Genomic DNA, 140443 nt, shown 5'->3' on the forward strand with positions numbered 1-140443 from the left:
CAACAAGATCCCTGTACACGACCCGTGCAAAGGGATGGGGATCTGTGGAGGACTGTCTCCATTCCTTCCCCGGCACACCGCCTCCCACCCACATCGCTGCCACATCTTGGTGATAGACGGCATCTGACTGCCCGTTTCTACATGGGGTTGTTCTCCGAGTTACGGCTATGGCACCTGGTGGCAAGCCAAGTCTGCCCTTGGGACAGGTCGCCAAGGAGATGCTGTCCCCTTGGGACCAGAGGCACAGGACAGGCCTGCCTTCTGCCCAGACTCCTTCCTCAGAGTGGAGCAAGCGCCTCTGCCCTAGTAGTCCCCTCATGTCTCCTTAGCAGCCAGGCTACCCTCTCTCCGCACAGGAAGCGGGTGACACTTTTCTTGCCACCGGGCTGCTCTTCGTGCCACCGCAGGCTATCCTGCGACGCGAGCGTTTCCCGACCCCAAGGCCAACCTTTCCTTCTGTTCTCCAGGGGCGGCGTGCTGCTGGATCTCCACACTTGGCTTCTCTCTCAGGCAGTGGTGATGCTAGGGCAAAGTGTATTTAGCTCCATGCGGGTATCTTCCACTGAGCTGCGGTGACTAGCTCAGGCAAGCAGCAGCAGCATCTGATTTCTGATTTCCCAAGGAACGCTGTGCTTTCCCAGGGGAGATGCCCAGGCAAAGAGGCTTTCGCTGTATGCGGGTTTCTCCCACCGCGAGACTGGGCTCATGCAAACTGCAGCAGCCCGCAGAACATTTCTCAGCGAATGCTGTGCTTTCGCAGAGGCTTTGGCTTGTCGTGAACAGCACTTCGCTGCTGCTTCCTCAGCAAGGCTTCAGTCGCGTCAGGGAAGAAGAGCTGCGGGAGAGCTTGTGCCTCTTGGGCCTTGCTTTCCCGGGCTCCATGTTCGCGTCCTTGGTTCACCCTGCCAGGCCGAACTAAGCAGACGCAGCCACAACCCTGTTGGAGCGTGCGTAGCCTAGTATGGCACTCTAGGCACACTACCATCTCCCAGTGTAGGCATCGCTTGGCCTTTTACTCTGGCGCTCAGGCGGACTCGCGGACTAGGCCAGTGCTTTCCCCAGAGGAAAGGAGAGGTGACAGGATCCCTGCACACGGCCCGTGCACTAAATAGGGAGCTTTGGGGGACTGTCCCCACTCCTGCCCCTTAAACCCCGTGCCTTCTCCAAGCTTCCACATCCTGGAGGAAGTCGGCATCTGACTCCCCGTTATTTCAGGGAGCTGTTTCTGCGAGTTCTGCGTAGGCCCCTGGTTGCTAGAGCATGTCTGCCCCAGGGACAGGTGGCCAAAGAGCTGCTGTCTCCTTTTCCCACAGGCTCACGACAGGCATGCTTGCTACCCTGACTCCTTCCTAAGAGTGGAGCACGCGCCCTGCCATACTCATCCCCGCCTGTCTCCTTAGCAGCCAGGCTTCCGTCTATCTGCACTGGGTGCAGGTGACACTTGTATTACCACCGGCCGCTGTGCCTGTCAGGGCCGGCTCTCCTGCTTCGCAACAGTTTCCAGACCAGAAGGCCAACGGCTCCTGCTCTTCCCAACGGGCAGCACGCTCTCCCACGGACATGCTCCTGGGGCCCGCAGTGAAACACCTGTCCCATTCCTTAAGGCTAATTCCACAGGCGCAAGCGCGCTTCTCACTCAGGCAGAGGGGATGCCCAGGCATAGAGGATTTCGCTCCATGGGGGTTTATTACACCGTGCTGAGGAGACAAGCTCAGGAAACAGAGAATCCCTCAGACCCGACTCTGATTTCCCAAAGAATGCTGTGCTTTCCCAGAGGGGATGCCAGGGCAAAGAGGCTTTCGCTCTATGCGGGATTCTCCCATAGTGCTGCGCATACTAGGGTAAGGCAAGCAACAAAAACAGCCCAGAGAACCGACTCTGATTTCCCAGCGACTGCTATGCTTTCGCAGAGGTATTCAGCTTGGCACGAACCGCAATTCGCTGCTGCTTCCTCAGAAAGGCTTTGGGTGTTCACTCTGTCGCGGCTGGGAAGAAGAGCCGCGGGAGAGTTGTTGTCTCTTGGGACTTGGTTTCCCGGGCTCCAAGTTCACGACCGGCGTTCACCTTGCTATGCCGAATTCAGCAAACACAGTCACAACCCTGCAGGAGCGTGTGTGTCTTAGCATGGCACTCTATGCCTATTGCCATCTCCTGGTGTAGGTAAGGCTTTGCCTTTTGCTCCGGTGCTCAGGCAGTCTCGGGGTCTAGGCCGGTGCCTTCACCACAGGAGAGGGTAGGCGACAAGATCCCTGTACACGGCCCGTGCACAGGGATGGGGAACTGTGGGGGACTGTCTCCATTCCTTCCCCGGCACACCCCCTGCCACCCACATCGCTGCCACATCTTGGTGATAGACGGCATCTGACTGCCCGTTTCTACATGGGGTTGTTCTCCGAGTTACTGCTATGGCACCTGGTGGCAAGCCAAGTCTGCCCTTGGGACAGGTCGCCAAGGAGATGCTGTCCCCTTGGGACCAGAGGCACAGGACAGGCCTGCCTTCTGCCCAGACTCCTTCCTCAGAGTGGAGCAAGCGCCTCTGCCCTAGTAGTCCCCTCATGTCTCCTTAGCAGCCAGGCTACCCTCTCTCCGCACAGGAAGCGGGTGACACTTTTCTTGCCACCGGGCTGCTCTTCGTGCCACGGCAGGCTATCCTGCGACGCGAGCGTTTCCCGAACCCAAGGTCAACCTCTCCTTCTCTTCTCCTGGGGCGGCGTGCTGCTGGATCCCCAAACTTGGCTTCTCTCTCAGGCAGAGGGGATGCTAGGGCAAAGGGTATTTAGCTCCATGCGGGTATCTTCCACTGAGCTGAGGTGACTAGCTCAGGCAAGCGGCAGCAGCATCCCCAAACCCAACTCTGATTTCCCAAGGAACGCTGTGCTTTCCCAGGGGAGATGCCCAGGCAAAGAGGCTTTCGCTGTATGCGGGTTTCTCCCACCGCGAGACTGGGCTCATGCAAACTGCAGCAGCCCGCAGAACATTTCTCAGCAAATGCTTTGCTTTCTCAGAGGCTTTGGCTTGGCGTGAACAGCACTTCGCGGCTGCTTCCTCAGCAAGGCTTCAGTCGCGTCAGGGAAGAAGAGCTGCGGGAGAGCTTGTGCCTCTTGGGCCTTGCTTTCCCGGGCTCCATGTTCGCGTCCTTGGTTCACCCTGCCAGGCCGAACTAAGCAGACGCAGCCACAACCCTGTTGGAGCGTGCGTAGCCTAGTATGGCACTCTAGGCACACTACCATCTCCCGTTGTAGGCATCGCTTGGCCTTTTACTCTGGCGCTCAGGCGGACTCGCGGACTAGGCCAGTGCTTTCCCCAGAGGAAAGGAGAGGTGACAGGATCCCTGCACACGGCCCGTGCACTGAATAGGGAGCTTTGGGGGACTGTCCCCACTCCTGCCCCTTAAACCCAGTGCCTTCTCCAAACTTCCACATCCTGGAGGAAGTCGGCATCTGACTCCCTGTTATTTCAGGGAGCTGTTTCTGCGAGTTCTGCGTAGGCCCCTGGTTGCTAGAGCATGTCTGCCCCAGGGACAGGTGGCCAAAGAGCTGCTGTCTCCTTTTCCCACAGGCTCAGGACAGGCATGCTTGCTACCCTGACTCCTTCCTAAGAGTGGAGCACGCGCCCTGCCATACTCATCCCCGCCTGTCTCCTTAGCAGCCAGGCTTCCGTCTATCTGCACTGGGGGCAGGTGACACTTGTATTATCACCGGCCGCTGTGCCTGTCAGGGCCGGCTCCCCTGCTTCGCAACAGTTTCCAGACCAGAAGGCCAACGGCTCCTGCTCTTCCCAACGCGCAGCACGCTCTCCCACAGACATGATCCTGGGGCCCGCAGTGAAATACCTTTCCCATTCCTGAAGGCTAATTCCACAGGCGCAAGCGCGCTTCTCACTCAGGCAGAGGGGTTGCCCAGGCATAGAGGATTTCGCTCCATGCGGGTTTATTACACCGTGCTTAGGAGACCAGCACAGGAAACAGAGAATCCCTCAGACCCGACTCTGATTTCCCAAAGAATGCTGTGCTTTCCCAGAGGGGATGCCAGGGCAAAGAGGCTTTCGCTCTATGCGGCATTCTCCCATAGTGCTGCGCATACTAGGGTAAGGCAAGCAACAAAAACAGCCCAGAGAACCGACTCTGATTTCCCAGCGACTGCTATGCTTTCGCAGAGGTATTCAGCTTGGCACGAACCGCAATTCGCTGCTGCTTCCTCAGAAAGGCTTTGGGGGTTCACTCAGTCGCGGCTGGGAAGAAGAGCCGCGGGAGAGTTGGTGTCTCTTGGGACTTGCTTTCCCGGGCTCCAAGTTCACGCCCGGCGTTCACCTTGCTATGCCGAATTCAGCAGACAGTCACAACCCTGCAGGAGCGTGTGTGTCTTAGCATGGCACTCTATGCCTATTGCCATCTCCTGGTGTAGGTAAGGCTTTGCCTTTTGCTCCGGTGCTCAGGCAGTCTCGGGGTCTAGGCCAGTGCCTTCACCACAGGAGAGGGTAGGCGACAAGATCCCTGTACACGGCCCGTGCACAGGGATGGGTAACTGTGGGGGACTGTCTCCATTCCTTCCCCGGCACACCCCCTGCCACCCACATCGCTGCCACATCTTGGTGATAGACGGCATCTGACTGCCCGTTTCTACATGGGGTTGTTCTCCGAGTTACGGCTATGGCACCTGGTGGCAAGCCAAGTCTGCCCTTGGGACAGGTCGCCAAGGAGATGCTGTCCCCTTGGGACCAGAGGCACAGGACAGGCCTGCCTTCTGCCCAGACTCCTTCCTCAGAGTGGAGCAAGCGCCTCTGCCCTAGTAGTCCCCTCATGTCTCCTTAGCAGCCAGGCTACCCTCTCTCGGCACAGGAAGCGGGTGACACTTTTCTTGCCACCGGGCTGCTCTTCGTGCCACCGCAGGCTATCCTGCGACGCGAGCGTTTCCCGACCCCAAGGCCAACCTTTCCTTCTGTTCTCCAGGGCCGGCATGCTGCTGGATCTCCACACTTGGCTTCTCTCTCAGGCAGTGGTGATGCTAGGGCAAAGTGTATTTAGCTCCATGCGGGTATCTTCCACTGAGCTGCGGTGACTAGCTCAGGCAAGCAGCAGCAGCATCTGATTTCTGATTTCCCAAGGAACGCTGTGCTTTCCCAGGGGAGATGCCCAGGCAAAGAGGCTTTCGCTGTATGCGGGTTTCTCCCACCGCGAGACTGGGCTCATGCAAACTGCAGCAGCCCGCAGAACATTTCTCAGCGAATGCTGTGCTTTCGCAGAGGCTTTGGCTTGTCGTGAACAGCACTTCGCTGCTGCTTCCTCAGCAAGGCTTCAGTCGCGTCAGGGAAGAAGAGCTGCGGGAGAGCTTGTGCCTCTTGGGCCTTGCTTTCCCGGGCTCCATGTTCGCGTCCTTGGTTCACCATGCCAGGCCGAACTAAGCAGACGCAGCCACAACCCTGTTGGAGCGTGCGTAGCCTAGTATGGCACTCTAGGCACACTACCATCTCCCAGTGTAGGCATCGCTTGGCCTTTTACTCTGGCGCTCAGGCGGACTCGCGGACTAGGCCAGTGCTTTCCCCAGAGGAAAGGAGAGGTGACAGGATCCCTGCACACGGCCCGTGCACTAAATAGGGAGCTTTGGGGGACTGTCCCCACTCCTGCCCCTTAAACCCCGTGCCTTCTCCAAGCTTCCACATCCTGGAGGAAGTCGGCATCTGACTCCCCGTTATTTCAGGGAGCTGTTTCTGCGAGTTCTGCGTAGGCCCCTGGTTGCTAGAGCATGTCTGCCCCAGGGACAGGTGGCCAAAGAGCTGCTGTCTCCTTTTCCCACAGGCTCACGACAGGCATGCTTGCTACCCTGACTCCTTCCTAAGAGTGGAGCACGCGCCGTGCCATACTCATCCCCGCCTGTCTCCTTAGCAGCCAGGCTTCCGTCTATCTGCACTGGGTGCAGGTGACACTTGTATTACCACCGGCCGCTGTGCCTGTCAGGGCCGGCTCTCCTGCTTCGCAACAGTTTCCAGACCAGAAGGCCACCGGCTCCTGCTCTTCCCAACGCGCAGCACGCTCTCCCACGGACATGCTCCTGGGGCCCGCAGTGAAACACCTGTCCCATTCCTTAAGGCTAATTCCACAGGCGCAAGCACGCTTCTCACTCAGGCAGAGGGGATGCCCAGGCATAGAGGATTTCGCTCCATGCGGGTTTATTACACCGTGCTGAGGAGACAAGCTCAGGAAACAGAGAATCCCTCAGACCCGACTCTGATTTCCCAAAGAATGCTGTGCTTTCCCAGAGGGGATGCCAGGGCAAAGAGGCTTTCGCTCTATGCGGGATTCTCCCATAGTGCTGCGCATACTAGGGTAAGGCAAGCAACAAAAACAGCCCAGAGAACCGACTCTGATTTCCCAGCGACTGCTATGCTTTCGCAGAGGTATTCAGCTTGGCACGAACCGCAATTCGCTGCTGCTTCCTCAGAAAGGCTTTTGGTGTTCACTCTGTCGCGGCTGGGAAGAAGAGCCGCGGGAGAGCTGGTGTCTCTTGGGACTTGCTTTCCCGGGCTCCAAGTTCACGCCCGGCGTTCAACTTGCTATGCCGAATTCAGCAGACACAGTCACAACCCTGCAGGAGCGTGTGTGTCATAGCATGGCACTCTATGCCTATTGCCATCTCCTGGGGTAGGTAAGGCTTTGCCTTTTGCTCCGGTGCTCAGGCAGTCTCGGGGTCTAGGCCAGTGCCTTCACCACAGGAGAGAGGAGGCAACAAGATCCCTGTACACGACCCGTGCAAAGGGATGGGGATCTGTGGAGGACTGTCTCCATTCCTTCCCCGGCACACCGCCTCCCACCCACATCGCTGCCACATCTTGGTGATAGACGGCATCTGACTGCCCGTTTCTACATGGGGTTGTTCTCCGAGTTACGGCTATGGCACCTGGTGGCAAGCCAAGTCTGCCCTTGGGACAGGTCGCCAAGGAGATGCTGTCCCCTTGGGACCAGAGGCACAGGACAGGCCTGCCTTCTGCCCAGACTCCTTCCTCAGAGTGGAGCAAGCGCCTCTGCCCTAGTAGTCCCCTCATGTCTCCTTAGCAGCCAGGCTACCCTCTCTCCGCACAGGAAGCGGGTGACACTTTTCTTGCCACCGGGCTGCTCTTCGTGCCACCGCAGGCTATCCTGCGACGCGAGCGTTTCCCGACCCCAAGGCCAACCTTTCCTTCTGTTCTCCAGGGGCGGCGTGCTGCTGGATCTCCACACTTGGCTTCTCTCTCAGGCAGTGGTGATGCTAGGGCAAAGTGTATTTAGCTCCATGCGGGTATCTTCCACTGAGCTGCGGTGACTAGCTCAGGCAAGCAGCAGCAGCATCTGATTTCTGATTTCCCAAGGAACGCTGTGCTTTCCCAGGGGAGATGCCCAGGCAAAGAGGCTTTCGCTGTATGCGGGTTTCTCCCACCGCGAGACTGGGCTCATGCAAACTGCAGCAGCCCGCAGAACATTTCTCAGCGAATGCTGTGCTTTCGCAGAGGCTTTGGCTTGTCGTGAACAGCACTTCGCTGCTGCTTCCTCAGCAAGGCTTCAGTCGCGTCAGGGAAGAAGAGCTGCGGGAGAGCTTGTGCCTCTTGGGCCTTGCTTTCCCGGGCTCCATGTTCGCGTCCTTGGTTCACCCTGCCAGGCCGAACTAAGCAGACGCAGCCACAACCCTGTTGGAGCGTGCGTAGCCTAGTATGGCACTCTAGGCACACTACCATCTCCCAGTGTAGGCATCGCTTGGCCTTTTACTCTGGCGCTCAGGCGGACTCGCGGACTAGGCCAGTGCTTTCCCCAGAGGAAAGGAGAGGTGACAGGATCCCTGCACACGGCCCGTGCACTAAATAGGGAGCTTTGGGGGACTGTCCCCACTCCTGCCCCTTAAACCCCGTGCCTTCTCCAAGCTTCCACATCCTGGAGGAAGTCGGCATCTGACTCCCCGTTATTTCAGGGAGCTGTTTCTGCGAGTTCTGCGTAGGCCCCTGGTTGCTAGAGCATGTCTGCCCCAGGGACAGGTGGCCAAAGAGCTGCTGTCTCCTTTTCCCACAGGCTCACGACAGGCATGCTTGCTACCCTGACTCCTTCCTAAGAGTGGAGCACGCGCCCTGCCATACTCATCCCCGCCTGTCTCCTTAGCAGCCAGGCTTCCGTCTATCTGCACTGGGTGCAGGTGACACTTGTATTACCACCGGCCGCTGTGCCTGTCAGGGCCGGCTCTCCTGCTTCGCAACAGTTTCCAGACCAGAAGGCCAACGGCTCCTGCTCTTCCCAACGGGCAGCACGCTCTCCCACGGACATGCTCCTGGGGCCCGCAGTGAAACACCTGTCCCATTCCTTAAGGCTAATTCCACAGGCGCAAGCGCGCTTCTCACTCAGGCAGAGGGGATGCCCAGGCATAGAGGATTTCGCTCCATGGGGGTTTATTACACCGTGCTGAGGAGACAAGCTCAGGAAACAGAGAATCCCTCAGACCCGACTCTGATTTCCCAAAGAATGCTGTGCTTTCCCAGAGGGGATGCCAGGGCAAAGAGGCTTTCGCTCTATGCGGGATTCTCCCATAGTGCTGCGCATACTAGGGTAAGGCAAGCAACAAAAACAGCCCAGAGAACCGACTCTGATTTCCCAGCGACTGCTATGCTTTCGCAGAGGTATTCAGCTTGGCACGAACCGCAATTCGCTGCTGCTTCCTCAGAAAGGCTTTGGGTGTTCACTCTGTCGCGGCTGGGAAGAAGAGCCGCGGGAGAGTTGTTGTCTCTTGGGACTTGGTTTCCCGGGCTCCAAGTTCACGACCGGCGTTCACCTTGCTATGCCGAATTCAGCAAACACAGTCACAACCCTGCAGGAGCGTGTGTGTCTTAGCATGGCACTCTATGCCTATTGCCATCTCCTGGTGTAGGTAAGGCTTTGCCTTTTGCTCCGGTGCTCAGGCAGTCTCGGGGTCTAGGCCGGTGCCTTCACCACAGGAGAGGGTAGGCGACAAGATCCCTGTACACGACCCGTGCACAGGGATGGGGAACTGTGGGGGACTGTCTCCATTCCTTCCCCGGCACACCCCCTGCCACCCACATCGCTGCCACATCTTGGTGATAGACGGCATCTGACTGCCCGTTTCTACATGGGGTTGTTCTCCGAGTTACTGCTATGGCACCTGGTGGCAAGCCAAGTCTGCCCTTGGGACAGGTCGCCAAGGAGATGCTGTCCCCTTGGGACCAGAGGCACAGGACAGGCCTGCCTTCTGCCCAGACTCCTTCCTCAGAGTGGAGCAAGCGCCTCTGCCCTAGTAGTCCCCTCATGTCTCCTTAGCAGCCAGGCTACCCTCTCTCCGCACAGGAAGCGGGTGACACTTTTCTTGCCACCGGGCTGCTCTTCGTGCCACGGCAGGCTATCCTGCGACGCGAGCGTTTCCCGAACCCAAGGTCAACCTCTCCTTCTCTTCTCCTGGGGCGGCGTGCTGCTGGATCCCCAATCTTGGCTTCTCTCTCAGGCAGAGGGGATGCTAGGGCAAAGGGTATTTAGCTCCATGCGGGTATCTTCCACTGAGCTGAGGTGACTAGCTCAGGCAAGCGGCAGCAGCATCCCCAAACCCAACTCTGATTTCCCAAGGAACGCTGTGCTTTCCCAGGGGAGATGCCCAGGCAAAGAGGCTTTCGCTGTATGCGGGTTTCTCCCACCGCGAGACTGGGCTCATGCAAACTGCAGCAGCCCGCAGAACATTTCTCAGCAAATGCTTTGCTTTCTCAGAGGCTTTGGCTTGGCGTGAACAGCACTTCGCGGCTGCTTCCTCAGCAAGGCTTCAGTCGCGTCAGGGAAGAAGAGCTGCGGGAGAGCTTGTGCCTCTTGGGCCTTGCTTTCCCGGGCTCCATGTTCGCGTCCTTGGTTCACCCTGCCAGGCCGAACTAAGCAGACGCAGCCACAACCCTGTTGGAGCGTGCGTAGCCTAGTATGGCACTCTAGGCACACTACCATCTCCCGTTGTAGGCATCGCTTGGCCTTTTACTCTGGCGCTCAGGCGGACTCGCGGACTAGGCCAGTGCTTTCCCCAGAGGAAAGGAGAGGTGACAGGATCCCTGCACACGGCCCGTGCACTGAATAGGGAGCTTTGGGGGACTGTCCCCACTCCTGCCCCTTAAACCCAGTGCCTTCTCCAAACTTCCACATCCTGGAGGAAGTCGGCATCTGACTCCCTGTTATTTCAGGGAGCTGTTTCTGCGAGTTCTGCGTAGGCCCCTGGTTGCTAGAGCATGTCTGCCCCAGGGACAGGTGGCCAAAGAGCTGCTGTCTCCTTTTCCCACAGGCTCAGGACAGGCATGCTTGCTACCCTGACTCCTTCCTAAGAGTGGAGCACGCGCCCTGCCATACTCATCCCCGCCTGTCTCCTTAGCAGCCAGGCTTCCGTCTATCTGCACTGGGGGCAGGTGACACTTGTATTATCACCGGCCGCTGTGCCTGTCAGGGCCGGCTCCCCTGCTTCGCAACAGTTTCCAGACCAGAAGGCCAACGGCTCCTGCTCTTCCCAACGCGCAGCACGCTCTCCCACAGACATGATCCTGGGGCCCGCAGTGAAATACCTTTCCCATTCCTGAAGGCTAATTCCACAGGCGCAAGCGCGCTTCTCACTCAGGCAGAGGGGTTGCCCAGGCATAGAGGATTTCGCTCCATGCGGGTTTATTACACCGTGCTTAGGAGACCAGCACAGGAAACAGAGAATCCCTCAGACCCGACTCTGATTTCCCAAAGAATGCTGTGCTTTCCCAGAGGGGATGCCAGGGCAAAGAGGCTTTCGCTCTATGCGGCATTCTCCCATAGTGCTGCGCATACTAGGGTAAGGCAAGCAACAAAAACAGCCCAGAGAACCGACTCTGATTTCCCAGCGACTGCTATGCTTTCGCAGAGGTATTCAGCTTGGCACGAACCGCAATTCGCTGCTGCTTCCTCAGAAAGGCTTTGGGGGTTCACTCAGTCGCGGCTGGGAAGAAGAGCCGCGGGAGAGTTGGTGTCTCTTGGGACTTGCTTTCCCGGGCTCCAAGTTCACGCCCGGCGTTCACCTTGCTATGCCGAATTCAGCAGACAGTCACAACCCTGCAGGAGCGTGTGTGTCTTAGCATGGCACTCTATGCCTATTGCCATCTCCTGGTGTAGGTAAGGCTTTGCCTTTTGCTCCGGTGCTCAGGCAGTCTCGGGGTCTAGGCCAGTGCCTTCACCACAGGAGAGGGTAGGCGACAAGATCCCTGTACACGGCCCGTGCACAGGGATGGGTAACTGTGGGGGACTGTCTCCATTCCTTCCCCGGCACACCCCCTGCCACCCACATCGCTGCCACATCTTGGTGATAGACGGCATCTGACTGCCCGTTTCTACATGGGGTTGTTCTCCGAGTTACGGCTATGGCACCTGGTGGCAAGCCAAGTCTGCCCTTGGGACAGGTCGCCAAGGAGATGCTGTCCCCTTGGGACCAGAGGCACAGGACAGGCCTGCCTTCTGCCCAGACTCCTTCCTCAGAGTGGAGCAAGCGCCTCTGCCCTAGTAGTCCCCTCATGTCTCCTTAGCAGCCAGGCTACCCTCTCTCGGCACAGGAAGCGGGTGACACTTTTCTTGCCACCGGGCTGCTCTTCGTGCCACCGCAGGCTATCCTGCGACGCGAGCGTTTCCCGACCCCAAGGCCAACCTTTCCTTCTGTTCTCCAGGGCCGGCATGCTGCTGGATCTCCACACTTGGCTTCTCTCTCAGGCAGTGGTGATGCTAGGGCAAAGTGTATTTAGCTCCATGCGGGTATCTTCCACTGAGCTGCGGTGACTAGCTCAGGCAAGCAGCAGCAGCATCTGATTTCTGATTTCCCAAGGAACGCTGTGCTTTCCCAGGGGAGATGCCCAGGCAAAGAGGCTTTCGCTGTATGCGGGTTTCTCCCACCGCGAGACTGGGCTCATGCAAACTGCAGCAGCCCGCAGAACATTTCTCAGCGAATGCTGTGCTTTCGCAGAGGCTTTGGCTTGTCGTGAACAGCACTTCGCTGCTGCTTCCTCAGCAAGGCTTCAGTCGCGTCAGGGAAGAAGAACTGCGGGAGAGCTTGTGCCTCTTGGGCCTTGCTTTCCCGGGCTCCATGTTCGCGTCCTTGGTTCACCATGCCAGGCCGAACTAAGCAGACGCAGCCACAACCCTGTTGGAGCGTGCGTAGCCTAGTATGGCACTCTAGGCACACTACCATCTCCCAGTGTAGGCATCGCTTGGCCTTTTACTCTGGCGCTCAGGCGGACTCGCGGACTAGGCCAGTGCTTTCCCCAGAGGAAAGGAGAGGTGACAGGATCCCTGCACACGGCCCGTGCACTAAATAGGGAGCTTTGGGGGACTGTCCCCACTCCTGCCCCTTAAACCCCGTGCCTTCTCCAAGCTTCCACATCCTGGAGGAAGTCGGCATCTGACTCCCCGTTATTTCAGGGAGCTGTTTCTGCGAGTTCTGCGTAGGCCCCTGGTTGCTAGAGCATGTCTGCCCCAGGGACAGGTGGCCAAAGAGCTGCTGTCTCCTTTTCCCACAGGCTCACGACAGGCATGCTTGCTACCCTGACTCCTTCCTAAGAGTGGAGCACGCGCCGTGCCATACTCATCCCCGCCTGTCTCCTTAGCAGCCAGGCTTCCGTCTATCTGCACTGGGTGCAGGTGACACTTGTATTACCACCGGCCGCTGTGCCTGTCAGGGCCGGCTCTCCTGCTTCGCAACAGTTTCCAGACCAGAAGGCCACCGGCTCCTGCTCTTCCCAACGCGCAGCACGCTCTCCCACGGACATGCTCCTGGGGCCCGCAGTGAAACACCTGTCCCATTCCTTAAGGCTAATTCCACAGGCGCAAGCACGCTTCTCACTCAGGCAGAGGGGATGCCCAGGCATAGAGGATTTCGCTCCATGCGGGTTTATTACACCGTGCTGAGGAGACAAGCTCAGGAAACAGAGAATCCCTCAGACCCGACTCTGATTTCCCAAAGAATGCTGTGCTTTCCCAGAGGGGATGCCAGGGCAAAGAGGCTTTCGCTCTATGCGGGATTCTCCCATAGTGCTGCGCATACTAGGGTAAGGCAAGCAACAAAAACAGCCCAGAGAACCGACTCTGATTTCCCAGCGACTGCTATGTTTTCGCAGAGGTATTCAGCTTGGCACGAACCGCAATTCGCTGCTGCTTCCTCAGAAAGGCTTTTGGTGTTCACTCTGTCGCGGCTGGGAAGAAGAGCCGCGGGAGAGCTGGTGTCTCTTGGGACTTGCTTTCCCGGGCTCCAAGTTCACGCCCGGCGTTCAACTTGCTATGCCGAATTCAGCAGACACAGTCACAACCCTGCAGGAGCGTGTGTGTCATAGCATGGCACTCTATGCCTATTGCCATCTCCTGGGGTAGGTAAGGCTTTGCCTTTTGCTCCGGTGCTCAGGCAGTCTCGGGGTCTAGGCCAGTGCCTTCACCACAGGAGAGAGGAGGCAACAAGATCCCTGTACACGACCCGTGCAAAGGGATGGGGATCTGTGGAGGACTGTCTCCATTCCTTCCCCGGCACACCGCCTCCCACCCACATCGCTGCCACATCTTGGTGATAGACGGCATCTGACTGCCCGTTTCTACATGGGGTTGTTCTCCGAGTTACGGCTATGGCACCTGGTGGCAAGCCAAGTCTGCCCTTGGGACAGGTCGCCAAGGAGATGCTGTCCCCTTGGGACCAGAGGCACAGGACAGGCCTGCCTTCTGCCCAGACTCCTTCCTCAGAGTGGAGCAAGCGCCTCTGCCCTAGTAGTCCCCTCATGTCTCCTTAGCAGCCAGGCTACCCTCTCTCCGCACAGGAAGCGGGTGACACTTTTCTTGCCACCGGGCTGCTCTTCGTGCCACCGCAGGCTATCCTGCGACGCGAGCGTTTCCCGACCCCAAGGCCAACCTTTCCTTCTGTTCTCCAGGGGCGGCGTGCTGCTGGATCTCCACACTTGGCTTCTCTCTCAGGCAGTGGTGATGCTAGGGCAAAGTGTATTTAGCTCCATGCGGGTATCTTCCACTGAGCTGCGGTGACTAGCTCAGGCAAGCAGCAGCAGCATCTGATTTCTGATTTCCCAAGGAACGCTGTGCTTTCCCAGGGGAGATGCCCAGGCAAAGAGGCTTTCGCTGTATGCGGGTTTCTCCCACCGCGAGACTGGGCTCATGCAAACTGCAGCAGCCCGCAGAACATTTCTCAGCGAATGCTGTGCTTTCGCAGAGGCTTTGGCTTGTCGTGAACAGCACTTCGCTGCTGCTTCCTCAGCAAGGCTTCAGTCGCGTCAGGGAAGAAGAGCTGCGGGAGAGCTTGTGCCTCTTGGGCCTTGCTTTCCCGGGCTCCATGTTCGCGTCCTTGGTTCACCCTGCCAGGCCGAACTAAGCAGACGCAGCCACAACCCTGTTGGAGCGTGCGTAGCCTAGTATGGCACTCTAGGCACACTACCATCTCCCAGTGTAGGCATCGCTTGGCCTTTTACTCTGGCGCTCAGGCGGACTCGCGGACTAGGCCAGTGCTTTCCCCAGAGGAAAGGAGAGGTGACAGGATCCCTGCACACGGCCCGTGCACTAAATAGGGAGCTTTGGGGGACTGTCCCCACTCCTGCCCCTTAAACCCCGTGCCTTCTCCAAGCTTCCACATCCTGGAGGAAGTCGGCATCTGACTCCCCGTTATTTCAGGGAGCTGTTTCTGCGAGTTCTGCGTAGGCCCCTGGTTGCTAGAGCATGTCTGCCCCAGGGACAGGTGGCCAAAGAGCTGCTGTCTCCTTTTCCCACAGGCTCACGACAGGCATGCTTGCTACCCTGACTCCTTCCTAAGAGTGGAGCACGCGCCCTGCCATACTCATCCCCGCCTGTCTCCTTAGCAGCCAGGCTTCCGTCTATCTGCACTGGGTGCAGGTGACACTTGTATTACCACCGGCCGCTGTGCCTGTCAGGGCCGGCTCTCCTGCTTCGCAACAGTTTCCAGACCAGAAGGCCAACGGCTCCTGCTCTTCCCAACGGGCAGCACGCTCTCCCACGGACATGCTCCTGGGGCCCGCAGTGAAACACCTGTCCCATTCCTTAAGGCTAATTCCACAGGCGCAAGCGCGCTTCTCACTCAGGCAGAGGGGATGCCCAGGCATAGAGGATTTCGCTCCATGGGGGTTTATTACACCGTGCTGAGGAGACAAGCTCAGGAAACAGAGAATCCCTAAGACCCGACTCTGATTTCCCAAAGAATGCTGTGCTTTCCCAGAGGGGATGCCAGGGCAAAGAGGCTTTCGCTCTATGCGGGATTCTCCCATAGTGCTGCGCATACTAGGGTAAGGCAAGCAACAAAAACAGCCCAGAGAACCGACTCTGATTTCCCAGCGACTGCTATGCTTTCGCAGAGGTATTCAGCTTGGCACGAACCGCAATTCGCTGCTGCTTCCTCAGAAAGGCTTTGGGTGTTCACTCAGTCGCGGCTGGGAAGAAGAGCCGCGGGAGAGTTGGTGTCTCTTGGGACTTGCTTTCCCGGGCTCCAAGTTCACGCCCGGCGTTCACCTTGCTATGCCGAATTCAGCAAACACAGTCACAACCCTGCAGGAGCGTGTGTGTCTTAGCATGGCACTCTATGCCTATTGCCATCTCCTGGTGTAGGTAAGGCTTTGCCTTTTGCTCCGGTGCTCAGGCAGTCTCGGGGTCTAGGCCAGTGCCTTCACCACAGGAGAGGGTAGGCGACAAGATCCCTGTACACGGCCCGTGCACAGGGATGGGTAACTGTGGGGGACTGTCTCCATTCCTTCCCCGGCACACCCCCTGCCACCCACATCGCTGCCACATCTTGGTGATAGACGGCATCTGACTGCCCGTTTCTACATGGGGTTGTTCTCCGAGTTACGGCTATGGCACCTGGTGGCAAGCCAAGTCTGCCCTTGGGACAGGTCGCCAAGGAGATGCTGTCCCCTTGGGACCAGAGGCACAGGACAGGCCTGCCTTCTGCCCAGACTCCTTCCTCAGAGTGGAGCAAGCGCCTCTGCCCTAGTAGTCCCCTCATGTCTCCTTAGCAGCCAGGCTACCCTCTCTCCGCACAGGAAGCGGGTGACACTTTTCTTGCCACCGGGCTGCTCTTCGTGCCACCGCAGGCTATCCTGCGACGCGAGCGTTTCCCGACCCCAAGGCCAACCTTTCCTTCTGTTCTCCAGGGGCGGCGTGCTGCTGGATCTCCACACTTGGCTTCTCTCTCAGGCAGTGGTGATGCTAGGGCAAAGTGTATTTAGCTCCATGCGGGTATCTTCCACTGAGCTGCGGTGACTAGCTCAGGCAAGCAGCAGCAGCATCTGATTTCTGATTTCCCAAGGAACGCTGTGCTTTCCCAGGGGAGATGCCCAGGCAAAGAGGCTTTCGCTGTATGCGGGTTTCTCCCACCGCGAGACTGGGCTCATGCAAACTGCAGCAGCCCGCAGAACATTTCTCAGCGAATGCTGTGCTTTCGCAGAGGCTTTGGCTTGTCGTGAACAGCACTTCGCTGCTGCTTCCTCAGCAAGGCTTCAGTCGCGTCAGGGAAGAAGAGCTGCGGGAGAGCTTGTGCCTCTTGGGCCTTGCTTTCCCGGGCTCCATGTTCGCGTCCTTGGTTCACCATGCCAGGCCGAACTAAGCAGACGCAGCCACAACCCTGTTGGAGCGTGCGTAGCCTAGTATGGCACTCTAGGCACACTACCATCTCCCAGTGTAGGCATCGCTTGGCCTTTTACTCTGGCGCTCAGGCGGACTCGCGGACTAGGCCAGTGCTTTCCCCAGAGGAAAGGAGAGGTTACAGGATCCCTGCACACGGCCCGTGCACTGAATAGGGAGCTTTGGGGGACTGTCCCCACTCCTGCCCCTTACACCCCGTGCCATCTCCAAGCTTCCACATCCTGGAGGAAGTCGGTATCTGACTCCCCGTTATTTCAGGGAGCTGTTTCTGCGAGTTCTGCGTAGGCCCCTGGTTGCTAGAGCATGTCTGCCCCAGGGACAGGTGGCCAAAGAGCTCCTGTCTCCTTTTCCCACAGGCTAACGACAGGCATGCTTGCTACCCTGACTCCTTCCTAAGAGTGGAGCACGCGCCGTGCCATATTCATCCCCGCCTGTCTCCTTAGCAGCCAGGCTTCCGTCTATCTGCACTGGGTGCAGGTGACACTTGTATTACCACCGGCCGCTGTGCCTGTCAGGGCCGGCTCTCCTGCTTCGCAACAGTTTCCAGACCAGAAGGCCAACGGCTCTTGCTCTTCCCAACGGGCAGCACGCTCTCCCACGGACATGCTCCTGGGGCCCGCAGTGAAACACCTGTCCCATTCCTTAAGGCTAATTCCACAGGCGCAAGCGCGCTTCTCACTCAGGCAGAGGGGAATGCCCAGGCATAGAGGATTTCGCTCCATGCGGGTTTATTACACCGTGCTGAGGAGACCAGCTCAGGAAACAGAGAATCCCTCAGACCCGACTCTGCTTTCCCAAAGAATGCTGTGCTTTCTCAGAGGGGATGCCAGGGCAAAGAGGCTTTCGCTCTATGCGGGATTCTCCCATAGTGCTGCGCATACTAGGGTAAGGCAAGCAACAAAAACAGCCCAGAGAACCGACTCTGATTTCTCAGCGACTGCTATGCTTTCGCAGAGGTATTCAGCTTGGCACGAACCGCAATTCGCTGCTGCTTCCTCAGAAAGGCTTTGGGTGTTCACTCTGTCGCGGCTGGGAAGAAGAGCCGCGGGAGAGTTGGTGTCTCTTGGGACTTGCTTTCCCGGGCTCCAAGTTCACGCCCGGCGTTCACCTTGCTATGCCGAATTCAGCCAACACAGTCACAACCCTGCAGGAGCGTGTGTGTCTTAGCATGGCACTCTATGCCTATTGCCATGTCCTGGTGTAGGTAAGGCTTTGCCTTTTGCTCCGGTGCTCAGGCAGTCTCGGGGTCTAGGCCGGTGCCTTCACCACAGGAGAGGGTAGGCGACAAGATCCCTGTACACGGCCCGTGCACAGGGATGGGGAACTGTGGGGGACTGTCTCCATTCCTTCCCCGGCACACCCCCTGCCACCCACATCGCTGCCACATCTTGGTGATAGACGGCATCTGACTGCCCGTTTCTACATGGGGTTGTTCTCCGAGTTACGGCTATGGCACCTGGTGGCAAGCCAAGTCTGCCCTTGGGACAGGTCGCCAAGGAGATGCTGTCCCCTTGGGACCAGAGGCACAGGACAGGCCTGCCTTCTGCCCAGACTCCTTCCTCAGAGTGGAGCAAGCGCCTCTGCCCTAGTAGTCCCCTCATGTCTCCTTAGCAGCCAGGCTACCCTCTCTCCGCACAGGAAGCGGGTGACACTTTTCTTGCCACCGGGCTGCTCTTCGTGCCACGTCAGGCTATCCTGCGACGCGAGCGTTTCCCGAACCCAAGGCCAACCTCTCCTTCTCTTCTCCGGGGGCGGCGTGCTGCTGGATCCCCAAACTTGGCTTCTCTCTCAGGCAGAGGGGATGCTAGGGCAAAGGGTATTTAGCTCCATGCGGGTATCTTCCACTGAGCTGAGGTGACTAGCTCAGGCAAGCGGCAGCAGCATCCCCAAACCCAACTCTGATTTCCCAAGGAACACTGTGCTTTCCCAGGGGAGATGCCCAGGCAAAGAGGCTTTCGCTGTATGCGGGTTTCTCCCACCGCGAGACTGGGCTCATGCAAACTGTAGCAGCCCGCAGAACATTTCTCAGCAAATGCTTTGCTTTCTCAGAGGCTTTGGCTTGTCGTGAACAGCACTTCGCGGCTGCTTCCTCAGCAAGGCTTCAGTCGCGTCAGGGAAGAAGAGCTGCGGGAGAGCTTGTGCCTCTTGGGCCTTGCTTTCCCGGGCTCCATGTTCGCGTCCTTGGTTCACCCTGCCAGGCCGAACTAAGCAGACGCAGCCACAACCCTGTTGGAGCGTGCGTAGCCTAGTATGGCACTCTAGGCACACTACCATCTGCCGGTGTAGGCATCGCTTGGCCTTTTACTCTGGCGCTCAGGCGGACTCGCGGACTAGGCCAGTGCTTTCCCCAGAGGAAAGGAGAGGTGACAGGATCCCTGCACACGGCCCGTGCACTGAATAGGGAGCTTTGGGGGACTGTCCCCACTCCTGCCCCTTAAACCCCGTGCCTTCTCCAAGCTTCCACATCCTGGAGGAAGTCGGCATCTGACTCCCTGTTATTTCAGGGAGCTGTTTCTGCGAGTTCTGCGTAGGCCCCTGGTTGCTAGAGCATGTCTGCCCCAGGGACAGGTGGCCAAAGAGCTGCTGTCTCCTTTTCCCACAGGCTCAGGACAGGCATGCTTGCTACCCTGACTCCTTCCTAAGAGTGGAGCACGCGCCCTGCCATACTCATCCCCGCCTGTCTCCTTAGCAGCCAGGCTTCCGTCTATCTGCACTGGGGGCAGGTGACACTTGTATTATCACCGGCCGCTGTGCCTGTCAGGGCCGGCTCCCCTGCTTCGCAACAGTTTCCAGACCAGAAGGCCAACGGCTCCTGCTCTTCCCAACGGGCAGCACGCTCTCCCACGGACATGCTCCTGGGGCCCGCAGTGAAACACCTGTCCCATTCCTTAAGGCTAATTCCACAGGCGCAAGCGCGCTTCTCACTCAGGCAGAGGGGATGCCCAGGCATAGAGGATTTCGCTCCATGCGGGTTTATTACACCGTGCTGAGGAGACAAGCTCAGGAAACAGAGAATCCCTCAGACCCGACTCTGATTTCCCAAAGAATGCTGTGCTTTCCCAGAGGGGATGCCAGGGCAAAGAGGCTTTCGCTCTATGCGGGATTCTCCCATAGTGCTGCGCATACTAGGGTAAGGCAAGCAACAAAAACAGCCCAGAGAACCGACTCTGATTTCCCAGCGACTGCTATGCTTTCGCAGAGGTATTCAGCTTGGCACGAACCGCAATTCGCTGCTGCTTCCTCAGAAAGGCTTTGGGTGTTCACTCTGTCGCGGCTGGGAAGAAGAGCCGAGGGAGAGTTGTTGTCTCTTGGGACTTGGTTTCCCGGGCTCCAAGTTCACGACCGGCGTTCACCTTGCTATGCCGAATTCAGCAAACACAGTCACAACCCTGCAGGAGCGTGTGTGTCTTAGCATGGCACTCTATGCCTATTGCCATGTCCTGGTGTAGGTAAGGCTTTGCCTTTTGCTCCGGTGCTCAGGCAGTCTCGGGGTCTAGGCCGGTGCCTTCACCACAGGAGAGGGTAGGCGACAAGATCCCTGTACACGGCCCGTGCACAGGGATGGGGAACTGTGGGGGACTGTCTCCATTCCTTCCCCGGCACACCCCCTGCCACCCACATCGCTGCCACATCTTGGTGATAGACGGCATCTGACTGCCCGTTTCTACATGGGGTTGTTCTCCGAGTTACTGCTATGGCACCTGGTGGCAAGCCAAGTCTGCCCTTGGGACAGGTCGCCAAGGAGATGCTGTCCCCTTGGGACCAGAGGCACAGGACAGGCCTGCCTTCTGCCCAGACTCCTTCCTCAGAGTGGAGCAAGCGCCTCTGCCCTAGTAGTCCCCTCATGTCTCCTTAGCAGCCAGGCTACCCTCTCTCCGCACAGGAAGCGGGTGACACTTTTCTTGCCACCGGGCTGCTCTTCGTGCCACGGCAGGCTATCCTGCGACGCGAGCGTTTCCCGAACCCAAGGTCAACCTCTCCTTCTCTTCTCCTGGGGCGGCGTGCTGCTGGATCCCCAAACTTGGCTTCTCTCTCAGGCAGAGGGGATGCTAGGGCAAAGGGTATTTAGCTCCATGCGGGTATCTTCCACTGAGCTGAGGTGACTAGCTCAGGCAAGCGGCAGCAGCATCCCCAAACCCAACTCTGATTTCCCAAGGAACGCTGTGCTTTCCCAGGGGAGATGCCCAGGCAAAGAGGCTTTCGCTGTATGCGGGTTTCTCCCACCGCGAGACTGGGCTCATGCAAACTGCAGCAGCCCGCAGAACATTTCTCAGCAAATGCTTTGCTTTCTCAGAGGCTTTGGCTTGGCGTGAACAGCACTTCGCGGCTGCTTCCTCAGCAAGGCTTCAGTCGCGTCAGGGAAGAAGAGCTGCGGGAGAGCTTGTGCCTCTTGGGCCTTGCTTTCCCGGGCTCCATGTTCGCGTCCTTGGTTCACCCTGCCAGGCCGAACTAAGCAGACGCAGCCACAACCCTGTTGGAGCGTGCGTAGCCTAGTATGGCACTCTAGGCACACTACCATCTCCCGTTGTAGGCATCGCTTGGCCTTTTACTCTGGCGCTCAGGCGGACTCGCGGACTAGGCCAGTGCTTTCCCCAGAGGAAAGGAGAGGTGACAGGATCCCTGCACACGGCCCGTGCACTGAATAGGGAGCTTTGGGGGACTGTCCCCACTCCTGCCCCTTAAACCCAGTGCCTTCTCCAAGCTTCCACATCCTGGAGGAAGTCGGCATCTGACTCCCTGTTATTTCAGGGAGCTGTTTCTGCGAGTTCTGCGTAGGCCCCTGGTTGCTAGAGCATGTCTGCCCCAGGGACAGGTGGCCAAAGAGCTGCTGTCTCCTTTTCCCACAGGCTCAGGACAGGCATGCTTGCTACCCTGACTCCTTCCTAAGAGTGGAGCACGCGCCCTGCCATACTCATCCCCGCCTGTCTCCTTAGCAGCCAGGCTTCCGTCTATCTGCACTGGGGGCAGGTGACACTTGTATTATCACCGGCCGCTGTGCCTGTCAGGGCCGGCTCCCCTGCTTCGCAACAGTTTCCAGACCAGAAGGCCAACGGCTCCTGCTCTTCCCAACGCGCAGCACGCTCTCCCACAGACATGATCCTGGGGCCCGCAGTGAAATACCTTTCCCATTCCTTAAGGCTAATTCCACAGGCGCAAGCGCGCTTCTCACTCAGGCAGAGGGGTTGCCCAGGCATAGAGGATTTCGCTCCATGCGGGTTTATTACACCGTGCTTAGGAGACCAGCACAGGAAACAGAGAATCCCTCAGACCCGACTCTGATTGCCCAAAGAATGCTGTGCTTTCCCAGAGGGGATGCCAGGGCAAAGAGGCTTTCGCTCTATGCGGCATTCTCCCATAGTGCTGCGCATACTAGGGTAAGGCAAGCAACAAAAACAGCCCAGAGAACCGACTCTGATTTCCCAGCGACTGCTATGCTTTCGCAGAGGTATTCAGCTTGGCACGAACCGCAATTCGCTGCTGCTTCCTCAGAAAGGCTTTGGGTGTTCACTCAGTCGCGGCTGGAAAGAAGAGCCGCGGGAGAGTTGGTGTCTCTTGGGACTTGCTTTCCCGGGCTACAAGTTCACGCCCGGCGTTCACCTTGCTATGCCGAATTCAGCAGACAGTCACAACCCTGCAGGAGCGTGTGTGTCTTAGCATGGCACTCTATGCCTATTGCCATCTCCTGGTGTAGGTCAGGCTTTGCCTTTTGCTCCGGTGCTCAGGCAGTCTCGGGGTCTAGGCCAGTGCCTTCACCACAGGAGAGGGTAGGCGACAAGATCCCTGTACACGGCCCGTGCACAGGGATGGGTAACTGTGGGGGACTGTCTCCATTCCTTCCCCGGCACACCCCCTGCCACCCACATCGCTGCCACATCTTGGTGATAGACGGCATCTGACTGCCCGTTTCTACATGGGGTTGTTCTCCGAGTTACGGCTATGGCACCTGGTGGCAAGCCAAGTCTGCCCTTGGGACAGGTCGCCAAGGAGATGCTGTCCCCTTGGGACCAGAGGCACAGGACAGGCCTGCCTTCTGCCCAGACTCCTTCCTCAGAGTGGAGCAAGCGCCTCTGCCCTAGTAGTCCCCTCATGTCTCCTTAGCAGCCAGGCTACCCTCTCTCGGCACAGGAAGCGGGTGACACTTTTCTTGCCACCGGGCTGCTCTTCGTGCCACCGCAGGCTATCCTGCGACGCGAGCGTTTCCCGACCCCAAGGCCAACCTTTCCTTCTGTTCTCCAGGGCCGGCATGCTGCTGGATCTCCACACTTGGCTTCTCTCTCAGGCAGTGGTGATGCTAGGGCAAAGTGTATTTAGCTCCATGCGGGTATCTTCCACTGAGCTGCGGTGACTAGCTCAGGCAAGCAGCAGCAGCATCTGATTTCTGATTTCCCAAGGAACGCTGTGCTTTCCCAGGGGAGATGCCCAGGCAAAGAGGCTTTCGCTGTATGCGGGTTTCTCCCACCGCGAGACTGGGCTCATGCAAACTGCAGCAGCCCGCAGAACATTTCTCAGCGAATGCTGTGCTTTCGCAGAGGCTTTGGCTTGTCGTGAACAGCACTTCGCTGCTGCTTCCTCAGCAAGGCTTCAGTCGCGTCAGGGAAGAAGAGCTGCGGGAGAGCTTGTGCCTCTTGGGCCTTGCTTTCCCGGGCTCCATGTTCGCGTCCTTGGTTCACCATGCCAGGCCGAACTAAGCAGACGCAGCCACAACCCTGTTGGAGCGTGCGTAGCCTAGTATGGCACTCTAGGCACACTACCATCTCCCAGTGTAGGCATCGCTTGGCCTTTTACTCTGGCGCTCAGGCGGACTCGCGGACTAGGCCAGTGCTTTCCCCAGAGGAAAGGAGAGGTGACAGGATCCCTGCACACGGCCCGTGCACTAAATAGGGAGCTTTGGGGGACTGTCCCCACTCCTGCCCCTTAAACCCCGTGCCTTCTCCAAGCTTCCACATCCTGGAGGAAGTCGGCATCTGACTCCCCGTTATTTCAGGGAGCTGTTTCTGCGAGTTCTGCGTAGGCCCCTGGTTGCTAGAGCATGTCTGCCCCAGGGACAGGTGGCCAAAGAGCTGCTGTCTCCTTTTCCCACAGGCTCACGACAGGCATGCTTGCTACCCTGACTCCTTCCTAAGAGTGGAGCACGCGCCGTGCCATACTCATCCCCGCCTGTCTCCTTAGCAGCCAGGCTTCCGTCTATCTGCACTGGGTGCAGGTGACACTTGTATTACCACCGGCCGCTGTGCCTGTCAGGGCCGGCTCTCCTGCTTCGCAACAGTTTCCAGACCAGAAGGCCACCGGCTCCTGCTCTTCCCAACGCGCAGCACGCTCTCCCACGGACATGCTCCTGGGGCCCGCAGTGAAACACCTGTCCCATTCCTTAAGGCTAATTCCACAGGCGCAAGCGCGCTTCTCACTCAGGCAGAGGGGATGCCCAGGCATAGAGGATTTCGCTCCATGCGGGTTTATTACACCGTGCTGAGGAGACAAGCTCAGGAAACAGAGAATCCCTCAGACCCGACTCTGATTTCCCAAAGAATGCTGTGCTTTCCCAGAGGGGATGCCAGGGCAAAGAGGCTTTCGCTCTATGCGGGATTCTCCCATAGTGCTGCGCATACTAGGGTAAGGCAAGCAACAAAAACAGCCCAGAGAACCGACTCTGATTTCCCAGCGACTGCTATGCTTTCGCAGAGGTATTCAGCTTGGCACGAACCGCAATTCGCTGCTGCTTCCTCAGAAAGGCTTTTGGTGTTCACTCTCTCGCGGCTGGGAAGAAGAGCCGCGGGAGAGCTGGTGTCTCTTGGGACTTGCTTTCCCGGGCTCCAAGTTCACGCCCGGCGTTCAACTTGCTATGCCGAATTCAGCAGACACAGTCACAACCCTGCAGGAGCGTGTGTGTCATAGCATGGCACTCTATGCCTATTGCCATCTCCTGGGGTAGGTAAGGCTTTGCCTTTTGCTCCGGTGCTCAGGCAGTCTCGGGGTCTAGGCCAGTGCCTTCACCACAGGAGAGAGGAGGCAACAAGATCCCTGTACACGGCCCGTGCAAAGGGATGGGGATCTGTGGAGGACTGTCTCCATTCCTTCCCCGGCACACCGCCTCCCACCCACATCGCTGCCACATCTTGGTGATAGACGGCATCTGACTGCCCGTTTCTACATGGGGTTGTTCTCCGAGTTACGGCTATGGCACCTGGTGGCAAGCCAAGTCTGCCATTGGGACAGGTCGCCAAGGAGATGCTGTCCCCTTGGGACCAGAGGCACAGGACAGGCCTGCCTTCTGCCCAGACTCCTTCCTCAGAGTGGAGCAAGCGCCTCTGCCCTAGTAGTCCCCTCATGTCTCCTTAGCAGCCAGGCTACCCTCTCTCCGCACAGGAAGCGGGTGACACTTTTCTTGCCACCGGGCTGCTCTTCGTGCCACCGCAGGCTATCCTGCGACGCGAGCGTTTCCCGACCCCAAGGCCAACCTTTCCTTCTGTTCTCCAGGGGCGGCGTGCTGCTGGATCTCCACACTTGGCTTCTCTCTCAGGCAGTGGTGATGCTAGGGCAAAGTGTATTTAGCTCCATGCGGGTATCTTCCACTGAGCTGCGGTGACTAGCTCAGGCAAGCAGCAGCAGCATCTGATTTCTGATTTCCCAAGGAACGCTGTGCTTTCCCAGGGGAGATGCCCAGGCAAAGAGGCTTTCGCTGTATGCGGGTTTCTCCCACCGCGAGACTGGGCTCATTCAAACTGCAGCAGCCCGCAGAACATTTCTCAGCGAATGCTGTGCTTTCGCAGAGGCTTTGGCTTGTCGTGAACAGCACTTCGCTGCTGCTTCCTCAGCAAGGCTTCAGTCGCGTCAGGGAAGAAGAGCTGCGGGAGAGCTTGTGCCTCTTGGGCCTTGCTTTCCCGGGCTCCATGTTCGCGTCCTTGGTTCACCCTGCCAGGCCGAACTAAGCAGACGCAGCCACAACCCTGTTGGAGCGTGCGTAGCCTAGTATGGCACTCTAGGCACACTACCATCTCCCAGTGTAGGCATCGCTTGGCCTTTTACTCTGGCGCTCAGGCGGACTCGCGGACTAGGCCAGTGCTTTCCCCAGAGGAAAGGAGAGGTGACAGGATCCCTGCACACGGCCCGTGCACTAAATAGGGAGCTTTGGGGGACTGTCCCCACTCCTGCCCCTTAAACCCCGTGCCTTCTCCAAGCTTCCACATCCTGGAGGAAGTCGGCATCTGACTCCCCGTTATTTCAGGGAGCTGTTTCTGCGAGTTCTGCGTAGGCCCCTGGTTGCTAGAGCATGTCTGCCCCAGGGACAGGTGGCCAAAGAGCTGCTGTCTCCTTTTCCCACAGGCTAACGACAGGCATGCTTGCTACCCTGACTCCTTCCTAAGAGTGGAGCACGCGCCGTGCCATATTCATCCCCGCCTGTCTCCTTAGCAGCCAGGCTTCCGTCTATCTGCACTGGGGGCAGGTGACACTTGTATTACCACCGGCCGCTGTGCCTGTCAGGGCCGGCTCTCCTTCTTCGCAACAGTTTCCAGACCAGAAGGCCAACGGCTCCTGCTCTTCCCAACGCGCAGCACGCTCTCCCACGGACATGCTCCTGGGGCCCGCAGTGAAACACCTGTCCCATTCCTTAAGGCTAATTCCACAGGCGCAAGCGCGCTTCTCACTCAGGCAGAGGGGATGCCCAGGCATAGAGGATTTCGCTCCATGCGGGTTTATTACACCGTGCTGAGGAGACAAGCTCAGGAAACAGAGAATCCCTCAGACCCGACTCTGATTTCCCAAAGAATGCAGTGCTTTCCCAGAGGGGATGCCAGGGCAAAGAGGCTTTCGCTCTATGCGGGATTCTCCCATAGTGCTGCGCATACTAGGGTAAGGCAAGCAACAAAAACAGCCCAGAGAACCGACTCTGATTTCCCAGCGACTGCTATTCTTTCGCAGAGGTATTCAGCTTGGCACGAACCGCAATTCGCTGCTGCTTCCTCAGAAAGGCTTTGGGTGTTCACTCTGTCGCGGCTGGGAAGAAGAGCCGCGGGAGAGTTGGTGTCTCTTGGGACTTGCTTTCCCGGGCTCCAAGTTCACGCCCGGCGTTCACCTTGCTATGCCGAATTCAGCAAACACAGTCACAACCCTGCAGGAGCGTGTGTGTCTTAGCATGGCACTCTATGCCTATTGCCATCTCCTGGTGTAGGTAAAGCTTTGCCTTTTGCTCCGGTGCTCAGGCAGTCTCGGGGTCTAGGCCGGTGCCTTCACCACAGGAGAGGGTAGGCGACAAGATCCCTGTACACGGCCCGTGCACAGGGATGGGGAATTGTGGGGGACTGTCTCCATTCCTTCCCCGGCACACCCCCTGCCACCCACATCGCTGCCACATCTTGGTGATAGACGGCATCTGACTGCCCGTTTCTACATGGGGTTGTTCTCCGAGTTACGGCTATGGCACCTGGTGGCAAGCCAAGTCTGCCCTTGGGACAGGTCGCCAAGGAGATGCTGTCCCCTTGGGACCAGAGGCACAGGACAGGCCTGCCTTCTGCCCAGACTCCTTCCTCAGAGTGGAGCAAGCGCCTCTGCCCTAGTAGTCCCCTCATGTCTCCTTAGCAGCCAGGCTACCCTCTCTCCGCACAGGAAGCGGGTGACACTTTTCTTGCCACCGGGCTGCTCTTCGTGCCACGGCAGGCTATCCTGCGACGCGAGCGTTTCCCGAACCCAAGGCCAACCTCTCCTTCTCTTCTCCGGGGGCGGCGTGCTGCTGGATCCCCAAACTTGGCTTCTCTCTCAGGCAGAGGGGATGCTAGGGCAAAGGGTATTTAGCTCCATGCGGGTATCTTCCACTGAGCTGAGGTGACTAGCTCAGGCAAGCGGCAGCAGCATCCCCAAACCCAACTCTGATTTCCCAAGGAACGCTGTGCTTTCCCAGGGGAGATGCCCAGGCAAAGAGGCTTTCGCTGTATGCGGGTTTCTCCCACCGCGAGACTGGGCTCATGCAAACTGCAGCAGCCCGCAGAACATTTCTCAGCAAATGCTTTGCTTTCTCAGAGGCTTTGGCTTGGCGTGAACAGCACTTCGCGGCTGCTTCCTCAGCAAGGCTTCAGTCGCGTCAGGGAAGAAGAGCTGCGGGAGAGCTTGTGCCTCTTGGGCCTTGCTTTCCCGGGCTCCATGTTCGCGTCCTTGGTTCACCCTGCCAGGCCTAACTAAGCAGACGCAGCCACAACCCTGTTGGAGCGTGCGTAGCCTAGTATGGCACTCTAGGCACACTACCATCTGCCGGTGTAGGCATCGCTTGGCCTTTTACTCTGGCGCTCAGGCGGACTCGCGGACTAGGCCAGTGCTTTCCCCAGAGGAAAGGAGAGGTGACAGGATCCCTGCACACGGCCCGTGCACTGAATAGGGAGCTTTGGGGGACTGTCCCCACTCCTGCCCCTTAAACCCCGTGCCTTCTCCAAGCTTCCACATCCTGGAGGAAGTCGGCATCTGACTCCCTGTTATTTCAGGGAGCTGTTTCTGCGAGTTCTGCGTAGGCCCCTGGTTGCTAGAGCATGTCTGCCCCAGGGACAGGTGGCCAAAGAGCTGCTGTCTCCTTTTCCCACAGGCTCAGGACAGGCATGCTTGCTACCCTGACTCCTTCCTAAGAGTGGAGCACGCGCCCTGCCATACTCATCCCCGCCTGTCTCCTTAGCAGCCAGGCTTCCGTCTATCTGCACTGGGGGCAGGTGACACTTGTATTATCACCGGCCGCTGTGCCTGTCAGGGCCGGCTCCCCTGCTTCGCAACAGTTTCCAGACCAGAAGGCCAACTGCTCCTGCTCTTCCCAACGCGCAGCACGCTCTCCCACAGACATGATCCTGGGGCCCGCAGTGAAATACCTGTCCCATTCCTTAAGGCTAATTCCACAGGCGCAAGCGCGCTTCTCACTCAGGCAGAGGGGTTGCCCAGGCATAGATGATTTCGCTCCATGCGGGTTTATTACACCGTGCTTAGGAGACCAGCACAGGAAACAGAGAATCCCTCAGACCCGACTCTGATTTCCCAAAGAATGCTGTGCTTTCCCAGAGGGGATGCCAGGGCAAAGAGGCTTTCGCTCTATGCGGGATTCTCCCATAGTGCTGCGCATACTAGGGTAAGGCAAGCAACAAAAACAGCCCAGAGAACCGACTCTGATTTCCCAGCGACTGCTATGCTTTCGCAGAGGTATTCAGCTTGGCACGAACCGCAATTCGCTGCTGCTTCCTCAGAAAGGCTTTGGGTGTTCACTCAGTCGCGGCTGGGAAGAAGAGCCGCGGGAGAGTTGGTGTCTCTTGGGACTTGCTTTCCCGGGCTCCAAGTTCACGCCCGGCGTTCACCTTGCTATGCCGAATTCAGCAGACAGTCACAACCCTGCAGGAGCGTGTGTGTCTTAGCATGGCACTCTATGCCTATTGCCATCTCCTGGTGTAGGTAAGGCTTTGCCTTTTGCTCCGGTGCTCAGGCAGTCTCGGGGTCTAGGCCGGTGCCTTCACCACAGGAGAGGGTAGGCGACAAGATCCCTGTACACGGCCCGTGCACAGGGATGGGGAACTGTGGGGGACTGTCTCCATTCCTTCCCCGGCACACCCCCTGCCACCCACATCGCTGCCACATCTTGGTGATAGACGGCATCTGACTGCCCGTTTCTACATGGGGTTGTTCTCCGAGTTACGGCTATGGCACCTGGTGGCAAGCCAAGTCTGCCCTTGGGACAGGTCGCCAAGGAGATGCTGTCCCCTTGGGACCAGAGGCACAGGACAGGCCTGCCTTCTGCCCAGACTCCTTCCTCAGAGTGGAGCAAGCGCCTCTGCCCTAGTAGTCCCCTCATGTCTCCTTAGCAGCCAGGCTACCCTCTCTCCGCACAGGAAGCGGGTGACACTTTTCTTGCCACCGGGCTGCTCTTCGTGCCACCGCAGGCTATCCTGCGACGCGAGCGTTTCCCGACCCCAAGGCCAACCTTTCCTTCTGTTCTCCAGGGGCGGCGTGCTGCTGGATCTCCACACTTGGCTTCTCTCTCAGGCAGTGGTGATGCTAGGGCAAAGTGTATTTAGCTCCATGCGGGTATCTTCCACTGAGCTGCGGTGACTAGCTCAGGCAAGCAGCAGCAGCATCTGATTTCTGATTTCCCAAGGAACGCTGTGCTTTCCCAGGGGAGATGCCCAGGCAAAGAGGCTTTCGCTGTATGCGGGTTTCTCCCACCGCGAGACTGGGCTCATGCAAACTGCAGCAGCCCGCAGAACATTTCTCAGCGAATGCTGTGCTTTCGCAGAGGCTTTGGCTTGTCGTGAACAGCACTTCGCTGCTGCTTCCTCAGCAAGGCTTCAGTCGCGTCAGGGAAGAAGAGCTGCGGGAGAGCTTGTGCCTCTTGGGCCTTGCTTTCCCGGGCTCCATGTTCGCGTCCTTGGTTCACCATGCCAGGCCGAACTAAGCAGAAGCAGCCACAACCCTGTTGGAGCGTGCGTAGCCTAGTATGGCACTCTAGGCACACTACCATCTCCCAGTGTAGGCATCGCTTGGCCTTTTACTCTGGCGCTCAGGCGGACTCGCGGACTAGGCCAGTGCTTTCCCCAGAGGAAAGGAGAGGTGACAGGATCCCTGCACACGGCCCGTGCACTGAATAGGGAGCTTTGGGGGACTGTCCCCACTCCTGCCCCTTACACCCCGTGCCATCTCCAAGCTTCCACATCCTGGAGGAAGTCGGCATCTGACTCCCCGTTATTTCAGGGAGCTGTTTCTGCGAGTTCTGCGTAGGCCCCTGGTTGCTAGAGCATGTCTGCCCCAGGGACAGGTGGCCAAAGAGCTCCTGTCTCCTTTTCCCACAGGCTAACGACAGGCATGCTTGCTACCCTGACTCCTTCCTAAGAGTGGAGCACGCGCCGTGCCATATTCATCCCCGCCTGTCTCCTTAGCAGCCAGGCTTCCGTCTATCTGCACTGGGTGCAGGTGACACTTGTATTACCACCGGCCGCTGTGCCTGTCAGGGCCGGCTCTCCTGCTTCGCAACAGTTTCCAGACCAGAAGGCCAACGGCTCTTGCTCTTCCCAACGGGCAGCACGCTCTCCCACGGACATGCTCCTGGGGCCCGCAGTGAAACACCTGTCCCATTCCTTAAGGCTAATTCCACAGGCGCAAGCGCGCTTCTCACTCAGGCAGAGGGGAATGCCCAGGCATAGAGGATTTCGCTCCATGCGGGTTTATTACACCGTGCTGAGGAGACCAGCTCAGGAAACAGAGAATCCCTCAGACCCGACTCTGATTTCCCAAAGAATGCTGTGCTTTCTCAGAGGGGATGCCAGGGCAAAGAGGCTTTCGCTCTATGCGGGATTCTCCCATAGTGCTGCGCATACTAGGGTAAGGCAAGCAACAAAAACAGCCCAGAGAACCGACTCTGATTTCTCAGCGACTGCTATGCTTTCGCAGAGGTATTCAGCTTGGCACGAACCGCAATTCGATGCTGCTTCCTCAGAAAGGCTTTGGGTGTTCACTCTGTCGCGGCTGGGAAGAAGAGCCGCGGGAGAGTTGGTGTCTCTTGGGACTTGCTTTCCCGGGCTCCAAGTTCACGCCCGGCGTTCACCTTGCTATGCCGAATTCAGCAAACACAGTCACAACCCTGCAGGAGCGTGTGTGTCTTAGCATGGCACTCTATGCCTATTGCCATCTCCTGGTGTAGGTAAGGCTTTGCCTTTTGCTCCGGTGCTCAGGCAGTCTCGGGGTCTAGGCCGGTGCCTTCACCACAGGAGAGGGTAGGCGACAAGATCCCTGTACACGGCCCGTGCACAGGGATGGGGAACTGTGGGGGACTGTCTCCATTCCTTCCCCGGCACACCCCCTGCCACCCACATCGCTGCCACATCTTGGTGATAGACGGCATCTGACTGCCCGTTTCTACATGGGGTTGTTCTCCGAGTTACGGCTATGGCACCTGGTGGCAAGCCAAGTCTGCCCTTGGGACAGGTCGCCAAGGAGATGCTGTCCCCTTGGGACCAGAGGCACAGGACAGGCCTGCCTTCTGCCCAGACTCCTTCCTCAGAGTGGAGCAAGCGCCTCTGCCCTAGTAGTCCCCTCATGTCTCCTTAGCAGCCAGGCTACCCTCTCTCCGCACAGGAAGCGGGTGACACTTTTCTTGCCACCGGGCTGCTCTTCGTGCCACGGCAGGCTATCCTGCGACGCGAGCGTTTCCCGAACCCAAGGCCAACCTCTCCTTCTCTTCTCCGGGGGCGGCGTGCTGCTGGATCCCCAAACTTGGCTTCTCTCTCAGGCAGAGGGGATGCTAGGGCAAAGGGTATTTAGCTCCATGCGGGTATCTTCCACTGAGCTGAGGTGACTAGCTCAGGCAAGCGGCAGCAGCATCCCCAAACCCAACTCTGATTTCCCAAGGAACACTGTGCTTTCCCAGGGGAGATGCCCAGGCAAAGAGGCTTTCGCTGTATGCGGGTTTCTCCCACCGCGAGACTGGGCTCATGCAAACTGTAGCAGCCCGCAGAACATTTCTCAGCAAATGCTTTGCTTTCTCAGAGGCTTTGGCTTGTCGTGAACAGCACTTCGCGGCTGCTTCCTCAGCAAGGCTTCAGTCGCGTCAGGGAAGAAGAGCTGCGGGAGAGCTTGTGCCTCTTGGGCCTTGCTTTCCCGGGCTCCATGTTCGCGTCCTTGGTTCACCCTGCCAGGCCGAACTAAGCAGACGCAGCCACAACCCTGTTGGAGCGTGCGTAGCCTAGTATGGCACTCTAGGCACACTACCATCTGCCGGTGTAGGCATCGCTTGGCCTTTTACTCTGGCGCTCAGGCGGACTCGCGGACTAGGCCAGTGCTTTCCCAAGAGGAAAGGAGAGGTGACAGGATCCCTGCACACGGCCCGTGCACTGAATAGGGAGCTTTGGGGGACTGTCCCCACTCCTGCCCCTTAAACCCCGTGCCTTCTCCAAGCTTCCACATCCTGGAGGAAGTCGGCATCTGACTCCCTGTTATTTCAGGGAGCTGTTTCTGCGAGTTCTGCGTAGGCCCCTGGTTGCTAGAGCATGTCTGCCCCAGGGACAGGTGGCCAAAGAGCTGCTGTCTCCTTTTCCCACAGGCTCAGGACAGGCATGCTTGCTACCCTGACTCCTTCCTAAGAGTGGAGCACGCGCCCTGCCATACTCATCCCCGCCTGTCTCCTTAGCAGCCAGGCTTCCGTCTATCTGCACTGGGGGCAGGTGACACTTGTATTATCACCGGCCGCTGTGCCTGTCAGGGCCGGCTCCCCTGCTTCGCAACAGTTTCCAGACCAGAAGGCCAACGGCTCCTGCTCTTCCCAACGGGCAGCACGCTCTCCCACGGACATGCTCCTGGAGCCCGCAGTGAAACACCTGTCCCATTCCTTAAGGCTAATTCCACAGGCGCAAGCGCGCTTCTCACTCAGGCAGAGGGGATGCCCAGGCATAGAGGATTTCGCTCCATGCGGGTTTATTACACCGTGCTGAGGAGACAAGCTCAGGAAACAGAGAATCCCTCAGACCCGACTCTGATTTCCCAAAGAATGCTGTGCTTTCCCAGAGGGGATGCCAGGGCAAAGAGGCTTTCGCTCTATGCGGGATTCTCCCATAGTGCTGCGCATACTAGGGTAAGGCAAGCAACAAAAACAGCCCAGAGAACCGACTCTGATTTCCCAGCGACTGCTATGCTTTCGCAGAGGTATTCAGCTTGGCACGAACCGCAATTCGCTGCTGCTTCCTCAGAAAGGCTTTGGGTGTTCACTCTGTCGCGGCTGGGAAGAAGAGCCGCGGGAGAGTTGTTGTCTCTTGGGACTTGCTTTCCCGGGCTCCAAGTTCACGACCGGCGTTCACCTTGCTATGCCGAATTCAGCAGACACAGTCACAACCCTGCAGGAGCGTGTGTGTCTTAGCATGGCACTCTATGCCTATTGCCATGTCCTGGTGTAGGTAAGGCTTTGCCTTTTGCTCCGGTGCTCAGGCAGTCTCGGGGTCTAGGCCGGTGCCTTCACCACAGGAGAGGGTAGGCGACAAGATCCCTGTACACGGCCCGTGCACAGGGATGGGGAACTGTGGGGGACTGTCTCCATTCCTTCCCCGGCACACCCCCTGCCACCCACATCGCTGCCACATCTTGGTGATAGACGGCATCTGACTGCCCGTTTCTACATGGGGTTGTTCTCCGAGTTACTGCTATGGCACCTGGTGGCAAGCCAAGTCTGCCCTTGGGACAGGTCGCCAAGGAGATGCTGTCCCCTTGGGACCAGAGGCACAGGACAGGCCTGCCTTCTGCCCAGACTCCTTCCTCAGAGTGGAGCAAGCGCCTCTGCCCTAGTAGTCCCCTCATGTCTCCTTAGCAGCCAGGCTACCCTCTCTCCGCACAGGAAGCGGGTGACACTTTTCTTGCCACCGGGCTGCTCTTCGTGCCACGGCAGGCTATCCTGCGACGCGAGCGTTTCCCGAACCCAAGGTCAACCTCTCCTTCTCTTCTCCTGGGGCGGCGTGCTGCTGGATCCCCAAACTTGGCTTCTCTCTCAGGCAGAGGGGATGCTAGGGCAAAGGGTATTTAGCTCCATGCGGGTATCTTCCACTGAGCTGAGGTGACTAGCTCAGGCAAGCGGCAGCAGCATCCCCAAACCCAACTCTGATTTCCCAAGGAACGCTGTGCTTTCCCAGGGGAGATGCCCAGGCAAAGAGGCTTTCGCTGTATGCGGGTTTCTCCCACCGCGAGACTGGGCTCATGCAAACTGCAGCAGCCCGCAGAACATTTCTCAGCAAATGCTTTGCTTTCTCAGAGGCTTTGGCTTGGCGTGAACAGCACTTCGCGGCTGCTTCCTCAGCAAGGCTTCAGTCGCGTCAGGGAAGAAGAGCTGCGGGAGAGCTTGTGCCTCTTGGGCCTTGCTTTCCCGGGCTCCATGTTCGCGTCCTTGGTTCACCCTGCCAGGCCGAACTAAGCAGACGCAGCCACAACCCTGTTGGAGCGTGCGTAGCCTAGTATGGCACTCTAGGCACACTACCATCTCCCGTTGTAGGCATCGCTTGGCCTTTTACTCTGGCGCTCAGGCGGACTCGCGGACTAGGCCAGTGCTTTCCCCAGAGGAAAGGAGAGGTGACAGGATCCCTGCACACGGCCCGTGCACTGAATAGGGAGCTTTGGGGGACTGTCCCCACTCCTGCCCCTTAAACCCAGTGCCTTCTCCAAGCTTCCACATCCTGGAGGAAGTCGGCATCTGACTCCCTGTTATTTCAGGGAGCTGTTTCTGCGAGTTCTGCGTAGGCCCCTGGTTGCTAGAGCATGTCTGCCCCAGGGACAGGTGGCCAAAGAGCTGCTGTCTCCTTTTCCCACAGGCTCAGGACAGGCATGCTTGCTACCCTGACTCCTTCCTAAGAGTGGAGCACGCGCCCTGCCATACTCATCCCCGCCTGTCTCCTTAGCAGCCAGGCTTCCGTCTATCTGCACTGGGGGCAGGTGACACTTGTATTATCACCGGCCGCTGTGCCTGTCAGGGCCGGCTCCCCTGCTTCGCAACAGTTTCCAGACCAGAAGGCCAACGGCTCCTGCTCTTCCCAACGCGCAGCACGCTCTCCCACAGACATGATCCTGGGGCCCGCAGTGAAATACCTTTCCCATTCCTTAAGGCTAATTCCACAGGCGCAAGCGCGCTTCTCACTCAGGCAGAGGGGTTGCCCAGGCATAGAGGATTTCGCTCCATGCGGGTTTATTACACCGTGCTTAGGAGACCAGCACAGGAAACAGAGAATCCCTCAGACCCGACTCTGATTGCCCAAAGAATGCTGTGCTTTCCCAGAGGGGATGCCAGGGCAAAGAGGCTTTCGCTCTATGCGGCATTCTCCCATAGTGCTGCGCATACTAGGGTAAGGCAAGCAACAAAAACAGCCCAGAGAACCGACTCTGATTTCCCAGCGACTGCTATGCTTTCGCAGAGGTATTCAGCTTGGCACGAACCGCAATTCGCTGCTGCTTCCTCAGAAAGGCTTTGTGTGTTCACTCAGTCGCGGCTGGAAAGAAGAGCCGCGGGAGAGTTGGTGTCTCTTGGGACTTGCTTTCCCGGGCTACAAGTTCACGCCCGGCGTTCACCTTGCTATGCCGAATTCAGCAGACAGTCACAACCCTGCAGGAGCGTGTGTGTCTTAGCATGGCACTCTATGCCTATTGCCATCTCCTGGTGTAGGTAAGGCTTTGCCTTTTGCTCCGGTGCTCAGGCAGTCTCGGGGTCTAGGCCAGTGCCTTCACCACAGGAGAGGGTAGGCGACAAGATCCCTGTACACGGCCCGTGCACAGGGATGGGTAACTGTGGGGGACTGTCTCCATTCCTTCCCCGGCACACCCCCTGCCACCCACATCGCTGCCACATCTTGGTGATAGACGGCATCTGACTGCCCGTTTCTACATGGGGTTGTTCTCCGAGTTACGGCTATGGCACCTGGTGGCAAGCCAAGTCTGCCCTTGGGACAGGTCGCCAAGGAGATGCTGTCCCCTTGGGACCAGAGGCACAGGACAGGCCTGCCTTCTGCCCAGACTCCTTCCTCAGAGTGGAGCAAGCGCCTCTGCCCTAGTAGTCCCCTCATGTCTCCTTAGCAGCCAGGCTACCCTCTCTCGGCACAGGAAGCGGGTGACACTTTTCTTGCCACCGGGCTGCTCTTCGTGCCACCGCAGGCTATCCTGCGACGCGAGCGTTTCCCGACCCCAAGGCCAACCTTTCCTTCTGTTCTCCAGGGCCGGCATGCTGCTGGATCTCCACACTTGGCTTCTCTCTCAGGCAGTGGTGATGCTAGGGCAAAGTGTATTTAGCTCCATGCGGGTATCTTCCACTGAGCTGCGGTGACTAGCTCAGGCAAGCAGCAGCAGCATCTGATTTCTGATTTCCCAAGGAACGCTGTGCTTTCCCAGGGGAGATGCCCAGGCAAAGAGGCTTTCGCTGTATGCGGGTTTCTCCCACCGCGAGACTGGGCTCATGCAAACTGCAGCAGCCCGCAGAACATTTCTCAGCGAATGCTGTGCTTTCGCAGAGGCTTTGGCTTGTCGTGAACAGCACTTCGCTGCTGCTTCCTCAGCAAGGCTTCAGTCGCGTCAGGGAAGAAGAGCTGCGGGAGAGCTTGTGCCTCTTGGGCCTTGCTTTCCCGGGCTCCATGTTCGCGTCCTTGGTTCACCATGCCAGGCCGAACTAAGCAGACGCAGCCACAACCCTGTTGGAGCGTGCGTAGCCTAGTATGGCACTCTAGGCACACTACCATCTCCCAGTGTAGGCATCGCTTGGCCTTTTACTCTGGCGCTCAGGCGGACTCGCGGACTAGGCCAGTGCTTTCCCCAGAGGAAAGGAGAGGTGACAGGATCCCTGCACACGGCCCGTGCACTAAATAGGGAGCTTTGGGGGACTGTCCCCACTCCTGCCCCTTAAACCCCGTGCCTTCTCCAAGCTTCCACATCCTGGAGGAAGTCGGCATCTGACTCCCCGTTATTTCAGGGAGCTGTTTCTGCGAGTTCTGCGTAGGCCCCTGGTTGCTAGAGCATGTCTGCCCCAGGGACAGGTGGCCAAAGAGCTGCTGTCTCCTTTTCCCACAGGCTCACGACAGGCATGCTTGCTACCCTGACTCCTTCCTAAGAGTGGAGCACGCGCCGTGCCATACTCATCCCCGCCTGTCTCCTTAGCAGCCAGGCTTCCGTCTATCTGCACTGGGTGCAGGTGACACTTGTATTACCACCGGCCGCTGTGCCTGTCAGGGCCGGCTCTCCTGCTTCGCAACAGTTTCCAGACCAGAAGGCCACCGGCTCCTGCTCTTCCCAACGCGCAGCACGCTCTCCCACGGACATGCTCCTGGGGCCCGCAGTGAAACACCTGTCCCATTCCTTAAGGCTAATTCCACAGGCGCAAGCGCGCTTCTCACTCAGGCAGAGGGGATGCCCAGGCATAGAGGATTTCGCTCCATGCGGGTTTATTACACCGTGCTGAGGAGACAAGCTCAGGAAACAGAGAATCCCTCAGACCCGACTCTGATTTCCCAAAGAATGCTGTGCTTTCCCAGAGGGGATGCCAGGGCAAAGAGGCTTTCGCTCTATGCGGGATTCTCCCATAGTGCTGCGCATACTAGGGTAAGGCAAGCAACAAAAACAGCCCAGAGAACCGACTCTGATTTCCCAGCGACTGCTATGCTTTCGCAGAGGTATTCAGCTTGGCACGAACCGCAATTCGCTGCTGCTTCCTCAGAAAGGCTTTTGGTGTTCACTCTCTCGCGGCTGGGAAGAAGAGCCGCGGGAGAGCTGGTGTCTCTTGGGACTTGCTTTCCCGGGCTCCAAGTTCACGCCCGGCGTTCAACTTGCTATGCCGAATTCAGCAGACACAGTCACAACCCTGCAGGAGCGTGTGTGTCATAGCATGGCACTCTATGCCTATTGCCAACTCCTGGGGTAGGTAAGGCTTTGCCTTTTGCTCCGGTGCTCAGGCAGTCTCGGGGTCTAGGCCAGTGCCTTCACCACAGGAGAGAGGAGGCAACAAGATCCCTGTACACGGCCCGTGCAAAGGGATGGGGATCTGTGGAGGACTGTCTCCATTCCTTCCCCGGCACACCGCCTCCCACCCACATCGCTGCCACATCTTGGTGATAGACGGCATCTGACTGCCCGTTTCTACATGGGGTTGTTCTCCGAGTTACGGCTATGGCACCTGGTGGCAAGCCAAGTCTGCCATTGGGACAGGTCGCCAAGGAGATGCTGTCCCCTTGGGACCAGAGGCACAGGACAGGCCTGCCTTCTGCCCAGACTCCTTCCTCAGAGTGGAGCAAGCGCCTCTGCCCTAGTAGTCCCCTCATGTCTCCTTAGCAGCCAGGCTACCCTCTCTCCGCACAGGAAGCGGGTGACACTTTTCTTGCCACCGGGCTGCTCTTCGTGCCACCGCAGGCTATCCTGCGACGCGAGCGTTTCCCGACCCCAAGGCCAACCTTTCCTTCTGTTCTCCAGGGGCGGCGTGCTGCTGGATCTCCACACTTGGCTTCTCTCTCAGGCAGTGGTGATGCTAGGGCAAAGTGTATTTAGCTCCATGCGGGTATCTTCCACTGAGCTGCGGTGACTAGCTCAGGCAAGCAGCAGCAGCATCTGATTTCTGATTTCCCAAGGAACGCTGTGCTTTCCCAGGGGAGATGCCCAGGCAAAGAGGCTTTCGCTGTATGCGGGTTTCTCCCACCGCGAGACTGGGCTCATGCAAACTGCAGCAGCCCGCAGAACATTTCTCAGCGAATGCTGTGCTTTCGCAGAGGCTTTGGCTTGTCGTGAACAGCACTTCGCTGCTGATTCCTCAGCAAGGCTTCAGTCGCGTCAGGGAAGAAGAGCTGCGGGAGAGCTTGTGCCTCTTGGGCCTTGCTTTCCCGGGCTCCATGTTCGCGTCCTTGGTTCACCCTGCCAGGCCGAACTAAGCAGAAGCAGCCACAACCCTGTTGGAGCGTGCGTAGCCTAGTATGGCACTCTAGGCACACTACCATCTCCCAGTGTAGGCATCGCTTGGCCTTTTACTCTGGCGCTCAGGCGGACTCGCGGACTAGGCCAGTGCTTTCCCCAGAGGAAAGGAGAGGTGACAGGATCCCTGCACACGGCCCGTGCACTAAATAGGGAGCTTTGGGGGACTGTCCCCACTCCTGCCCCTTAAACCCCGTGCCTTCTCCAAGCTTCCACATCCTGGAGGAAGTCGGCATCTGACTCCCCGTTATTTCAGGGAGCTGTTTCTGCGAGTTCTGCGTAGGCCCCTGGTTGCTAGAGCATGTCTGCCCCAGGGACAGGTGGCCAAAGAGCTGCTGTCTCCTTTTCCCACAGGCTCACGACAGGCATGCTTGCTACCCTGACTCCTTCCTAAGAGTGGAGCACGCGCCCTGCCATACTCATCCCCGCCTGTCTCCTTAGCAGCCAGGCTTCCGTCTATCTGCACTGGGTGCAGGTGACACTTGTATTACCACCGGCCGCTGTGCCTGTCAGGGCCGGCTCTCCTGCTTCGCAACAGTTTCCAGACCAGAAGGCCAACGGCTCCTGCTCTTCCCAACGGGCAGCACGCTCTCCCACGGACATGCTCCTGGGGCCCGCAGTGAAACACCTGTCCCATTCCTTAAGGCTAATTCCACAGGCGCAAGCGCGCTTCTCACTCAGGCAGAGGGGATGCCCAGGCATAGAGGATTTCGCTCCATGGGGGTTTATTACACCGTGCTGAGGAGACAAGCTCAGGAAACAGAGAATCCCTAAGACCCGACTATGATTTCCCAAAGAATGCTGTGCTTTCCCAGAGGGGATGCCAGGGCAAAGAGGCTTTCGCTCTATGCGGGATTCTCCCATAGTGCTGCGCATACTAGGGTAAGGCAAGCAACAAAAACAGCCCAGAGAACCGACTCTGATTTCCCAGCGACTGCTATGCTTTCGCAGAGGTATTCAGCTTGGCACGAACCGCAATTCGCTGCTGCTTCCTCAGAAAGGCTTTGGGTGTTCACTCAGTCGCGGCTGGGAAGAAGAGCCGCGGGAGAGTTGGTGTCTCTTGGGACTTGCTTTCCCGGGCTCCAAGTTCACGCCCGGCGTTCACCTTGCTATGCCGAATTCAGCAAACACAGTCACAACCCTGCAGGAGCGTGTGTGTCTTAGCATGGCACTCTATGCCTATTGCCATCTCCTGGTGTAGGTAAAGCTTTGCCCTTTGCTCCGGTGCTCAGGCAGTCTCGGGGTCTAGGCCGGTGCCTTCACCACAGGAGAGGGTAGGCGACAAGATCCCTGTACACGGCCCGTGCACAGGGATGGGGAACTGTGGGGGACTGTCTCCATTCCTTCCCCGGCACACCGCCTCCCACCCACATCGCTGCCACATCTTGGTGATAGACGGCATCTGACTGCCCGTTTCTACATGGGGTTGTTCTCCGAGTTACGGCTATGGCACCTGGTGGCAAGCCAAGTCTGCCCTTGGGACAGGTCGCCAAGGAGATGCTGTCCCCTTGGGACCAGAGGCACAGGACAGGCCTGCCTTCTGCCCAGACTCCTTCCTCAGAGTGGAGCAAGCGCCTCTGCCCTAGTAGTCCCCTCATGTCTCCTTAGCAGCCAGGCTACCCTCTCTCCGCACAGGAAGCGGGTGACACTTTTCTTGCCACCGGGCTGCTCTTCGTGCCACGGCAGGCTATCCTGCGACGCGAGCGTTTCCCGAACCCAAGGCCAACCTCTCCTTCTCTTCTCCGGGGGCGGCGTGCTGCTGGATCCCCAAACTTGGCTTCTCTCTCAGGCAGAGGGGATGCTAGGGCAAAGGGTATTTAGCTCCATGCGGGTATCTTCCACTGAGCTGAGGTGACTAGCTCAGGCAAGCGGCAGCAGCATCCCCAAACCCAACTCTGATTTCCCAAGGAACGCTGTGCTTTCCCAGGGGAGATGCCCAGGCAAAGAGGCTTTCGCTGTATGCGGGTTTCTCCCACCGCGAGACTGGGCTCATGCAAACTGCAGCAGCCCGCAGAACATTTCTCAGCAAATGCTTTGCTTTCTCAGAGGCTTTGGCTTGGCGTGAACAGCACTTCGCGGCTGCTTCCTCAGCAAGGCTTCAGTCGCGTCAGGGAAGAAGAGCTGCGGGAGAGCTTGTGCCTCTTGGGCCTTGCTTTCCCGGGCTCCATGTTCGCGTCCTTGGTTCACCCTGCCAGGCCGAACTAAGCAGACGCAGCCACAACCCTGTTGGAGCGTGCGTAGCCTAGTATGGCACTCTAGGCACACTACCATCTCCCGGTGTAGGCATCGCTTGGCCTTTTACTCTGGCGCTCAGGCGGACTCGCGGACTAGGCCAGTGCTTTCCCCAGAGGAAAGGAGAGGTGACAGGATCCCTGCACACGGCCCGTGCACTGAATAGGGAGCTTTTGGGGACTGTCCCCATCCCTGCCCCTTAAACCCCGTGCCTTCTCCAAGCTTCCACATCCTGGAGGAAGTCGGCATCTGACTCCCTGTTATTTCAGGGAGCTGTTTCTGCGAGTTCTGCGTAGGCCCCTGGTTGCTAGAGCATGTCTGCCCCAGGGACAGGTGGCCAAAGAGCTGCTGTCTCCTTTTCCCACAGGCTCAGGACAGGCATGCTTGCTACCCTGACTCCTTCCTAAGAGTGGAGCACGCGCCCTGCCATACTCATCCCCGCCTGTCTCCTTAGCAGCCAGGCTTCCGTCTATCTGCACTGGGGGCAGGTGACACTTGTATTATCACCGGCCGCTGTGCCTGTCAGGGCCGGCTCCCCTGCTTCGCAACAGTTTCCAGACCAGAAGGCCAACGGCTCCTGCTCTTCCCAACGCGCAGCACGCTCTCCCACAGACATGATCCTGGGGCCCGCAGTGAAATACCTGTCCCATTCCTTAAGGCTAATTCCACAGGCGCAAGCGCGCTTCTCACTCAGGCAGAGGGGTTGCCCAGGCATAGATGATTTCGCTCCATGCGGGTTTATTACACCGTGCTTAGGAGACCAGCACAGGAAACAGAGAATCCCTCAGACCCGACTCTGATTTCCCAAAGAATGCTGTGCTTTCCCAGAGGGGATGCCAGGGCAAAGAGGCTTTCGCTCTATGCGGGATTCTCCCATAGTGCTGCGCATACTAGGGTAAGGCAAGCAACAAAAACAGCCCAGAGAACCGACTCTGATTTCCCAGCGACTGCTATGCTTTCGCAGAGGTATTCAGCTTGGCACGAACCGCAATTCGCTGCTGCTTCCTCAGAAAGGCTTTGGGTGTTCACTCAGTCGCGGCTGGGAAGAAGAGCCGCGGGAGAGTTGGTGTCTCTTGGGACTTGCTTTCCCGGGCTCCAAGTTCACGCCCGGCGTTCACCTTGCTATGCCGAATTCAGCAGACAGTCACAACCCTGCAGGAGCGTGTGTGTCTTAGCATGGCACTCTATGCCTATTGCCATCTCCTGGTGTAGGTAAGGCTTTGCCTTTTGCTCCGGTGCTCAGGCAGTCTCGGGGTCTAGGCCAGTGCCTTCACCACAGGAGAGGGTAGGCGACAAGATCCCTGTACACGGCCCGTGCACAGGGATGGGTAACTGTGGGGGACTGTCTCCATTCCTTCCCCGGCACACCCCCTGCCACCCACATCGCTGCCACATCTTGGTGATAGACGGCATCTGACTGCCCGTTTCTACATGGGGTTGTTCTCCGAGTTACGGCTATGGCACCTGGTGGCAAGCCAAGTCTGCCCTTGGGACAGGTCGCCAAGGAGATGCTGTCCCCTTGGGACCAGAGGCACAGGACAGGCCTGCCTTCTGCCCAGACTCCTTCCTCAGAGTGGAGCAAGCGCCTCTGCCCTAGTAGTCCCCTCATGTCTCCTTAGCAGCCAGGCTACCCTCTCTCCGCACAGGAAGCGGGTGACACTTTTCTTGCCACCGGGCTGCTCTTCGTGCCACCGCAGGCTATCCTGCGACGCGAGCGTTTCCCGACCCCAAGGCCAACCTTTCCTTCTGTTCTCCAGGGGCGGCGTGCTGCTGGATCTCCACACTTGGCTTCTCTCTCAGGCAGTGGTGATGCTAGGGCAAAGTGTATTTAGCTCCATGCGGGTATCTTCCACTGAGCTGCGGTGACTAGCTCAGGCAAGCAGCAGCAGCATCTGATTTCTGATTTCCCAAGGAACGCTGTGCTTTCCCAGGGGAGATGCCCAGGCAAAGAGGCTTTCGCTGTATGCGGGTTTCTCCCACCGCGAGACTGGGCTCATGCAAACTGCAGCAGCCCGCAGAACATTTCTCAGCGAATGCTGTGCTTTCGCAGAGGCTTTGGCTTGTCGTGAACAGCACTTCGCTGCTGCTTCCTCAGCAAGGCTTCAGTCGCGTCAGGGAAGAAGAGCTGCGGGAGAGCTTGTGCCTCTTGGGCCTTGCTTTCCCGGGCTCCATGTTCGCGTCCTTGGTTCACCATGCCAGGCCGAACTAAGCAGACGCAGCCACAACCCTGTTGGAGCGTGCGTAGCCTAGTATGGCACTCTAGGCACACTACCATCTCCCAGTGTAGGCATCGCTTGGCCTTTTACTCTGGCGCTCAGGCGGACTCGCGGACTAGGCCAGTGCTTTCCCCAGAGGAAAGGAGAGGTGACAGGATCCCTGCACACGGCCCGTGCACTGAATAGGGAGCTTTGGGGGACTGTCCCCACTCCTGCCCCTTACACCCCGTGCCATCTCCAAGCTTCCACATCCTGGAGGAAGTCGGCATCTGACTCCCCGTTATTTCAGGGAGCTGTTTCTGCGAGTTCTGCGTAGGCCCCTGGTTGCTAGAGCATGTCTGCCCCAGGGACAGGTGGCCAAAGAGCTCCTGTCTCCTTTTCCCACAGGCTAACGACAGGCATGCTTGCTACCCTGACTCCTTCCTAAGAGTGGAGCACGCGCCGTGCCATATTCATCCCCGCCTGTCTCCTTAGCAGCCAGGCTTCCGTCTATCTGCACTGGGTGCAGGTGACACTTGTATTACCACCGGCCGCTGTGCCTGTCAGGGCCGGCTCTCCTGCTTCGCAACAGTTTCCAGACCAGAAGGCCAACGGCTCTTGCTCTTCCCAACGGGCAGCACGCTCTCCCACGGACATGCTCCTGGGGCCCGCAGTGAAACACCTGTCCCATTCCTTAAGGCTAATTCCACAGGCGCAAGCGCGCTTCTCACTCAGACAGAGGGGAATGCCCAGGCATAGAGGATTTCGCTCCATGCGGGTTTATTACACCGTGCTGAGGAGACCAGCTCAGGAAACAGAGAATCCCTCAGACCCGACTCTGATTTCCCAAAGAATGCTGTGCTTTCCCAGAGGGGATGCCAGGGCAAAGAGGCTTTCGCTCTATGCGGGATTCTCCCATAGTGCTGCGCATACTAGGGTAAGGCAAGCAACAAAAACAGCCCAGAGAACCGACTCTGATTTCCCAGCGACTGCTATGATTTCGCAGAGGTATTCAGCTTGGCACGAACCGCAATTCGCTGCTGCTTCCTCAGAAAGGCTTTGGGTGTTCACTCTGTCGCGGCTGGGAAGAAGAGCCGCGGGAGAGTTGTTGTCTCTTGGGACTTGCTTTCCCGGGCTCCAAGTTCACGACCGGCGTTCACCTTGCTATGCCGAATTCAGCAAACACAGTCACAACCCTGCAGGAGCGTGTGTGTCTTAGCATGGCACTCTATGCCTATTGCCATCTCCTGGTGTAGGTAAGGCTTTGCCTTTTGCTCCGGTGCTCAGGCAGTCTCGGGGTCTAGGCCGGTGCCTTCACCACAGGAGAGGGTAGGCGACAAGATCCCTGTACACGGCCCGTGCACAGGGATGGGGAACTGTGGGGGACTGTCTCCATTCCTTCCCCGGCACACCCCCTGCCACCCACATCGCTGCCACATCTTGGTGATAGACGGCATCTGACTGCCCGTTTCTACATGGGGTTGTTCTCCGAGTTACTGCTATGGCACCTGGTGGCAAGCCAAGTCTGCCCTTGGGACAGGTCGCCAAGGAGATGCTGTCCCCTTGGGACCAGAGGCACAGGACAGGCCTGCCTTCTGCCCAGACTCCTTCCTCAGAGTGGAGCAAGCGCCTCTGCCCTAGTAGTCCCCTCATGTCTCCTTAGCAGCCAGGCTACCCTCTCTCCGCACAGGAAGCGGGTGACACTTTTCTTGCCACCGGGCTGCTCTTCGTGCCACGGCAGGCTATCCTGCGACGCGAGCGTTTCCCGAACCCAAGGCCAACCTCTCCTTCTCTTCTCCGGGGGCGGCGTGCTGCTGGATCCCCAAACTTGGCTTCTCTCTCAGGCAGAGGGGATGCTAGGGCAAAGGGTATTTAGCTCCATGCGGGTATCTTCCACTGAGCTGAGGTGACTAGCTCAGGCAAGCGGCAGCAGCATCCCCAAACCCAACTCTGATTTCCCAAGGAACGCTGTGCTTTCCCAGGGGAGATGCCCAGGCAAAGAGGCTTTCGCTGTATGCGGGTTTCTCCCACCGCGAGACTGGGCTCATGCAAACTGCAGCAGCCCGCAGAACATTTCTCAGCAAATGCTTTGCTTTCTCAGAGGCTTTGGCTTGGCGTGAACAGCACTTCGCGGCTGCTTCCTCAGCAAGGCTTCAGTCGCGTCAGGGAAGAAGAGCTGCGGGAGAGCTTGTGCCTCTTGGGCCTTGCTTTCCCGGGCTCCATGTTCGCGTCCTTGGTTCACCCTGCCAGGCCTAACTAAGCAGACGCAGCCACAACCCTGTTGGAGCGTGCGTAGCCTAGTATGGCACTCTAGGCACACTACCATCTGCCGGTGTAGGCATCGCTTGGCCTTTTACTCTGGCGCTCAGGCGGACTCGCGGACTAGGCCAGTGCTTTCCCCAGAGGAAAGGAGAGGTGACAGGATCCCTGCACACGGCCCGTGCACTGAATAGGGAGCTTTGGGGGACTGTCCCCACTCCTGCCCCTTAAACCCCGTGCCTTCTCCAAGCTTCCACATCCTGGAGGAAGTCGGCATCTGACTCCCTGTTATTTCAGGGAGCTGTTTCTGCGAGTTCTGCGTAGGCCCCTGGTTGCTAGAGCATGTCTGCCCCAGGGACAGGTGGCCAAAGAGCTGCTGTCTCCTTTTCCCACAGGCTCAGGACAGGCATGCTTGCTACCCTGACTCCTTCCTAAGAGTGGAGCACGCGCCCTGCCATACTCATCCCCGCCTGTCTCCTTAGCAGCCAGGCTTCCGTCTATCTGCACTGGGGGCAGGTGACACTTGTATTATCACCGGCCGCTGTGCCTGTCAGGGCCGGCTCCCCTGCTTCGCAACAGTTTCCAGACCAGAAGGCCAACGGCTCCTGCTCTTCCCAACGCGCAGCACGCTCTCCCACAGACATGATCCTGGGGCCCGCAGTGAAATACCTGTCCCATTCCTTAAGGCTAATTCCACAGGCGCAAGCGCGCTTCTCACTCAGGCAGAGGGGTTGCCCAGGCATAGAGGATTTCGCTCCATGCGGGTTTATTACACCGTGCTTAGGAGACCAGCACAGGAAACAGAGAATCCCTCAGACCCGACTCTGATTTCCCAAAGAATGCTGTGCTTTCCCAGAGGGGATGCCAGGGCAAAGAGGCTTTCGCTCTATGCGGCATTCTCCCATAGTGCTGCGCATACTAGCAAGCAACAAAAACAGCCCAGAGAACCGACTCTGATTTCCCAGCGACTGCTATGCTTTCGCAGAGGTATTCAGCTTGGCACGAACCGCAATTCGCTGCTGCTTCCTCAGAAAGGCTTTGGGTGTTCACTCAGTAGCGGCTGGGAAGAAGAGCCGCGGGAGAGTTGGTGTCTCTTGGGACTTGCTTTCCCGGGCTACAAGTTCACGCCCGGCGTTCACCTTGCTATGCCGAATTCAGCAGACAGTCACAACCCTGCAGGAGCGTGTGTGTCTTAGCATGGCACTCTATGCCTATTGCCATCTCCTGGTGTAGGTAAGGCTTTGCCTTTTGCTCCGGTGCTCAGGCAGTCTCGGGGTCTAGGCCAGTGCCTTCACCACAGGAGAGGGTAGGCGACAAGATCCCTGTACACGGCCCGTGCACAGGGATGGGTAACTGTGGGGGACTGTCTCCATTCCTTCCCCGGCACACCCCCTGCCACCCACATCGCTGCCACATCTTGGTGATAGACGGCATCTGACTGCCCGTTTCTACATGGGGTTGTTCTCCGAGTTACGGCTATGGCACCTGGTGGCAAGCCAAGTCTGCCCTTGGGACAGGTCGCCAAGGAGATGCTGTCCCCTTGGGACCAGAGGCACAGGACAGGCCTGCCTTCTGCCCAGACTCCTTCCTCAGAGTGGAGCAAGCGCCTCTGCCCTAGTAGTCCCCTCATGTCTCCTTAGCAGCCAGGCTACCCTCTCTCCGCACAGGAAGCGGGTGACACTTTTCTTGCCACCGGGCTGCTCTTCGTGCCACCGCAGGCTATCCTGCGACGCGAGCGTTTCCCGACCCCAAGGCCAACCTTTCCTTCTGTTCTCCAGGGGCGGCGTGCTGCTGGATCTCCACACGTGGCTTCTCTCTCAGGCAGTGGTGATGCTAGGGCAAAGTGTATTTAGCTCCATGCGGGTATCTTCCACTGAGCTGCGGTGACTAGCTCAGGCAAGCAGCAGCAGCATCTGATTTCTGATTTCCCAAGGAACGCTGTGCTTTCCCAGGGGAGATGCCCAGGCAAAGAGGCTTTCGCTGTATGCGGGTTTCTCCCACCGCGAGACTGGGCTCATGCAAACTGCAGCAGCCCGCAGAACATTTCTCAGCGAATGCTGTGCTTTCGCAGAGGCTTTGGCTTGTCGTGAACAGCACTTCGCTGCTGCTTCCTCAGAAAGGCTTCAGTCGCGTCAGGGAAGAAGAGCTGCGGGAGAGCTTGTGCCTCTTGGGCCTTGCTTTCCCGGGCTCCATGTTCGCGTCCTTGATTCACCATGCCAGGCCGAACTAAGCAGACGCAGCCACAACCCTGTTGGAGCGTGCGTAGCCTAGTATGGCACTCTAGGCACACTACCATCTCCCAGTGTAGGCATCGCTTGGCCTTTTACTCTGGCGCTCAGGCGGACTCGCGGACTAGGCCAGTGCTTTCCCCAGAGGAAAGGAGAGGTGACAGGATCCCTGCACACGGCCCGTGCACTAAATAGGGAGCTTTGGGGGACTGTCCCCACTCCTGCCCCTTAAACCCCGTGCCTTCTCCAAGCTTCCACATCCTGGAGGAAGTCGGCATCTGACTCCCCGTTATTTCAGGGAGCTGTTTCTGCGAGTTCTGCGTAGGCCCCTGGTTGCTAGAGCATGTCTGCCCCAGGGACAGGTGGCCAAAGAGCTGCTGTCTCCTTTTCCCACAGGCTAACGACAGGCATGCTTGCTACCCTGACTCCTTCCTAAGAGTGGAGCACGCGCCGTGCCATATTCATCCCCGCCTGTCTCCTTAGCAGCCAGGCTTCCGTCTATCTGCACTGGGGGCAGGTGACACTTGTATTACCACCGGCCGCTGTGCCTGTCAGGGCCGGCTCTCCTTCTTCGCAACAGTTTCCAGACCAGAAGGCCAACGGCTCCTGCTCTTCCCAACGCGCAGCACGCTCTCCCACGGACATGCTCCTGGGGCCCGCAGTGAAACACCTGTCCCATTCCTTAAGGCTAATTCCACAGGCGCAAGCGCGCTTCTCACTCAGGCAGAGGGGATGCCCAGGCATAGAGGATTTCGCTCCATGCGGGTTTATTACACCGTGCTGAGGAGACAAGCTCAGGAAACAGAGAATCCCTCAGACCCGACTCTGATTTCCCAAAGAATGCTGTGCTTTCCCAGAGGGGATGCCAGGGCAAAGAGGCTTTCGCTCTATGAGGGATTCTCCCATAATGCTGCGCATACTAGGGTAAGGCAAGCAACAAAAACAGCCCAGAGAACCGACTCTGATTTCCCAGCGACTGCTATTCTTTCGCAGAGGTATTCAGCTTGGCACGAACCGCAATTCGCTGCTGCTTCCTCAGAAAGGCTTTGGGTGTTCACTCTGTCGCGGCTGGGAAGAAGAGCCGCGGGAGAGTTGGTGTCTCTTGGGACTTGCTTTCCCGGGCTCCAAGTTCACGCCCGGCGTTCACCTTGCTATGCCGAATTCAGCAAACACAGTCACAACCCTGCAGGAGCGTGTGTGTCTTAGCATGGCACTCTATGCCTATTGCCATCTCCTGGTGTAGGTAAAGCTTTGCCTTTTGCTCCGGTGCTCAGGCAGTCTCGGGGTCTAGGCCGGTGCCTTCACCACAGGAGAGGGTAGGCGACAAGATCCCTGTACACGGCCCGTGCACAGGGATGGGGAATTGTGGGGGACTGTCTCCATTCCTTCCCCGGCACACCCCCTGCCACCCACATCGCTGCCACATCTTGGTGATAGACGGCATCTGACTGCCCGTTTCTACATGGGGTTGTTCTCCGAGTTACGGCTATGGCACCTGGTGGCAAGCCAAGTCTGCCCTTGGGACAGGTCGCCAAGGAGATGCTGTCCCCTTGGGACCAGAGGCACAGGACAGGCCTGCCTTCTGCCCAGACTCCTTCCTCAGAGTGGAGCAAGCGCCTCTGCCCTAGTAGTCCCCTCATGTCTCCTTAGCAGCCAGGCTACCCTCTCTCCGCACAGGAAGCGGGTGACACTTTTCTTGCCACCGGGCTGCTCTTCGTGCCACGGCAGGCTATCCTGCGACGCGAGCGTTTCCCGAACCCAAGGCCAACCTCTCCTTCTCTTCTCCGGGGGCGGCGTGCTGCTGGATCCCCAAACTTGGCTTCTCTCTCAGGCAGAGGGGATTCTAGGGCAAAGGGTATTTAGCTCCATGCGGGTATCTTCCACTGAGCTGAGGTGACTAGCTCAGGCAAGCGGCAGCAGCATCCCCAAACCCAACTCTGATTTCCCAAGGAACGCTGTGCTTTCCCAGGGGAGATGCCCAGGCAAAGAGGCTTTCGCTGTATGCGGGTTTCTCCCACCGCGAGACTGGGCTCATGCAAACTGCAGCAGCCCGCAGAACATTTCTCAGCAAATGCTTTGCTTTCTCAGAGGCTTTGGCTTGGCGTGAACAGCACTTCGCGGCTGCTTCCTCAGCAAGGCTTCAGTCGCGTCAGGGAAGAAGAGCTGCGGGAGAGCTTGTGCCTCTTGGGCCTTGCTTTCCCGGGCTCCATGTTCGCGTCCTTGGTTCACCCTGCCAGGCCTAACTAAGCAGACGCAGCCACAACCCTGTTGGAGCGTGCGTAGCCTAGTATGGCACTCTAGGCACACTACCATCTGCCGGTGTAGGCATCGCTTGGCCTTTTACTCGGGCGCTCAGGCGGACTCGCGGACTAGGCCAGTGCTTTCCCCAGAGGAAAGGAGAGGTGACAGGATCCCTGCACACGGCCCGTGCACTGAATAGGGAGCTTTGGGGGACTGTCCCCACTCCTGCCCCTTAAACCCCGTGCCTTCTCCAAGCTTCCACATCCTGGAGGAAGTCGGCATCTGACTCCCTGTTATTTCAGGGAGCTGTTTCTGCGAGTTCTGCGTAGGCCCCTGGTTGCTAGAGCATGTCTGCCCCAGGGACAGGTGGCCAAAGAGCTGCTGTCTCCTTTTCCCACAGGCTCAGGACAGGCATGCTTGCTACCCTGACTCCTTCCTAAGAGTGGAGCACGCGCCCTGCCATACTCATCCCCGCCTGTCTCCTTAGCAGCCAGGCTTCCGTCTATCTGCACTGGGGGCAGGTGACACTTGTATTATCACCGGCCGCTGTGCCTGTCAGGGCCGGCTCCCCTGCTTCGCAACAGTTTCCAGACCAGAAGGCCAACGGCTCCTGCTCTTCCCAACGCGCAGCACGCTCTCCCACAGACATGATCCTGGGGCCCGCAGTGAAATACCTGTCCCATTCCTTAAGGCTAATTCCACAGGCGCAAGCGCGCTTCTCACTCAGGCAGAGGGGTTGCCCAGGCATAGATGATTTCGCTCCATGCGGGTTTATTACACCGTGCTTAGGAGACCAGCACAGGAAACAGAGAATCCCTCAGACCCGACTCTGATTTCCCAAAGAATGCTGTGCTTTCCCAGAGGGGATGCCAGGGCAAAGAGGCTTTCGCTCTATGCGGGATTCTCCCATAGTGCTGCGCATACTAGGGTAAGGCAAGCAACAAAAACAGCCCAGAGAACCGACTCTGATTTCCCAGCGACTGCTATTCTTTCGCAGAGGTATTCAGCTTGGCACGAACCGCAATTCGCTGCTGCTTCCTCAGAAAGGCTTTGGGTGTTCACTCAGTCGCGGCTGGGAAGAAAAGCCGCGGGAGAGTTGGTGTCTCTTGGGACTTGCTTTCCCGGGCTCCAAGTTCACGCCCGGCGTTCACCTTGCTATGCCGAATTCAGCAGACAGTCACAACCCTGCAGGAGCGTGTGTGTCTTAGCATGGCACTCTATGCCTATTGCCATCTCCTGGTGTAGGTAAGGCTTTGCCTTTTGCTCCGGTGCTCAGGCAGTCTCGGGGTCTAGGCCAGTGCCTTCACCACAGGAGAGGGTAGGCGACAAGATCCCTGTACACGGCCCGTGCACAGGGATGGGTAACTGTGGGGGACTGTCTCCATTCCTTCCCCGGCACACCCCCTGCCACCCACATCGCTGCCACATCTTGGTGATAGACGGCATCTGACTGCCCGTTTCTACATGGGGTTGTTCTCCGAGTTACGGCTATGGCACCTGGTGGCAAGCCAAGTCTGCCCTTGGGACAGGTCGCCAAGGAGATGCTGTCCCCTTGGGACCAGAGGCACAGGACAGGCCTGCCTTCTGCCCAGACTCCTTCCTCAGAGTGGAGCAAGCGCCTCTGCCCTAGTAGTCCCCTCATGTCTCCTTAGCAGCCAGGCTACCCTCTCTCCGCACAGGAAGCGGGTGACACTTTTCTTGCCACCGGGCTGCTCTTCGTGCCACCGCAGGCTATCCTGCGACGCGAGCGTTTCCCGACCCCAAGGCCAACCTTTCCTTCTGTTCTCCAGGGGCGGCGTGCTGCTGGATCTCCACACTTGGCTTCTCTCTCAGGCAGTGGTGATGCTAGGGCAAAGTGTATTTAGCTCCATGCGGGTATCTTCCACTGAGCTGCGGTGACTAGCTCAGGCAAGCAGCAGCAGCATCTGATTTCTGATTTCCCAAGGAACGCTGTGCTTTCCCAGGGGAGATGCCCAGGCAAAGAGGCTTTCGCTGTATGCGGGTTTCTCCCACCGCGAGACTGGGCTCATGCAAACTGCAGCAGCCCGCAGAACATTTCTCAGCGAATGCTGTGCTTTCGCAGAGGCTTTGGCTTGTCGTGAACAGCACTTCGCTGCTGCTTCCTCAGCAAGGCTTCAGTCGCGTCAGGGAAGAAGAGCTGCGGGAGAGCTTGTGCCTCTTGGGCCTTGCTTTCCCGGGCTCCATGTTCGCGTCCTTGGTTCACCATGCCAGGCCGAACTAAGCAGACGCAGCCACAACCCTGTTGGAGCGTGCGTAGCCTAGTATGGCACTCTAGGCACACTACCATCTCCCAGTGTAGGCATCGCTTGGCCTTTTACTCTGGCGCTCAGGCGGACTCGCGGACTAGGCCAGTGCTTTCCCCAGAGGAAAGGAGAGGTGACAGGATCCCTGCACACGGCCCGTGCACTGAATAGGGAGCTTTGGGGGACTGTCCCCACTCCTGCCCCTTACACCCCGTGCCATCTCCAAGCTTCCACATCCTGGAGGAAGTCGGCATCTGACTCCCCGTTATTTCAGGGAGCTGTTTCTGCGAGTTCTGCGTAGGCCCCTGGTTGCTAGAGCATGTCTGCCCCAGGGACAGGTGGCCAAAGAGCTCCTGTCTCCTTTTCCCACAGGCTAACGACAGGCATGCTTGCTACCCTGACTCCTTCCTAAGAGTGGAGCACGCGCCGTGCCATATTCATCCCCGCCTGTCTCCTTAGCAGCCAGGCTTCCGTCTATCTGCACTGGGTGCAGGTGACACTTGTATTACCACCGGCCGCTGTGCCTGTCAGGGCCGGCTCTCCTGCTTTGCAACAGTTTCCAGACCAGAAGGCCAACGGCTCTTGCTCTTCCCAACGGGCAGCACGCTCTCCCACGGACATGCTCCTGGGGCCCGCAGTGAAACACCTGTCCCATTCCTTAAGGCTAATTCCACAGGCGCAAGCGCGCTTCTCACTCAGGCAGAGGGGAATGCCCAGGCATAGAGGATTTCGCTCCATGCGGGTTTATTACACCGTGCTGTGGAGACCAGCTCAGGAAACAGAGAATCCCTCAGACCCGACTCTGCTTTCCCAAAGAATGCTGTGCTTTCTCAGAGGGGATGCCAGGGCAAAGAGGCTTTCGCTCTATGCGGGATTCTCCCATAGTGCTGCGCATACTAGGGTAAGGCAAGCAACAAAAACAGCCCAGAGAACCGACTCTGATTTCTCAGCGACTGCTATGCTTTCGCAGAGGTATTCAGCTTGGCACGAACCGCAATTCGCTGCTGCTTCCTCAGAAAGGCTTTGGGTGTTCACTCTGTCGCGGCTGGGAAGAAGAGCCGCGGGAGAGTTGGTGTCTCTTGGGACTTGCTTTCCCGGGCTCCAAGTTCACGCCCGGCGTTCACCTTGCTATGCCGAATTCAGCAAACACAGTCACAACCCTGCAGGAGCGTGTGTGTCTTAGCATGGCACTCTATGCCTATTGCCATCTCCTGGTGTAGGTAAGGCTTTGCCTTTTGCTCCGGTGCTCAGGCAGTCTCGGGGTCTAGGCCGGTGCCTTCACCACAGGAGAGGGTAGGCGACAAGATCCCTGTACACGGCCCGTGCACAGGGATGGGGAACTGTGGGGGACTGTCTCCATTCCTTCCCCGGCACACCCCCTGCCACCCACATCGCTGCCACATCTTGGTGATAGACGGCATCTGACTGCCCGTTTCTACATGGGGTTGTTCTCCGAGTTACGGCTATGGCACCTGGTGGCAAGCCAAGTCTGCCCTTGGGACAGGTCGCCAAGGAGATGCTGTCCCCTTGGGACCAGAGGCACAGGACAGGCCTGCCTTCTGCCCAGACTCCTTCCTCAGAGTGGAGCAAGCGCCTCTGCCCTAGTAGTCCCCTCATGTCTCCTTAGCAGCCAGGCTACCCTCTCTCCGCACAGGAAGCGGGTGACACTTTTCTTGCCACCGGGCTGCTCTTCGTGCCACGGCAGGCTATCCTGCGACGCGAGCGTTTCCCGAACCCAAGGCCAACCTCTCCTTCTCTTCTCCGGGGGCGGCGTGCTGCTGGATCCCCAAACTTGGCTTCTCTCTCAGGCAGAGGGGATGCTAGGGCAAAGGGTATTTAGCTCCATGCGGGTATCTTCCACTGAGCTGAGGTGACTAGCTCAGGCAAGCGGCAGCAGCATCCCCAAACCCAACTCTGATTTCCCAAGGAACACTGTGCTTTCCCAGGGGAGATGCCCAGGCAAAGAGGCTTTCGCTGTATGCGGGTTTCTCCCACCGCGAGACTGGGCTCATGCAAACTGTAGCAGCCCGCAGAACATTTCTCAGCAAATGCTTTGCTTTCTCAGAGGCTTTGGCTTGTCGTGAACAGCACTTCGCGGCTGCTTCCTCAGCAAGGCTTCAGTCGCGTCAGGGAAGAAGAGCTGCGGGAGAGCTTGTGCCTCTTGGGCCTTGCTTTCCCGGGCTCCATGTTCGCGTCCTTGGTTCACCCTGCCAGGCCGAACTAAGCAGACGCAGCCACAACCCTGTTGGAGCGTGCGTAGCCTAGTATGGCACTCTAGGCACACTACCATCTGCCGGTGTAGGCATCGCTTGGCCTTTTACTCTGGCGCTCAGGCGGACTCGCGGACTAGGCCAGTGCTTTCCCAAGAGGAAAGGAGAGGTGACAGGATCCCTGCACACGGCCCGTGCACTGAATAGGGAGCTTTGGGGGACTGTCCCCACTCCTGCCCCTTAAACCCCGTGCCTTCTCCAAGCTTCCACATCCTGGAGGAAGTCGGCATCTGACTCCCTGTTATTTCAGGGAGCTGTTTCTGCGAGTTCTGCGTAGGCCCCTGGTTGCTAGAGCATGTCTGCCCCAGGGACAGGTGGCCAAAGAGCTGCTGTCTCCTTTTCCCACAGGCTCAGGACAGGCATGCTTGCTACCCTGACTCCTTCCTAAGAGTGGAGCACGCGCCCTGCCATACTCATCCCCGCCTGTCTCCTTAGCAGCCAGGCTTCCGTCTATCTGCACTGGGGGCAGGTGACACTTGTATTATCACCGGCCGCTGTGCCTGTCAGGGCCGGCTCCCCTGCTTCGCAACAGTTTCCAGACCAGAAGTCCAACGGCTCCTGCTCTTCCCAACGGGCAGCACGCTCTCCCACGGACATGCTCCTGGGGCCCGCAGTGAAACACCTGTCCCATTCCTTAAGGCTAATTCCACAGGCGCAAGCGCGCTTCTCACTCAGGCAGAGGGGATGCCCAGGCATAGAGGATTTCGCTCCATGCGGGTTTATTACACCGTGCTGAGGAGACAAGCTCAGGAAACAGAGAATCCCTCAGACCCGACTCTGATTTCCCAAAGAATGCTGTGCTTTCCCAGAGGGGATGCCAGGGCAAAGAGGCTTTCGCTCTATGCGGGATTCTCCCATAGTGCTGCGCATACTAGGGTAAGGCAAGCAACAAAAACAGCCCAGAGAACCGACTCTGATTTCCCAGCGACTGCTATGCTTTCGCAGAGGTATTCAGCTTGGCACGAACCGCAATTCGCTGCTGCTTCCTCAGAAAGGCTTTGGGTGTTCACTCTGTCGCGGCTGGGAAGAAGAGCCGCGGGAGAGTTGTTGTCTCTTGGGACTTGCTTTCCCGGGCTCCAAGTTCACGACCGGCGTTCACCTTGCTATGCCGAATTCAGCAGACACAGTCACAACCCTGCAGGAGCGTGTGTGTCTTAGCATGGCACTCTATGCCTATTGCCATGTCCTGGTGTAGGTAAGGCTTTGCCTTTTGCTCCGGTGCTCAGGCAGTCTCGGGGTCTAGGCCGGTGCCTTCACCACAGGAGAGGGTAGGCGACAAGATCCCTGTACACGGCCCGTGCACAGGGATGGGGAACTGTGGGGGACTGTCTCCATTCCTTCCCCGGCACACCCCCTGCCACCCACATCGCTGCCACATCTTGGTGATAGACGGCATCTGACTGCCCGTTTCTACATGGGGTTGTTCTCCGAGTTACTGCTATGGCACCTGGTGGCAAGCCAAGTCTGCCCTTGGGACAGGTCGCCAAGGAGATGCTGTCCCCTTGGGACCAGAGGCACAGGACAGGCCTGCCTTCTGCCCAGACTCCTTCCTCAGAGTGGAGCAAGCGCCTCTGCCCTAGTAGTCCCCTCATGTCTCCTTAGCAGCCAGGCTACCCTCTCTCCGCACAGGAAGCGGGTGACACTTTTCTTGCCACCGGGCTGCTCTTCGTGCCACGGCAGGCTATCCTGCGACGCGAGCGTTTCCCGAACCCAAGGTCAACCTCTCCTTCTCTTCTCCTGGGGCGGCGTGCTGCTGGATCCCCAAACTTGGCTTCTCTCTCAGGCAGAGGGGATGCTAGGGCAAAGGGTATTTAGCTCCATGCGGGTATCTTCCACTGAGCTGAGGTGACTAGCTCAGGCAAGCGGCAGCAGCATCCCCAAACCCAACTCTGATTTCCCAAGGAACGCTGTGCTTTCCCAGGGGAGATGCCCAGGCAAAGAGGCTTTCGCTGTATGCGGGTTTCTCCCACCGCGAGACTGGGCTCATGCAAACTGCAGCAGCCCGCAGAACATTTCTCAGCAAATGCTTTGCTTTCTCAGAGGCTTTGGCTTGGCGTGAACAGCACTTCGCGGCTGCTTCCTCAGCAAGGCTTCAGTCGCGTCAGGGAAGAAGAGCTGCGGGAGAGCTTGTGCCTCTTGGGCCTTGCTTTCCCGGGCTCCATGTTCGCGTCCTTGGTTCACCCTGCCAGGCCGAACTAAGCAGACGCAGCCACAACCCTGTTGGAGCGTGCGTAGCCTAGTATGGCACTCTAGGCACACTACCATCTCCCGTTGTAGGCATCGCTTGGCCTTTTACTCTGGCGCTCAGGCGGACTCGCGGACTAGGCCAGTGCTTTCCCCAGAGGAAAGGAGAGGTGACAGGATCCCTGCACACGGCCCGTGCACTGAATAGGGAGCTTTGGGGGACTGTCCCCACTCCTGCCCCTTAAACCCAGTGCCTTCTCCAAGCTTCCACATCCTGGAGGAAGTCGGCATCTGACTCCCTGTTATTTCAGGGAGCTGTTTCTGCGAGTTCTGCGTAGGCCCCTGGTTGCTAGAGCATGTCTGCCCCAGGGACAGGTGGCCAAAGAGCTGCTGTCTCCTTTTCCCACAGGCTCAGGACAGGCATGCTTGCTACCCTGACTCCTTCCTAAGAGTGGAGCACGCGCCCTGCCATACTCATCCCCGCCTGTCTCCTTAGCAGCCAGGCTTCCGTCTATCTGCACTGGGGGCAGGTGACACTTGTATTATCACCGGCCGCTGTGCCTGTCAGGGCCGGCTCCCCTGCTTCGCAACAGTTTCCAGACCAGAAGGCCAACGGCTCCTGCTCTTCCCAACGCGCAGCACGCTCTCCCACAGACATGATCCTGGGGCCCGCAGTGAAATACCTTTCCCATTCCTTAAGGCTAATTCCACAGGCGCAAGCGCGCTTCTCACTCAGGCAGAGGGGTTGCCCAGGCATAGAGGATTTCGCTCCATGCGGGTTTATTACACCGTGCTTAGGAGACCAGCACAGGAAACAGAGAATCCCTCAGACCCGACTCTGATTGCCCAAAGAATGCTGTGCTTTCCCAGAGGGGATGCCAGGGCAAAGAGGCTTTCGCTCTATGCGGCATTCTCCCATAGTGCTGCGCATACTAGGGTAAGGCAAGCAACAAAAACAGCCCAGAGAACCGACTCTGATTTCCCAGCGACTGCTATGCTTTCGCAGAGGTATTCAGCTTGGCACGAACCGCAATTCGCTGCTGCTTCCTCAGAAAGGCTTTGGGTGTTCACTCAGTCGCGGCTGGAAAGAAGAGCCGCGGGAGAGTTGGTGTCTCTTGGGACTTGCTTTCCCGGGCTACAAGTTCACGCCCGGCGTTCACCTTGCTATGCCGAATTCAGCAGACAGTCACAACCCTGCAGGAGCGTGTGTGTCTTAGCATGGCACTCTATGCCTATTGCCATCTCCTGGTGTAGGTAAGGCTTTGCCTTTTGCTCCGGTGCTCAGGCAGTCTCGGGGTCTAGGCCAGTGCCTTCACCACAGGAGAGGGTAGGCGACAAGATCCCTGTACACGGCCCGTGCACAGGGATGGGTAACTGTGGGGGACTGTCTCCATTCCTTCCCCGGCACACCCCCTGCCACCCACATCGCTGCCACATCTTGGTGATAGACGGCATCTGACTGCCCGTTTCTACATGGGGTTGTTCTCCGAGTTACGGCTATGGCACCTGGTGGCAAGCCAAGTCTGCCCTTGGGACAGGTCGCCAAGGAGATGCTGTCCCCTTGGGACCAGAGGCACAGGACAGGCCTGCCTTCTGCCCAGACTCCTTCCTCAGAGTGGAGCAAGCGCCTCTGCCCTAGTAGTCCCCTCATGTCTCCTTAGCAGCCAGGCTACCCTCTCTCGGCACAGGAAGCGGGTGACACTTTTCTTGCCACCGGGCTGCTCTTCGTGCCACCGCAGGCTATCCTGCGACGCGAGCGTTTCCCGACCCCAAGGCCAACCTTTCCTTCTGTTCTCCAGGGCCGGCATGCTGCTGGATCTCCACACTTGGCTTCTCTCTCAGGCAGTGGTGATGCTAGGGCAAAGTGTATTTAGCTCCATGCGGGTATCTTCCACTGAGCTGCGGTGACTAGCTCAGGCAAGCAGCAGCAGCATCTGATTTCTGATTTCCCAAGGAACGCTGTGCTTTCCCAGGGGAGATGCCCAGGCAAAGAGGCTTTCGCTGTATGCGGGTTTCTCCCACCGCGAGACTGGGCTCATGCAAACTGCAGCAGCCCGCAGAACATTTCTCAGCGAATGCTGTGCTTTCGCAGAGGCTTTGGCTTGTCGTGAACAGCACTTCGCTGCTGCTTCCTCAGCAAGGCTTCAGTCGCGTCAGGGAAGAAGAGCTGCGGGAGAGCTTGTGCCTCTTGGGCCTTGCTTTCCCGGGCTCCATGTTCGCGTCCTTGGTTCACCATGCCAGGCCGAACTAAGCAGACGCAGCCACAACCCTGTTGGAGCGTGCGTAGCCTAGTATGGCACTCTAGGCACACTACCATCTCCCAGTGTAGGCATCGCTTGGCCTTTTACTCTGGCGCTCAGGCGGACTCGCGGACTAGGCCAGTGCTTTCCCCAGAGGAAAGGAGAGGTGACAGGATCCCTGCACACGGCCCGTGCACTAAATAGGGAGCTTTGGGGGACTGTCCCCACTCCTGCCCCTTAAACCCCGTGCCTTCTCCAAGCTTCCACATCCTGGAGGAAGTCGGCATCTGACTCCCCGTTATTTCAGGGAGCTGTTTCTGCGAGTTCTGCGTAGGCCCCTGGTTGCTAGAGCATGTCTGCCCCAGGGACAGGTGGCCAAAGAGCTGCTGTCTCCTTTTCCCACAGGCTCACGACAGGCATGCTTGCTACCCTGACTCCTTCCTAAGAGTGGAGCACGCGCCGTGCCATACTCATCCCCGCCTGTCTCCTTAGCAGCCAGGCTTCCGTCTATCTGCACTGGGTGCAGGTGACACTTGTATTACCACCGGCCGCTGTGCCTGTCAGGGCCGGCTCTCCTGCTTCGCAACAGTTTCCAGACCAGAAGGCCACCGGCTCCTGCTCTTCCCAACGCGCAGCACGCTCTCCCACGGACATGCTCCTGGGGCCCGCAGTGAAACACCTGTCCCATTCCTTAAGGCCAATTCCACAGGCGCAAGCGCGCTTCTCACTCAGGCAGAGGGGATGCCCAGGCATAGAGGATTTCGCTCCATGCGGGTTTATTACACCGTGCTGAGGAGACAAGCTCAGGAAACAGAGAATCCCTCAGACCCGACTCTGATTTCCCAAAGAATGCTGTGCTTTCCCAGAGGGGATGCCAGGGCAAAGAGGCTTTCGCTCTATGCGGGATTCTCCCATAGTGCTGCGCATACTAGGGTAAGGCAAGCAACAAAAACAGCCCAGAGAACCGACTCTGATTTCCCAGCGACTGCTATGCTTTCGCAGAGGTATTCAGCTTGGCACGAACCGCAATTCGCTGCTGCTTCCTCAGAAAGGCTTTTGGTGTTCACTCTCTCGCGGCTGGGAAGAAGAGCCGCGGGAGAGCTGGTGTCTCTTGGGACTTGCTTTCCCGGGCTCCAAGTTCACGCCCGGCGTTCAACTTGCTATGCCGAATTCAGCAGACACAGTCACAACCCTGCAGGAGCGTGTGTGTCATAGCATGGCACTCTATGCCTATTGCCATCTCCTGGGGTAGGTAAGGCTTTGCCTTTTGCTCCAGTGCTCAGGCAGTCTCGGGGTCTAGGCCAGTGCCTTCACCACAGGAGAGAGGAGGCAACAAGATCCCTGTACACGGCCCGTGCAAAGGGATGGGGATCTGTGGAGGACTGTCTCCATTCCTTCCCCGGCACACCGCCTCCCACCCACATCGCTGCCACATCTTGGTGATAGACGGCATCTGACTGCCCGTTTCTACATGGGGTTGTTCTCCGAGTTACGGCTATGGCACCTGGTGGCAAGCCAAGTCTGCCATTGGGACAGGTCGCCAAGGAGATGCTGTCCCCTTGGGACCAGAGGCACAGGACAGGCCTGCCTTCTGCCCAGACTCCTTCCTCAGAGTGGAGCAAGCGCCTCTGCCCTAGTAGTCCCCTCATGTCTCCTTAGCAGCCAGGCTACCCTCTCTCCGCACAGGAAGCGGGTGACACTTTTCTTGCCACCGGGCTGCTCTTCGTGCCACCGCAGGCTATCCTGCGACGCGAGCGTTTCCCGACCCCAAGGCCAACCTTTCCTTCTGTTCTCCAGGGGCGGCGTGCTGCTGGATCTCCACACTTGGCTTCTCTCTCAGGCAGTGGTGATGCTAGGGCAAAGTGTATTTAGCTCCATGCGGGTATCTTCCACTGAGCTGCGGTGACTAGCTCAGGCAAGCAGCAGCAGCATCTGATTTCTGATTTCCCAAGGAACGCTGTGCTTTCCCAGGGGAGATGCCCAGGCAAAGAGGCTTTCGCTGTATGCGGGTTTCTCCCACCGCGAGACTGGGCTCATGCAAACTGCAGCAGCCCGCAGAACATTTCTCAGCGAATGCTGTGCTTTCGCAGAGGCTTTGGCTTGTCGTGAACAGCACTTCGCTGCTGATTCCTCAGCAAGGCTTCAGTCGCGTCAGGGAAGAAGAGCTGCGGGAGAGCTTGTGCCTCTTGGGCCTTGCTTTCCCGGGCTCCATGTTCGCGTCCTTGGTTCACCCTGCCAGGCCGAACTAAGCAGAAGCAGCCACAACCCTGTTGGAGCGTGCGTAGCCTAGTATGGCACTCTAGGCACACTACCATCTCCCAGTGTAGGCATCGCTTGGCCTTTTACTCTGGCGCTCAGGCGGACTCGCGGACTAGGCCAGTGCTTTCCCCAGAGGAAAGGAGAGGTGACAGGATCCCTGCACACGGCCCGTGCACTAAATAGGGAGCTTTGGGGGACTGTCCCCACTCCTGCCCCTTAAACCCCGTGCCTTCTCCAAGCTTCCACATCCTGGAGGAAGTCGGCATCTGACTCCCCGTTATTTCAGGGAGCTGTTTCTGCGAGTTCTGCGTAGGCCCCTGGTTGCTAGAGCATGTCTGCCCCAGGGACAGGTGGCCAAAGAGCTGCTGTCTCCTTTTCCCACAGGCTCACGACAGGCATGCTTGCTACCCTGACTCCTTCCTAAGAGTGGAGCACGCGCCGTGCCATACTCATCCCCGCCTGTCTCCTTAGCAGCCAGGCTTCCGTCTATCTGCACTGGGTGCAGGTGACACTTGTATTACCACCGGCCGCTGTGCCTGTCAGGGCCGGCTCTCCTGCTTCGCAACAGTTTCCAGACCAGAAGGCCACCGGCTCCTGCTCTTCCCAACGGGCAGCACGCTCTCCCACGGACATGCTCCTGGGGCCCGCAGTGAAACACCTGTCCCATTCCTTAAGGCTAATTCCACAGGCGCAAGCGCGCTTCTCACTCAGGCAGAGGGGATGCCCAGGCATAGAGGATTTCGCTCCATGGGGGTTTATTACACCGTGCTGAGGAGACAAGCTCAGGAAACAGAGAATCCCTAAGACCCGACTATGATTTCCCAAAGAATGCTGTGCTTTCCCAGAGGGGATGCCAGGGCAAAGAGGCTTTCGCTCTATGCGGGATTCTCCCATAGTGCTGCGCATACTAGGGTAAGGCAAGCAACAAAAACAGCCCAGAGAACCGACTCTGATTTCCCAGCGACTGCTATGCTTTCGCAGAGGTATTCAGCTTGGCACGAACCGCAATTCGCTGCTGCTTCCTCAGAAAGGCTTTGGGTGTTCACTCAGTCGCGGCTGGGAAGAAGAGCCGTGGGAGAGTTGGTGTCTCTTGGGACTTGCTTTCCCGGGCTCCAAGTTCACGCCCGGCGTTCACCTTGCTATGCCGAATTCAGCAAACACAGTCACAACCCTGCAGGAGCGTGTGTGTCTTAGCATGGCACTCTATGCCTATTGCCATCTCCTGGTGTAGGTAAAGCTTTGCCCTTTGCTCCGGTGCTCAGGCAGTCTCGGGGTCTAGGCCGGTGCCTTCACCACAGGAGAGGGTAGGCGACAAGATCCCTGTACACGGCCCGTGCACAGGGATGGGGAACTGTGGGGGACTGTCTCCATTCCTTCCCCGGCACACCGCCTCCCACCCACATCGCTGCCACTTCTTGGTGATAGACGGCATCTGACTGCCCGTTTCTACATGGGGTTGTTCTCCGAGTTACGGCTATGGCACCTGGTGGCAAGCCAAGTCTGCCCTTGGGACAGGTCGCCAAGGAGATGCTGTCCCCTTGGGACCAGAGGCACAGGACAGGCCTGCCTTCTGCCCAGACTCCTTCCTCAGAGTGGAGCAAGCGCCTCTGCCCTAGTAGTCCCCTCATGTCTCCTTAGCAGCCAGGCTACCCTCTCTCCGCACAGGAAGCGGGTGACACTTTTCTTGCCACCGGGCTGCTCTTCGTGCCACGGCAGGCTATCCTGCGACGCGAGCGTTTCCCGAACCCAAGGCCAACCTCTCCTTCTCTTCTCCGGGGGCGGCGTGCTGCTGGATCCCCAAACTTGGCTTCTCTCTCAGGCAGAGGGGATGCTAGGGCAAAGGGTATTTAGCTCCATGCGGGTATCTTCCACTGAGCTGAGGTGACTAGCTCAGGCAAGCGGCAGCAGCATCCCCAAACCCAACTCTGATTTCCCAAGGAACGCTGTGCTTTCCCAGGGGAGATGCCCAGGCAAAGAGGCTTTCGCTGTATGCGGGTTTCTCCCACCGCGAGACTGGGCTCATGCAAACTGCAGCAGCCCGCAGAACATTTCTCAGCAAATGCTTTGCTTTCTCAGAGGCTTTGGCTTGGCGTGAACAGCACTTCGCGGCTGCTTCCTCAGCAAGGCTTCAGTCGCGTCAGGGAAGAAGAGCTGCGGGAGAGCTTGTGCCTCTTGGGCCTTGCTTTCCCGGGCTCCATGTTCGCGTCCTTGGTTCACCCTGCCAGGCCGAACTAAGCAGACGCAGCCACAACCCTGTTGGAGCGTGCGTAGCCTAGTATGGCACTCTAGGCACACTACCATCTCCCGGTGTAGGCATCGCTTGGCCTTTTACTCTGGCGCTCAGGCGGACTCGCGGACTAGGCCAGTGCTTTCCCCAGAGGAAAGGAGAGGTGACAGGATCCCTGCACACGGCCCGTGCACTGAATAGGGAGCTTTGGGGGACTGTCCCCATCCCTGCCCCTTAAACCCCGTGCCTTCTCCAAGCTTCCACATCCTGGAGGAAGTCGGCATCTGACTCCCTGTTATTTCAGGGAGCTGTTTCTGCGAGTTCTGCGTAGGCCCCTGGTTGCTAGAGCATGTCTGCCCCAGGGACAGGTGGCCAAAGAGCTGCTGTCTCCTTTTCCCACAGGCTCAGGACAGGCATGCTTGCTACCCTGACTCCTTCCTAAGAGTGGAGCACGCGCCCTGCCATACTCATCCCCGCCTGTCTCCTTAGCAGCCAGGCTTCCGTCTATCTGCACTGGGGGCAGGTGACACTTGTATTATCACCGGCCGCTGTGCCTGTCAGGGCCGGCTCCCCTGCTTCGCAACAGTTTCCAGACCAGAAGGCCAACGGCTCCTGCTCTTCCCAACGCGCAGCACGCTCTCCCACAGACATGATCCTGGGGCCCGCAGTGAAATACCTGTCCCATTCCTTAAGGCTAATTCCACAGGCGCAAGCGCGCTTCTCACTCAGGCAGAGGGGTTGCCCAGGCATAGATGATTTCGCTCCATGCGGGTTTATTACACCGTGCTTAGGAGACCAGCACAGGAAACAGAGAATCCCTCAGACCCGACTCTGATTTCCCAAAGAATGCTGTGCTTTCCCAGAGGGGATGCCAGGGCAAAGAGGCTTTCGCTCTATGCGGGATTCTCCCATAGTGCTGCGCATACTAGGGTAAGGCAAGCAACAAAAACAGCCCAGAGAACCGACTCTGATTTCCCAGCGACTGCTATGCTTTCGCAGAGGTATTCAGCTTGGCACGAACCGCAATTCGCTGCTGCTTCCTCAGAAAGGCTTTGGGTGTTCACTCAGTCGCGGCTGGGAAGAAGAGCCGCGGGAGAGTTGGTGTCTCTTGGGACTTGCTTTCCCGGGCTCCAAGTTCACGCCCGGCGTTCACCTTGCTATGCCGAATTCAGCAGACAGTCACAACCCTGCAGGAGCGTGTGTGTCTTAGCATGGCACTCTATGCCTATTGCCATCTCCTGGTGTAGGTAAGGCTTTGCCTTTTGCTCCGGTGCTCAGGCAGTCTCGGGGTCTAGGCCAGTGCCTTCACCACAGGAGAGGGTAGGCGACAAGATCCCTGTACACGGCCCGTGCACAGGGATGGGTAACTGTGGGGGACTGTCTCCATTCCTTCCCCGGCACACCCCCTGCCACCCACATCGCTGCCACATCTTGGTGATAGACGGCATCTGACTGCCCGTTTCTACATGGGGTTGTTCTCCGAGTTACGGCTATGGCACCTGGTGGCAAGCCAAGTCTGCCCTTGGGACAGGTCGCCAAGGAGATGCTGTCCCCTTGGGACCAGAGGCACAGGACAGGCCTGCCTTCTGCCCAGACTCCTTCCTCAGAGTGGAGCAAGCGCCTCTGCCCTAGTAGTCCCCTCATGTCTCCTTAGCAGCCAGGCTACCCTCTCTCCGCACAGGAAGCGGGTGACACTTTTCTTGCCACCGGGCTGCTCTTCGTGCCACCGCAGGCTATCCTGCGACGCGAGCGTTTCCCGACCCCAAGGCCAACCTTTCCTTCTGTTCTCCAGGGGCGGCGTGCTGCTGGATCTCCACACTTGGCTTCTCTCTCAGGCAGTGGTGATGCTAGGGCAAAGTGTATTTAGCTCCATGCGGGTATCTTCCACTGAGCTGCGGTGACTAGCTCAGGCAAGCAGCAGCAGCATCTGATTTCTGATTTCCCAAGGAACGCTGTGCTTTCCCAGGGGAGATGCCCAGGCAAAGAGGCTTTCGCTGTATGCGGGTTTCTCCCACCGCGAGACTGGGCTCATGCAAACTGCAGCAGCCCGCAGAACATTTCTCAGCGAATGCTGTGCTTTCGCAGAGGCTTTGGCTTGTCGTGAACAGCACTTCGCTGCTGCTTCCTCAGCAAGGCTTCAGTCGCGTCAGGGAAGAAGAGCTGCGGGAGAGCTTGTGCCTCTTGGGCCTTGCTTTCCCGGGCTCCATGTTCGCGTCCTTGGTTCACCATGCCAGGCCGAACTAAGCAGACGCAGCCACAACCCTGTTGGAGCGTGCGTAGCCTAGTATGGCACTCTAGGCACACTACCATCTCCCAGTGTAGGCATCGCTTGGCCTTTTACTCTGGCGCTCAGGCGGACTCGCGGACTAGGCCAGTGCTTTCCCCAGAGGAAAGGAGAGGTGACAGGATCCCTGCACACGGCCCGTGCACTGAATAGGGAGCTTTGGGGGACTGTCCCCACTCCTGCCCCTTACACCCCGTGCCATCTCCAAGCTTCCACATCCTGGAGGAAGTCGGCATCTGACTCCCCGTTATTTCAGGGAGCTGTTTCTGCGAGTTCTGCGTAGGCCCCTGGTTGCTAGAGCATGTCTGCCCCAGGGACAGGTGGCCAAAGAGCTCCTGTCTCCTTTTCCCACAGGCTAACGACAGGCATGCTTGCTACCCTGACTCCTTCCTAAGAGTGGAGCACGCGCCGTGCCATATTCATCCCCGCCTGTCTCCTTAGCAGCCAGGCTTCCGTCTATCTGCACTGGGTGCAGGTGACACTTGTATTACCACCGGCCGCTGTGCCTGTCAGGGCCGGCTCTCCTGCTTCGCAACAGTTTCCAGACCAGAAGGCCAACGGCTCTTGCTCTTCCCAACGGGCAGCACGCTCTCCCACGGACATGCTCCTGGGGCCCGCAGTGAAACACCTGTCCCATTCCTTAAGGCTAATTCCACAGGCGCAAGCGCGCTTCTCACTCAGACAGAGGGGAATGCCCAGGCATAGAGGATTTCGCTCCATGCGGGTTTATTACACCGTGCTGAGGAGACCAGCTCAGGAAACAGAGAATCCCTCAGACCCGACTCTGATTTCCCAAAGAATGCTGTGCTTTCCCAGAGGGGATGCCAGGGCAAAGAGGCTTTCGCTCTATGCGGGATTCTCCCATAGTGCTGCGCATACTAGGGTAAGGCAAGCAACAAAAACAGCCCAGAGAACCGACTCTGATTTCCCAGCGACTGCTATGATTTCGCAGAGGTATTCAGCTTGGCACGAACCGCAATTCGCTGCTGCTTCCTCAGAAAGGCTTTGGGTGTTCACTCTGTCGCGGCTGGGAAGAAGAGCCGCGGGAGAGTTGTTGTCTCTTGGGACTTGCTTTCCCGGGCTCCAAGTTCACGCCCGGCGTTCACCTTGCTATGCCGAATTCAGCAAACACAGTCACAACCCTGCAGGAGCGTGTGTGTCTTAGCATGGCACTCTATGCCTATTGCCATCTCCTGGTGTAGGTAAGGCTTTGCCTTTTGCTCCGGTGCTCAGGCAGTCTCGGGGTCTAGGCCGGTGCCTTCACCACAGGAGAGGGTAGGCGACAAGATCCCTGTACACGGCCCGTGCACAGGGATGGGGAACTGTGGGGGACTGTCTCCATTCCTTCCCCGGCACACCCCCTGCCACCCACATCGCTGCCACATCTTGGTGATAGACGGCATCTGACTGCCCGTTTCTACATGGGGTTGTTCTCCGAGTTACTGCTATGGCACCTGGTGGCAAGCCAAGTCTGCCCTTGGGACAGGTCGCCAAGGAGATGCTGTCCCCTTGGGACCAGAGGCACAGGACAGGCCTGCCTTCTGCCCAGACTCCTTCCTCAGAGTGGAGCAAGCGCCTCTGCCCTAGTAGTCCCCTCATGTCTCCTTAGCAGCCAGGCTACCCTCTCTCCGCACAGGAAGCGGGTGACACTTTTCTTGCCACCGGGCTGCTCTTCGTGCCACGGCAGGCTATCCTGCGACGCGAGCGTTTCCCGAACCCAAGGCCAACCTCTCCTTCTCTTCTCCGGGGGCGGCGTGCTGCTGGATCCCCAAACTTGGCTTCTCTCTCAGGCAGAGGGGATGCTAGGGCAAAGGGTATTTAGCTCCATGCGGGTATCTTCCACTGAGCTGAGGTGACTAGCTCAGGCAAGCGGCAGCAGCATCCCCAAACCCAACTCTGATTTCCCAAGGAACGCTGTGCTTTCCCAGGGGAGATGCCCAGGCAAAGAGGCTTTCGCTGTATGCGGGTTTCTCCCACCGCGAGACTGGGCTCATGCAAACTGCAGCAGCCCGCAGAACATTTCTCAGCAAATGCTTTGCTTTCTCAGAGGCTTTGGCTTGGCGTGAACAGCACTTCGCGGCTGCTTCCTCAGCAAGGCTTCAGTCGCGTCAGGGAAGAAGAGCTGCGGGAGAGCTTGTGCCTCTTGGGCCTTGCTTTCCCGGGCTCCATGTTCGCGTCCTTGGTTCACCCTGCCAGGCCTAACTAAGCAGACGCAGCCACAACCCTGTTGGAGCGTGCGTAGCCTAGTATGGCACTCTAGGCACACTACCATCTGCCGGTGTAGGCATCGCTTGGCCTTTTACTCTGGCGCTCAGGCGGACTCGCGGACTAGGCCAGTGCTTTCCCCAGAGGAAAGGAGAGGTGACAGGATCCCTGCACACGGCCCGTGCACTGAATAGGGAGCTTTGGGGGACTGTCCCCACTCCTGCCCCTTAAACCCCGTGCCTTCTCCAAGCTTCCACATCCTGGAGGAAGTCGGCATCTGACTCCCTGTTATTTCAGGGAGCTGTTTCTGCGAGTTCTGCGTAGGCCCCTGGTTGCTAGAGCATGTCTGCCCCAGGGACAGGTGGCCAAACAGCTGCTGTCTCCTTTTCCCACAGGCTCAGGACAGGCATGCTTGCTACCCTGACTCCTTCCTAAGAGTGGAGCACGCGCCCTGCCATACTCATCCCCGCCTGTCTCCTTAGCAGCCAGGCTTCCGTCTATCTGCACTGGGGGCAGGTGACACTTGTATTATCACCGGCCGCTGTGCCTGTCAGGGCCGGCTCCCCTGCTTCGCAACAGTTTCCAGACCAGAAGGCCAACGGCTCCTGCTCTTCCCAACGCGCAGCACGCTCTCCCACAGACATGATCCTGGGGCCCGCAGTGAAATACCTGTCCCATTCCTTAAGGCTAATTCCACAGGCGCAAGCGCGCTTCTCACTCAGGCAGAGGGGTTGCCCAGGCATAGAGGATTTCGCTCCATGCGGGTTTATTACACCGTGCTTAGGAGACCAGCACAGGAAACAGAGAATCCCTCAGACCCGACTCTGATTTCCCAAAGAATGCTGTGCTTTCCCAGAGGGGATGCCAGGGCAAAGAGGCTTTCGCTCTATGCGGCATTCTCCCATAGTGCTGCGCATACTAGCAAGCAACAAAAACAGCCCAGAGAACCGACTCTGATTTCCCAGCGACTGCTATGCTTTCGCAGAGGTATTCAGCTTGGCACGAACCGCAATTCGCTGCTGCTTCCTCAGAAAGGCTTTGGGTGTTCACTCAGTAGCGGCTGGGAAGAAGAGCCGCGGGAGAGTTGGTGTCTCTTGGGACTTGCTTTCCCGGGCTACAAGTTCACGCCCGGCGTTCACCTTGCTATGCCGAATTCAGCAGACAGTCACAACCCTGCAGGAGCGTGTGTGTCTTAGCATGGCACTCTATGCCTATTGCCATCTCCTGGTGTAGGTAAGGCTTTGCCTTTTGCTCCGGTGCTCAGGCAGTCTCGGGGTCTAGGCCAGTGCCTTCACCACAGGAGAGGGTAGGCGACAAGATCCCTGTACACGGCCCGTGCACAGGGATGGGTAACTGTGGGGGACTGTCTCCATTCCTTCCCCGGCACACCCCCTGCCACCCACATCGCTGCCACATCTTGGTGATAGACGGCATCTGACTGCCCGTTTCTACATGGGGTTGTTCTCCGAGTTACGGCTATGGCACCTGGTGGCAAGCCAAGTCTGCCCTTGGGACAGGTCGCCAAGGAGATGCTGTCCCCTTGGGACCAGAGGCACAGGACAGGCCTGCCTTCTGCCCAGACTCCTTCCTCAGAGTGGAGCAAGCGCCTCTGCCCTAGTAGTCCCCTCATGTCTCCTTAGCAGCCAGGCTACCCTCTCTCCGCACAGGAAGCGGGTGACACTTTTCTTGCCACCGGGCTGCTCTTCGTGCCACCGCAGGCTATCCTGCGACGCGAGCGTTTCCCGACCCCAAGGCCAACCTTTCCTTCTGTTCTCCAGGGGCGGCGTGCTGCTGGATCTCCACACGTGGCTTCTCTCTCAGGCAGTGGTGATGCTAGGGCAAAGTGTATTTAGCTCCATGCGGGTATCTTCCACTGAGCTGCGGTGACTAGCTCAGGCAAGCAGCAGCAGCATCTGATTTCTGATTTCCCAAGGAACGCTGTGCTTTCCCAGGGGAGATGCCCAGGCAAAGAGGCTTTCGCTGTATGCGGGTTTCTCCCACCGCGAGACTGGGCTCATGCAAACTGCAGCAGCCCGCAGAACATTTCTCAGCGAATGCTGTGCTTTCGCAGAGGCTTTGGCTTGTCGTGAACAGCACTTCGCTGCTGCTTCCTCAGCAAGGCTTCAGTCGCGTCAGGGAAGAAGAGCTGCGGGAGAGCTTGTGCCTCTTGGGCCTTGCTTTCCCGGGCTCCATGTTCGCGTCCTTGGTTCACCATGCCAGGCCGAACTAAGCAGACGCAGCCACAACCCTGTTGGAGCGTGCGTAGCCTAGTATGGCACTCTAGGCACACTACCATCTCCCAGTGTAGGCATCGCTTGGCCTTTTACTCTGGCGCTCAGGCGGACTCGCGGACTAGGCCAGTGCTTTCCCCAGAGGAAAGGAGAGGTGACAGGATCCCTGCACACGGCCCGTGCACTGAATAGGGAGCTTTGGGGGACTGTCCCCACTCCTGCCCCTTACACCCCGTGCCATCTCCAAGCTTCCACATCCTGGAGGAAGTCGGCATCTGACTCCCCGTTATTTCAGGGAGCTGTTTCTGCGAGTTCTGCGTAGGCCCCTGGTTGCTAGAGCATGTCTGCCCCAGGGACAGGTGGCCAAAGAGCTCCTGTCTCCTTTTCCCACAGGCTAACGACAGGCATGCTTGCTACCCTGACTCCTTCCTAAGAGTGGAGCACGCGCCGTGCCATATTCATCCCCGCCTGTCTCCTTAGCAGCCAGGCTTCCGTCTATCTGCACTGGGTGCAGGTGACACTTGTATTACCACCGGCCGCTGTGCCTGTCAGGGCCGGCTCTCCTGCTTCGCAACAGTTTCCAGACCAGAAGGCCAACGGCTCTTGCTCTTCCCAACGGGCAGCACGCTCTCCCACGGACATGCTCCTGGGGCCCGCAGTGAAACACCTGTCCCATTCCTTAAGGCTAATTCCACAGGCGCAAGCGCGCTTCTCACTCAGACAGAGGGGAATGCCCAGGCATAGAGGATTTCGCTCCATGCGGGTTTATTACACCGTGCTGAGGAGACCAGCTCAGGAAACAGAGAATCCCTCAGACCCGACTCTGATTTCCCAAAGAATGCTGTGCTTTCCCAGAGGGGATGCCAGGGCAAAGAGGCTTTCGCTCTATGCGGGATTCTCCCATAGTGCTGCGCATACTAGGGTAAGGCAAGCAACAAAAACAGCCCAGAGAACCGACTCTGATTTCCCAGCGACTGCTATGATTTCGCAGAGGTATTCAGCTTGGCACGAACCGCAATTCGCTGCTGCTTCCTCAGAAAGGCTTTGGGTGTTCACTCTGTCGCGGCTGGGAAGAAGAGCCGCGGGAGAGTTGTTGTCTCTTGGGACTTGCTTTCCCGGGCTCCAAGTTCACGCCCGGCGTTCACCTTGCTATGCCGAATTCAGCAAACACAGTCACAACCCTGCAGGAGCGTGTGTGTCTTAGCATGGCACTCTATGCCTATTGCCATCTCCTGGTGTAGGTAAGGCTTTGCCTTTTGCTCCGGTGCTCAGGCAGTCTCGGGGTCTAGGCCGGTGCCTTCACCACAGGAGAGGGTAGGCGACAAGATCCCTGTACACGGCCCGTGCACAGGGATGGGGAACTGTGGGGGACTGTCTCCATTCCTTCCCCGGCACACCCCCTGCCACCCACATCGCTGCCACATCTTGGTGATAGACGGCATCTGACTGCCCGTTTCTACATGGGGTTGTTCTCCGAGTTACTGCTATGGCACCTGGTGGCAAGCCAAGTCTGCCCTTGGGACAGGTCGCCAAGGAGATGCTGTCCCCTTGGGACCAGAGGCACAGGACAGGCCTGCCTTCTGCCCAGACTCCTTCCTCAGAGTGGAGCAAGCGCCTCTGCCCTAGTAGTCCCCTCATGTCTCCTTAGCAGCCAGGCTACCCTCTCTCCGCACAGGAAGCGGGTGACACTTTTCTTGCCACCGGGCTGCTCTTCGTGCCACGGCAGGCTATCCTGCGACGCGAGCGTTTCCCGAACCCCAGGCCAACCTCTCCTTCTCTTCTCCGGGGGCGGCGTGCTGCTGGATCCCCAAACTTGGCTTCTCTCTCAGGCAGAGGGGATGCTAGGGCAAAGGGTATTTAGCTCCATGCGGGTATCTTCCACTGAGCTGAGGTGACTAGCTCAGGCAAGCGGCAGCAGCATCCCCAAACCCAACTCTGATTTCCCAAGGAACGCTGTGCTTTCCCAGGGGAGATGCCCAGGCAAAGAGGCTTTCGCTGTATGCGGGTTTCTCCCACCGCGAGACTGGGCTCATGCAAACTGCAGCAGCCCGCAGAACATTTCTCAGCAAATGCTTTGCTTTCTCAGAGGCTTTGGCTTGGCGTGAACAGCACTTCGCGGCTGCTTCCTCAGCAAGGCTTCAGTCGCGTCAGGGAAGAAGAGCTGCGGGAGAGCTTGTGCCTCTTGGGCCTTGCTTTCCCGGGCTCCATGTTCGCGTCCTTGGTTCACCCTGCCAGGCCTAACTAAGCAGACGCAGCCACAACCCTGTTGGAGCGTGCGTAGCCTAGTATGGCACTCTAGGCACACTACCATCTGCCGGTGTAGGCATCGCTTGGCCTTTTACTCTGGCGCTCAGGCGGACTCGCGGACTAGGCCAGTGCTTTCCCCAGAGGAAAGGAGAGGTGACAGGATCCCTGCACACGGCCCGTGCACTGAATAGGGAGCTTTGGGGGACTGTCCCCACTCCTGCCCCTTAAACCCCGTGCCTTCTCCAAGCTTCCACATCCTGGAGGAAGTCGGCATCTGACTCCCTGTTATTTCAGGGAGCTGTTTCTGCGAGTTCTGCGTAGGCCCCTGGTTGCTAGAGCATGTCTGCCCCAGGGACAGGTGGCCAAACAGCTGCTGTCTCCTTTTCCCACAGGCTCAGGACAGGCATGCTTGCTACCCTGACTCCTTCCTAAGAGTGGAGCACGCGCCCTGCCATACTCATCCCCGCCTGTCTCCTTAGCAGCCAGGCTTCCGTCTATCTGCACTGGGGGCAGGTGACACTTGTATTATCACCGGCCGCTGTGCCTGTCAGGGCCGGCTCCCCTGCTTCGCAACAGTTTCCAGACCAGAAGGCCAACGGCTCCTGCTCTTCCCAACGCGCAGCACGCTCTCCCACAGACATGATCCTGGGGCCCGCAGTGAAATACCTGTCCCATTCCTTAAGGCTAATTCCACAGGCGCAAGCGCGCTTCTCACTCAGGCAGAGGGGTTGCCCAGGCATAGAGGATTTCGCTCCATGCGGGTTTATTACACCGTGCTTAGGAGACCAGCACAGGAAACAGAGAATCCCTCAGACCCGACTCTGATTTCCCAAAGAATGCTGTGCTTTCCCAGAGGGGATGCCAGGGCAAAGAGGCTTTCGCTCTATGCGGCATTCTCCCATAGTGCTGCGCATACTAGCAAGCAACAAAAACAGCCCAGAGAACCGACTCTGATTTCCCAGCGACTGCTATGCTTTCGCAGAGGTATTCAGCTTGGCACGAACCGCAATTCGCTGCTGCTTCCTCAGAAAGGCTTTGGGTGTTCACTCAGTAGCGGCTGGGAAGAAGAGCCGCGGGAGAGTTGGTGTCTCTTGGGACTTGCTTTCCCGGGCTACAAGTTCACGCCCGGCGTTCACCTTGCTATGCCGAATTCAGCAGACAGTCACAACCCTGCAGGAGCGTGTGTGTCTTAGCATGGCACTCTATGCCTATTGCCATCTCCTGGTGTAGGTAAGGCTTTGCCTTTTGCTCCGGTGCTCAGGCAGTCTCGGGGTCTAGGCCAGTGCCTTCACCACAGGAGAGGGTAGGCGACAAGATCCCTGTACACGGCCCGTGCACAGGGATGGGTAACTGTGGGGGACTGTCTCCATTCCTTCCCCGGCACACCCCCTGCCACCCACATCGCTGCCACATCTTGGTGATAGACGGCATCTGACTGCCCGTTTCTACATGGGGTTGTTCTCCGAGTTACGGCTATGGCACCTGGTGGCAAGCCAAGTCTGCCCTTGGGACAGGTCGCCAAGGAGATGCTGTCCCCTTGGGACCAGAGGCACAGGACAGGCCTGCCTTCTGCCCAGACTCCTTCCTCAGAGTGGAGCAAGCGCCTCTGCCCTAGTAGTCCCCTCATGTCTCCTTAGCAGCCAGGCTACCCTCTCTCCGCACAGGAAGCGGGTGACACTTTTCTTGCCACCGGGCTGCTCTTCGTGCCACCGCAGGCTATCCTGCGACGCGAGCGTTTCCCGACCCCAAGGCCAACCTTTCCTTCTGTTCTCCAGGGGCGGCGTGCTGCTGGATCTCCACACGTGGCTTCTCTCTCAGGCAGTGGTGATGCTAGGGCAAAGTGTATTTAGCTCCATGCGGGTATCTTCCACTGAGCTGCGGTGACTAGCTCAGGCAAGCAGCAGCAGCATCTGATTTCTGATTTCCCAAGGAACGCTGTGCTTTCCCAGGGGAGATGCCCAGGCAAAGAGGCTTTCGCTGTATGCGGGTTTCTCCCACCGCGAGACTGGGCTCATGCAAACTGCAGCAGCCCGCAGAACATTTCTCAGCGAATGCTGTGCTTTCGCAGAGGCTTTGGCTTGTCGTGAACAGCACTTCGCTGCTGCTTCCTCAGAAAGGCTTCAGTCGCGTCAGGGAAGAAGAGCTGCGGGAGAGCTTGTGCCTCTTGGGCCTTGCTTTCCCGGGCTCCATGTTCGCGTCCTTGATTCACCATGCCAGGCCGAACTAAGCAGACGCAGCCACAACCCTGTTGGAGCGTGCGTAGCCTAGTATGGCACTCTAGGCACACTACCATCTCCCAGTGTAGGCATCGCTTGGCCTTTTACTCTGGCGCTCAGGCGGACTCGCGGACTAGGCCAGTGCTTTCCCCAGAGGAAAGGAGAGGTGACAGGATCCCTGCACACGGCCCGTGCACTAAATAGGGAGCTTTGGGGGACTGTCCCCACTCCTGCCCCTTAAACCCCGTGCCTTCTCCAAGCTTCCACATCCTGGAGGAAGTCGGCATCTGACTCCCCGTTATTTCAGGGAGCTGTTTCTGCGAGTTCTGCGTAGGCCCCTGGTTGCTAGAGCATGTCTGCCCCAGGGACAGGTGGCCAAAGAGCTGCTGTCTCCTTTTCCCACAGGCTAACGACAGGCATGCTTGCTACCCTGACTCCTTCCTAAGAGTGGAGCACGCGCCGTGCCATATTCATCCCCGCCTGTCTCCTTAGCAGCCAGGCTTCCGTCTATCTGCACTGGGGGCAGGTGACACTTGTATTACCACCGGCCGCTGTGCCTGTCAGGGCCGGCTCTCCTTCTTCGCAACAGTTTCCAGACCAGAAGGCCAACGGCTCCTGCTCTTCCCAACGCGCAGCACGCTCTCCCACGGACATGCTCCTGGGGCCCGCAGTGAAACACCTGTCCCATTCCTTAAGGCTAATTCCACAGGCGCAAGCGCGCTTCTCACTCAGGCAGAGGGGATGCCCAGGCATAGAGGATTTCGCTCCATGCGGGTTTATTACACCGTGCTGAGGAGACAAGCTCAGGAAACAGAGAATCCCTCAGACCCGACTCTGATTTCCCAAAGAATGCTGTGCTTTCCCAGAGGGGATGCCAGGGCAAAGAGGCTTTCGCTCTATGCGGGATTCTCCCATAATGCTGCGCATACTAGGGTAAGGCAAGCAACAAAAACAGCCCAGAGAACCGACTCTGATTTCCCAGCGACTGCTATTCTTTCGCAGAGGTATTCAGCTTGGCACGAACCGCAATTCGCTGCTGCTTCCTCAGAAAGGCTTTTGGTGTTCACTGTGTCGCGGCTGGGAAGAAGAGCCGCGGGAGAGTTGGTGTCTCTTGGGACTTGCTTTCCCGGGCTCCAAGTTCACGCCCGGCGTTCACCTTGCTATGCCGAATTCAGCAAACACAGTCACAACCCTGCAGGAGCGTGTGTGTCTTAGCATGGCACTCTATGCCTATTGCCATCTCCTGGTGTAGGTAAAGCTTTGCCTTTTGCTCCGGTGCTCAGGCAGTCTCGGGGTCTAGGCCGGTGCCTTCACCACAGGAGAGGGTAGGCGACAAGATCCCTGTACACGGCCCGTGCACAGGGATGGGGAATTGTGGGGGACTGTCTCCATTCCTTCCCCGGCACACCCCCTGCCACCCACATCGCTGCCACATCTTGGTGATAGACGGCATCTGACTGCCCGTTTCTACATGGGGTTGTTCTCCGAGTTACGGCTATGGCACCTGGTGGCAAGCCAAGTCTGCCCTTGGGACAGGTCGCCAAGGAGATGCTGTCCCCTTGGGACCAGAGGCACAGGACAGGCCTGCCTTCTGCCCAGACTCCTTCCTCAGAGTGGAGCAAGCGCCTCTGCCCTAGTAGTCCCCTCATGTCTCCTTAGCAGCCAGGCTACCCTCTCTCCGCACAGGAAGCGGGTGACACTTTTCTTGCCACCGGGCTGCTCTTCGTGCCACGGCAGGCTATCCTGCGACGCGAGCGTTTCCCGAACCCAAGGCCAACCTCTCCTTCTCTTCTCCGGGGGCGGCGTGCTGCTGGATCCCCAAACTTGGCTTCTCTCTCAGGCAGAGGGGATGCTAGGGCAAAGGGTATTTAGCTCCATGCGGGTATCTTCCACTGAGCTGAGGTGACTAGCTCAGGCAAGCGGCAGCAGCATCCCCAAACCCAACTCTGATTTCCCAAGGAACGCTGTGCTTTCCCAGGGGAGATGCCCAGGCAAAGAGGCTTTCGCTGTATGCGGGTTTCTCCCACCGCGAGACTGGGCTCATGCAAACTGCAGCAGCCCGCAGAACATTTCTCAGCAAATGCTTTGCTTTCTCAGAGGCTTTGGCTTGGCGTGAACAGCACTTCGCGGCTGCTTCCTCAGCAAGGCTTCAGTCGCGTCAGGGAAGAAGAGCTGCGGGAGAGCTTGTGCCTCTTGGGCCTTGCTTTCCCGGGCTCCATGTTCGCGTCCTTGGTTCACCCTGCCAGGCCTAACTAAGCAGACGCAGCCACAACCCTGTTGGAGCGTGCGTAGCCTAGTATGGCACTCTAGGCACACTACCATCTGCCGGTGTAGGCATCGCTTGGCCTTTTACTCTGGCGCTCAGGCGGACTCGCGGACTAGGCCAGTGCTTTCCCCAGAGGAAAGGAGAGGTGACAGGATCCCTGCACACGGCCCGTGCACTGAATAGGGAGCTTTGGGGGACTGTCCCCACTCCTGCCCCTTAAACCCCGTGCCTTCTCCAAGCTTCCACATCCTGGAGGAAGTCGGCATCTGACTCCCTGTTATTTCAGGGAGCTGTTTCTGCGAGTTCTGCGTAGGCCCCTGGTTGCTAGAGCATGTCTGCCCCAGGGACAGGTGGCCAAAGAGCTGCTGTCTCCTTTTCCCACAGGCTCAGGACAGGCATGCTTGCTACCCTGACTCCTTCCTAAGAGTGGAGCACGCGCCCTGCCATACTCATCCCCGCCTGTCTCCTTAGCAGCCAGGCTTCCGTCTATCTGCACTGGGGGCAGGTGACACTTGTATTATCACCGGCCGCTGTGCCTGTCAGGGCCGGCTCCCCTGCTTCGCAACAGTTTCCAGACCAGAAGGCCAACGGCTCCTGCTCTTCCCAACGCGCAGCACGCTCTCCCACAGACATGATCCTGGGGCCCGCAGTGAAATACCTGTCCCATTCCTTAAGGCTAATTCCACAGGCGCAAGCGCGCTTCTCACTCAGGCAGAGGGGTTGCCCAGGCATAGATGATTTCGCTCCATGCGGGTTTATTACACCGTGCTTAGGAGACCAGCACAGGAAACAGAGAATCCCTCAGACCCGACTCTGATTTCCCAAAGAATGCTGTGCTTTCCCAGAGGGGATGCCAGGGCAAAGAGGCTTTCGCTCTATGCGGGATTCTCCCATAGTGCTGCGCATACTAGGGTAAGGCAAGCAACAAAAACAGCCCAGAGAACCGACTCTGATTTCCCAGCGACTGCTATGCTTTCGCAGAGGTATTCAGCTTGGCACGAACCGCAATTCGCTGCTGCTTCCTCAGAAAGGCTTTGGGTGTTCACTCAGTCGCGGCTGGGAAGAAAAGCCGCGGGAGAGTTGGTGTCTCTTGGGACTTGCTTTCCCGGGCTCCAAGTTCACGCCCGGCGTTCACCTTGCTATGCCGAATTCAGCAGACAGTCACAACCCTGCAGGAGCGTGTGTGTCTTAGCATGGCACTCTATGCCTATTGCCATGTCCTGGTGTAGGTAAGGCTTTGCCTTTTGCTCCGGTGCTCAGGCAGTCTCGGGGTCTAGGCCAGTGCCTTCACCACAGGAGAGGGTAGGCGACAAGATCCCTGTACACGGCCCGTGCACAGGGATGGGTAACTGTGGGGGACTGTCTCCATTCCTTCCCCGGCACACCCCCTGCCACCCACATCGCTGCCACATCTTGGTGATAGACGGCATCTGACTGCCCGTTTCTACATGGGGTTGTTCTCCGAGTTACGGCTATGGCACCTGGTGGCAAGCCAAGTCTGCCCTTGGGACAGGTCGCCAAGGAGATGCTGTCCCCTTGGGACCAGAGGCACAGGACAGGCCTGCCTTCTGCCCAGACTCCTTCCTCAGAGTGGAGCAAGCGCCTCTGCCCTAGTAGTCCCCTCATGTCTCCTTAGCAGCCAGGCTACCCTCTCTCCGCACAGGAAGCGGGTGACACTTTTCTTGCCACCGGGCTGCTCTTCGTGCCACCGCAGGCTATCCTGCGACGCGAGCGTTTCCCGACCCCAAGGCCAACCTTTCCTTCTGTTCTCCAGGGGCGGCGTGCTGCTGGATCTCCACACTTGGCTTCTCTCTCAGGCAGTGGTGATGCTAGGGCAAAGTGTATTTAGCTCCATGCGGGTATCTTCCACTGAGCTGCGGTGACTAGCTCAGGCAAGCAGCAGCAGCATCTGATTTCTGATTTCCCAAGGAACGCTGTGCTTTCCCAGGGGAGATGCCCAGGCAAAGAGGCTTTCGCTGTATGCGGGTTTCTCCCACCGCGAGACTGGGCTCATGCAAACTGCAGCAGCCCGCAGAACATTTCTCAGCGAATGCTGTGCTTTCGCAGAGGCTTTGGCTTGTCGTGAACAGCACTTCGCTGCTGCTTCCTCAGCAAGGCTTCAGTCGCGTCAGGGAAGAAGAGCTGCGGGAGAGCTTGTGCCTCTTGGGCCTTGCTTTCCCGGGCTCCATGTTCGCGTCCTTGGTTCACCATGCCAGGCCGAACTAAGCAGACGCAGCCACAACCCTGTTGGAGCGTGCGTAGCCTAGTATGGCACTCTAGGCACACTACCATCTCCCAGTGTAGGCATCGCTTGGCCTTTTACTCTGGCGCTCAGGCGGACTCGCGGACTAGGCCAGTGCTTTCCCCAGAGGAAAGGAGAGGTGACAGGATCCCTGCACACGGCCCGTGCACTGAATAGGGAGCTTTGGGGGACTGTCCCCACTCCTGCCCCTTACACCCCGTGCCATCTCCAAGCTTCCACATCCTGGAGGAAGTCGGCATCTGACTCCCCGTTATTTCAGGGAGCTGTTTCTGCGAGTTCTGCGTAGGCCCCTGGTTGCTAGAGCATGTCTGCCCCAGGGACAGGTGGCCAAAGAGCTCCTGTCTCCTTTTCCCACAGGCTAACGACAGGCATGCTTGCTACCCTGACTCCTTCCTAAGAGTGGAGCACGCGCCGTGCCATATTCATCCCCGCCTGTCTCCTTAGCAGCCAGGCTTCCGTCTATCTGCACTGGGTGCAGGTGACACTTGTATTACCACCGGCCGCTGTGCCTGTCAGGGCCGGCTCTCCTGCTTCGCAACAGTTTCCAGACCAGAAGGCCAACGGCTCTTGCTCTTCCCAACGGGCAGCACGCTCTCCCACGGACATGCTCCTGGGGCCCGCAGTGAAACACCTGTCCCATTCCTTAAGGCTAATTCCACAGGCGCAAGCGCGCTTCTCACTCAGGCAGAGGGGAATGCCCAGGCATAGAGGATTTCGCTCCATGCGGGTTTATTACACCGTGCTGAGGAGACCAGCTCAGGAAACAGAGAATCCCTCAGACCCGACTCTGCTTTCCCAAAGAATGCTGTGCTTTCTCAGAGGGGATGCCACGGCAAAGAGGCTTTCGCTCTATGCGGGATTCTCCCATAGTGCTGCGCATACTAGGGTAAGGCAAGCAACAAAAACAGCCCAGAGAACCGACTCTGATTTCTCAGCGACTGCTATGCTTTCGCAGAGGTATTCAGCTTGGCACGAACCGCAATTCGCTGCTGCTTCCTCAGAAAGGCTTTGGGTGTTCACTCTGTCGCGGCTGGGAAGAAGAGCCGCGGGAGAGTTGGTGTCTCTTGGGACTTGCTTTCCCGGGCTCCAAGTTCACGCCCGGCGTTCACCTTGCTATGCCGAATTCAGCAAACACAGTCACAACCCTGCAGGAGCGTGTGTGTCTTAGCATGGCACTCTATGCCTATTGCCATCTCCTGGTGTAGGTAAGGCTTTGCCTTTTGCTCCGGTGCTCAGGCAGTCTCGGGGTCTAGGCCGGTGCCTTCACCACAGGAGAGGGTAGGCGACAAGATCCCTGTACACGGCCCGTGCACAGGGATGGGGAACTGTGGGGGACTGTCTCCATTCCTTCCCCGGCACACCCCCTGCCACCCACATCGCTGCCACATCTTGGTGATAGACGGCATCTGACTGCCCGTTTCTACATGGGGTTGTTCTCCGAGTTACGGCTATGGCACCTGGTGGCAAGCCAAGTCTGCCCTTGGGACAGGTCGCCAAGGAGATGCTGTCCCCTTGGGACCAGAGGCACAGGACAGGCCTGCCTTCTGCCCAGACTCCTTCCTCAGAGTGGAGCAAGCGCCTCTGCCCTAGTAGTCCCCTCATGTCTCCTTAGCAGCCAGGCTACCCTCTCTCCGCACAGGAAGCGGGTGACACTTTTCTTGCCACCGGGCTGCTCTTCGTGCCACGGCAGGCTATCCTGCGACGCGAGCGTTTCCCGAACCCAAGGCCAACCTCTCCTTCTCTTCTCCGGGGGCGGCGTGCTGCTGGATCCCCAAACTTGGCTTCTCTCTCAGGCAGAGGGGATGCTAGGGCAAAGGGTATTTAGCTCCATGCGGGTATCTTCCACTGAGCTGAGGTGACTAGCTCAGGCAAGCGGCAGCAGCATCCCCAAACCCAACTCTGATTTCCCAAGGAACACTGTGCTTTCCCAGGGGAGATGCCCAGGCAAAGAGGCTTTCGCTGTATGCGGGTTTCTCCCACCGCGAGACTGGGCTCATGCAAACTGTAGCAGCCCGCAGAACATTTCTCAGCAAATGCTTTGCTTTCTCAGAGGCTTTGGCTTGTCGTGAACAGCACTTCGCGGCTGCTTCCTCAGCAAGGCTTCAGTCGCGTCAGGGAAGAAGAGCTGCGGGAGAGCTTGTGCCTCTTGGGCCTTGCTTTCCCGGGCTCCATGTTCGCGTCCTTGGTTCACCCTGCCAGGCCGAACTAAGCAGACGCAGCCACAACCCTGTTGGAGCGTGCGTAGCCTAGTATGGCACTCTAGGCACACTACCATCTGCCGGTGTAGGCATCGCTTGGCCTTTTACTCTGGCGCTCAGGCGGACTCGCGGACTAGGCCAGTGCTTTCCCCAGAGGAAAGGAGAGGTGACAGGATCCCTGCACACGGCCCGTGCACTGAATAGGGAGCTTTGGGGGACTGTCCCCACTCCTGCCCCTTAAACCCCGTGCCTTCTCCAAGCTTCCACATCCTGGAGGAAGTCGGCATCTGACTCCCTGTTATTTCAGGGAGCTGTTTCTGCGAGTTCTGCGTAGGCCCCTGGTTGCTAGAGCATGTCTGCCCCAGGGACAGGTGGCCAAAGAGCTGCTGTCTCCTTTTCCCACAGGCTCAGGACAGGCATGCTTGCTACCCTGACTCCTTCCTAAGAGTGGAGCACGCGCCCTGCCATACTCATCCCCGCCTGTCTCCTTAGCAGCCAGGCTTCCGTCTATCTGCACTGGGGGCAGGTGACACTTGTATTATCACCGGCCGCTGTGCCTGTCAGGGCCGGCTCCCCTGCTTCGCAACAGTTTCCAGACCAGAAGGCCAACGGCTCCTGCTCTTCCCAACGGGCAGCACGCTCTCCCACGGACATGCTCCTGGGGCCCGCAGTGAAACACCTGTCCCATTCCTTAAGGCTAATTCCACAGGCGCAAGCGCGCTTCTCACTCAGGCAGAGGGGATGCCCAGGCATAGAGGATTTCGCTCCATGCGGGTTTATTACACCGTGCTGAGGAGACAAGCTCAGGAAACAGAGAATCCCTCAGACCCGACTCTGATTTCCCAAAGAATGCTGTGCTTTCCCAGAGCGGATGCCAGGGCAAAGAGGCTTTCGCTCTATGCGGGATTCTCCCATAGTGCTGCGCATACTAGGGTAAGGCAAGCAACAAAAACAGCCCAGAGAACCGACTCTGATTTCCCAGCGACTGCTATGCTTTCGCAGAGGTATTCAGCTTGGCACGAACCGCAATTCGCTGCTGCTTCCTCAGAAAGGCTTTGGGTGTTCACTCTGTCGCGGCTGGGAAGAAGAGCCGCGGGAGAGTTGTTGTCTCTTGGGACTTGCTTTCCCGGGCTCCAAGTTCACGACCGGCGTTCACCTTGCTATGCCGAATTCAGCAAACACAGTCACAACCCTGCAGGAGCGTGTGTGTCTTAGCATGGCACTCTATGCCTATTGCCATGTCCTGGTGTAGGTAAGGCTTTGCCTTTTGCTCCGGTGCTCAGGCAGTCTCGGGGTCTAGGCCGGTGCCTTCACCACAGGAGAGGGTAGGCGACAAGATCCCTGTACACGGCCCGTGCACAGGGATTGGGAACTGTGGGGGACTGTCTCCATTCCTTCCCCGGCACACCCCCTGCCACCCACATCGCTGCCACATCTTGGTGATAGACGGCATCTGACTGCCCGTTTCTACATGGGGTTGTTCTCCGAGTTACTGCTATGGCACCTGGTGGCAAGCCAAGTCTGCCCTTGGGACAGGTCGCCAAGGAGATGCTGTCCCCTTGGGACCAGAGGCACAGGACAGGCCTGCCTTCTGCCCAGACTCCTTCCTCAGAGTGGAGCAAGCGCCTCTGCCCTAGTAGTCCCCTCATGTCTCCTTAGCAGCCAGGCTACCCTCTCTCCGCACAGGAAGCGGGTGACACTTTTCTTGCCACCGGGCTGCTCTTCGTGCCACGGCAGGCTATCCTGCGACGCGAGCGTTTCCCGAACCCAAGGTCAACCTCTCCTTCTCTTCTCCTGGGGCGGCGTGCTGCTGGATCCCCAAACTTGGCTTCTCTCTCAGGCAGAGGGGATGCTAGGGCAAAGGGTATTTAGCTCCATGCGGGTATCTTCCACTGAGCTGAGGTGACTAGCTCAGGCAAGCGGCAGCAGCATCCCCAAACCCAACTCTGATTTCCCAAGGAACGCTGTGCTTTCCCAGGGGAGATGCCCAGGCAAAGAGGCTTTCGCTGTATGCGGGTTTCTCCCACCGCGAGACTGGGCTCATGCAAACTGCAGCAGCCCGCAGAACATTTCTCAGCAAATGCTTTGCTTTCTCAGAGGCTTTGGCTTGGCGTGAACAGCACTTCGCGGCTGCTTCCTCAGCAAGGCTTCAGTCGCGTCAGGGAAGAAGAGCTGCGGGAGAGCTTGTGCCTCTTGGGCCTTGCTTTCCCGGGCTCCATGTTCGCGTCCTTGGTTCACCCTGCCAGGCCGAACTAAGCAGACGCAGCCACAACCCTGTTGGAGCGTGCGTAGCCTAGTATGGCACTCTAGGCACACTACCATCTCCCGTTGTAGGCATCGCTTGGCCTTTTACTCTGGCGCTCAGGCGGACTCGCGGACTAGGCCAGTGCTTTCCCCAGAGGAAAGGAGAGGTGACAGGATCCCTGCACACGGCCCGTGCACTGAATAGGGAGCTTTGGGGGACTGTCCCCACTCCTGCCCCTTAAACCCAGTGCCTTCTCCAAGCTTCCACATCCTGGAGGAAGTCGGCATCTGACTCCCTGTTATTTCAGGGAGCTGTTTCTGCGAGTTCTGCGTAGGCCCCTGGTTGCTAGAGCATGTCTGCCCCAGGGACAGGTGGCCAAAGAGCTGCTGTCTCCTTTTCCCACAGGCTCAGGACAGGCATGCTTGCTACCCTGACTCCTTCCTAAGAGTGGAGCACGCGCCCTGCCATACTCATCCCCGCCTGTCTCCTTAGCAGCCAGGCTTCCGTCTATCTGCACTGGGGGCAGGTGACACTTGTATTATCACCGGCCGCTGTGCCTGTCAGGGCCGGCTCCCCTGCTTCGCAACAGTTTCCAGACCAGAAGGCCAACGGCTCCTGCTCTTCCCAACGCGCAGCACGCTCTCCCACAGACATGATCCTGGGGCCCGCAGTGAAATACCTTTCCCATTCCTTAAGGCTAATTCCACAGGCGCAAGCACGCTTCTCACTCAGGCAGAGGGGTTGCCCAGGCATAGATGATTTCGCTCCATGCGGGTTTATTACACCGTGCTTAGGAGACCAGCACAGGAAACAGAGAATCCCTCAGACCCGACTCTGATTTCCCAAAGAATGCTGTGCTTTCCCAGAGGGGATGCCAGGGCAAAGAGGCTTTCGCTCTATGCGGCATTCTCCCATAGTGCTGCGCATACTAGGGTAAGGCAAGCAACAAAAACAGCCCAGAGAACCGACTCTGATTTCCCAGCGACTGCTATGCTTTCGCAGAGGTATTCAGCTTGGCACGAACCGCAATTCGCTGCTGCTTCCTCAGAAAGGCTTTGGGTGTTCACTCAGTCGCGGCTGGAAAGAAGAGCCGCGGGAGAGTTGGTGTCTCTTGGGACTTGCTTTCCCGGGCTACAAGTTCACGCCCGGCGTTCACCTTGCTATGCCGAATTCAGCAAACACAGTCACAACCCTGCAGGAGCGTGTGTGTCTTAGCATGGCACTCTATGCCTATTGCCATCTCCTGGTGTAGGTAAGGCTTTGCCTTTTGCTCCGGTGCTCAGGCAGTCTCGGGGTCTAGGCCAGTGCCTTCACCACAGAAGAGGGTAGGCGACAAGATCCCTGTACACGGCCCGTGCACAGGGATGGGTAACTGTGGGGGACTGTCTCCATTCCTTCCCCGGCACACCCCCTGCCACCCACATCGCTGCCACATCTTGGTGATAGACGGCATCTGACTGCCCGTTTGTACATGGGGTTGTTCTCCGAGTTACGGCTATGGCACCTGGTGGCAAGCCAAGTCTGCCCTTGGGACAGGTCGCCAAGGAGATGCTGTCCCCTTGGGACCAGAGGCACAGGACAGGCCTGCCTTCTGCCCAGACTCCTTCCTCAGAGTGGAGCAAGCGCCTCTGCCCTAGTAGTCCCCTCATGTCTCCTTAGCAGCCAGGCTACCCTCTCTCGGCACAGGAAGCGGGTGACACTTTTCTTGCCACCGGGCTGCTCTTCGTGCCACCGCAGGCTATCCTGCGACGCGAGCGTTTCCCGACCCCAAGGCCAACCTTTCCTTCTGTTCTCCAGGGCCGGCATGCTGCTGGATCTCCACACTTGGCTTCTCTCTCAGGCAGTGGTGATGCTAGGGCAAAGTGTATTTAGCTCCATGCGGGTATCTTCCACTGAGCTGCGGTGACTAGCTCAGGCAAGCAGCAGCAGCATCTGATTTCTGATTTCCCAAGGAACGCTGTGCTTTCCCAGGGGAGATGCCCAGGCAAAGAGGCTTTCGCTGTATGCGGGTTTCTCCCACCGCGAGACTGGGCTCATTCAAACTGCAGCAGCCCGCAGAACATTTCTCAGCGAATGCTGTGCTTTCGCAGAGGCTTTGGCTTGTCGTGAACAGCACTTCGCTGCTGCTTCCTCAGCAAGGCTTCAGTCGCGTCAGGGAAGAAGAGCTGCGGGAGAGCTTGTGCCTCTTGGGCCTTGCTTTCCCGGGCTCCATGTTCGCGTCCTTGGTTCACCCTGCCAGGCCGAACTAAGCAGACGCAGCCACAACCCTGTTGGAGCGTGCGTAGCCTAGTATGGCACTCTAGGCACACTACCATCTCCCAGTGTAGGCATCGCTTGGCCTTTTACTCTGGCGCTCAGGCGGACTCGCGGACTAGGCCAGTGCTTTCCCCAGAGGAAAGGAGAGGTGACAGGATCCCTGCACACGGCCCGTGCACTAAATAGGGAGCTTTGGGGGACTGTCCCCACTCCTGCCCCTTAAACCCCGTGCCTTCTCCAAGCTTCCACATCCTGGAGGAAGTCGGCATCTGACTCCCCGTTATTTCAGGGAGCTGTTTCTGCGAGTTCTGCGTAGGCCCCTGGTTGCTAGAGCATGTCTGCCCCAGGGACAGGTGGCCAAAGAGCTGCTGTCTCCTTTTCCCACAGGCTCACGACAGGCATGCTTGCTACCCTGACTCCTTCCTAAGAGTGGAGCACGCGCCGTGCCATACTCATCCCCGCCTGTCTCCTTAGCAGCCAGGCTTCCGTCTATCTGCACTGGGTGCAGGTGACACTTGTATTACCACCGGCCGCTGTGCCTGTCAGGGCCGGCTCTCCTGCTTCGCAACAGTTTCCAGACCAGAAGGCCACCGGCTCCTGCTCTTCCCAACGCGCAGCACGCTCTCCCACGGACATGCTCCTGGGGCCCGCAGTGAAACACCTGTCCCATTCCTTAAGGCTAATTCCACAGGCGCAAGCGCGCTTCTCACTCAGGCAGAGGGGATGCCCAGGCATAGAGGATTTCGCTCCATGCGGGTTTATTACACCGTGCTGAGGAGACAAGCTCAGGAAACAGAGAATCCCTCAGACCCGACTCTGATTTCCCAAAGAATGCTGTGCTTTCCCTGAGGGGATGCCAGGGCAAAGAGGCTTTCGCTCTATGCGGGATTCTCCCATAGTGCTGCGCATACTCGGGTAAGGCAAGCAACAAAAACAGCCCAGAGAACCGACTCTGATTTCCCAGCGACTGCTATGCTTTCGCAGAGGTATTCAGCTTGGCACGAACCGCAATTCGCTGCTGCTTCCTCAGAAAGGCTTTTGGTGTTCACTCTCTCGCGGCTGGGAAGAAGAGCCGCGGGAGAGCTGGTGTCTCTTGGGACTTGCTTTCCCGGGCTCCAAGTTCACGCCCGGCGTTCAACTTGCTATGCCGAATTCAGCAGACACAGTCACAACCCTGCAGGAGCGTGTGTGTCATAGCATGGCACTCTATGCCTATTGCCATCTCCTGGGGTAGGTAAGGCTTTGCCTTTTGCTCCGGTGCTCAGGCAGTCTCGGGGTCTAGGCCAGTGCCTTCACCACAGGAGAGAGGAGGCAACAAGATCCCTGTACACGGCCCGTGCAAAGGGATGGGGATCTGTGGAGGACTGTCTCCATTCCTTCCCCGGCACACCGCCTCCCACCCACATCGCTGCCACATCTTGGTGATAGACGGCATCTGACTGCCCGTTTCTACATGGGGTTGTTCGAGTTACGGCTATGGCACCTGGTGGCAAGCCAAGTCTGCCATTGGGACAGGTCGCCAAGGAGATGCTGTCCCCTTGGGACCAGAGGCACAGGACAGGCCTGCCTTCTGCCCAGACTCCTTCCTCAGAGTGGAGCAAGCGCCTCTGCCCTAGTAGTCCCCTCATGTCTCCTTAGCAGCCAGGCTACCCTCTCTCCGCACAGGAAGCGGGTGACACTTTTCTTGCCACCGGGCTGCTCTTCGTGCCACCGCAGGCTATCCTGCGACGCGAGCGTTTCCCGACCCCAAGGCCAACCTTTCCTTCTGTTCTCCAGGGGCGGCGTGCTGCTGGATCTCCACACTTGGCTTCTCTCTCAGGCAGTGGTGATGCTAGGGCAAAGTGTATTTAGCTCCATGCGGGTATCTTCCACTGAGCTGCGGTGACTAGCTCAGGCAAGCAGCAGCAGCATCTGATTTCTGATTTCCCAAGGAACGCTGTGCTTTCCCAGGGGAGATGCCCAGGCAAAGAGGCTTTCGCTGTATGCGGGTTTCTCCCACCGCGAGACTGGGCTCATGCAAACTGCAGCAGCCCGCAGAACATTTCTCAGCGAATGCTGTGCTTTCGCAGAGGCTTTGGCTTGTCGTGAACAGCACTTCGCTGCTGCTTCCTCAGCAAGGCTTCAGTCGCGTCAGGGAAGAAGAGCTGCGGGAGAGCTTGTGCCTCTTGGGCCTTGCTTTCCCGGGCTCCATGTTCGCGTCCTTGGTTCACCCTGCCAGGCCGAACTAAGCAGACGCAGCCACAACCCTGTTGGAGCGTGCGTAGCCTAGTATGGCACTCTAGGCACACTACCATCTCCCAGTGTAGGCATCGCTTGGCCTTTTACTCTGGCGCTCAGGCGGACTCGCGGACTAGGCCAGTGCTTTCCCCAGAGGAAAGGAGAGGTGACAGGATCCCTGCACACGGCCCGTGCACTAAATAGGGAGCTTTGGGGGACTGTCCCCACTCCTGCCCCTTAAACCCCGTGCCTTCTCCAAGCTTCCACATCCTGGAGGAAGTCGGCATCTGACTCCCCGTTATTTCAGGGAGCTGTTTCTGCGAGTTCTGCGTAGGCCCCTGGTTGCTAGAGCATGTCTGCCCCAGGGACAGGTGGCCAAAGAGCTGCTGTCTCCTTTTCCCACAGGCTCACGACAGGCATGCTTGCTACCCTGACTCCTTCCTAAGAGTGGAGCACGCGCCCTGCCATACTCATCCCCGCCTGTCTCCTTAGCAGCCAGGCTTCCGTCTATCTGCACTGGGTGCAGGTGACACTTGTATTACCACCGGCCGCTGTGCCTGTCAGGGCCGGCTCTCCTGCTTCGCAACAGTTTCCAGACCAGAAGGCCAACGGCTCCTGCTCTTCCCAACGGGCAGCACGCTCTCCCACGGACATGCTCCTGGGGCCCGCAGTGAAACACCTGTCCCATTCCTTAAGGCTAATTCCACAGGCGCAAGCGCGCTTCTCACTCAGGCAGAGGGGATGCCCAGGCATAGAGGATTTCGCTCCATGGGGGTTTATTACACCGTGCTGAGGAGACAAGCTCAGGAAACAGAGAATCCCTAAGACCCGACTATGATTTCCCAAAGAATGCTGTGCTTTCCCAGAGGGGATGCCAGGGCAAAGAGGCTTTCGCTCTATGCGGGATTCTCCCATAGTGCTGCGCATACTAGGGTAAGGCAAGCAACAAAAACAGCCCAGAGAACCGACTCTGATTTCCCAGCGACTGCTATGCTTTCGCAGAGGTATTCAGCTTGGCACGAACCGCAATTCGCTGCTGCTTCCTCAGAAAGGCTTTGGGTGTTCACTCAGTCGCGGCTGGGAAGAAGAGCCGCGGGAGAGTTGGTGTCTCTTGGGACTTGCTTTCCCGGGCTCCAAGTTCACGCCCGGCGTTCACCTTGCTATGCCGAATTCAGCAAACACAGTCACAACCCTGCAGGAGCGTGTGTGTCTTAGCATGGCACTCTATGCCTATTGCCTTCTCCTGGTGTAGGTAAAGCTTTGCCCTTTGCTCCGGTGCTCAGGCAGTCTCGGGGTCTAGGCCGGTGCCTTCACCACAGGAGAGGGTAGGCGACAAGATCCCTGTACACGGCCCGTGCACAGGGATGGGGAACTGTGGGGGACTGTCTCCATTCCTTCCCCGGCACACCGCCTCCCACCCACATCGCTGCCACATCTTGGTGATAGACGGCATCTGACTGCCCGTTTCTACATGGGGTTGTTCTCCGAGTTACGGCTATGGCACCTGGTGGCAAGCCAAGTCTGCCCTTGGGACAGGTCGCCAAGGAGATGCTGTCCCCTTGGGACCAGAGGCACAGGACAGGCCTGCCTTCTGCCCAGACTCCTTCCTCAGAGTGGAGCAAGCGCCTCTGCCCTAGTAGTCCCCTCATGTCTCCTTAGCAGCCAGGCTACCCTCTCTCCGCACAGGAAGCGGGTGACACTTTTCTTGCCACCGGGCTGCTCTTCGTGCCACGGCAGGCTATCCTGCGACGCGAGCGTTTCCCGAACCCAAGGCCAACCTCTCCTTCTCTTCTCCGGGGGCGGCGTGCTGCTGGATCCCCAAACTTGGCTTCTCTCTCAGGCAGAGGGGATGCTAGGGCAAAGGGTATTTAGCTCCATGCGGGTATCTTCCACTGAGCTGAGGTGACTAGCTCAGGCAAGCGGCAGCAGCATCCCCAAACCCAACTCTGATTTCCCAAGGAACGCTGTGCTTTCCCAGGGGAGATGCCCAGGCAAAGAGGCTTTCGCTGTATGCGGGTTTCTCCCACCGCGAGACTGGGCTCATGCAAACTGCAGCAGCCCGCAGAACATTTCTCAGCAAATGCTTTGCTTTCTCAGAGGCTTTGGCTTGGCGTGAACAGCACTTCGCGGCTGCTTCCTCAGCAAGGCTTCAGTCGCGTCAGGGAAGAAGAGCTGCGGGAGAGCTTGTGCCTCTTGGGCCTTGCTTTCCCGGGCTCCATGTTCGCGTCCTTGGTTCACCCTGCCAGGCCTAACTAAGCAGACGCAGCCACAACCCTGTTGGAGCGTGCGTAGCCTAGTATGGCACTCTAGGCACACTACCATCTGCCGGTGTAGGCATCGCTTGGCCTTTTACTCTGGCGCTCAGGCGGACTCGCGGACTAGGCCAGTGCTTTCCCCAGAGGAAAGGAGAGGTGACAGGATCCCTGCACACGGCCCGTGCACTGAATAGGGAGCTTTGGGGGACTGTCCCCACTCCTGCCCCTTAAACCCCGTGCCTTCTCCAAGCTTCCACATCCTGGAGGAAGTCGGCATCTGACTCCCTGTTATTTCAGGGAGCTGTTTCTGCGAGTTCTGCGTAGGCCCCTGGTTGCTAGAGCATGTCTGCCCCAGGGACAGGTGGCCAAAGAGCTGCTGTCTCCTTTTCCCACAGGCTCAGGACAGGCATGCTTGCTACCCTGACTCCTTCCTAAGAGTGGAGCACGCGCCCTGCCATACTCATCCCCGCCTGTCTCCTTAGCAGCCAGGCTTCCGTCTATCTGCACTGGGGGCAGGTGACACTTGTATTATCACCGGCCGCTGTGCCTGTCAGGGCCGGCTCCCCTGCTTCGCAACAGTTTCCAGACCAGAAGGCCAACGGCTCCTGCTCTTCCCAACGCGCAGCACGCTCTCCCACAGACATGATCCTGGGGCCCGCAGTGAAATACCTGTCCCATTCCTTAAGGCTAATTCCACAGGCGCAAGCGCGCTTCTCACTCAGGCAGAGGGGTTGCCCAGGCATAGATGATTTCGCTCCATGCGGGTTTATTACACCGTGCTTAGGAGACCAGCACAGGAAACAGAGAATCCCTCAGACCCGACTCTGATTTCCCAAAGAATGCTGTGCTTTCCCAGAGGGGATGCCAGGGCAAAGAGGCTTTCGCTCTATGCGGGATTCTCCCATAGTGCTGCGCATACTAGGGTAAGGCAAGCAACAAAAACAGCCCAGAGAACCGACTCTGATTTCCCAGCGACTGCTATGCTTTCGCAGAGGTATTCAGCTTGGCACGAACCGCAATTCGCTGCTGCTTCCTCAGAAAGGCTTTGGGTGTTCACTCAGTCGCGGCTGGGAAGAAGAGCCGCGGGAGAGTTGGTGTCTCTTGGGACTTGCTTTCCCGGGCTCCAAGTTCACGCCCGGCGTTCACCTTGCTATGCCGAATTCAGCAGACAGTCACAACCCTGCAGGAGCGTGTGTGTCTTAGCATGGCACTCTATGCCTATTGCCATCTCCTGGTGTAGGTAAGGCTTTGCCTTTTGCTCCGGTGCTCAGGCAGTCTCGGGGTCTAGGCCAGTGCCTTCACCACAGGAGAGGGTAGGCGACAAGATCCCTGTACACGGCCCGTGCACAGGGATGGGTAACTGTGGGGGACTGTCTCCATTCCTTCCCCGGCACACCCCCTGCCACCCACATCGCTGCCACATCTTGGTGATAGACGGCATCTGACTGCCCGTTTCTACATGGGGTTGTTCTCCGAGTTACGGCTATGGCACCTGGTGGCAAGCCAAGTCTGCCCTTGGGACAGGTCGCCAAGGAGATGCTGTCCCCTTGGGACCAGAGGCACAGGACAGGCCTGCCTTCTGCCCAGACTCCTTCCTCAGAGTGGAGCAAGCGCCTCTGCCCTAGTAGTCCCCTCATGTCTCCTTAGCAGCCAGGCTACCCTCTCTCCGCACAGGAAGCGGGTGACACTTTTCTTGCCACCGGGCTGCTCTTCGTGCCACCGCAGGCTATCCTGCGACGCGAGCGTTTCCCGACCCCAAGGCCAACCTTTCCTTCTGTTCTCCAGGGGCGGCGTGCTGCTGGATCTCCACACTTGGCTTCTCTCTCAGGCAGTGGTGATGCTAGGGCAAAGTGTATTTAGCTCCATGCGGGTATCTTCCACTGAGCTGCGGTGACTAGCTCAGGCAAGCAGCAGCAGCATCTGATTTCTGATTTCCCAAGGAACGCTGTGCTTTCCCAGGGGAGATGCCCAGGCAAAGAGGCTTTCGCTGTATGCGGGTTTCTCCCACCGCGAGACTGGGCTCATGCAAACTGCAGCAGCCCGCAGAACATTTCTCAGCGAATGCTGTGCTTTCGCAGAGGCTTTGGCTTGTCGTGAACAGCACTTCGCTGCTGCTTCCTCAGCAAGGCTTCAGTCGCGTCAGGGAAGAAGAGCTGCGGGAGAGCTTGTGCCTCTTGGGCCTTGCTTTCCCGGGCTCCATGTTCGCGTCCTTGGTTCACCCTGCCAGGCCGAACTAAGCAGACGCAGCCACAACCCTGTTGGAGCGTGCGTAGCCTAGTATGGCACTCTAGGCACACTACCATCTCCCAGTGTAGGCATCGCTTGGCCTTTTACTCTGGCGCTCAGGCGGACTCGCGGACTAGGCCAGTGCTTTCCCCAGAGGAAAGGAGAGGTGACAGGATCCCTGCACACGGCCCGTGCACTGAATAGGGAGCTTTGGGGGACTGTCCCCACTCCTGCCCCTTACACCCCGTGCCATCTCCAAGCTTCCACATCCTGGAGGAAGTCGGCATCTGACTCCCCGTTATTTCAGGGAGCTGTTTCTGCGAGTTCTGCGTAGGCCCCTGGTTGCTAGAGCATGTCTGCCCCAGGGACAGGTGGCCAAAGAGCTCCTGTCTCCTTTTCCCACAGGCTAACGACAGGCATGCTTGCTACCCTGACTCCTTCCTAAGAGTGGAGCACGCGCCCTGCCATACTCATCCCCGCCTGTCTCCTTAGCAGCCAGGCTTCCGTCTATCTGCACTGGGGGCAGGTGACACTTGTATTATCACCGGCCGCTGTGCCTGTCAGGGCCGGCTCCCCTGCTTCGCAACAGTTTCCAGACCAGAAGGCCAACGGCTCCTGCTCTTCCCAACGGGCAGCACGCTCTCCCACGGACATGCTCCTGGGGCCCGCAGTGAAACACCTGTCCCATTCCTTAAGGCTAATTCCACAGGCGCAAGCGCGCTTCTCACTCAGGCAGAGGGGATGCCCAGGCATAGAGGATTTCGCTCCATGCGGGTTTATTACACCGTGCTGAGGAGACAAGCTCAGGAAACAGAGAATCCCTCAGACCCGACTCTGATTTCCCAAAGAATGCTGTGCTTTCCCAGAGGGGATGCCAGGGCAAAGTGGCTTTCGCTCTATGAGGGATTCTCCCATAGTGCTGCGCATACTAGGGTAAGGCAAGCAACAAAAACAGCCCAGAGAACCGACTCTGATTTCCCAGCGACTGCTATGCTTTCGCAGAGGTATTCAGCTTGGCACGAACCGCAATTCGCTGCTGCTTCCTCAGAAAGGCTTTGGGTGTTCACTCTGTCGCGGCTGGGAAGAAGAGCCGCGGGAGAGTTGTTGTCTCTTGGGACTTGCTTTCCCGGGCTCCAAGTTCACGACCGGCGTTCACCTTGCTATGCCGAATTCAGCAAACACAGTCACAACCCTGCAGGAGCGTGTGTGTCTTAGCATGGCACTCTATGCCTATTGCCATCTCCTGGTGTAGGTAAGGCTTTGCCTTTTGCTCCGGTGCTCAGGCAGTCTCGGGGTCTAGGCCGGTGCCTTCACCACAGGAGAGGGTAGGCGACAAGATCCCTGTACACGGCCCGTGCACAGGGATGGGGAACTGTGGGGGACTGTCTCCATTCCTTCCCCGGCATACCCCTTGCCACCCATATCGCTGCCACATCTTGGTGATAGACGGCATCTGACTGCCCGTTTCTACATGGGGTTGTTCTCCAGGTTACGGCTATGGCACCTGGTGGCAAGCCAAGTCTGCCCTTGGGACAGGTGGCCAAGGAGATGCTATCCCCATGGGACCCGAGGTACAGGACAGGCCTGCCTTCTGCCCATGACTCCTTCCTCAGAGTGGAGCAAGCGCCTCTGCCCTAGTAGTCCCCTCATGTCTCCTTAGCAGCCAGGCTACCCTCTCTCCGCACAGGAAGCGGGTGACACTTTTCTTGCCACTGGGCTGCTCTTCGTGCCACCGCAGGCTATCCTGCGACACGAGCGTTTCCCGACACCAAGGCCAACCTTTCCTTCTGTTCTCCAGGGGCGGCGTGCTGCTGGATCTCCACACTTGGCTTCTCTCTCAGGCAGTGGTGATGCTAGGGCAAAGTGTATTTAGCTCCATGCGGGTATCTTCCACTGAGCTGCGGTGACTAGCTCAGGCAAGCAGCAGCAGCATCTGATTTCTGATTTCCCAAGGAACGCTGTGCTTTCCCAGGGGAGATGCCCAGGCAAAGAGGCTTTCGCTGTATGCGGGTTTCTCCCACCGTGAGACTGGGCTCATGCAAACTGCAGCAGCCCGCAGAACATTTCTCAGCGAATGCTGTGCTTTCGCAGAGGCTTTGGCTTGTCGTGAACAGCACTTCGCTGCTGCTTCCTCAGCAAGGCTTCAGTCGCGTCAGGGAAGAAGAGCTGCGGGAGAGCTTGTGCCTCTTGGGCCTTGCTTTCCCGGGCTCCATGTTCGCGTCCTTGGTTCACCATGCCAGGCCGAACTAAGCAGACGCAGCCACAACCCTGTTGGAGCGTGCGTAGCCTAGTATGGCACTCTAGGCACACTACCATCTCCCAGTGTAGGCATCGCTTGGCCTTTTACTCTGGCGCTCAGGCGGACTCGCGGACTAGGCCAGTGCTTTCCCCAGAGGAAAGGAGAGGTGACAGGATCCCTGCACACGGCCCGTGCACTGAATAGGGAGCTTTGGGGGACTGTCCCCACTCCTGCCCCTTACACCCCGTGCCATCTCCAAGCTTCCACATCCTGGAGGAAGTCGGCATCTGACTCCCCGTTATTTCAGGGAGCTGTTTCTGCGAGTTCTGCGTAGGCCCCTGGTTGCTAGAGCATGTCTGCCCCAGGGACAGGTGGCCAAAGAGCTCCTGTCTCCTTTTCCCACAGGCTAACGACAGGCATGCTTGCTACCCTGACTCCTTCCTAAGAGTGGAGCACGCGCCGTGCCATATTCATCCCCGCCTGTCTCCTTAGCAGCCAGGCTTCCGTCTATCTGCACTGGGTGCAGGTGACACTTGTATTACCACCGGCCGCTGTGCCTGTCAGGGCCGGCTCTCCTGCTTCGCAACAGTTTCCAGACCAGAAGGCCAACGGCTCTTGCTCTTCCCAACGGGCAGCACGCTCTCCCACGGACATGCTCCTGGGGCCCGCAGTGAAACACCTGTCCCATTCCTTAAGGCTAATTCCACAGGCGCAAGCGCGCTTCTCACTCAGGCAGAGGGGATGCCCAGGCATAGAGGATTTCGCTCCATGCGGGTTTATTACACCGTGCTGAGGAGACCAGCTCAGGAAACAGAGAATCCCTCAGACCCGACTCTGCTTTCCCAAAGAATGCTGTGCTTTCTCAGAGGGGATGCCAGGGCAAAGAGGCTTTCGCTCTATGCGGGATTCTCCCATAGTGCTGCGCATACTAGGGTAAGGCAAGCAACAAAAACAGCCCAGAGAACCGACTCTGATTTCCCAGCGACTGCTATGCTTTCGCAGAGGTATTCAGCTTGGCACGAACCGCAATTCGCTGCTGCTTCCTCAGAAAGGCTTTGGGTGTTCACTCTGTCGCGGCTGGGAAGAAGAGCCGCGGGAGAGTTGGTGTCTCTTGGGACTTGCTTTCCCGGGCTCCAAGTTCACGCCCGGCGTTCACCTTGCTATGCCGAATTCAGCAAACACAGTCACAACCCTGCAGGAGCGTGTGTGTCTTAGCATGGCACTCTATGCCTATTGCCATCTCCTGGTGTAGGTAAGGCTTTGCCTTTTGCTCCGGTGCTCAGGCAGTCTCGGGGTCTAGGCCGGTGCCTTCACCACAGGAGAGGGTAGGCGACAAGATCCCTGTACACGGCCCGTGCACAGGGATGGGGAACTGTGGGGGACTGTCTCCATTCCTTCCCCGGCACACCCCCTGCCACCCACATCGCTGCCACATCTTGGTGATAGACGGCATCTGACTGCCCGTTTCTACATGGGGTTGTTCTCCGAGTTACGGCTATGGCACCTGGTGGCAAGCCAAGTCTGCCCTTGGGACAGGTCGCCAAGGAGATGCTGTCCCCTTGGGACCAGAGGCACAGGACAGGACTGCCTTCTGCCCAGACTCCTTCCTCAGAGTGGAGCAAGCGCCTCTGCCCTAGTAGTCCCCTCATGTCTCCTTAGCAGCCAGGCTACCCTCTCTCCGCACAGGAAGCGGGTGACACTTTTCTTGCCACCGGGCTGCTCTTCGTGCCACGGCAGGCTATCCTGCGACGCGAGCGTTTCCCGAACCCAAGGCCAACCTCTCCTTCTCTTCTCCGGGGGCGGCGTGCTGCTGGATCCCCAAACTTGGCTTCTCTCTCAGGCAGAGGGGATGCTAGGGCAAAGGGTATTTAGCTCCATGCGGGTATCTTCCACTGAGCTGAGGTGACTAGCTCAGGCAAGCGGCAGCAGCATCCCCAAACCCAACTCTGATTTCCCAAGGAACACTGTGCTTTCCCAGGGGAGATGCCCAGGCAAAGAGGCTTTCGCTGTATGCGGGTTTCTCCCACCGCGAGACTGGGCTCATGCAAACTGTAGCAGCCCGCAGAACATTTCTCAGCAAATGCTTTGCTTTCTCAGAGGCTTTGGCTTGTCGTGAACAGCACTTCGCGGCTGCTTCCTCAGCAAGGCTTCAGTCGCGTCAGGGAAGAAGAGCTGCGGGAGAGCTTGTGCCTCTTGGGCCTTGCTTTCCCGGGCTCCATGTTCGCGTCCTTGGTTCACCCTGCCAGGCCGAACTAAGCAGACGCAGCCACAAACCTGTTGGAGCGTGCGTAGCCTAGTATGGCACTCTAGGCACACTACCATCTGCCGGTGTAGGCATCGCTTGGCCTTTTACTCTGGCGCTCAGGCGGACTCGCGGACTAGGCCAGTGCTTTCCCAAGAGGAAAGGAGAGGTGACAGGATCCCTGCACACGGCCCGTGCACTGAATAGGGAGCTTTGGGGGACTGTCTCCACTCCTGCCCCTTAAACCCCGTGCCTTCTCCAAGCTTCCACATCCTGGAGGAAGTCGGCATCTGACTCCCTGTTATTTCAGGGAGCTGTTTCTGCGAGTTCTGCGTAGGCCCCTGGTTGCTAGAGCATGTCTGCCCCAGGGACAGGTGGCCAAAGAGCTGCTGTCTCCTTTTCCCACAGGCTCAGGACAGGCATGCTTGCTACCCTGACTCCTTCCTAAGAGTGGAGCACGCGCCCTGCCATACTCATCCCCGCCTGTCTCCTTAGCAGCCAGGCTTCCGTCTATCTGCACTGGGGGCAGGTGACACTTGTATTATCACCGGCCGCTGTGCCTGTCAGGGCCGGCTCCCCTGCTTCGCAACAGTTTCCAGACCAGAAGGCCAACGGCTCCTGCTCTTCCCAACGGGCAGCACGCTCTCCCACGGACATGCTCCTGGGGCCCGCAGTGAAACACCTGTCCCATTCCTTAAGGCTAATTCCACAGGCGCAAGCGCGCTTCTCACTCAGGCAGAGGGGATGCCCAGGCATAGAGGATTTCGCTCCATGCGGGTTTATTACACCGTGCTGAGGAGACAAGCTCAGGAAACAGAGAATCCCTCAGACCCGACTCTGATTTCCCAAAGAATGCTGTGCTTTCCCAGAGCGGATGCCAGGGCAAAGAGGCTTTCGCTCTATGCGGGATTCTCCCATAGTGCTGCGCATACTAGGGTAAGGCAAGCAACAAAAACAGCCCAGAGAACCGACTCTGATTTCCCAGCGACTGCTATGCTTTCGCAGAGGTATTCAGCTTGGCACGAACCGCAATTCGCTGCTGCTTCCTCAGAAAGGCTTTGGGTGTTCACTCTGTCGCGGCTGGGAAGAAGAGCCGCGGGAGAGTTGTTGTCTCTTGGGACTTGCTTTCCCGGGCTCCAAGTTCACGACCGGCGTTCACCTTGCTATGCCGAATTCAGCAAACACAGTCACAACCCTGCAGGAGCGTGTGTGTCTTAGCATGGCACTCTATGCCTATTGCCATGTCCTGGTGTAGGTAAGGCTTTGCCTTTTGCTCCGGTGCTCAGGCAGTCTCGGGGTCTAGGCCGGTGCCTTCACCACAGGAGAGGGTAGGCGACAAGATCCCTGTACACGGCCCGTGCACAGGGATGGGGAACTGTGGGGGACTGTCTCCATTCCTTCCCCGGCACACCCCCTGCCACCCACATCGCTGCCACATCTTGGTGATAGACGGCATCTGACTGCCCGTTTCTACATGGGGTTGTTCTCCGAGTTACTGCTATGGCACCTGGTGGCAAGCCAAGTCTGCCCTTGGGACAGGTCGCCAAGGAGATGCTGTCCCCTTGGGACCAGAGGCACAGGACAGGCCTGCCTTCTGCCCAGACTCCTTCCTCAGAGTGGAGCAAGCGCCTCTGCCCTAGTAGTCCCCTCATGTCTCCTTAGCAGCCAGGCTACCCTCTCTCCGCACAGGAAGCGGGTGACACTTTTCTTGCCACCGGGCTGCTCTTCGTGCCACGGCAGGCTATCCTGCGACGCGAGCGTTTCCCGAACCCAAGGTCAACCTCTCCTTCTCTTCTCCTGGGGCGGCGTGCTGCTGGATCCCCAAACTTGGCTTCTCTCTCAGGCAGAGGGGATGCTAGGGCAAAGGGTATTTAGCTCCATGCGGGTATCTTCCACTGAGCTGAGGTGACTAGCTCAGGCAAGCGGCAGCAGCATCCCCAAACCCAACTCTGATTTCCCAAGGAACGCTGTGCTTTCCCAGGGGAGATGCCCAGGCAAAGAGGCTTTCGCTGTATGCGGGTTTCTCCCACCGCGAGACTGGGCTCATGCAAACTGCAGCAGCCCGCAGAACATTTCTCAGCAAATGCTTTGCTTTCTCAGAGGCTTTGGCTTGGCGTGAACAGCACTTCGCGGCTGCTTCCTCAGCAAGGCTTCAGTCGCGTCAGGGAAGAAGAGCTGCGGGAGAGCTTGTGCCTCTTGGGCCTTGCTTTCCCGGGCTCCATGTTCGCGTCCTTGGTTCACCCTGCCAGGCCGAACTAAGCAGACGCAGCCACAACCCTGTTGGAGCGTGCGTAGCCTAGTATGGCACTCTAGGCACACTACCATCTCCCGTTGTAGGCATCGCTTGGCCTTTTACTCTGGCGCTCAGGCGGACTCGCGGACTAGGCCAGTGCTTTCCCCAGAGGAAAGGAGAGGTGACAGGATCCCTGCACACGGCCCGTGCACTGAATAGGGAGCTTTGGGGGACTGTCCCCACTCCTGCCCCTTAAACCCAGTGCCTTCTCCAAGCTTCCACATCCTGGAGGAAGTCGGCATCTGACTCCCTGTTATTTCAGGGAGCTGTTTCTGCGAGTTCTGCGTAGGCCCCTGGTTGCTAGAGCATGTCTGCCCCAGGGACAGGTGGCCAAAGAGCTGCTGTCTCCTTTTCCCACAGGCTCAGGACAGGCATGCTTGCTACCCTGACTCCTTCCTAAGAGTGGAGCACGCGCCCTGCCATACTCATCCCCGCCTGTCTCCTTAGCAGCCAGGCTTCCGTCTATCTGCACTGGGGGCAGGTGACACTTGTATTATCACCGGCCGCTGTGCCTGTCAGGGCCGGCTCCCCTGCTTCGCAACAGTTTCCAGACCAGAAGGCCAACGGCTCCTGCTCTTCCCAACGCGCAGCACGCTCTCCCACAGACATGATCCTGGGGCCCGCAGTGAAATACCTTTCCCATTCCTTAAGGCTAATTCCACAGGCGCAAGCACGCTTCTCACTCAGGCAGAGGGGTTGCCCAGGCATAGATGATTTCGCTCCATGCGGGTTTATTACACCGTGCTTAGGAGACCAGCACAGGAAACAGAGAATCCCTCAGACCCGACTCTGATTTCCCAAAGAATGCTGTGCTTTCCCAGAGGGGATGCCAGGGCAAAGAGGCTTTCGCTCTATGCGGCATTCTCCCATAGTGCTGCGCATACTAGGGTAAGGCAAGCAACAAAAACAGCCCAGAGAACCGACTCTGATTTCCCAGCGACTGCTATGCTTTCGCAGAGGTATTCAGCTTGGCACGAACCGCAATTCGCTGCTGCTTCCTCAGAAAGGCTTTGGGTGTTCACTCAGTCGCGGCTGGAAAGAAGAGCCGCGGGAGAGTTGGTGTCTCTTGGGACTTGCTTTCCCGGGCTACAAGTTCACGCCCGGCGTTCACCTTGCTATGCCGAATTCAGCAAACACAGTCACAACCCTGCAGGAGCGTGTGTGTCTTAGCATGGCACTCTATGCCTATTGCCATCTCCTGGTGTAGGTAAGGCTTTGCCTTTTGCTCCGGTGCTCAGGCAGTCTCGGGGTCTAGGCCAGTGCCTTCACCACAGGAGAGGGTAGGCGACAAGATCCCTGTACACGGCCCGTGCACAGGGATGGGTAACTGTGGGGGACTGTCTCCATTCCTTCCCCGGCACACCCCCTGCCACCCACATCGCTGCCACATCTTGGTGATAGACGGCATCTGACTGCCCGTTTGTACATGGGGTTGTTCTCCGAGTTACGGCTATGGCACCTGGTGGCAAGCCAAGTCTGCCCTTGGGACAGGTCGCCAAGGAGATGCTGTCCCCTTGGGACCAGAGGCACAGGACAGGCCTGCCTTCTGCCCAGACTCCTTCCTCAGAGTGGAGCAAGCGCCTCTGCCCTAGTAGTCCCCTCATGTCTCCTTAGCAGCCAGGCTACCCTCTCTCGGCACAGGAAGCGGGTGACACTTTTCTTGCCACCGGGCTGCTCTTCGTGCCACCGCAGGCTATCCTGCGACGCGAGCGTTTCCCGACCCCAAGGCCAACCTTTCCTTCTGTTCTCCAGGGCCGGCATGCTGCTGGATCTCCACACTTGGCTTCTCTCTCAGGCAGTGGTGATGCTAGGGCAAAGTGTATTTAGCTCCATGCGGGTATCTTCCACTGAGCTGCGGTGACTAGCTCAGGCAAGCAGCAGCAGCATCTGATTTCTGATTTCCCAAGGAACGCTGTGCTTTCCCAGGGGAGATGCCCAGGCAAAGAGGCTTTCGCTGTATGCGGGTTTCTCCCACCGCGAGACTGGGCTCATGCAAACTGCAGCAGCCCGCAGAACATTTCTCAGCGAATGCTGTGCTTTCGCAGAGGCTTTGGCTTGTCGTGAACAGCACTTCGCTGCTGCTTCCTCAGCAAGGCTTCAGTCGCGTCAGGGAAGAAGAGCTGCGGGAGAGCTTGTGCCTCTTGGGCCTTGCTTTCCCGGGCTCCATGTTCGCGTCCTTGGTTCACCATGCCAGGCCGAACTAAGCAGACGCAGCCACAACCCTGTTGGAGCGTGCGTAGCCTAGTATGGCACTCTAGGCACACTACCATCTCCCAGTGTAGGCATCGCTTGGCCTTTTACTCTGGCGCTCAGGCGGACTCGCGGACTAGGCCAGTGCTTTCCCCAGAGGAAAGGAGAGGTGACAGGATCCCTGCACACGGCCCGTGCACTAAATAGGGAGCTTTGGGGGACTGTCCCCACTCCTGCCCCTTAAACCCCGTGCCTTCTCCAAGCTTCCACATCCTGGAGGAAGTCGGCATCTGACTCCCCGTTATTTCAGGGAGCTGTTTCTGCGAGTTCTGCGTAGGCCCCTGGTTGCTAGAGCATGTCTGCCCCAGGGACAGGTGGCCAAAGAGCTGCTGTCTCCTTTTCCCACAGGCTCACGACAGGCATGCTTGCTACCCTGACTCCTTCCTAAGAGTGGAGCACGCGCCCTGCCATACTCATCCCCGCCTGTCTCCTTAGCAGCCAGGCTTCCGTCTATCTGCACTGGGTGCAGGTGACACTTGTATTACCACCGGCCGCTGTGCCTGTCAGGGCCGGCTCTCCTGCTTCGCAACAGTTTCCAGACCAGAAGGCCAACGGCTCCTGCTCTTCCCAACGGGCAGCACGCTCTCCCACGGACATGCTCCTGGGGCCCGCAGTGAAACACCTGTCCCATTCCTTAAGGCTAATTCCACAGGCGCAAGCGCGCTTCTCACTCAGGCAGAGGGGATGCCCAGGCATAGAGGATTTCGCTCCATGGGGGTTTATTACACCGTGCTGAGGAGACAAGCTCAGGAAACAGAGAATCCCTAAGACCCGACTATGATTTCCCAAAGAATGCTGTGCTTTCCCAGAGGGGATGCCAGGGCAAAGAGGCTTTCGCTCTATGCGGGATTCTCCCATAGTGCTGCGCATACTAGGGTAAGGCAAGCAACAAAAACAGCCCAGAGAACCGACTCTGATTTCCCAGCGACTGCTATGCTTTCGCAGAGGTATTCAGCTTGGCACGAACCGCAATTCGCTGCTGCTTCCTCAGAAAGGCTTTGGGTGTTCACTCAGTCGCGGCTGGGAAGAAGAGCCGCGGGAGAGTTGGTGTCTCTTGGGACTTGCTTTCCCGGGCTCCAAGTTCACGCCCGGCGTTCACCTTGCTATGCCGAATTCAGCAAACACAGTCACAACCCTGCAGGAGCGTGTGTGTCTTAGCATGGCACTCTATGCCTATTGCCTTCTCCTGGTGTAGGTAAAGCTTTGCCCTTTGCTCCGGTGCTCAGGCAGTCTCGGGGTCTAGGCCGGTGCCTTCACCACAGGAGAGGGTAGGCGACAAGATCCCTGTACACGGCCCGTGCACAGGGATGGGGAACTGTGGGGGACTGTCTCCATTCCTTCCCCGGCACACCGCCTCCCACCCACATCGCTGCCACATCTTGGTGATAGACGGCATCTGACTGCCCGTTTCTACATGGGGTTGTTCTCCGACTTACGGCTATGGCACCTGGTGGCAAGCCAAGTCTGCCCTTGGGACAGGTCGCCAAGGAGATGCTGTCCCCTTGGGACCAGAGGCACAGGACAGGCCTGCCTTCTGCCCAGACTCCTTCCTCAGAGTGGAGCAAGCGCCTCTGCCCTAGTAGTCCCCTCATGTCTCCTTAGCAGCCAGGCTACCCTCTCTCCGCACAGGAAGCGGGTGACACTTTTCTTGCCACCGGGCTGCTCTTCGTGCCACGGCAGGCTATCCTGCGACGCGAGCGTTTCCCGAACCCAAGGCCAACCTCTCCTTCTCTTCTCCGGGGGCGGCGTGCTGCTGGATCCCCAAACTTGGCTTCTCTCTCAGGCAGAGGGGATGCTAGGGCAAAGGGTATTTAGCTCCATGCGGGTATCTTCCACTGAGCTGAGGTGACTAGCTCAGGCAAGCGGCAGCAGCATCCCCAAACCCAACTCTGATTTCCCAAGGAACGCTGTGCTTTCCCAGGGGAGATGCCCAGGCAAAGAGGCTTTCGCTGTATGCGGGTTTCTCCCACCGCGAGACTGGGCTCATGCAAACTGCAGCAGCCCGCAGAACATTTCTCAGCAAATGCTTTGCTTTCTCAGAGGCTTTGGCTTGGCGTGAACAGCACTTCGCGGCTGCTTCCTCAGCAAGGCTTCAGTCGCGTCAGGGAAGAAGAGCTGCGGGAGAGCTTGTGCCTCTTGGGCCTTGCTTTCCCGGGCTCCATGTTCGCGTCCTTGGTTCACCCTGCCAGGCCTAACTAAGCAGACGCAGCCACAACCCTGTTGGAGCGTGCGTAGCCTAGTATGGCACTCTAGGCACACTACCATCTGCCGGTGTAGGCATCGCTTGGCCTTTTACTCTGGCGCTCAGGCGGACTCGCGGACTAGGCCAGTGCTTTCCCCAGAGGAAAGGAGAGGTGACAGGATCCCTGCACACGGCCCGTGCACTGAATAGGGAGCTTTGGGGGACTGTCCCCACTCCTGCCCCTTAAACCCCGTGCCTTCTCCAAGCTTCCACATCCTGGAGGAAGTCGGCATCTGACTCCCTGTTATTTCAGGGAGCTGTATCTGCGAGTTCTGCGTAGGCCCCTGGTTGCTAGAGCATGTCTGCCCCAGGGACAGGTGGCCAAAGAGCTGCTGTCTCCTTTTCCCACAGGCTCAGGACAGGCATGCTTGCTACCCTGACTCCTTCCTAAGAGTGGAGCACGCGCCCTGCCATACTCATCCCCGCCTGTCTCCTTAGCAGCCAGGCTTCCGTCTATCTGCACTGGGGGCAGGTGACACTTGTATTATCACCGGCCGCTGTGCCTGTCAGGGCCGGCTCCCCTGCTTCGCAACAGTTTCCAGACCAGAAGGCCAACGGCTCCTGCTCTTCCCAACGCGCAGCACGCTCTCCCACAGACATGATCCTGGGGCCCGCAGTGAAATACCTGTCCCATTCCTTAAGGCTAATTCCACAGGCGCAAGCGCGCTTCTCACTCAGGCAGAGGGGTTGCCCAGGCATAGATGATTTCGCTCCATGCGGGTTTATTACACCGTGCTTAGGAGACCAGCACAGGAAACAGAGAATCCCTCAGACCCGACTCTGATTTCCCAAAGAATGCTGTGCTTTCCCAGAGGGGATGCCAGGGCAAAGAGGCTTTCGCTCTATGCGGGATTCTCCCATAGTGCTGCGCATACTAGGGTAAGGCAAGCAACAAAAACAGCCCAGAGAACCGACTCTGATTTCCCAGCGACTGCTATGCTTTCGCAGAGGTATTCAGCTTGGCACGAACCGCAATTCGCTGCTGCTTCCTCAGAAAGGCTTTGGGTGTTCACTCAGTCGCGGCTGGGAAGAAGAGCCGCGGGAGAGTTGGTGTCTCTTGGGACTTGCTTTCCCGGGCTCCAAGTTCACGCCCGGCGTTCACCTTGCTATGCCGAATTCAGCAGACAGTCACAACCCTGCAGGAGCGTGTGTGTCTTAGCATGGCACTCTATGCCTATTGCCATCTCCTGGTGTAGGTAAGGCTTTGCCTTTTGCTCCGGTGCTCAGGCAGTCTCGGGGTCTAGGCCAGTGCCTTCACCACAGGAGAGGGTAGGCGACAAGATCCCTGTACACGGCCCGTGCACAGGGATGGGTAACTGTGGGGGACTGTCTCCATTCCTTCCCCGGCACACCCCCTGCCACCCACATCGCTGCCACATCTTGGTGATAGACGGCATCTGACTGCCCGTTTCTACATGGGGTTGTTCTCCGAGTTACGGCTATGGCACCTGGTGGCAAGCCAAGTCTGCCCTTGGGACAGGTCGCCAAGGAGATGCTGTCCCCTTGGGACCAGAGGCACAGGACAGGCCTGCCTTCTGCCCAGACTCCTTCCTCAGAGTGGAGCAAGCGCCTCTGCCCTAGTAGTCCCCTCATGTCTCCTTAGCAGCCAGGCTACCCTCTCTCCGCACAGGAAGCGGGTGACACTTTTCTTGCCACCGGGCTGCTCTTCGTGCCACCGCAGGCTATCCTGCGACGCGAGCGTTTCCCGACCCCAAGGCCAACCTTTCCTTCTGTTCTCCAGGGGCGGCGTGCTGCTGGATCTCCACACTTGGCTTCTCTCTCAGGCAGTGGTGATGCTAGGGCAAAGTGTATTTAGCTCCATGCGGGTATCTTCCACTGAGCTGCGGTGACTAGCTCAGGCAAGCAGCAGCAGCATCTGATTTCTGATTTCCCAAGGAACGCTGTGCTTTCCCAGGGGAGATGCCCAGGCAAAGAGGCTTTCGCTGTATGCGGGTTTCTCCCACCGCGAGACTGGGCTCATGCAAACTGCAGCAGCCCGCAGAACATTTCTCAGCGAATGCTGTGCTTTCGCAGAGGCTTTGGCTTGTCGTGAACAGCACTTCGCTGCTGCTTCCTCAGCAAGGCTTCAGTCGCGTCAGGGAAGAAGAGCTGCGGGAGAGCTTGTGCCTCTTGGGCCTTGCTTTCCCGGGCTCCATGTTCGCGTCCTTGGTTCACCCTGCCAGGCCGAACTAAGCAGACGCAGCCACAACCCTGTTGGAGCGTGCGTAGCCTAGTATGGCACTCTAGGCACACTACCATCTCCCAGTGTAGGCATCGCTTGGCCTTTTACTCTGGCGCTCAGGCGGACTCGCGGACTAGGCCAGTGCTTTCCCCAGAGGAAAGGAGAGGTGACAGGATCCCTGCACACGGCCCGTGCACTGAATAGGGAGCTTTGGGGGACTGTCCCCACTCCTGCCCCTTACACCCCGTGCCATCTCCAAGCTTCCACATCCTGGAGGAAGTCGGCATCTGACTCCCCGTTATTTCAGGGAGCTGTTTCTGCGAGTTCTGCGTAGGCCCCTGGTTGCTAGAGCATGTCTGCCCCAGGGACAGGTGGCCAAAGAGCTCCTGTCTCCTTTTCCCACAGGCTAACGACAGGCATGCTTGCTACCCTGACTCCTTCCTAAGAGTGGAGCACGCGCCCTGCCATACTCATCCCCGCCTGTCTCCTTAGCAGCCAGGCTTCCGTCTATCTGCACTGGGGGCAGGTGACACTTGTATTATCACCGGCCGCTGTGCCTGTCAGGGCCGGCTCCCCTGCTTCGCAACAGTTTCCAGACCAGAAGGCCAACGGCTCCTGCTCTTCCCAACGGGCAGCACGCTCTCCCACGGACATGCTCCTGGGGCCCGCAGTGAAACACCTGTCCCATTCCTTAAGGCTAATTCCACAGGCGCAAGCGCGCTTCTCACTCAGGCAGAGGGGATGCCCAGGCATAGAGGATTTCGCTCCATGCGGGTTTATTACACCGTGCTGAGGAGACAAGCTCAGGAAACAGAGAATCCCTCAGACCCGACTCTGATTTCCCAAAGAATGCTGTGCTTTCCCAGAGGGGATGCCAGGGCAAAGTGGCTTTCGCTCTATGCGGGATTCTCCCATAGTGCTGCGCATACTAGGGTAAGGCAAGCAACAAAAACAGCCCAGAGAACCGACTCTGATTTCCCAGCGACTGCTATGCTTTCGCAGAGGTATTCAGCTTGGCACGAACCGCAATTCGCTGCTGCTTCCTCAGAAAGGCTTTGGGTGTTCACTCTGTCGCGGCTGGGAAGAAGAGCCGCGGGAGAGTTGTTGTCTCTTGGGACTTGCTTTCCCGGGCTCCAAGTTCACGACCGGCGTTCACCTTGCTATGCCGAATTCAGCAAACACAGTCACAACCCTGCAGGAGCGTGTGTGTCTTAGCATGGCACTCTATGCCTATTGCCATCTCCTGGTGTAGGTAAGGCTTTGCCTTTTGCTCCGGTGCTCAGGCAGTCTCGGGGTCTAGGCCGGTGCCTTCACCACAGGAGAGGGTAGGCGACAAGATCCCTGTACACGGCCCGTGCACAGGGATGGGGAACTGTGGGGGACTGTCTCCATTCCTTCCCCGGCATACCCCTTGCCACCCATATCGCTGCCACATCTTGGTGATAGACGGCATCTGACTGCCCGTTTCTACATGGGGTTGTTCTCCAGGTTACGGCTATGGCACCTGGTGGCAAGCCAAGTCTGCCCTTGGGACAGGTGGCCAAGGAGATGCTATCCCCATGGGACCCGAGGTACAGGACAGGCCTGCCTTCTGCCCATGACTCCTTCCTCAGAGTGGAGCAAGCGCCTCTGCCCTAGTAGTCCCCTCATGTCTCCTTAGCAGCCAGGCTACCCTCTCTCCGCACAGGAAGCGGGTGACACTTTTCTTGCCACCGGGCTGCTCTTCGTGCCACCGCAGGCTATCCTGCGACGCGAGCGTTTCCCGACCCCAAGGCCAACCTTTCCTTCTGTTCTCCAGGGGCGGCGTGCTGCTGGATCTCCACACTTGGCTTCTCTCTCAGGCAGTGGTGATGCTAGGGCAAAGTGTATTTAGCTCCATGCGGGTATCTTCCACTGAGCTGCGGTGACTAGCTCAGGCAAGCAGCAGCAGCATCTGATTTCTGATTTCCCAAGGAACGCTGTGCTTTCCCAGGGGAGATGCCCAGGCAAAGAGGCTTTCGCTGTATGCGGGTTTCTCCCACCGTGAGACTGGGCTCATGCAAACTGCAGCAGCCCGCAGAACATTTCTCAGCGAATGCTGTGCTTTCGCAGAGGCTTTGGCTTGTCGTGAACAGCACTTCGCTGCTGCTTCCTCAGCAAGGCTTCAGTCGCGTCAGGGAAGAAGAGCTGCGGGAGAGCTTGTGCCTCTTGGGCCTTGCTTTCCCGGGCTCCATGTTCGCGTCCTTGGTTCACCATGCCAGGCCGAACTAAGCAGACGCAGCCACAACCCTGTTGGAGCGTGCGTAGCCTAGTATGGCACTCTAGGCACACTACCATCTCCCAGTGTAGGCATCGCTTGGCCTTTTACTCTGGCGCTCAGGCGGACTCGCGGACTAGGCCAGTGCTTTCCCCAGAGGAAAGGAGAGGTGACAGGATCCCTGCACACGGCCCGTGCACTGAATAGGGAGCTTTGGGGGACTGTCCCCACTCCTGCCCCTTACACCCCGTGCCATCTCCAAGCTTCCACATCCTGGAGGAAGTCGGCATCTGACTCCCCGTTATTTCAGGGAGCTGTTTCTGCGAGTTCTGCGTAGGCCCCTGGTTGCTAGAGCATGTCTGCCCCAGGGACAGGTGGCCAAAGAGCTCCTGTCTCCTTTTCCCACAGGCTAACGACAGGCATGCTTGCTACCCTGACTCCTTCCTAAGAGTGGAGCACGCGCCGTGCCATATTCATCCCCGCCTGTCTCCTTAGCAGCCAGGCTTCCGTCTATCTGCACTGGGTGCAGGTGACACTTGTATTACCACCGGCCGCTGTGCCTGTCAGGGCCGGCTCTCCTGCTTCGCAACAGTTTCCAGACCAGAAGGCCAACGGCTCTTGCTCTTCCCAACGGGCAGCACGCTCTCCCACGGACATGCTCCTGGGGCCCGCAGTGAAACACCTGTCCCATTCCTTAAGGCTAATTCCACAGGCGCAAGCGCGCTTCTCACTCAGGCAGAGGGGATGCCCAGGCATAGAGGATTTCGCTCCATGCGGGTTTATTACACCGTGCTGAGGAGACCAGCTCAGGAAACAGAGAATCCCTCAGACCCGACTCTGCTTTCCCAAAGAATGCTGTGCTTTCTCAGAGGGGATGCCAGGGCAAAGAGGCTTTCGCTCTATGCGGGATTCTCCCATAGTGCTGCGCATACTAGGGTAAGGCAAGCAACAAAAACAGCCCAGAGAACCGACTCTGATTTCCCAGCGACTGCTATGCTTTCGCAGAGGTATTCAGCTTGGCACGAACCGCAATTCGCTGCTGCTTCCTCAGAAAGGCTTTGGGTGTTCACTCTGTCGCGGCTGGGAAGAAGAGCCGCGGGAGAGTTGGTGTCTCTTGGGACTTGCTTTCCCGGGCTCCAAGTTCACGCCCGGCGTTCACCTTGCTATGCCGAATTCAGCAAACACAGTCACAACCCTGCAGGAGCGTGTGTGTCTTAGCATGGCACTCTATGCCTATTGCCATCTCCTGGTGTAGGTAAGGCTTTGCCTTTTGCTCCGGTGCTCAGGCAGTCTCGGGGTCTAGGCCGGTGCCTTCACCACAGGAGAGGGTAGGCGACAAGATCCCTGTACACGGCCCGTGCACAGGGATGGGGAACTGTGGGGGACTGTCTCCATTCCTTCCCCGGCACACCCCCTGCCACCCACATCGCTGCCACATCTTGGTGATAGACGGCATCTGACTGCCCGTTTCTACATGGGGTTGTTCTCCGAGTTACGGCTATGGCACCTGGTGGCAAGCCAAGTCTGCCCTTGGGACAGGTCGCCAAGGAGATGCTGTCCCCTTGGGACCAGAGGCACAGGACAGGCCTGCCTTCTGCCCAGACTCCTTCCTCAGAGTGGAGCAAGCGCCTCTGCCCTAGTAGTCCCCTCATGTCTCCTTAGCAGCCAGGCTACCCTCTCTCCGCACAGGAAGCGGGTGACACTTTTCTTGCCACCGGGCTGCTCTTCGTGCCACGGCAGGCTATCCTGCGACGCGAGCGTTTCCCGAACCCAAGGCCAACCTCTCCTTCTCTTCTCCGGGGGCGGCGTGCTGCTGGATCCCCAAACTTGGCTTCTCTCTCAGGCAGAGGGGATGCTAGGGCAAAGGGTATTTAGCTCCATGCGGGTATCTTCCACTGAGCTGAGGTGACTAGCTCAGGCAAGCGGCAGCAGCATCCCCAAACCCAACTCTGATTTCCCAAGGAACACTGTGCTTTCCCAGGGGAGATGCCCAGGCAAAGAGGCTTTCGCTGTATGCGGGTTTCTCCCACCGCGAGACTGGGCTCATGCAAACTGTAGCAGCCCGCAGAACATTTCTCAGCAAATGCTTTGCTTTCTCAGAGGCTTTGGCTTGTCGTGAACAGCACTTCGCGGCTGCTTCCTCAGCAAGGCTTCAGTCGCGTCAGGGAAGAAGAGCTGCGGGAGAGCTTGTGCCTCTTGGGCCTTGCTTTCCCGGGCTCCATGTTCGCGTCCTTGGTTCACCCTGCCAGGCCGAACTAAGCAGACGCAGCCACAAACCTGTTGGAGCGTGCGTAGCCTAGTATGGCACTCTAGGCACACTACCATCTGCCGGTGTAGGCATCGCTTGGCCTTTTACTCTGGCGCTCAGGCGGACTCGCGGACTAGGCCAGTGCTTTCCCAAGAGGAAAGGAGAGGTGACAGGATCCCTGCACACGGCCCGTGCACTGAATAGGGAGCTTTGGGGGACTGTCCCCACTCCTGCCCCTTAAACCCCGTGCCTTCTCCAAGCTTCCACATCCTGGAGGAAGTCGGCATCTGACTCCCTGTTATTTCAGGGAGCTGTTTCTGCGAGTTCTGCGTAGGCCCCTGGTTGCTAGAGCATGTCTGCCCCAGGGACAGGTGGCCAAAGAGCTGCTGTCTCCTTTTCCCACAGGCTCAGGACAGGCATGCTTGCTACCCTGACTCCTTCCTAAGAGTGGAGCACGCGCCCTGCCATACTCATCCCCGCCTGTCTCCTTAGCAGCCAGGCTTCCGTCTATCTGCACTGGGGGCAGGTGACACTTGTATTATCACCGGCCGCTGTGCCTGTCAGGGCCGGCTCCCCTGCTTCGCAACAGTTTCCAGACCAGAAGGCCAACGGCTCCTGCTCTTCCCAACGGGCAGCACGCTCTCCCACGGACATGCTCCTGGGGCCCGCAGTGAAACACCTGTCCCATTCCTTAAGGCTAATTCCACAGGCGCAAGCGCGCTTCTCACTCAGGCAGAGGGGATGCCCAGGCATAGAGGATTTCGCTCCATGCGGGTTTATTACACCGTGCTGAGGAGACAAGCTCAGGAAACAGAGAATCCCTCAGACCCGACTCTGATTTCCCAAAGAATGCTGTGCTTTCCCAGAGGGGATGCCAGGGCAAAGTGGCTTTCGCTCTATGCGGGATTCTCCCATAGTGCTGCGCATACTAGGGTAAGGCAAGCAACAAAAACAGCCCAGAGAACCGACTCTGATTTCCCAGCGACTGCTATGCTTTCGCAGAGGTATTCAGCTTGGCACGAACCGCAATTCGCTGCTGCTTCCTCAGAAAGGCTTTGGGTGTTCACTCTGTCGCGGCTGGGAAGAAGAGCCGCGGGAGAGTTGTTGTCTCTTGGGACTTGCTTTCCCGGGCTCCAAGTTCACGACCGGCGTTCACCTTGCTATGCCGAATTCAGCAAACACAGTCACAACCCTGCAGGAGCGTGTGTGTCTTAGCATGGCACTCTATGCCTATTGCCATCTCCTGGTGTAGGTAAAGCTTTGCCTTTTGCTCCGGTGCTCAGGCAGTCTCGGGGTCTAGGCCGGTGCCTTCACCACAGGAGAGGGTAGGCGACAAGATCCCTGTACACGGCCCGTGCACAGGGATGGGGAACTGTGGGGGACTGTCTCCATTCCTTCCCCGGCACACCCCCTGCCACCCACATCGCTGCCACATCTTGGTGATAGACGGCATCTGACTGCCCGTTTCTACATGGGGTTGTTCTCCGAGTTACTGCTATGGCACCTGGTGGCAAGCCAAGTCTGCCCTTGGGACAGGTGGCCAAGGAGATGCTATCCCCATGGGACCCGAGGTACAGGACAGGCCTGCCTTCTGCCCATGACTCCTTCCTCAGAGTGGAGCAAGCGCCTCTGCCCTAGTAGTCCCCTCATGTCTCCTTAGCAGCCAGGCTACCCTCTCTCCGCACAGGAAGCGGGTGACACTTTTCTTGCCACCGGGCTGCTCTTCGTGCCACCGCAGGCTATCCTGCGACGCGAGCGTTTCCCGACCCCAAGGCCAACCTTTCCTTCTGTTCTCCAGGGGCGGCGTGCTGCTGGATCTCCACACTTGGCTTCTCTCTCAGGCAGTGGTGATGCTAGGGCAAAGTGTATTTAGCTCCATGCGGGTATCTTCCACTGAGCTGCGGTGACTAGCTCAGGCAAGCAGCAGCAGCATCTGATTTCTGATTTCCCAAGGAACGCTGTGCTTTCCCAGGGGAGATGCCCAGGCAAAGAGGCTTTCGCTGTATGCGGGTTTCTCCCACCGTGAGACTGGGCTCATGCAAACTGCAGCAGCCCGCAGAACATTTCTCAGCGAATGCTGTGCTTTCGCAGAGGCTTTGGCTTGTCGTGAACAGCACTTCGCTGCTGCTTCCTCAGCAAGGCTTCAGTCGCGTCAGGGAAGAAGAGCTGCGGGAGAGCTTGTGCCTCTTGGGCCTTGCTTTCCCGGGCTCCATGTTCGCGTCCTTGGTTCACCATGCCAGGCCGAACTAAGCAGACGCAGCCACAACCCTGTTGGAGCGTGCGTAGCCTAGTATGGCACTCTAGGCACACTACCATCTCCCAGTGTAGGCATCGCTTGGCCTTTTACTCTGGCGCTCAGGCGGACTCGCGGACTAGGCCAGTGCTTTCCCCAGAGGAAAGGAGAGGTGACAGGATCCCTGCACACGGCCCGTGCACTGAATAGGGAGCTTTGGGGGACTGTCCCCACTCCTGCCCCTTACACCCCGTGCCATCTCCAAGCTTCCACATCCTGGAGGAAGTCGGCATCTGACTCCCCGTTATTTCAGGGAGCTGTTTCTGCGAGTTCTGCGTAGGCCCCTGGTTGCTAGAGCATGTCTGCCCCAGGGACAGGTGGCCAAAGAGCTCCTGTCTCCTTTTCCCACAGGCTAACGACAGGCATGCTTGCTACCCTGACTCCTTCCTAAGAGTGGAGCACGCGCCGTGCCATATTCATCCCCGCCTGTCTCCTTAGCAGCCAGGCTTCCGTCTATCTGCACTGGGTGCAGGTGACACTTGTATTACCACCGGCCGCTGTGCCTGTCAGGGCCGGCTCTCCTGCTTCGCAACAGTTTCCAGACCAGAAGGCCAACGGCTCTTGCTCTTCCCAACGGGCAGCACGCTCTCCCACGGACATGCTCCTGGGGCCCGCAGTGAAACACCTGTCCCATTCCTTAAGGCTAATTCCACAGGCGCAAGCGCGCTTCTCACTCAGGCAGAGGGGATGCCCAGGCATAGAGGATTTCGCTCCATGCGGGTTTATTACACCGTGCTGAGGAGACCAGCTCAGGAAACAGAGAATCCCTCAGACCCGACTCTGCTTTCCCAAAGAATGCTGTGCTTTCTCAGAGGGGATGCCAGGGCAAAGAGGCTTTCGCTCTATGCGGGATTCTCCCATAGTGCTGCGCATACTAGGGTAAGGCAAGCAACAAAAACAGCCCAGAGAACCGACTCTGATTTCTCAGCGACTGCTATGCTTTCGCAGAGGTATTCAGCTTGGCACGAACCGCAATTCGCTGCTGCTTCCTCAGAAAGGCTTTGGGTGTTCACTCTGTCGCGGCTGGGAAGAAGAGCCGCGGGAGAGTTGGTGTCTCTTGGGACTTGCTTTCCCGGGCTCCAAGTTCACGCCCGGCGTTCACCTTGCTATGCCGAATTCAGCAAACACAGTCACAACCCTGCAGGAGCGTGTGTGTCTTAGCATGGCACTCTATGCCTATTGCCATCTCCTGGTGTAGGTAAGGCTTTGCCTTTTGCTCCGGTGCTCAGGCAGTCTCGGGGTCTAGGCCGGTGCCTTCACCACAGGAGAGGGTAGGCGACAAGATCCCTGTACACGGCCCGTGCACAGGGATGGGGAACTGTGGGGGACTGTCTCCATTCCTTCCCCGGCACACCCCCTGCCACCCACATCGCTGCCACATCTTGGTGATAGACGGCATCTGACTGCCCGTTTCTACATGGGGTTGTTCTCCGAGTTACGGCTATGGCACCTGGTGGCAAGCCAAGTCTGCCCTTGGGACAGGTCGCCAAGGAGATGCTGTCCCCTTGGGACCAGAGGCACAGGACAGGCCTGCCTTCTGCCCAGACTCCTTCCTCAGAGTGGAGCAAGCGCCTCTGCCCTAGTAGTCCCCTCATGTCTCCTTAGCAGCCAGGCTACCCTCTCTCCGCACAGGAAGCGGGTGACACTTTTCTTGCCACCGGGCTGCTCTTCGTGCCACGGCAGGCTATCCTGCGACGCGAGCGTTTCCCGAACCCAAGGCCAACCTCTCCTTCTCTTCTCCGGGGGCGGCGTGCTGCTGGATCCCCAAACTTGGCTTCTCTCTCAGGCAGAGGGGATGCTAGGGCAAAGGGTATTTAGCTCCATGCGGGTATCTTCCACTGAGCTGAGGTGACTAGCTCAGGCAAGCGGCAGCAGCATCCCCAAACCCAACTCTGATTTCCCAAGGAACACTGTGCTTTCCCAGGGGAGATGCCCAGGCAAAGAGGCTTTCGCTGTATGCGGGTTTCTCCCACCGCGAGACTGGGCTCATGCAAACTGTAGCAGCCCGCAGAACATTTCTCAGCAAATGCTTTGCTTTCTCAGAGGCTTTGGCTTGTCGTGAACAGCACTTCGCGGCTGCTTCCTCAGCAAGGCTTCAGTCGCGTCAGGGAAGAAGAGCTGCGGGAGAGCTTGTGCCTCTTGGGCCTTGCTTTCCCGGGCTCCATGTTCGCGTCCTTGGTTCACCCTGCCAGGCCGAACTAAGCAGACGCAGCCACAACCCTGTTGGAGCGTGCGTAGCCTAGTATGGCACTCTAGGCACACTACCATCTGCCGGTGTAGGCATCGCTTGGCCTTTTACTCTGGCGCTCAGGCGGACTCGCGGACTAGGCCAGTGCTTTCCCAAGAGGAAAGGAGAGGTGACAGGATCCCTGCACACGGCCCGTGCACTGAATAGGGAGCTTTGGGGGACTGTCCCCACTCCTGCCCCTTAAACCCCGTGCCTTCTCCAAGCTTCCACATCCTGGAGGAAGTCGGCATCTGACTCCCTGTTATTTCAGGGAGCTGTTTCTGCGAGTTCTGCGTAGGCCCCTGGTTGCTAGAGCATGTCTGCCCCAGGGACAGGTGGCCAAAGAGCTGCTGTCTCCTTTTCCCACAGGCTCAGGACAGGCATGCTTGCTACCCTGACTCCTTCCTAAGAGTGGAGCACGCGCCCTGCCATACTCATCCCCGCCTGTCTCCTTAGCAGCCAGGCTTCCGTCTATCTGCACTGGGGGCAGGTGACACTTGTATTATCACCGGCCGCTGTGCCTGTCAGGGCCGGCTCCCCTGCTTCGCAACAGTTTCCAGACCAGAAGGCCAACGGCTCCTGCTCTTCCCAACGGGCAGCACGCTCTCCCACGGACATGCTCCTGGGGCCCGCAGTGAAACACCTGTCCCATTCCTTAAGGCTAATTCCACAGGCGCAAGCGCGCTTCTCACTCAGGCAGAGGGGATGCCCAGGCATAGAGGATTTCGCTCCATGCGGGTTTATTACACCGTGCTGAGGAGACAAGCTCAGGAAACAGAGAATCCCTCAGACCCGACTCTGATTTCCCAAAGAATGCTGTGCTTTCCCAGAGGGGATGCCAGGGCAAAGTGGCTTTCGCTCTATGCGGGATTCTCCCATAGTGCTGCGCATACTAGGGTAAGGCAAGCAACAAAAACAGCCCAGAGAACCGACTCTGATTTCCCAGCGACTGCTATGCTTTCGCAGAGGTATTCAGCTTGGCACGAACCGCAATTCGCTGCTGCTTCCTCAGAAAGGCTTTGGGTGTTCACTCTGTCGCGGCTGGGAAGAAGAGCCGCGGGAGAGTTGTTGTCTCTTGGGACTTGCTTTCCCGGGCTCCAAGTTCACGACCGGCGTTCACCTTGCTATGCCGAATTCAGCAAACACAGTCACAACCCTGCAGGAGCGTGTGTGTCTTAGCATGGCACTCTATGCCTATTGCCATCTCCTGGTGTAGGTAAGGCTTTGCCTTTTGCTCCGGTGCTCAGGCAGTCTCGGGGTCTAGGCCGGTGCCTTCACCACAGGAGAGGGTAGGCGACAAGATCCCTGTACACGGCCCGTGCACAGGGATGGGGAACTGTGGGGGACTGTCTCCATTCCTTCCCCGGCACACCCCCTGCCACCCACATCGCTGCCACATCTTGGTGATAGACGGCATCTGACTGCCCGTTTCTACATGGGGTTGTTCTCCGAGTTACTGCTATGGCACCTGGTGGCAAGCCAAGTCTGCCCTTGGGACAGGTCGCCAAGGAGATGCTGTCCCCTTGGGACCAGAGGCACAGGACAGGCCTGCCTTCTGCCCAGACTCCTTCCTCAGAGTGGAGCAAGCGCCTCTGCCCTAGTAGTCCCCTCATGTCTCCTTAGCAGCCAGGCTACCCTCTCTCCGCACAGGAAGCGGGTGACACTTTTCTTGCCACCGGGCTGCTCTTCGTGCCACGGCAGGCTATCCTGCGACGCGAGCGTTTCCCGAACCCAAGGCCAACCTCTCCTTCTCTTCTCCGGGGGCGGCGTGCTGCTGGATCCCCAAACTTGGCTTCTCTCTCAGGCAGAGGGGATGCTAGGGCAAAGGGTATTTAGCTCCATGCGGGTATCTTCCACTGAGCTGAGGTGACTAGCTCAGGCAAGCGGCAGCAGCATCCCCAAACCCAACTCTGATTTCCCAAGGAACGCTGTGCTTTCCCAGGGGAGATGCCCAGGCAAAGAGGCTTTCGCTGTATGCGGGTTTCTCCCACCGCGAGACTGGGCTCATGCAAACTGCAGCAGCCCGCAGAACATTTCTCAGCAAATGCTTTGCTTTCTCAGAGGCTTTGGCTTGGCGTGAACAGCACTTCGCGGCTGCTTCCTCAGCAAGGCTTCAGTCGCGTCAGGGAAGAAGAGCTGCGGGAGAGCTTGTGCCTCTTGGGCCTTGCTTTCCCGGGCTCCATGTTCGCGTCCTTGGTTCACCCTGCCAGGCCTAACTAAGCAGACGCAGCCACAACCCTGTTGGAGCGTGCGTAGCCTAGTATGGCACTCTAGGCACACGACCATCTCCCGGTGTAGGCATCGCTTGGCCTTTTACTCTGGCGCTCAGGCGGACTCGCGGACTAGGCCAGTGCTTTCCCCAGAGGAAAGGAGAGGTGACAGGATCCCTGCACACGGCCCGTGCACTGAATAGGGAGCTTTGGGGGACTGTCCCACTCCTGCCCCTTAAACCCCGTGCCTTCTCCAAGCTTCCACATCCTGGAGGAAGTCGGCATCTGACTCCCTGTTATTTCAGGGAGCTGTTTCTGCGAGTTCTGCGTAGGCCCCTGGTTGCTAGAGCATGTCTGCCCCAGGGACAGGTGGCCAAAGAGCTGCTGTCTCCTTTTCCCACAGGCTCAGGACAGGCATGCTTGCTACCCTGACTCCTTCCTAAGAGTGGAGCACGCGCCCTGCCATACTCATCCCCGCCTGTCTCCTTAGCAGCCAGGCTTCCGTCTATCTGCACTGGGGGCAGGTGACACTTGTATTATCACCGGCCGCTGTGCCTGTCAGGGCCGGCTCCCCTGCTTCGCAACAGTTTCCAGACCAGAAGGCCAACGGCTCCTGCTCTTCCCAACGCGCAGCACGCTCTCCCACAGACATGATCCTGGGGCCCGCAGTGAAATACCTGTCCCATTCCTTAAGGCTAATTCCACAGGCGCAAGCGCGCTTCTCACTCAGGCAGAGGGGTTGCCCAGGCATAGAGGATTTCGCTCCATGCGGGTTTATTACACCGTGCTTAGGAGACCAGCACAGGAAACAGAGAATCCCTCAGACCCGACTCTGATTTCCCAAAGAATGCTGTGCTTTCCCAGAGGGGATGCCAGGGCAAAGAGGCTTTCGCTCTATGCGGCATTCTCCCATAGTGCTGCGCATACTAGGGTAAGGCAAGCAACAAAAACAGCCCAGAGAACCGACTCTGATTTCCCAGCGACTGCTATGCTTTCGCAGAGGTATTCAGCTTGGCACGAACCGCAATTCGCTGCTGCTTCCTCAGAAAGGCTTTGGGTGTTCACTCAGTAGCGGCTGGGAAGAAGAGCCGCGGGAGAGTTGGTGTCTCTTGGGACTTGCTTTCCCGGGCTACAAGTTCACGCCCGGCGTTCACCTTGCTATGCCGAATTCAGCAGACAGTCACAACCCTGCAGGAGCGTGTGTGTCTTAGCATGGCACTCTATGCCTATTGCCATCTCCTGGTGTAGGTAAGGCTTTGCCTTTTGCTCCGGTGCTCAGGCAGTCTCGGGGTCTAGGCCAGTGCCTTCACCACAGGAGAGGGTAGGCGACAAGATCCCTGTACACGGCCCGTGCACAGGGATGGGTAACTGTGGGGGACTGTCTCCATTCCTTCCCCGGCACACCCCCTGCCACCCACATCGCTGCCACATCTTGGTGATAGACGGCATCTGACTGCCCGTTTCTACATGGGGTTGTTCTCCGAGTTACGGCTATGGCACCTGGTGGCAAGCCAAGTCTGCCCTTGGGACAGGTCGCCAAGGAGATGCTGTCCCCTTGGGACCAGAGGCACAGGACAGGCCTGCCTTCTGCCCAGACTCCTTCCTCAGAGTGGAGCAAGCGCCTCTGCCCTAGTAGTCCCCTCATGTCTCCTTAGCAGCCAGGCTACCCTCTCTCCGCACAGGAAGCGGGTGACACTTTTCTTGCCACCGGGCTGCTCTTCGTGCCACCGCAGGCTATCCTGCGACGCGAGCGTTTCCCGACCCCAAGGCCAACCTTTCCTTCTGTTCTCCAGGGGCGGCGTGCTGCTGGATCTCCACACGTGGCTTCTCTCTCAGGCAGTGGTGATGCTAGGGCAAAGTGTATTTAGCTCCATGCGGGTATCTTCCACTGAGCTGCGGTGACTAGCTCAGGCAAGCAGCAGCAGCATCTGATTTCTGATTTCCCAAGGAACGCTGTGCTTTCCCAGGGGAGATGCCCAGGCAAAGAGGCTTTCGCTGTATGCGGGTTTCTCCCACCGCGAGACTGGGCTCATGCAAACTGCAGCAGCCCGCAGAACATTTCTCAGCGAATGCTGTGCTTTCGCAGAGGCTTTGGCTTGTCGTGAACAGCACTTCGCTGCTGCTTCCTCAGAAAGGCTTCAGTCGCGTCAGGGAAGAAGAGCTGCGGGAGAGCTTGTGCCTCTTGGGCCTTGCTTTCCCGGGCTCCATGTTCGCGTCCTTGGTTCACCATGCCAGGCCGAACTAAGCAGACGCAGCCACAACCCTGTTGGAGCGTGCGTAGCCTAGTATGGCACTCTAGGCACACTACCATCTCCCAGTGTAGGCATCGCTTGGCCTTTTACTCTGGCGCTCAGGCGGACTCGCGGACTAGGCCTGTGCTTTCCCCAGAGGAAAGGAGAGGTGACAGGATCCCTGCACACGGCCCGTGCACTGAATAGGGAGCTTTGGGGGACTGTCCCCACTCCTGCCCCTTAAACCCCGTGCCTTCTCCAAGCTTCCACATCCTGGAGGAAGTCGGCATCTGACTCCCCGTTATTTCAGGGAGCTGTTTCTGCGAGTTCTGCGTAGGCCCCTGGTTGCTAGAGCATGTCTGCCCCAGGGACAGGTGGCCAAAGAGCTGCTGTCTCCTTTTCCCACAGGCTAACGACAGGCATGCTTGCTACCCTGACTCCTTCCTAAGAGTGGAGCACGCGCCGTGCCATATTCATCCCCGCCTGTCTCCTTAGCAGCCAGGCTTCCGTCTATCTGCACTGGGGGCAGGTGACACTTGTATTACCACCGGCCGCTGTGCCTGTCAGGGCCGGCTCTCCTTCTTCGCAACAGTTTCCAGACCAGAAGGCCAACGGCTCCTGCTCTTCCCAACGCGCAGCACGCTCTCCCACGGACATGCTCCTGGGGCCCGCAGTGAAACACCTGTCCCATTCCTTAAGGCTAATTCCACAGGCGCAAGCGCGCTTCTCACTCAGGCAGAGGGGATGCCCAGGCATAGAGGATTTCGCTCCATGCGGGTTTATTACACCGTGCTGAGGAGACAAGCTCAGGAAACAGAGAATCCCTCAGACCCGACTCTGATTTCCCAAAGAATGCTGTGCTTTCCCAGAGGGGATGCCAGGGCAAAGAGGCTTTCGCTCTATGCGGGATTCTCCCATAGTGCTGCGCATACTAGGGTAAGGCAAGCAACAAAAACAGCCCAGAGAACCGACTCTGATTTCCCAGCGACTGCTATGCTTTCGCAGAGGTATTCAGCTTGGCACGAACCGCAATTCGCTGCTGCTTCCTCAGAAAGGCTTTGGGTGTTCACTCTGTCGCGGCTGGGAAGAAGAGCCGCGGGAGAGTTGGTGTCTCTTGGGACTTGCTTTCCCGGGCTCCAAGTTCACGCCCGGCGTTCACCTTGCTATGCCGAATTCAGCAAACACAGTCACAACCCTGCAGGAGCGTGTGTGTCTTAGCATGGCACTCTATGCCTATTGCCATCTCCTGGTGTAGGTAAAGCTTTGCCTTTTGCTCCGGTGCTCAGGCAGTCTCGGGGTCTAGGCCGGTGCCTTCACCACAGGAGAGGGTAGGCGACAAGATCCCTGTACACGGCCCGTGCACAGGGATGGGGAATTGTGGGGGACTGTCTCCATTCCTTCCCCGGCACACCCCCTGCCACCCACATCGCTGCCACATCTTGGTGATAGACGGCATCTGACTGCCCGTTTCTACATGGGGTTGTTCTCCGAGTTACGGCTATGGCACCTGGTGGCAAGCCAAGTCTGCCCTTGGGACAGGTCGCCAAGGAGATGCTGTCCCCTTGGGACCAGAGGCACAGGACAGGCCTGCCTTCTGCCCAGACTCCTTCCTCAGAGTGGAGCAAGCGCCTCTGCCCTAGTAGTCCCCTCATGTCTCCTTAGCAGCCAGGCTACCCTCTCTCCGCACAGGAAGCGGGTGACACTTTTCTTGCCACCGGGCTGCTCTTCGTGCCACGGCAGGCTATCCTGCGACGCGAGCGTTTCCCGAACCCAAGGCCAACCTCTCCTTCTCTTCTCCGGGGGCGGCGTGCTGCTGGATCCCCAAACTTGGCTTCTCTCTCAGGCAGAGGGGATGCTAGGGCAAAGGGTATTTAGCTCCATGCGGGTATCTTCCACTGAGCTGAGGTGACTAGCTCAGGCAAGCGGCAGCAGCATCCCCAAACCCAACTCTGATTTCCCAAGGAACGCTGTGCTTTCCCAGGGGAGATGCCCAGGCAAAGAGGCTTTCGCTGTATGCGGGTTTCTCCCACCGCGAGACTGGGCTCATGCAAACTGCAGCAGCCCGCAGAACATTTCTCAGCAAATGCTTTGCTTTCTCAGAGGCTTTGGCTTGGCGTGAACAGCACTTCGCGGCTGCTTCCTCAGCAAGGCTTCAGTCGCGTCAGGGAAGAAGAGCTGCGGGAGAGCTTGTGCCTCTTGGGCCTTGCTTTCCCGGGCTCCATGTTCGCGTCCTTGGTTCACCCTGCCAGGCCTAACTAAGCAGACGCAGCCACAACCCTGTTGGAGCGTGCGTAGCCTAGTATGGCACTCTAGGCACACTACCATCTGCCGGTGTAGGCATCGCTTGGCCTTTTACTCTGGCGCTCAGGCGGACTCGCGGACTAGGCCAGTGCTTTCCCCAGAGGAAAGGAGAGGTGACAGGATCCCTGCACACGGCCCGTGCACTGAATAGGGAGCTTTGGGGGACTGTCCCCACTCCTGCCCCTTAAACCCCGTGCCTTCTCCAAGCTTCCACATCCTGGAGGAAGTCGGCATCTGACTCCCTGTTATTTCAGGGAGCTGTTTCTGCGAGTTCTGCGTAGGCCCCTGGTTGCTAGAGCATGTCTGCCCCAGGGACAGGTGGCCAAAGAGCTGCTGTCTCCTTTTCCCACAGGCTCAGGACAGGCATGCTTGCTACCCTGACTCCTTCCTAAGAGTGGAGCACGCGCCCTGCCATACTCATCCCCGCCTGTCTCCTTAGCAGCCAGGCTTCCGTCTATCTGCACTGGGGGCAGGTGACACTTGTATTATCACCGGCCGCTGTGCCTGTCAGGGCCGGCTCCCCTGCTTCGCAACAGTTTCCAGACCAGAAGGCCAACGGCTCCTGCTCTTCCCAACGCGCAGCACGCTCTCCCACAGACATGATCCTGGGGCCCGCAGTGAAATACCTGTCCCATTCCTTAAGGCTAATTCCACAGGCGCAAGCGCGCTTCTCACTCAGGCAGAGGGGTTGCCCAGGCATAGATGATTTCGCTCCATGCGGGTTTATTACACCGTGCTTAGGAGACCAGCACAGGAAACAGAGAATCCCTCAGACCCGACTCTGATTTCCCAAAGAATGCTGTGCTTTCCCAGAGGGGATGCCAGGGCAAAGAGGCTTTCGCTCTATGCGGGATTCTCCCATAGTGCTGCGCATACTAGGGTAAGGCAAGCAACAAAAACAGCCCAGAGAACCGACTCTGATTTCCCAGCGACTGCTATGCTTTCGCAGAGGTATTCAGCTTGGCACGAACCGCAATTCGCTGCTGCTTCCTCAGAAAGGCTTTGGGTGTTCACTCAGTCGCGGCTGGGAAGAAGAGCCGCGGGAGAGTTGGTGTCTCTTGGGACTTGCTTTCCCGGGCTCCAAGTTCACGCCCGGCGTTCACCTTGCTATGCCGAATTCAGCAGACAGTCACAACCCTGCAGGAGCGTGTGTGTCTTAGCATGGCACTCTATGCCTATTGCCATCTCCTGGTGTAGGTAAGGCTTTGCCTTTTGCTCCGGTGCTCAGGCAGTCTCGGGGTCTAGGCCAGTGCCTTCACCACAGGAGAGGGTAGGCGACAAGATCCCTGTACACGGCCCGTGCACAGGGATGGGTAACTGTGGGGGACTGTCTCCATTCCTTCCCCGGCACACCCCCTGCCACCCACATCGCTGCCACATCTTGGTGATAGACGGCATCTGACTGCCCGTTTCTACATGGGGTTGTTCTCCGAGTTACGGCTATGGCACCTGGTGGCAAGCCAAGTCTGGCCTTGGGACAGGTCGCCAAGGAGATGCTGTCCCCTTGGGACCAGAGGCACAGGACAGGCCTGCCTTCTGCCCAGACTCCTTCCTCAGAGTGGAGCAAGCGCCTCTGCCCTAGTAGTCCCCTCATGTCTCCTTAGCAGCCAGGCTACCCTCTCTCCGCACAGGAAGCGGGTGACACTTGTCTTGCCACCGGGCTGCTCTTCGTGCCACCGCAGGCTATCCTGCGACGCGAGCGTTTCCCGACCCCAAGGCCAACCTTTCCTTCTGTTCTCCAGGGGCGGCGTGCTGCTGGATCTCCACACTTGGCTTCTCTCTCAGGCAGTGGGGATGCTAGGGCAAAGTGTATTTAGCTCCATGCGGGTATCTTCCACTGAGCTGCGGTGACTAGCTCAGGCAAGCAGCAGCAGCATCTGATTTCTGATTTCCCAAGGAACGCTGTGCTTTCCCAGGGGAGATGCCCAGGCAAAGAGGCTTTCGCTGTATGCGGGTTTCTCCCACCGCGAGACTGGGCTCATGCAAACTGCAGCAGCCCGCAGAACATTTCTCAGCGAATGCTGTGCTTTCGCAGAGGCTTTGGCTTGTCGTGAACAGCACTTCGCTGCTGCTTCCTCAGCAAGGCTTCAGTCGCGTCAGGGAAGAAGAGCTGCGGGAGAGCTTGTGCCTCTTGGGCCTTGCTTTCCCGGGCTCCATGTTCGCGTCCTTGGTTCACCATGCCAGGCCGAACTAAGCAGACGCAGCCACAACCCTGTTGGAGCGTGCGTAGCCTAGTATGGCACTCTAGGCACACTACCATCTCCCAGTGTAGGCATCGCTTGGCCTTTTACTCTGGCGCTCAGGCGGACTCGCGGACTAGGCCAGTGCTTTCCCCAGAGGAAAGGAGAGGTGACAGGATCCCTGCACACGGCCCGTGCACTGAATAGGGAGCTTTGGGGGACTGTCCCCACTCCTGCCCCTTACACCCCGTGCCATCTCCAAGCTTCCACATCCTGGAGGAAGTCGGCATCTGACTCCCCGTTATTTCAGGGAGCTGTTTCTGCGAGTTCTGCGTAGGCCCCTGGTTGCTAGAGCATGTCTGCCCCAGGGACAGGTGGCCAAAGAGCTCCTGTCTCCTTTTCCCACAGGCTAACGACAGGCATGCTTGCTACCCTGACTCCTTCCTAAGAGTGGAGCACGCGCCGTGCCATATTCATCCCCGCCTGTCTCCTTAGCAGCCAGGCTTCCGTCTATCTGCACTGGGTGCAGGTGACACTTGTATTACCACCGGCCGCTGTGCCTGTCAGGGCCGGCTCTCCTGCTTCGCAACAGTTTCCAGACCAGAAGGCCAACGGCTCTTGCTCTTCCCAACGGGCAGCACGCTCTCCCACGGACATGCTCCTGGGGCCCGCAGTGAAACACCTGTCCCATTCCTTAAGGCTAATTCCACAGGCGCAAGCGCGCTTCTCACTCAGGCAGAGGGGATGCCCAGGCATAGAGGATTTCGCTCCATGCGGGTTTATTACACCGTGCTGAGGAGACCAGCTCAGGAAACAGAGAATCCCTCAGACCCGACTCTGCTTTCCCAAAGAATGCTGTGCTTTCTCAGAGGGGATGCCAGGGCAAAGAGGCTTTCGCTCTATGCGGGATTCTCCCATAGTGCTGCGCATACTAGGGTAAGGCAAGCAACAAAAACAGCCCAGAGAACCGACTCTGATTTCTCAGCGACTGCTATGCTTTCGCAGAGGTATTCAGCTTGGCACGAACCGCAATTCGCTGCTGCTTCCTCAGAAAGGCTTTGGGTGTTCACTCTGTCGCGGCTGGGAAGAAGAGCCGCGGGAGAGTTGGTGTCTCTTGGGACTTGCTTTCCCGGGCTCCAAGTTCACGCCCGGCGTTCACCTTGCTATGCCGAATTCAGCAAACACAGTCACAACCCTGCAGGAGCGTGTGTGTCTTAGCATGGCACTCTATGCCTATTGCCATCTCCTGGTGTAGGTAAGGCTTTGCCTTTTGCTCCGGTGCTCAGGCAGTCTCGGGGTCTAGGCCGGTGCCTTCACCACAGGAGAGGGTAGGCGACAAGATCCCTGTACACGGCCCGTGCACAGGGATGGGGAACTGTGGGGGACTGTCTCCATTCCTTCCCCGGCACACCCCCTGCCACCCACATCGCTGCCACATCTTGGTGATAGACGGCATCTGACTGCCCGTTTCTACATGGGGTTGTTCTCCGAGTTACGGCTATGGCACCTGGTGGCAAGCCAAGTCTGCCCTTGGGACAGGTCGCCAAGGAGATGCTGTCCCCTTGGGACCAGAGGCACAGGACAGGCCTGCCTTCTGCCCAGACTCCTTCCTCAGAGTGGAGCAAGCGCCTCTGCCCTAGTAGTCCCCTCATGTCTCCTTAGCAGCCAGGCTACCCTCTCTCCGCACAGGAAGCGGGTGACACTTTTCTTGCCACCGGGCTGCTCTTCGTGCCACGGCAGGCTATCCTGCGACGCGAGCGTTTCCCGAACCCAAGGCCAACCTCTCCTTCTCTTCTCCGGGGGCGGCGTGCTGCTGGATCCCCAAACTTGGCTTCTCTCTCAGGCAGAGGGGATGCTAGGGCAAAGGGTATTTAGCTCCATGCGGGTATCTTCCACTGAGCTGAGGTGACTAGCTCAGGCAAGCGGCAGCAGCATCCCCAAACCCAACTCTGATTTCCCAAGGAACACTGTGCTTTCCCAGGGGAGATGCCCAGGCAAAGAGGCTTTCGCTGTATGCGGGTTTCTCCCACCGCGAGACTGGGCTCATGCAAACTGTAGCAGCCCGCAGAACATTTCTCAGCAAATGCTTTGCTTTCTCAGAGGCTTTGGCTTGTCGTGAACAGCACTTCGCGGCTGCTTCCTCAGCAAGGCTTCAGTCGCGTCAGGGAAGAAGAGCTGCGGGAGAGCTTGTGCCTCTTGGGCCTTGCTTTCCCGGGCTCCATGTTCGCGTCCTTGGTTCACCCTGCCAGGCCGAACTAAGCAGACGCAGCCACAACCCTGTTGGAGCGTGCGTAGCCTAGTATGGCACTCTAGGCACACTACCATCTGCCGGTGTAGGCATCGCTTGGCCTTTTACTCTGGCGCTCAGGCGGACTCGCGGACTAGGCCAGTGCTTTCCCAAGAGGAAAGGAGAGGTGACAGGATCCCTGCACACGGCCCGTGCACTGAATAGGGAGCTTTGGGGGACTGTCCCCACTCCTGCCCCTTAAACCCCGTGCCTTCTCCAAGCTTCCACATCCTGGAGGAAGTCGGCATCTGACTCCCTGTTATTTCAGGGAGCTGTTTCTGCGAGTTCTGCGTAGGCCCCTGGTTGCTAGAGCATGTCTGCCCCAGGGACAGGTGGCCAAAGAGCTGCTGTCTCCTTTTCCCACAGGCTCAGGACAGGCATGCTTGCTACCCTGACTCCTTCCTAAGAGTGGAGCACGCGCCCTGCCATACTCATCCCCGCCTGTCTCCTTAGCAGCCAGGCTTCCGTCTATCTGCACTGGGGGCAGGTGACACTTGTATTATCACCGGCCGCTGTGCCTGTCAGGGCCGGCTCCCCTGCTTCGCAACAGTTTCCAGACCAGAAGGCCAACGGCTCCTGCTCTTCCCAACGGGCAGCACGCTCTCCCACGGACATGCTCCTGGGGCCCGCAGTGAAACACCTGTCCCATTCCTTAAGGCTAATTCCACAGGCGCAAGCGCGCTTCTCACTCAGGCAGAGGGGATGCCCAGGCATAGAGGATTTCGCTCCATGCGGGTTTATTACACCGTGCTGAGGAGACAAGCTCAGGAAACAGAGAATCCCTCAGACCCGACTCTGATTTCCCAAAGAATGCTGTGCTTTCCCAGAGGGGATGCCAGGGCAAAGTGGCTTTCGCTCTATGCGGGATTCTCCCATAGTGCTGCGCATACTAGGGTAAGGCAAGCAACAAAAACAGCCCAGAGAACCGACTCTGATTTCCCAGCGACTGCTATGCTTTCGCAGAGGTATTCAGCTTGGCACGAACCGCAATTCGCTGCTGCTTCCTCAGAAAGGCTTTGGGTGTTCACTCTGTCGCGGCTGGGAAGAAGAGCCGCGGGAGAGTTGTTGTCTCTTGGGACTTGCTTTCCCGGGCTCCAAGTTCACGACCGGCGTTCACCTTGCTATGCCGAATTCAGCAAACACAGTCACAACCCTGCAGGAGCGTGTGTGTCTTAGCATGGCACTCTATGCCTATTGCCATCTCCTGGTGTAGGTAAGGCTTTGCCTTTTGCTCCGGTGCTCAGGCAGTCTCGGGGTCTAGGCCGGTGCCTTCACCACAGGAGAGGGTAGGCGACAAGATCCCTGTACACGGCCCGTGCACAGGGATGGGGAACTGTGGGGGACTGTCTCCATTCCTTCCCCGGCACACCCCCTGCCACCCACATCGCTGCCACATCTTGGTGATAGACGGCATCTGACTGCCCGTTTCTACATGGGGTTGTTCTCCGAGTTACTGCTATGGCACCTGGTGGCAAGCCAAGTCTGCCCTTGGGACAGGTCGCCAAGGAGATGCTGTCCCCTTGGGACCAGAGGCACAGGACAGGCCTGCCTTCTGCCCAGACTCCTTCCTCAGAGTGGAGCAAGCGCCTCTGCCCTAGTAGTCCCCTCATGTCTCCTTAGCAGCCAGGCTACCCTCTCTCCGCACAGGAAGCGGGTGACACTTTTCTTGCCACCGGGCTGCTCTTCGTGCCACGGCAGGCTATCCTGCGACGCGAGCGTTTCCCGAACCCAAGGCCAACCTCTCCTTCTCTTCTCCGGGGGCGGCGTGCTGCTGGATCCCCAAACTTGGCTTCTCTCTCAGGCAGAGGGGATGCTAGGGCAAAGGGTATTTAGCTCCATGCGGGTATCTTCCACTGAGCTGAGGTGACTAGCTCAGGCAAGCGGCAGCAGCATCCCCAAACCCAACTCTGATTTCCCAAGGAACGCTGTGCTTTCCCAGGGGAGATGCCCAGGCAAAGAGGCTTTCGCTGTATGCGGGTTTCTCCCACCGCGAGACTGGGCTCATGCAAACTGCAGCAGCCCGCAGAACATTTCTCAGCAAATGCTTTGCTTTCTCAGAGGCTTTGGCTTGGCGTGAACAGCACTTCGCGGCTGCTTCCTCAGCAAGGCTTCAGTCGCGTCAGGGAAGAAGAGCTGCGGGAGAGCTTGTGCCTCTTGGGCCTTGCTTTCCCGGGCTCCATGTTCGCGTCCTTGGTTCACCCTGCCAGGCCTAACTAAGCAGACGCAGCCACAACCCTGTTGGAGCGTGCGTAGCCTAGTATGGCACTCTAGGCACACGACCATCTCCCGGTGTAGGCATCGCTTGGCCTTTTACTCTGGCGCTCAGGCGGACTCGCGGACTAGGCCAGTGCTTTCCCCAGAGGAAAGGAGAGGTGACAGGATCCCTGCACACGGCCCGTGCACTGAATAGGGAGCTTTGGGGGACTGTCCCACTCCTGCCCCTTAAACCCCGTGCCTTCTCCAAGCTTCCACATCCTGGAGGAAGTCGGCATCTGACTCCCTGTTATTTCAGGGAGCTGTTTCTGCGAGTTCTGCGTAGGCCCCTGGTTGCTAGAGCATGTCTGCCCCAGGGACAGGTGGCCAAAGAGCTGCTGTCTCCTTTTCCCACAGGCTCAGGACAGGCATGCTTGCTACCCTGACTCCTTCCTAAGAGTGGAGCACGCGCCCTGCCATACTCATCCCCGCCTGTCTCCTTAGCAGCCAGGCTTCCGTCTATCTGCACTGGGGGCAGGTGACACTTGTATTATCACCGGCCGCTGTGCCTGTCAGGGCCGGCTCCCCTGCTTCGCAACAGTTTCCAGACCAGAAGGCCAACGGCTCCTGCTCTTCCCAACGCGCAGCACGCTCTCCCACAGACATGATCCTGGGGCCCGCAGTGAAATACCTGTCCCATTCCTTAAGGCTAATTCCACAGGCGCAAGCGCGCTTCTCACTCAGGCAGAGGGGTTGCCCAGGCATAGAGGATTTCGCTCCATGCGGGTTTATTACACCGTGCTTAGGAGACCAGCACAGGAAACAGAGAATCCCTCAGACCCGACTCTGATTTCCCAAAGAATGCTGTGCTTTCCCAGAGGGGATGCCAGGGCAAAGAGGCTTTCGCTCTATGCGGCATTCTCCCATAGTGCTGCGCATACTAGGGTAAGGCAAGCAACAAAAACAGCCCAGAGAACCGACTCTGATTTCCCAGCGACTGCTATGCTTTCGCAGAGGTATTCAGCTTGGCACGAACCGCAATTCGCTGCTGCTTCCTCAGAAAGGCTTTGGGTGTTCACTCAGTAGCGGCTGGGAAGAAGAGCCGCGGGAGAGTTGGTGTCTCTTGGGACTTGCTTTCCCGGGCTACAAGTTCACGCCCGGCGTTCACCTTGCTATGCCGAATTCAGCAGACAGTCACAACCCTGCAGGAGCGTGTGTGTCTTAGCATGGCACTCTATGCCTATTGCCATCTCCTGGTGTAGGTAAGGCTTTGCCTTTTGCTCCGGTGCTCAGGCAGTCTCGGGGTCTAGGCCAGTGCCTTCACCACAGGAGAGGGTAGGCGACAAGATCCCTGTACACGGCCCGTGCACAGGGATGGGTAACTGTGGGGGACTGTCTCCATTCCTTCCCCGGCACACCCCCTGCCACCCACATCGCTGCCACATCTTGGTGATAGACGGCATCTGACTGCCCGTTTCTACATGGGGTTGTTCTCCGAGTTACGGCTATGGCACCTGGTGGCAAGCCAAGTCTGCCCTTGGGACAGGTCGCCAAGGAGATGCTGTCCCCTTGGGACCAGAGGCACAGGACAGGCCTGCCTTCTGCCCAGACTCCTTCCTCAGAGTGGAGCAAGCGCCTCTGCCCTAGTAGTCCCCTCATGTCTCCTTAGCAGCCAGGCTACCCTCTCTCCGCACAGGAAGCGGGTGACACTTTTCTTGCCACCGGGCTGCTCTTCGTGCCACCGCAGGCTATCCTGCGACGCGAGCGTTTCCCGACCCCAAGGCCAACCTTTCCTTCTGTTCTCCAGGGGCGGCGTGCTGCTGGATCTCCACACGTGGCTTCTCTCTCAGGCAGTGGTGATGCTAGGGCAAAGTGTATTTAGCTCCATGCGGGTATCTTCCACTGAGCTGCGGTGACTAGCTCAGGCAAGCAGCAGCAGCATCTGATTTCTGATTTCCCAAGGAACGCTGTGCTTTCCCAGGGGAGATGCCCAGGCAAAGAGGCTTTCGCTGTATGCGGGTTTCTCCCACCGCGAGACTGGGCTCATGCAAACTGCAGCAGCCCGCAGAACATTTCTCAGCGAATGCTGTGCTTTCGCAGAGGCTTTGGCTTGTCGTGAACAGCACTTCGCTGCTGCTTCCTCAGAAAGGCTTCAGTCGCGTCAGGGAAGAAGAGCTGCGGGAGAGCTTGTGCCTCTTGGGCCTTGCTTTCCCGGGCTCCATGTTCGCGTCCTTGGTTCACCATGCCAGGCCGAACTAAGCAGACGCAGCCACAACCCTGTTGGAGCGTGCGTAGCCTAGTATGGCACTCTAGGCACACTACCATCTCCCAGTGTAGGCATCGCTTGGCCTTTTACTCTGGCGCTCAGGCGGACTCGCGGACTAGGCCTGTGCTTTCCCCAGAGGAAAGGAGAGGTGACAGGATCCCTGCACACGGCCCGTGCACTAAATAGGGAGCTTTGGGGGACTGTCCCCACTCCTGCCCCTTAAACCCCGTGCCTTCTCCAAGCTTCCACATCCTGGAGGAAGTCGGCATCTGACTCCCCGTTATTTCAGGGAGCTGTTTCTGCGAGTTCTGCGTAGGCCCCTGGTTGCTAGAGCATGTCTGCCCCAGGGACAGGTGGCCAAAGAGCTGCTGTCTCCTTTTCCCACAGGCTAACGACAGGCATGCTTGCTACCCTGACTCCTTCCTAAGAGTGGAGCACGCGCCGTGCCATATTCATCCCCGCCTGTCTCCTTAGCAGCCAGGCTTCCGTCTATCTGCACTGGGGGCAGGTGACACTTGTATTACCACCGGCCGCTGTGCCTGTCAGGGCCGGCTCTCCTTCTTCGCAACAGTTTCCAGACCAGAAGGCCAACGGCTCCTGCTCTTCCCAACGCGCAGCACGCTCTCCCACGGACATGCTCCTGGGGCCCGCAGTGAAACACCTGTCCCATTCCTTAAGGCTAATTCCACAGGCGCAAGCGCGCTTCTCACTCAGGCAGAGGGGATGCCCAGGCATAGAGGATTTCGCTCCATGCGGGTTTATTACACCGTGCTGAGGAGACAAGCTCAGGAAACAGAGAATCCCTCAGACCCGACTCTGATTTCCCAAAGAATGCTGTGCTTTCCCAGAGGGGATGCCAGGGCAAAGAGGCTTTCGCTCTATGCGGGATTCTCCCATAGTGCTGCGCATACTAGGGTAAGGCAAGCAACAAAAACAGCCCAGAGAACCGACTCTGATTTCCCAGCGACTGCTATGCTTTCGCAGAGGTATTCAGCTTGGCACGAACCGCAATTCGCTGCTGCTTCCTCAGAAAGGCTTTGGGTGTTCACTCTGTCGCGGCTGGGAAGAAGAGCCGCGGGAGAGTTGGTGTCTCTTGGGACTTGCTTTCCCGGGCTCCAAGTTCACGCCCGGCGTTCACCTTGCTATGCCGAATTCAGCAAACACAGTCACAACCCTGCAGGAGCGTGTGTGTCTTAGCATGGCACTCTATGCCTATTGCCATCTCCTGGTGTAGGTAAAGCTTTGCCTTTTGCTCCGGTGCTCAGGCAGTCTCGGGGTCTAGGCCGGTGCCTTCACCACAGGAGAGGGTAGGCGACAAGATCCCTGTACACGGCCCGTGCACAGGGATGGGGAATTGTGGGGGACTGTCTCCATTCCTTCCCCGGCACACCCCCTGCCACCCACATCGCTGCCACATCTTGGTGATAGACGGCATCTGACTGCCCGTTTCTACATGGGGTTGTTCTCCGAGTTACGGCTATGGCACCTGGTGGCAAGCCAAGTCTGCCCTTGGGACAGGTCGCCAAGGAGATGCTGTCCCCTTGGGACCAGAGGCACAGGACAGGCCTGCCTTCTGCCCAGACTCCTTCCTCAGAGTGGAGCAAGCGCCTCTGCCCTAGTAGTCCCCTCATGTCTCCTTAGCAGCCAGGCTACCCTCTCTCCGCACAGGAAGCGGGTGACACTTTTCTTGCCACCGGGCTGCTCTTCGTGCCACGGCAGGCTATCCTGCGACGCGAGCGTTTCCCGAACCCAAGGCCAACCTCTCCTTCTCTTCTCCGGGGGCGGCGTGCTGCTGGATCCCCAAACTTGGCTTCTCTCTCAGGCAGAGGGGATGCTAGGGCAAAGGGTATTTAGCTCCATGCGGGTATCTTCCACTGAGCTGAGGTGACTAGCTCAGGCAAGCGGCAGCAGCATCCCCAAACCCAACTCTGATTTCCCAAGGAACGCTGTGCTTTCCCAGGGGAGATGCCCAGGCAAAGAGGCTTTCGCTGTATGCGGGTTTCTCCCACCGCGAGACTGGGCTCATGCAAACTGCAGCAGCCCGCAGAACATTTCTCAGCAAATGCTTTGCTTTCTCAGAGGCTTTGGCTTGGCGTGAACAGCACTTCGCGGCTGCTTCCTCAGCAAGGCTTCAGTCGCGTCAGGGAAGAAGAGCTGCGGGAGAGCTTGTGCCTCTTGGGCCTTGCTTTCCCGGGCTCCATGTTCGCGTCCTTGGTTCACCCTGCCAGGCCTAACTAAGCAGACGCAGCCACAACCCTGTTGGAGCGTGCGTAGCCTAGTATGGCACTCTAGGCACACTACCATCTGCCGGTGTAGGCATCGCTTGGCCTTTTACTCTGGCGCTCAGGCGGACTCGCGGACTAGGCCAGTGCTTTCCCCAGAGGAAAGGAGAGGTGACAGGATCCCTGCACACGGCCCGTGCACTGAATAGGGAGCTTTGGGGGACTGTCCCCACTCCTGCCCCTTAAACCCCGTGCCTTCTCCAAGCTTCCACATCCTGGAGGAAGTCGGCATCTGACTCCCTGTTATTTCAGGGAGCTGTTTCTGCGAGTTCTGCGTAGGCCCCTGGTTGCTAGAGCATGTCTGCCCCAGGGACAGGTGGCCAAAGAGCTGCTGTCTCCTTTTCCCACAGGCTCAGGACAGGCATGCTTGCTACCCTGACTCCTTCCTAAGAGTGGAGCACGCGCCCTGCCATACTCATCCCCGCCTGTCTCCTTAGCAGCCAGGCTTCCGTCTATCTGCAATGGGGGCAGGTGACACTTGTATTATCACCGGCCGCTGTGCCTGTCAGGGCCGGCTCCCCTGCTTCGCAACAGTTTCCAGACCAGAAGGCCAACGGCTCCTGCTCTTCCCAACGCGCAGCACGCTCTCCCACAGACATGATCCTGGGGCCCGCAGTGAAATACCTGTCCCATTCCTTAAGGCTAATTCCACAGGCGCAAGCGCGCTTCTCACTCAGGCAGAGGGGTTGCCCAGGCATAGATGATTTCGCTCCATGCGGGTTTATTACACCGTGCTTAGGAGACCAGCACAGGAAACAGAGAATCCCTCAGACCCGACTCTGATTTCCCAAAGAATGCTGTGCTTTCCCAGAGGGGATGCCAGGGCAAAGAGGCTTTCGCTCTATGCGGGATTCTCCCATAGTGCTGCGCATACTAGGGTAAGGCAAGCAACAAAAACAGCCCAGAGAACCGACTCTGATTTCCCAGCGACTGCTATGCTTTCGCAGAGGTATTCAGCTTGGCACGAACCGCAATTCGCTGCTGCTTCCTCAGAAAGGCTTTGGGTGTTCACTCAGTCGCGGCTGGGAAGAAGAGCCGCGGGAGAGTTGGTGTCTCTTGGGACTTGCTTTCCCGGGCTCCAAGTTCACGCCCGGCGTTCACCTTGCTATGCCGAATTCAGCAGACAGTCACAACCCTGCAGGAGCGTGTGTGTCTTAGCATGGCACTCTATGCCTATTGCCATCTCCTGGTGTAGGTAAGGCTTTGCCTTTTGCTCCGGTGCTCAGGCAGTCTCGGGGTCTAGGCCGGTGCCTTCACCACAGGAGAGGGTAGGCGACAAGATCCCTGTACACGGCCCGTGCACAGGGATGGGTAACTGTGGGGGACTGTCTCCATTCCTTCCCCGGCACACCCCCTGCCACCCACATCGCTGCCACATCTTGGTGATAGACGGCATCTGACTGCCCGTTTCTACATGGGGTTGTTCTCCGAGTTACGGCTATGGCACCTGGTGGCAAGCCAAGTCTGGCCTTGGGACAGGTCGCCAAGGAGATGCTGTCCCCTTGGGACCAGAGGCACAGGACAGGCCTGCCTTCTGCCCAGACTCCTTCCTCAGAGTGGAGCAAGCGCCTCTGCCCTAGTAGTCCCCTCATGTCTCCTTAGCAGCCAGGCTACCCTCTCTCCGCACAGGAAGCGGGTGACACTTTTCTTGCCACCGGGCTGCTCTTCGTGCCACCGCAGGCTATCCTGCGACGCGAGCGTTTCCCGACCCCAAGGCCAACCTTTCCTTCTGTTCTCCAGGGGCGGCGTGCTGCTGGATCTCCACACTTGGCTTCTCTCTCAGGCAGTGGGGATGCTAGGGCAAAGTGTATTTAGCTCCATGCGGGTATCTTCCACTGAGCTGCGGTGACTAGCTCAGGCAAGCAGCAGCAGCATCTGATTTCTGATTTCCCAAGGAACGCTGTGCTTTCCCAGGGGAGATGCCCAGGCAAAGAGGCTTTCGCTGTATGCGGGTTTCTCCCACCGCGAGACTGGGCTCATGCAAACTGCAGCAGCCCGCAGAACATTTCTCAGCGAATGCTGTGCTTTCGCAGAGGCTTTGGCTTGTCGTGAACAGCACTTCGCTGCTGCTTCCTCAGCAAGGCTTCAGTCGCGTCAGGGAAGAAGAGCTGCGGGAGAGCTTGTGCCTCTTGGGCCTTGCTTTCCCGGGCTCCATGTTCGCGTCCTTGGTTCACCATGCCAGGCCGAACTAAGCAGACGCAGCCACAACCCTGTTGGAGCGTGCGTAGCCTAGTATGGCACTCTAGGCACACTACCATCTCCCAGTGTCGGCATCGCTTGGCCTTTTACTCTGGCGCTCAGGCGGACTCGCGGACTAGGCCAGTGCTTTCCCCAGAGGAAAGGAGAGGTGACAGGATCCCTGCACACGGCCCGTGCACTGAATAGGGAGCTTTGGGGGACTGTCCCCACTCCTGCCCCTTACACCCCGTGCCATCCCCAAGCTTCCACATCCTGGAGGAAGTCGGCATCTGACTCCCCGTTATTTCAGGGAGCTGTTTCTGCGAGTTCTGCGTAGGCCCCTGGTTGCTAGAGCATGTCTGCCCCAGGGACAGGTGGCCAAAGAGCTCCTGTCTCCTTTTCCCACAGGCTAACGACAGGCATGCTTGCTACCCTGACTCCTTCCTAAGAGTGGAGCACGCGCCGTGCCATATTCATCCCCGCCTGTCTCCTTAGCAGCCAGGCTTCCGTCTATCTGCACTGGGTGCAGGTGACACTTGTATTACCACCGGCCGCTGTGCCTGTCAGGGCCGGCTCTCCTGCTTCGCAACAGTTTCCAGACCAGAAGGCCAACGGCTCTTGCTCTTCCCAACGGGCAGCACGCTCTCCCACGGACATGCTCCTGGGGCCCGCAGTGAAACACCTGTCCCATTCCTTAAGGCTAATTCCACAGGCGCAAGCGCGCTTCTCACTCAGGCAGAGGGGATGCCCAGGCATAGAGGATTTCGCTCCATGCGGGTTTATTACACCGTGCTGAGGAGACCAGCTCAGGAAACAGAGAATCCCTCAGACCCGACTCTGCTTTCCCAAAGAATGCTGTGCTTTCTCAGAGGGGATGCCAGGGCAAAGAGGCTTTCGCTCTATGCGGGATTCTCCCATAGTGCTGCGCATACTAGGGTAAGGCAAGCAACAAAAACAGCCCAGAGAACCGACTCTGATTTCTCAGCGACTGCTATGCTTTCGCAGAGGTATTCAGCTTGGCACGAACCGCAATTCGCTGCTGCTTCCTCAGAAAGGCTTTGGGTGTTCACTCTGTCGCGGCTGGGAAGAAGAGCCGCGGGAGAGTTGGTGTCTCTTGGGACTTGCTTTCCCGGGCTCCAAGTTCACGCCCGGCGTTCACCTTGCTATGCCGAATTCAGCAAACACAGTCACAACCCTGCAGGAGCGTGTGTGTCTTAGCATGGCACTCTATGCCTATTGCCATCTCCTGGTGTAGGTAAGGCTTTGCCTTTTGCTCCGGTGCTCAGGCAGTCTCGGGGTCTAGGCCGGTGCCTTCACCACAGGAGAGGGTAGGCGACAAGATCCCTGTACACGGCCCGTGCACAGGGATGGGGAACTGTGGGGGACTGTCTCCATTCCTTCCCCGGCACACCCCCTGCCACCCACATCGCTGCCACATCTTGGTGATAGACGGCATCTGACTGCCCGTTTCTACATGGGGTTGTTCTCCGAGTTACGGCTATGGCACCTGGTGGCAAGCCAAGTCTGCCCTTGGGACAGGTCGCCAAGGAGATGCTGTCCCCTTGGGACCAGAGGCACAGGACAGGCCTGCCTTCTGCCCAGACTCCTTCCTCAGAGTGGAGCAAGCGCCTCTGCCCTAGTAGTCCCCTCATGTCTCCTTAGCAGCCAGGCTACCCTCTCTCCGCACAGGAAGCGGGTGACACTTTTCTTGCCACCGGGCTGCTCTTCGTGCCACGGCAGGCTATCCTGCGACGCGAGCGTTTCCCGAACCCAAGGCCAACCTCTCCTTCTCTTCTCCGGGGGCGGCGTGCTGCTGGATCCCCAAACTTGGCTTCTCTCTCAGGCAGAGGGGATGCTAGGGCAAAGGGTATTTAGCTCCATGCGGGTATCTTCCACTGAGCTGAGGTGACTAGCTCAGGCAAGCGGCAGCAGCATCCCCAAACCCAACTCTGATTTCCCAAGGAACACTGTGCTTTCCCAGGGGAGATGCCCAGGCAAAGAGGCTTTCGCTGTATGCGGGTTTCTCCCACCGCGAGACTGGGCTCATGCAAACTGTAGCAGCCCGCAGAACATTTCTCAGCAAATGCTTTGCTTTCTCAGAGGCTTTGGCTTGTCGTGAACAGCACTTCGCGGCTGCTTCCTCAGCAAGGCTTCAGTCGCGTCAGGGAAGAAGAGCTGCGGGAGAGCTTGTGCCTCTTGGGCCTTGCTTTCCCGGGCTCCATGTTCGCGTCCTTGGTTCACCCTGCCAGGCCGAACTAAGCAGACGCAGCCACAACCCTGTTGGAGCGTGCGTAGCCTAGTATGGCACTCTAGGCACACTACCATCTGCCGGTGTAGGCATCGCTTGGCCTTTTACTCTGGCGCTCAGGCGGACTCGCGGACTAGGCCAGTGCTTTCCCAAGAGGAAAGGAGAGGTGACAGGATCCCTGCACACGGCCCGTGCACTGAATAGGGAGCTTTGGGGGACTGTCCCCACTCCTGCCCCTTAAACCCCGTGCCTTCTCCAAGCTTCCACATCCTGGAGGAAGTCGGCATCTGACTCCCTGTTATTTCAGGGAGCTGTTTCTGCGAGTTCTGCGTAGGCCCCTGGTTGCTAGAGCATGTCTGCCCCAGGGACAGGTGGCCAAAGAGCTGCTGTCTCCTTTTCCCACAGGCTCAGGACAGGCATGCTTGCTACCCTGACTCCTTCCTAAGAGTGGAGCACGCGCCCTGCCATACTCATCCCCGCCTGTCTCCTTAGCAGCCAGGCTTCCGTCTATCTGCACTGGGGGCAGGTGACACTTGTATTATCACCGGCCGCTGTGCCTGTCAGGGCCGGCTCCCCTGCTTCGCAACAGTTTCCAGACCAGAAGGCCAACGGCTCCTGCTCTTCCCAACGGGCAGCACGCTCTCCCACGGACATGCTCCTGGGGCCCGCAGTGAAACACCTGTCCCATTCCTTAAGGCTAATTCCACAGGCGCAAGCGCGCTTCTCACTCAGGCAGAGGGGATGCCCAGGCATAGAGGATTTCGCTCCATGCGGGTTTATTACACCGTGCTGAGGAGACAAGCTCAGGAAACAGAGAATCCCTCAGACCCGACTCTGATTTCCCAAAGAATGCTGTGCTTTCCCAGAGGGGATGCCAGGGCAAAGTGGCTTTCGCTCTATGCGGGATTCTCCCATAGTGCTGCGCATACTAGGGTAAGGCAAGCAACAAAAACAGCCCAGAGAACCGACTCTGATTTCCCAGCGACTGCTATGCTTTCGCAGAGGTATTCAGCTTGGCACGAACCGCAATTCGCTGCTGCTTCCTCAGAAAGGCTTTGGGTGTTCACTCTGTCGCGGCTGGGAAGAAGAGCCGCGGGAGAGTTGTTGTCTCTTGGGACTTGCTTTCCCGGGCTCCAAGTTCACGACCGGCGTTCACCTTGCTATGCCGAATTCAGCAAACACAGTCACAACCCTGCAGGAGCGTGTGTGTCTTAGCATGGCACTCTATGCCTATTGCCATCTCCTGGTGTAGGTAAGGCTTTGCCTTTTGCTCCGGTGCTCAGGCAGTCTCGGGGTCTAGGCCGGTGCCTTCACCACAGGAGAGGGTAGGCGACAAGATCCCTGTACACGGCCCGTGCACAGGGATGGGGAACTGTGGGGGACTGTCTCCATTCCTTCCCCGGCATACCCCTTGCCACCCATATCGCTGCCACATCTTGGTGATAGACGGCATCTGACTGCCCGTTTCTACATGGGGTTGTTCTCCAGGTTACGGCTATGGCACCTGGTGGCAAGCCAAGTCTGCCCTTGGGACAGGTGGCCAAGGAGATGCTATCCCCATGGGACCCGAGGTACAGGACAGGCCTGCCTTCTGCCCATGACTCCTTCCTCAGAGTGGAGCAAGCGCCTCTGCCCTAGTAGTCCCCTCATGTCTCCTTAGCAGCCAGGCTACCCTCTCTCAGCACAGGAAGCGGGTGACACTTTTCTTGCCACCGGGCTGCTCTTCGTGCCACCGCAGGCTATCCTGCGACGCGAGCGTTTCCCGACCCCAAGGCCAACCTTTCCTTCTGTTCTCCAGGGGCGGCGTGCTGCTGGATCTCCACACTTGGCTTCTCTCTCAGGCAGTGGTGATGCTAGGGCAAAGTGTATTTAGCTCCATGCGGGTATCTTCCACTGAGCTGCGGTGACTAGCTCAGGCAAGCAGCAGCAGCATCTGATTTCTGATTTCCCAAGGAACGCTGTGCTTTCCCAGGGGAGATGCCCAAGCAAAGAGGCTTTCGCTGTATGCGGGTTTCTCCCACCGTGAGACTGGGCTCATGCAAACTGCAGCAGCCCGCAGAACATTTCTCAGCGAATGCTGTGCTTTCGCAGAGGCTTTGGCTTGTCGTGAACAGCACTTCGCGGCTGCTTCCTCAGCAAGGCTTCAGTCGCGTCAGGGAAGAAGAGCTGCGGGAGAGCTTGTGCCTCTTGGGCCTTGCTTTCCCGGGCTCCATGTTCGCGTCCTTGGTTCACCCTGCCAGGCCGAACTAAGCAGACGCAGCCACAACCCTGTTGGAGCGTGCGTAGCCTAGTATGGCACTCTAGGCACACTACCATCTGCCGGTGTAGGCATCGCTTGGCCTTTTACTCTGGCGCTCAGGCGGACTCGCGGACTAGGCCAGTGCTTTCCCAAGAGGAAAGGAGAGGTGACAGGATCCCTGCACACGGCCCGTGCACTGAATAGGGAGCTTTGGGGGACTGTCCCCACTCCTGCCCCTTAAACCCCGTGCCTTCTCCAAGCTTCCACATCCTGGAGGAAGTCGGCATCTGACTCCCTGTTATTTCAGGGAGCTGTTTCTGCGAGTTCTGCGTAGGCCCCTGGTTGCTAGAGCATGTCTGCCCCAGGGACAGGTGGCCAAAGAGCTGCTGTCTCCTTTTCCCACAGGCTCAGGACAGGCATGCTTGCTACCCTGACTCCTTCCTAAGAGTGGAGCACGCGCCCTGCCATACTCATCCCCGCCTGTCTCCTTAGCAGCCAGGCTTCCGTCTATCTGCACTGGGGGCAGGTGACACTTGTATTATCACCGGCCGCTGTGCCTGTCAGGGCCGGCTCCCCTGCTTCGCAACAGTTTCCAGACCAGAAGGCCAACGGCTCCTGCTCT

Source organism: Mustela lutreola, chromosome 13 (genome assembly GCF_030435805.1).
Source record: "Mustela lutreola isolate mMusLut2 chromosome 13, mMusLut2.pri, whole genome shotgun sequence".
Taxonomy (NCBI): Eukaryota; Metazoa; Chordata; class Mammalia; order Carnivora; family Mustelidae; genus Mustela; species Mustela lutreola.